Source organism: Lepisosteus platostomus, chromosome 14, assembly GCF_059453375.1.
Source record: "Lepisosteus platostomus isolate fLepPlt1 chromosome 14, fLepPlt1.hap1, whole genome shotgun sequence".
NCBI lineage: Eukaryota > Metazoa > Chordata > Actinopteri > Semionotiformes > Lepisosteidae > Lepisosteus > Lepisosteus platostomus.
Genome location: NC_142624.1, coordinates 9,754,438 through 9,898,616, shown reverse-complemented (window position 1 = coordinate 9,898,616; position 144,179 = coordinate 9,754,438). Strand labels below are relative to the sequence as shown.

At 37.0% G+C, this 144,179-nt stretch overlaps 1 pseudogene; it reads right to left on the bottom strand.

The window, feature by feature from the left end:
* Positions 1–49,718: 49,718 nt before the first annotated feature.
* On the bottom strand, positions 49,719–107,623 carry LOC148648863 (uncharacterized; annotated as a pseudogene).
* Between the last annotated feature and the right edge of the window lie 36,556 nt (positions 107,624–144,179).

The window sequence follows — 144,179 nt, the reverse complement described above, 5'->3', positions numbered from 1 at the left end:
TTTCAGATTGTCCTCTGAAAATAACATAAATAAGATAATCAGAACAACACATTACAGATATTTAAAACAGCAGTGATGATAAGTTGATATGCATGAATTCACATTAGGACTGCTTTTAGTAAACTAGAAGGTTTCTTATATTCAATGGGTTTTATTAAAATATATTTTTATATTTATTGTGTTAATAATAATTTACATACAGAAATACTGGAGAAATTAAAAGAATGATTAGGAAGGAGAACTGGAAAAGTTAGAATTACATCTGTGAGAGGTGGTGTAACTTTTATGGTCTGGTGGTATTTTAGTTTGTTGCTTTTTCATTAGAAAAGCAGAACCAAAATACAGAGAGACTGAATATTTCATAATTTCTTCAGGAGACGCTGTTGTGGTGTGGTGTAAGGACCTATATATTTTTGAAGCCTACCTCCGTCTCCAACAGGACCCTACCACTGACTCATACATCAAGGACACAAACCATGTGCTCCAACTTTTTAATGATTTCCAATTTCAGGGCTCCAAATGCTACATTTTCACCATGGACATCATATCTCTTTACACCGTCATTCCCCATAATGACAGTCTTACAGCCCTCAAGCACATGCTGGACAAACGCACAGTGCTTGATCCATCTACCCACAGCCTGGTACACCTTGCAGAATTGGTTCTCACACTGAATGCATTCTCTTTCAATAACATTTTTTAATAACAGGTTAGTGGAGTCACCATTGGCACCAGAATGGGACCCAGCTATGCCAATATTTTTGTCAGCTGGGTAGAAGAACTTCCTTGCATCCTACACTGGCTTTGTCCCTGACCTCTACAAGTGATATATTGATGACTGCGTTGGTGCCGCCACATGCTCTAACAACCAACTTGAGCACTTTCTGCATCACTTCACCAACTTCCACCCATCCCTCAAATATACAGTTAACATATCTTCCACAACTCTTCCATTTCTCAACATCAACTTCTCCATTAACTACCCCGACTCTCTACTTTGGTCTATTACAAACCCACTGATTCACACAGCTATCTCCTGTATACAGATGCAGCCATTCAAAACAAGCAGGCGATACCGCATTATTTTGCGCTGCGCTTGATGCAGCCTACAGCGAGTTACCGTAACTTCTCGCATAGTACCTCATAATACCACGTGGTATCGCAAGTAAAATAATAGTATCCAGAATTTCCGCAAGGTGGAACTAATAAAGCTCAACCTCTCATGTTTGAGCTTTTCCCATTAAAGTCTTTAACGAAGATATTACTAATAGTATTAATAATGAATGACCTTGGACAAGCTGTAAACTCAAAGTATTGCCCTGGTCCACATTCTTTTTATCATTGACCGTCTTTGTAAAAGTAACACCATAGCATTTCGCAATCACGCATTTGTTTCCAATCACGCAAAGTACAGTAATTTTTGAGAATCTCCATGCCTTTCACATGCTCATAAAAGAGATTGATTTAAGGAACATAAACATATTACTGTATGCAAACTGTACTGTATACAGTATGTATATGTATATTTAATGTCTTTACTGTGCCCGTTTAAGTATTTAATATTTATATGGAATTTTACCATTGAAGGGAAATCTTAGTAGCTGAGCATAAAAAGAATAGGAGCATACTGTAACGCGTGTGAAGGCCATAAACGATATTAATTTTGGAACATAAACATACAGTATATGGCTGGTCTCGGTACTTTAAAGAAAACATACACGAAACATGGTTTCATTATGACCAGAATCGGTCTTGAGATATTTTTAACTTGATTTACAGTATTTGAGAGGTATGTCTTGACACCAATACTACGTAAATACTGCTCACATATATGTTTCTAGGTTTATAAAAAATACACACCAGTATTCCATTTCTCCCTAAACATTTTAAGCATCGAAGTCTTTAACTAACGTGATACCGGAGTCCACAAGCATACTTTTAGAATTTGATTAAAAGGGAATATAATATGGATTCGCGTATCTAAAGAAATTAATAACGATATAATTATATTCATGTACCGCAACACAAGAATAGTACACGCTGTACAATGTCTGTTGATACTGTTTCTATAGTGCTTTTTCAACACTTATCATGCGACCTTTCCAGTGGTGCTGTGGGCTAGGTTCCCGACTTATACTTCACACGTTGGGTGTTCGAATCCAGCCGGAGCCATGACTTCTTTTTTTTAACAAACATTTCTTTGAAAAAATAAAATAGGGTTGGTGTTAGGGTTACTGTCAAACTTTAAATCAACAATTGATTTAAGGACGATCTGTCAAAGTGCAATGAAATACAATATTGTTGTTGTTATTGTTGTTTTTATCCTGTAAAGCGTTTTGAGAAGCCAACTTTAAAGACGCTATATAAAAGCGCTGATTCTTATGGAATGTGTTTTCTTTCTTCTTTTTTTCAGCATGGAATAAACCTATTACTTGATTCTTATGGATGCCCGGTTCCGCCGGGGATTAAAAAAAAAATCCCATGGAATCGCGTATCTAAGGAAATAGCAGTATAACCTTATTCATGCACAAACAGTGGCATGTTACATTATTAATTTGGGTGTCTCCTCTTGCCAGAAAGCTCAAAATTGCATTTTGAGTGCGGTTTTTGACTTTTTTTAAATTACAACCTATAAATAAAGCTGATACTATTTGGACTTTTAATTATTTTAAACTGTATTACAGCAGTACAATGCACAATTGTAAATTGCTATCTTTGTCTTCTGCGTAATAATGTTCACCTCTCTGTCCAGCAAATTAACAATAGTAATAATAATGAACTTTATTGTATATAGCGCCTTTAAAGGTGGCTCCTCAAAGCGCTTTACAGGATAAAAACAATAACAACAATACTGTTAGGCTGCGCAAACGATTTTAATTTTTTTAAAAAAAGAAATAAAAAATGAGATATAATGATGTGTTCCAGCTTAGACATTAACGAAGAGCATAACGAAGGTCATAAAGGTCATAAACGTTATTAATTTTGGAACATCAACATATTATGTAAACTGTATGTTGCTGTTATTGGTATTTTAAAGAAAAAATACTGTAAAATCCTGGGTTCGGTAAAATGTTTCAGGCATTCATATGAAGGACAACAGAGCTTTCACTGGCAGATTATCAAACTTTATTGATAAAACAAAAACAAAAACTATCTGACCAAACCAGAAAAAGAAAAAAAGAATCAAGAATAACGGACACAGTTAATGCGAGCCTGCATTCTCTCCTTAACCGTCCACAACACACTTTTCCTGGGTCAGAGATTAAATAAAACTTCACTCGCACCAAACAAATTACCACACACTGAACACTGAACATGTTAACCTGAGCCCAAAAGCCAAACATATTGATGTGCATTTGCCTGGTGCAGCGCGGTTTTCATCACTCTCTGCGGGAGTGCTGCCTGTGATGAATTAAACCGGTTTCACAGGTATTTTCAAAGTAGAAGGGGGCGAGACTTCCAGCGAAAGACACCTCCCCCCCCTCCAAAACCCAGTAAGTACAGTACTTACGGTAGTACTTCTCGCGTTAAGAAAGCTAGGTGTTAGCATAAAGTATTAGTAATCAATAATATGAAATTTAGCACTGTAATAAATTGTTTTAATAATAAATTCTATTCTACTCTGAGAATGTAGGGGGAGGAAGAATGCCCGTGGTCTTTTCACTTACCGCAATATTATGGACACTCAATTTTTAAAAAAAAAACTTTTTTTGACAGCTGGTACAGCACCCCACCTCGCCCACGCGCCAGCATTATATTCTCATCAACGGGTAGAATATGTTCATTGTCTTCCAATGAAAGACGGGTTCCTTTCGCCATAGTCGGGAGACATTAGAAGCTTGCCATGCCTGGAGTGTTACACCAACGCATTAGCATGTTAAAGCGATTTCATTGAGGAGCCGGGTGCCATAATTGATAAAAGCCATTTGGCTGCAGCGAATGTGAATTCTGTCTGGCATTGCCAGATTGTAAAAAAATAAAAGTATTTAAATCAGGATGGGGGGTAAGGGAGTCGTCTCCATGACGTTTTCCCTTAAAAACAAAACAAAAACTAAAAATAAGATACAATCTACAGACATTCACAACATAGACATATCTTAAAACATTTACATATATTGTAAAATTATTACTTTAAATATATACTTTAAGTTACTGAAACAGCCAGTTAATAAAATCGTTGCAATTTTGTTCTCGTTTGGAGGTGGGGATATTCTGACAACAATTGATTTAAAGACAATCTGTCAAAGTGCAATGCACTCTGCTCCCGGCTGCTGGCAAGGGTGTGAAGTGGAAATCTAATAAGTAAATTGATTCTTAAAAATGTAGAGAGCTTTGGAAAAAATATATTGGTGCTTTTAGATAATATATTTCAAGGATGTAACTGCTGTGCTACAGTGCGTGCAGAATTTTAGAAAACAGTTCGTCAACAAAGTACACTGTTTAGGTTAGTTTAGAAGACAATGTACCAAAACAATATATGCTGTCTGGGTCATTAGAATTAGCTGAAAGTAACTGATAAGCTTTGAATAACAAATCTAGTTTTTCTTCTCTCCCTCTATGATGTAATCTGTTTTCTCTTAGAGAAAGGGGAAGTTTTAGAAGGGACCAAGTGCTGAACTTTTTTACAGCGCAACGTCTTATAAAAACCCTGTACTGCTTGTAACAAATTGAGTCTCTGGTTGCACTTTGCGAAGTGGCAGCAGGGCTCCCAATATTGCAATATTGAAATAAAGACCTTACTCAGGTGAGAACTCTCTCTTGTGGCTTCCTTGATAGTTATATTTCCATGACAGGTGCCAACCTGTAGAAGCAGCACCTGTATGGAGACTTTTCGGCAGCAGCAGGAGCAGTATGACACATTACAGGGGAGGATTGGGAAGTTAGAGACACTCCTGAAGATGCAGAAGCCGGAGACAGTGTGTAATGGCAGTCAAACACTTGAGCAGCTGTCTCCCGATGAGTGCCTTCCCCCACCGCACAGGTTGCAATGCCTGGCGGAAGCTCTGCCCCCAACAGAGCACACACCGCCTCAGGACACTCCATCCCGGCTTCTCTGCTCACTACCGCCCAGGACGTGGCTGACGCTGTCGCCGCCGTCTATCTCCGCTCAGGAGGCACCGTTTACACAGTGGAATTCACAGACGCCAGTGGAACGAACAATTCTCCGAGATATCCAACTGTTGCCCATCACTCAAGAGAAGGAGGGGGGGTTGTACTTGCAGTGCATCGGTATAGATGGGAAAGCCAGAGCCGACCGTTACTCCGCCCTCGTGTTTGGGGTGCTTATCATTCTCAGTGCATAATAAGGAAGATTAATAAACATAAACATAATCTCATGGTTAAATAGTCAAGTCTAGCCATGTGTGAGTCTAGTCTCACAGAGCTTCAACAACAGATGACAACTTGTGAGTCTGATTAAGAATGAATAAAAGCATTTCATTAACAACGCGTTTGCGTTTGTCTGGGTGCTGACAAAGTAAAAAACAATTACTTTTTGACAATGAAGAACTGTGTGTGTGTGTCTCTCTCTCTCTGCTGGTGTTTGTAATCGTTTTTATTTTTAAATATATTTTAGCAAAGTAATGTACCATAAAGTATTGTGAGACATATTTGGGTTAACATGTTCAGTGTTCAGTGTGTGGTAATTTGTTTGGTGCGAGTGAAGTTTTATTTAATCTCTGACCCAAGGAAAAGTGTGGTGTGGACGGTTGAGGAGAGAATGCAGGCTCGCGCTGTGTCCATTATTCTTGATTCATTTTTTCTTTTTCTGGTTTGGTCGGATAGTTTTTATTTTTGTTTTATCATTAAAGTTTGATAATCGGCCAGTGAAAGCTCTGTTGTCCTTCATATGAATGCCTGAAACATTTTACCGAACCCAGGATTTTACAGTATTTTTTCTTTAAAATACCAATAACAGCAACATACAGTTTACATAATATGTTGATGTTCCAAAATTAATATCATTTATGACCTTTATGACCTTCGTTATGCTCTTCGTTAATGTCTAAGCTGGAACACATCATTATATCTCATTTTTTATTTCTTTTTAAAAAAAAATTAAAATCGTTTGCGCAGCCTAACAGTATTGTTGTTATTGTTTTTATCCTGTAAAGCGCTTTGAGGAGCCACCTTTAAAGGCGCTATATACAATAAAGTTCATTATTATTACTATTGTTAATTTGCTGGACAGAGAGGTGAACATTATTACGCAGAAGACAAAGATAGCGATTTACTTTGCATTGTGCATTATGCTGCTGTAATACAGTTTAAAATAATTAAAACTCTAAACGGTATCAGCTTTATTTATGGGTTGTAATTTAAAAAAAGTCAAAAACAGCTCTAAATTGCATTTTGAGTGCATTCTGGCAAGAGGATTCGCCGTAGTCGGGTTGACATTAGAAGCTTGCCACGCCTGGACTGTTACACCAACGCATAAGCATGTTAAAGTGATTTCATTGAGGAGCCTAGCTTTCTTAACTAGTAAGTACTGTACTTCCTTGGTTTTGGAGGGGGGGAGGTGTCTTTCGCTGGAAATCTTGCCCCCTTCTACTTTGAAAATACCTGTGAAACCAGTTTAATTCGTCACAGCCAGCACTCCCGCAGAGAGGAGGGTTGTACTTGTAGTGTATACAGTAGATGGGAAAGCCAGAGCCGACCGCTACGCCACCCACGTGTTATGCTCTTCGTTAATGTCTAAGCCGGAACACATCATTATATCTCATTTTGTATTTCTTTTAAAAAAAATTGTTTGCCCAGCCTAACAGTATTGTTGTTATTGTTTTTATCCTGTAAAGCGCTTTGAGGAGCCACCTTTAAAGGCGCCATATACAATAAAGTTCTTTATTACTATTGTTAATTTGCTGGACATAGTGATTTACGTTGGATTGTGCATTGTGCTGCTGTAATACAGTTTTAAATACTTAAAAGTCTAAACAGTATCAGCTTTATTTATGGGTTTTAAATAAAGACGATTTAAATGCAATTTAAATCAATATAAATGTTTTTACTGTAACGCATAGGTGACTATTCATTGTTATTAAAATGACTTAAATTCGATCATGTTGTGATGTTTAGAAATATAAATTTGTTTGGTGCGAGTGAAGTTTTATTTAATCTCTGAGCAAAGGAAACGTTTTATCGCACAGCGTGTAAAATTCTTGTGTTGCGGTACATGAATATAATTATATCATTATTAATTTCTTTAGATACGCGATTCCATATTATATTCCCTTTTAATCAAATTCTAAAAGTATGCTTGTGGACTCCGGTACACGTTAGTTAAAGACTTCGATGCTTAAAAGGTTTAGGGAGAAATGGAATACTGGTGTGTATTTTTTCTTTAAAGTACCGAGACCAGCCATATACTGTATGTTTATATTCCAAAATTAATATCGTTTATGGCCTTCACACGCGTTACAGTATGCTCCTATTCTTTTTATGCTCAGCTACTAAGATTTCCCTTCCGTGGTAAAATTCCATATAAATATTCAATACTAAAACGGGCACAGTACAGACATTTTAATCTTTCTACGACCGACCAACGCACCACGAGTGCCCCCGGTCAACCAATCATGTACCGCGTTTTTTTGCGTCATCGCGCGAGGCCGTAGCCAATTACCCGCGGTACGTGTCTGTGCCGCGTACTTTGAATGGCTGCATCTGTAGCTCATTTCACCCCAAACACACTAAAAACTCTCTCCCTTTTTCACAGTTCCTTCGGCTACGACGACTCTGCAACGACAGCACCAATTTCCAGAACCAAGCCCTCACAACGTACTCTTTTTTCTTCAACAGAGGATTTTCTAGCAGTGTTATCAACAGGGCCCTTGTCCAAGCCAAAAACACCCCTCGGACCATCAACTCGATCAGGAACTCCCACCGTAACAACCGCATTCCTTTGGTGCTTCCCTACCACCCCAACACACTTTCTATCGCCAGGACTATTAACGACAACTTGTCCATCCTACAAGGATGATCCTTTCATTGGGCCCCTCTTTTCTGACTGCCCCATCATCTCATATTGCCGATCACCTAATCTGCGTAACCTTCTTGTTCACAGCTCCCTTGACCGCCCTCAGCAACCATCCACACCAGGCACTTTCCCTTGCAACAGAGCTCGCTGTATCACCTGCAAGTACACAGCCACCACCACACTCATTCAAGGCCCCTCAGGACAATTCCGGATCACTCAGAGGGCATCTTGTACTTCCAGCAACCTTATTTACTGTATCTCTTGCAGTAAATGTCCAGCCATCTACATTGGGGAAACAGGAAAGAGACTCGGAGACTGCTTCAGAGAACATGTTAGGGCTGTGAAGATTCAAGATTTCTCCAAGCCTACTGTTTCTCATTTCACCTCTGACGGCCATGACCACACTAATCTATCCATCTGTGTTATTAAAGATGGTTTTCCTAACTCCTACATTAGAAAGACTACAGAAACTACAATTATCCTGCAGCTAGGATCACACTTTCCCCTTTCTCTCAACGTCAAACTAATTTTCTTCTAAACTCTCTCAATTCATTGTAGGTTTCATTTCACACCTCCTTTCACCTATCCTGACTTCACACTACCTGATTGGCCACTCTGTCTGTTCCCTGCTTCCTGCCTCCTGCTCCTGCTCTCTCCCAGCTTTTGTTCTCCTATGCTTACTGACCTGTCTTTCTCACACCTGAAGAAGGCTTCACGGCTGAAACATTGCTTTTTTCCTTCTTTTTTCAGCATGGAATAAACCTATTACTTGTTTTTTTGCATTATATAAAGTGGTAAGGCTTTGTATAAAGAACTCCCCTCCACCACCACCAATTACCTGTAAAGCGCTTGGAGTGGAGTGTCCAGAAAAAGTGCTATATAAGTGTAAGCAATCATTATTAATTATTATAAAGACTCTTTGTAAAAAGGTGTTAATATTGTGTACAAAAGTGTTTTATACATGCTGTCAGTACTATTGTCACAGTGAGGTGACCTCTCAACAAGAATTATTTCCTGCCTCGTATACGACTACACCACCTAGCAATACAAACGGGGTCCTAGGACCCCTTTACATTACCACAGGCTCTGTTCATCTCCCAGAATCACCAATGCACTCACAGACCAGTGACAAACATTAGTATCATATAAGTGCCCTTTTTATTTTCCTAGTAAATTAACATTTATTATCACACCAAGACACAACGAAAACAGCATTGGCAGCAAGAAAAGGTACTTCGAAGGGTCATAATGAATTCCTGAGGGTCAGCTGTCTTTTTAGGTGATAAGGAGAGGACGTTAGAAAGTCTCAGTGTTACTGAAAAGGACAGCAATGCATAGAAGAGGGATCCAGATGATCCAATTTTCTAAGTCTCTATTTGGGCTATATCAGGAGACTGCACCACGTTCCCTTTGGTTCAGTATCGACTCACGAGGCCAGTTTCTTTGCTCCTTGCCTCCAAGTATTAAACATCTCTGTGCAGATAAACCTCCTTTTATCTGCCAATGTCTCCCTCGCTCTGGGCCATTCTCCTCTGTGGTCTTGCAGGCTGCAGCTTTCCTTGCACTGCCTGTGATGTGTCGAGGGTCCCATCATGAGCAGAGACTACTCTGTTCAGGCTCAGATATTTTTATCTCTTCCATAAGCCATTCACCCTTCAGTGGTTTTCCGATTATCTCTGTCAGTGGCGGGTGTGCCCAGGACATTACCAGGAGGAAGCTTGAGTTGTTTGAGAACTGGAAGTCAAGGAACTAGTTGTCAAGGGGACTTATCACTTCTTTGTTTGCTTTACTGCTACCCCCTCTGCCCAAGGTCTGACAAACTGGCTCAGCAATCCCTCACACTTCTATGCATCAGTACCTAATTGCTTTCTGGATGACCTGGGAGTGAACATTGTTACTAATTGTTCCCTGCTCCAATTAATTAAATTCCCTGCTGATTAATCACAGCCTTTTACTGCTTTAACGGCCCACATCTTGTGACACTGTCAGAGGCCGTAAACACATAAATAAAAAAAGAGCTTCATCAGCTGTAGAAACTCTTTTTGTTGCTTTCTTCTCCTCTGTAGGTTCTAAGAGTATTTGCATTGATGTGCCCTCTTCTTATTCACCCTAAACCATTTTTGCTCACTTTTTTTTGGATGGTCTGTCTTTCAAATTTTCTCCATGGTGCATTCCTCCCCTCTTCAACCATCTACAACAACCTACGTTCTGTACTTGTTGGTTGCAGTAAATTCTCTCTCATTTGAATTTAACCTTGATTTTAGTATTCCAGGCATGGAAGGACTATGTTAACCTAGAATGGAGGTGCCCTTAAATATCTTGGGAAGTACAGATAGTAAGGCCTGGTTTGGGTTTTAAATTGAAGCTAATTCCTTGTTCATCAAGTCTGAAACATCAGATGTTTCATATCTTACTCAGTACATACACTAGAAAGAAATATCCCAAAGAAAACAGAAAAACAACAGATGTGATTCGTTTTCTGACTTCAAAAGTCATTTTTTTAAAAAACTAGCAAATGAAAAGACCAATAATTAATCTCAGTGCTTCTCCAATATATCTACTTCTATTGCTAAAAATCTGAAACTGCTCTGAAACCAAGACAAAAACTGTAAATTTTTGTAAATTAAATTCACAATAAAAGTATAATAAAATAAAAAAAAGAAGAAAAGTACAAATAGTTCTATTATAACTGAGCTTAGGCAATGCTAAAGTGACTATTTTATTATGTTGCAAAGGAACAAGTAATAGGTTTATTCCATGCTGAAAAGAGAATAAAAAAAACACAGCGTTTCGGCTGTGGAGCCTTCTTCAGGTGTGGGTCTTCACACCCAAAGAAAGCCCCACAGCCTAAACATCTTTTTTCTTCTCTTTTCATCATGGAATAAGCCTATTACTTGTTCCTTTGCAGCCTACACATGCTGACGCAGTACCCACCTGAACTATTTTATTATGTAAAGGAACAAGTAATAATAATAATAATAATAATAATAATAATAATAATAATAATAATAATAATAATAATAAACTTTATTTTATATAGCGCCTTTAAAGGTGGCTTCTCAAAGCGCTTTACAGGATGACAATAACAATAAATAAGAAGACTACAACAATAATTAAGAAGATTTCACAAGATAGGACACAATTATAATTACAACAATACAACAATAACAATAGAGGAGACCGTGGAAGGTGGTATTAAGAAGAGCAGAGGGGTGAAGAGTGGAACCAGTTAAGTAAAGGCTTTTCTGAAGAAGAAGGTTTTGAGTCTAGATTTGAAGGAGTTTAGAGAAGGTGACTCTCTAATATCCTTGGGCAAAGAGTTCCAGACCTTGGGAGCATAGCAGGAGAAGGCCCTGTCGCCCATACAATGTAGACGGGCTTGGGGGACAGTAAGGAGGGCAGAATTTGAAGAGCGGAGGTTCCAAGGTGGGGAGTAGGGCGATAAAAGTTCAGACAGGTATTGAGGTGCCAAGCCATGTAAAGCCTTATAGGTGAGCATGAGGATTTTAAAGTCAACGCGGAATTTGACCGGAAGCCAGTGCAAGGACTCCAGGATAGGAGTAATGTGAACTCTTGCACTAGACCTGGTCAGGATTCTGGCTGCAGAATTTTGGACATAGTGCAGCTTGTTCAGAATAGATTTAGATACCCCAGGGAGTAGAGCATTGCAGTAGTCAATTCTAGAGAATACAAATATGTTGATCAGCTTTTCAGCCACAGTTAATGATAGCATAGGGCGTAGTCTTGCGATATTTCAAAGGTGAAAAAAAGATGCTTTGACAGTATGCTGTACATGTGGGTCGAATGTTAAGCCAGAATCGAATATAACCCCAAGGTTTTTCAATTTTGATTGAAGCTCAAGTACAGAGCCATCTACAGACAGGGTTACAGGACTGGCTTTACGAAGTTGATGGGGGTACCAATAAGCATGACTTCAGTCTTGTCACAGTTAAGATGAAGGAAGTTTTGAGTCATCCAAATTTTTATGTCAGAGATGCAATTAGATAGAATAGAGACAGCCACATCAGTGTCGGGTTTGGTATGGATGTATATTTGAGTATCGTCAGCGTAAAAATGAAAGCTGAGGCCATGTGATCTTAAAGCTGACCAAGTGGGAACATGTAAATGCTGAAGAGCAAGGGGCCCAGTATTGAGCCCTGGGGGACACCAGACTTGACAAGACCAATTTCAGACCTGTACCCATTGAGAGAGACAAAGTGACAGCGATCAGTGAGGTAAGACTTAAACCATTTGAGGGCAGTGTCAGAGACTCCAAACACAGTCTCGAGACGAGAAAGTAAGATGTTATGGTCAACAGTGTCAAAGGCAGCACTGAGATCAAGAAGGATGAGTATGGAAAGAGAACCAGAATCAGAAGCTATTAGGAGATCGTTGGTGACTTTGACTAGGGAGGTTTCTGTGCTGTGAAGTTGCCGGAAGCCAGATTGGAGGGGTTCGAAAAGGTTGTTTGTCATGAGGTGGTTATGTAACTGAAGTGTGACAGCACGTTCTAGAATTTTAGAGAGAAAGGGTAAGTTGGAGATGGGGCGAAAGTTGTTAAGATTGTCGAGAGCCATGTTAGGCTTCTTTGGCACGGGAGTAATAGCAGCAGTTTTGAGGACCGTTGGTACAATGCCGGTGCTCAAGGATTCATGTATTATATTGAGGACAATGGGACAGAGAGAAGAGAAACAGGACTGGAATAAAGTGGTGGGAATGGGATCTAAAATAGATGTGGTGGGTTTCATGCGCGTAACTAGTTTGTTTAGGGATGCTGAGTCAAGAAGAGAGAAGCTGGAGAGACGGGAACCAGAGAAGTTGGATGAGGAGGGAGGAGGTATGGAAATTATATCCGTAGTGGAGAGAATGTGATGCCGGATGTTGTCAATCTTAGAACTAAAGAAATCTAAGAATGTGTTGCAAAGTTGTGATGAGGCAGGTAATGTGGTAGGGCAGTTTGGCTTGAGCAGTCTGTTGATGGTGGAGAAAAGATGTCTGGGATTGTTTTGGTGATTTTCAATGATGTGAGAGTAGTAGGTGGATCTAGCAGACTCTATAGTAACCTTATAATCAGATAAGTAATCTCTCCAGGCCTGATAATGTACATTTAGGCCGGAAAGGCGCCACCTACGCTCAAGTTTGAGAGAGGCTGCCTTCATGAATCGCAGATGGTCATTGTACCAGGGGGCAGGGCGAGAGAAGGAGATGGTTCGAGTTTTTAAAGGAGCAAAGGTGTCGAGGGTAGATAAAAGAGCATTGTCAAGTAACTGTATTTTGTCCTCTAGAGGGTCAGAGGAAGAGAAACAGGATAAGGAGGACAGAACAGAATTTGCAAACCTTGGGTGATCAATTGATCGCCAGTTGCGGAAATTTACAGAGCGTGAGGGGGAAGTATTAGAAACAGGTAAATCCAGATTGAAGAGAATGGCTAAGTGGTCAGAGAGGCCTAGATCAAGGGAAGAGCAGTGGGAGACAAAGGAGTCATTTGCAATAATTAGATCTAAGGTGTGTCCTTTGTTATGTGTAGGGGTACAAACAAACTGAGTAAGGTCAAAGCATCCCAAAAGAGAAAGGAAGTCTTTAGCCAGACTGGAAGAGGTTGAATCAATGTGTATATTAAAGTCCCCTAGAATAAGGATCCTTAATAGGTTTATTCCATGCTGAAAAAAAGAAGAAAGAGAACACAACGTTTCGGCCGTGGAGACACCTGAAGAAGGCTCCACGGCCGAAACGTTGTGTTCTCTTTCTTCTTTTTTTCAGCATGGAAGAAACCTATTACTTGTTCCTTTGCAGCCTACGCATGCTGACGCAGCTACCCACCTGAACTATTTTATTATGTTTACTCTGTTAAAAGAAACTTTCTAGCTTGTAGGAGGCAACATGTTAACAAAGAGGTAAGAAGATCAGTTTGTATATCTTCACATAATTGACAAGCAGAGAGATTTTTTTCCCTCAAGCATTCTCTTTAGCCACATATAAACCTTCCCTTTGTTTCTGAATGGTCAGAATCCACTGAATGACAGCTTACATGTATTTTGCCTATCAGAATATGGGAGCAGCTAAATTCACAGCAAGCTAGCTCACGTTTCTAATTAAGACCCCATTAAAATTGTAGGTGCACAGCAACTATTGCTTGAATTTTTCTGACTTTTATTTTTTATAATTGCAAGCATCATTATGGTAAGGCATTGTGCTTTATATATTTTGGCAAGGTTTTGCTTTTGTAATTTAATTTTTTCTGATAACTATTTTCACATTTGTAAAATTTGGTAGTGGCAGTAAGTAAGGTAATATCTGATATGTGGTGAGCTGCATGAGGAAAAAATCATTCAGTGTTTTACAGGATGTGGCTTTTGTAATATATTTTTCACTGTGAAAGGCAAACTTTTCACTTTAGGGTGTTGACTTGCTGACAAAGCACAAAATGGTTAAGGTTTCATGATTGGACCTTTCTCCATTACCCCCTTCACCAAGTTCAAGATTGGCTCCCTCTCTGTAATTTTCCATAAGTACTATGGTAAAAAGTACCTTATTACCAATCTCTTGGCTCCATATAACAAGAGGAATAACAAGCATAGCATGGCTTATGTGTTCTTTTATTATCATATTTTGATAATAGACTAGTACAAATTGCCAAACAATTATTTAACATCAAACAACACTGCTATGCAACATATAACATTGCATAACATAAAAAGGTTACACTACGAACAGATATGTAAAGTTCCTTGATTGTCAGAGCCCTACTTTCTGCAGACATAGAAATTTTCAGAATTCTATCTTAACATATAGAACACCTAAGTAGACTAAAACAAAAAAAAAACTGTGCCCCAGTAAACGAAATGTTCTTAACTGGTACAAAATCTCCTTCTAGTAAACAATCGTTTAAAGGAAAGATCCAAGGAAAACAGACAAACAAAACCACTGTTCTTCTTTTATGATATGGGAAAAACAAAACCACTTCTCAGCTTGACTCTGAAACTAGAACAAAGTGTATTGTTTCACAGCATTTACTGTATATAGCTGGCCTCAGGCCATTAGGCAAGAAAAAATGGGGGAGGACACAGTCAATTTCCTCAAAAGAAGTCCTAATAATTTACTCAGGTTAATCAACTCTACTCTAAATTATGAAGATCTCCATATAGAAGAATAAATATTCCATAGTGACCAGAAATTTCTCATTGAGGACATTAAGACTCTCCAAAAATATTAACCATAGCATCATCACTGATGATCACTATAAATTGAGTAAAATTCCTTCTAGTGGGATGTCTCGTCACTTGTGGAGCTTCAGATGGTTATAGAGGCTGATATGTGATCCACAAATTGTACTACATTTTGGGCATTTACAATATATACGGTCATAATGATTGATGTAATTAGTTGAACCTGTTTTGTGAATTTCTCCTTACACTATTGTTGTTTGTCCTCTGCGGCGCAGTGGAGTTCTCTCATGTTGTATTGACCCTTGACACACAATCTTCCTCCAAACTACTCAATCTTGGGCCATTTCTTCCTATTTTGTCCAGTTGGTATGGCACTTCTTAACCTTTTAGTAGCGAAGACCCTTTTAGCCAATGTCCACCTGGAATTTCCTCCCCTTAAACATCTTGTAATATCTCTGCAGCAGAACATAGCAGGAGCCTAGTAAAGGGTTTAAATTGAAGCTAACCCCCTTGGCTTTGAGTGTGAACAGTCACATTTCTTGTATTTTTTAATGTGTCCACTCAGCAGACAAACATATGAAAAACAATCCCCAAAAAACAGCAGGCAGAAATTTTGTTATGGTCTTCAGAGGTCAGAATTTTCACTTCCACGCCTGTCAGGTAGCTGGAAATGATGTGAAAACCTTGCTGTAGGTGTCTACTAGCTTGGATACAAATCTGGGAAATTCTACATAATGTTTTGTGAAAACTGGACCTGGAATGAAATTTCTCACATATAATAAATAGATCATAAAAATATTGAAAGCAATAACAATTAAAAATTACATTGTAATTGCTATAAAAGCCTTTACACACTGCTAGAGAGACTTTTTCTGCTGTTAGGCATTGAAAAAAAAAACCTCAGAGTTGCCTTCTTGTGTGAAAAAAAGGAGCACTGGAAACATGCCTAGTGCATGTTGTCCAGGTCACAGGCACACAGAAAGGTAGGAAGGACTACAACTTGATAGACAAGGAGCTTACTTCTTATTTGGATATCTTCAACCTCAAAAACTCTCTTCCTGGCAAAAGCCCCACTGGCAGTTCTTAATCTGCACTCCATGTCTCCAGTGTCTCCATGTCAATATCAGTTTTAGACAAGAGCACACTGCCAAGTTAGCAAAAGTGATCCACATGATCAAAAGTACTCTCGTAATGTGAATGGCAGGGATTTGTTAAGTGTTAGGAAATGCAGGCTAGTAAAGGATTTGGGTCTTTTTAATATCCACTGGTAGATCTAGGAGCTTTTATGCCTTTGTAAAAGCATCCGACATACATTGTAGATGTGTCTCTAAATGTACTACAACTACAATTGTCATCTGCAACCTCCCATGATTTGCACCATAAACCCGTTCAGGTTGAAGAGTCTGCCATTAGTCATGTAAATGATTTGTACTCCTTTTGACAGGTTTTAGACTGTAAAGTGGAAGATGTATACAATGAAGATAGCAAACAGGGTTGAAGCCACAATACACTCTTATTTAACGACAATTTCTACTTTGAAGGAGGTGGGCTTAGCCCAGTTGCAGCCAACTACAGCTACTAACATGCATGCATTAATTGCCAGATCCAGATGAATTTAACTGGGTACTTTTTGACAGTACCTTTCATGACAGTTCAGAATCAAAAGCTTTAATCAAATCAATGAATGCCATGTTGATCTTGCTATTTTTCTTTAAGCTGCCGTGCTCTAAAGAGTTCATGTCAGTTTTACCACTGGATGGACTAAAGCTTTTGATGTTAAAAGATAGAAGGCTCAGTTTCTTTTTCAAGTCAAATGGACAGAATACTCTGTTGGTAATGGGATGGTCGTGAAATCCCTGCTGACTCGCCAAAAAAGATGATCTTGCCTTCCTTTGAGGTGGATGATCAAATATAGTACAGGGTGGCATACAAAATCTTGACGTCTTTCCCTGAGTCCAGATCTGAGGCATAGGCATTCACAGCTGTGGTCATCTGGTTGTTGGAGAGCTTTAGGCAAAAGGATATTAAGGATTCAATAATGCCCACAGGGAGTTCAAAGAGGTGGATAATGAAATTGTTCCTGTATTTATGCTGGTGAGTAGCTGTCTTGACATGGTAGGGAGGCTTGTGTGTTCTTGTTAACCAAGAGCAATGCTGTCTGGAGTTTATGCTACTGGTAGGGCCGCCTATTGTGGTAGGGTCAAGGGGAAGGATCCAGACAAAGTGAGATCCAACAAAGCCTACGAAGGTGGAGCAGCTAGAAGATGGTGCTGATTAGAATCCCGTGTTATGAGGGGCCGTAAAGTGCTCCACAACAGTTGTGAAGGGAGATGAAGGCAGCAACAGAGGATTAGAGAGATTATGGCCTCCTTGCCAATTGGCTTGAGCTCCCTCTCTCTGTCAAGGACCATGTGGTGACTGCATGTGCAACAGTCTCGCAACATTTAAAGATATCACACACAGGCATTCTCCTGGTGGAACCCCATATTACACATCCTAGAAAAGTCCTGTGGAGATATTGGTGACAAGATAAGAATAGTGTGATGTGGGCTCGTACCCATGAACTGGCACATAGACACATAAGCAGTGGGTGTCCACAGCATAAGTACAGGACAGGGAGAGAAAACATACAAAGAGAAAAGAAGAAGAGAAAGGAAAAACAGTAAAAAAGAAGCTGCAAAGAAGGAACATCATCATCTAAAATCCTCCTCTTACTCTCATATTGTGCTATGAGAGAACTAGAACATTAGTGACAACTTACTGGAATTGTAGCCAACTGTACCATCTAGCAATTAAAAAGTGTGGAAAACTTATATTCAGACACTTGCATATCCTAGAGCCACCAGAGTACCCATAGACTATCAAGACACAGATTCAATAACAGGAAATGTATTGTTAGGGTAGCCAGGTAGATCGTGAAGGATCCTGTGCAGAGTAGTGAAACCATGTTCTACAGTGAAACCAGTCCAAAAGTTCAAAACCGAAAGATTAACACCAGCAAAAGTACCGAAGTAGAAAACAAAGTCGTAAACCAGGGAGCCAGAGAGTCGAAGAGTCCAAATACATATTAAAGTGTAAACCAAAACAACAAGCTGAAAAGCTAAATCCAAGAATCTAGGTCTGGGGTGAAAAGCAATACGAAAGCCAGGAGAAATTAGACAAAACGAGCCGAGGGAAAAGCACCGAGTACATGGAGAGAACTTTCAAAATACTGAGCAATGGGAGAAGGACTAAAGCTTCCTAAAATAGAGAAAGGCAGAGAATGCGAGGATTGAACAAGACAAGTGAGTGGTCAAGTACTTTGGCAAGGTCTTCTTAAAGGGGCAGTAAAAGAAGCTGGAAACGTAACATGTATTCTTTAATCTCATACACAATTACCAGAAGGTAAGCAAAGCTAATTTAAATAGAAAAGGACATAGCTCCTAAAAGTCCTTATTATTCAATATAGTGACTTCCCTTTGCTAGATGGATTGATCAAAGTAAAGAAAAAATGCATCTACATACAAGAAAGTGAGAGAAACAATTTACTCACAATATTCCCTTTTGAGAAAAGGAAGCAAGAAAAAAAACACCAAATCTCTTCAATCTCCATCATGGCAGGATTTTATTTGAAAAATTCTCCAGAGGGTCCCACTCACTGAAGAAGACAAGTCTGACTTTACTTTAATTGTTCATACATCTGCATCTGATTTGCCTGTGCTCTTATTACTCTCTGTGTTCCTAAAGAGCACTGTTTCCCACCCAAGAAGAATAAACAAAATGAAAAAACAGCCAAGTAGGAAAAAAGAAAATATTTCATAAACAGTATCTTGACTGCTCTTGGCCCAGGGAAATTTGTCAAGTCTTCCCAACCCAAGCAGACAACTGTTTGCAGCATTATTTACATTTTTACATTGCTTCTCTTGCCTCAGTTCTAACTCTTCAAGTCTGCATTTCTGTGTCTAGCCCCCAGAAAAAAAAATCCTCGTACAGTACCTCCATTATGTGGGTTATGGCCTACTTGTCCTGAACCAAATGTCCCATACTCTAAAGGTCTTGCAGAAAGTGGCTCCCCTTGCTCTGTCCAGTTTGCACAGAGAAATTATTGGGAGAAAGGGAGCCACTCCACATACACAAAGTAGTCTTTTCCTATCTTCTTCAGCCAGCCAATCCCATTCTCTGGAAACTTTCCCTTCTCTGGGTCATGGCAGGACTGTCCATATGATCACTGGATAAAGCTATGCATAAACAATCAGGGTTGTTTGAGAATTGCACTTCAAATATCATCACTTATTATGGGGTAATTAACAGATGCTTAGTCACACACTGCCACTCAATTGCTTTCTGTTGTATTGTTTGTACAAAGATGGCATGAGGAGCTTTACAATATGGAAGTTTTGAAACAGAAAGATAAGAGACATGAAACCACACATTGTCTATTATATGTAGCACTCAAGTACTCATAGCCTCCGTGTTGTTGCCCTTAACTGGTTTGTACTCTGCAACACTCCTCTTTCAATACAAACTTGGAACATGATTCTGCCAAGGTATTTGAGCACTATAAAGAGTCCCTAACTTTGGGGGTATTTAGATTTATTATTTTCTTCTAGTGTTAGAATCTGATTTTGCAATGAATCCTCCTATTTTTAGCAGTCTTTGGAAAAAACGTTATGTATAAAACATATTTTAAAAAGTATAACTTTTATTGTGCTTTATGTACTAAGTACTATAATTACAAAATTATTGTAATAACACTTCTTTAATAGTCTCTGGAGAGTTAAGAGTTTAAATGTACATTGACTCTTTATGTTGATTCCTAACACTCCCTATCTTTTAAACTCAAAACCTACTGTTCTGTTATGTGAAAAGCATTTGATTATTGATGCTTTACATTTTTTTATTGAATCAAAATAATAGGTTTGGAATAATAAAACCTGAACTTTTAAATCCTTGAATAATTTCTCTATTAATTCTGGAGAACAAACTTAATATAAGGACATAAGAAGAGTTATAAACAAAAGGAGGCTATTTGGTCCATATACCCCTTTTGTAGTTAGTAGTTTATTAATTGAAGGATCTCATATAACCATTTCTTGACAACAGGGCTGAGAAGCTTACCCTGCAGGTGAAAAAATGTTCCCTGATCTCAGTTTTGAAGCTTTCATTTAGCTTATACCTGTGCCGGGTGGTTCATGTTCCACTGTTCTTTCTGAAACAAAAATGCTGGGTTGACTTTGTGAATGCTTTTGAGGATTTATGTAAATGTATCAGGTCTTTTTGTAGTCTTTTTCTGCACAAGACTTAAAAGGTTCAGTTCCTTCAGTCTGTCTGAACAGGGAAAGTGGTTGTTTTTTTCAGGGGTAATTCCAGAGAGTGTATCTCTTCTTCCAGAATGTGGTGACTAGATTGTGCACAATATACTTTACTAAATAAGACCTTAATAGTGGATTATACAATTTTAACATAACATCTCTTTATTTAAATTATATGCTTTCATCTATATTCTAGCATGTTGTTTGGCCTTTTATCTGGTTCCCTATAAATGTCTCCATATCTAAAAGATGTAAATGACAAGTCAACATAAACACCTACAGTATGTTTTTTTCATAAGTAGCCACTTCCAGCTCAGCATTTCCAATTTTGTAATAAAAACTTATATTGTTACTACCTACTTGCAAGATCTTGAACTTTTCTACATTAAATCATAAGTCATCTGCCAGGTGTTTTCCCACTCATGGATTTTATCTAATTTTTTTAAATTTCATTTGCTTCTTCTACATTGTTTAATTCTCCTAATTCAGTCTGATCTGCAATCCTTAATAGTTTTCTGCTCTCCTATATGCATCTTTGTCTGATTATGAATTAAATACTTTGTTTAGTAGATTTGCATAAAGAGAAACTAGTGGATATAAAGGATATTAAAAATGATATCAATAACAATGTATACTAAAATTGTTCAAAACCTAAATAATAATGAAAATAATAAAACATGTTTTCAAGATATGGCCAGTGATAAGAACTTTGTTACTAATGTGAAAGTGGGAGAATTTTTACTAATATTTTAAATTAAGTATTTAATAAAGAGGTGTCATCGAATGAAGAATTATTTGCTTTAAACAAGATTCAGTTCGAATGAAAACATTTTTATTTGGATTTAACTAAAGATGTATTCATACATATTAGGGCTAAGTGGTGTGAGGAAGAGAGAAAAAACATGATTTTGAAAAAAGGAATAACAAATGCATTACATTATTAACTCTCAAAATAATGTAATTTATAGAGACTTAGAGGAAATCTCCAATTGTGTTATATCATTCTATGAAAGCTTGTATAAATGTAAATTTTCTGAATCAGACTGTAATATCGTTATGCAGACTGAAATAATTTACTCATTCAACTGGTGATCATTTTATATTAATTTCTTAAGCAGAGCTTTCTTAAAAAGGTTACAGACTCCTTGAGCAGTATGAAAAAAAAACGGCACTTGGCCCATATGGTTTTAGTGTAGAATATTGTAACGCACTCGCCTGGTGGTGAGGAGGAAGCGCCCCTAGGCTCTCATAGTACCGCTGGGCATGCTGGGAGTGGTAGCCGGGGAGAGTCTGAGGGTCAGCACGATGACCAGCGGCTGACCCTACCTGTGTAAATAATGTCCTAGTAGTTCTAGTGCCCTGTGTAGTCTTGTAAAAGTATAGCGTGTTGTTAAGTAATTACCACCCTAAAGATGTGTACGTGTTCCGTCAGTCTCCTCATGTGCGTGTATATCCTGTGTTTGGTTTTGTGTGGTTGTTAACGAATAAAGCTAGTGCTTGGTTTGTTAATCATGTCTCCACTGTTCTTTTGTTCTGAAAAGAACCTATAAATGCTGCAATATTATTTACAGGTTTGTAAATACAGCTATGAAATTATATGAAGATGATATACCATAGTTTTTTTTAGTCCAATAGATTAGAATAATATGGATAGTGTGTATCTTGTGTATTTTTTAAATTGTTGTTGTTATTCTGTAAAGCGCTTTGAGAAGTCACTTTTAATGGTGCTCTATAAAATAAAATGTATTATTATTAATATTAACTATATTTTACAGTAGATGGCTACATCTGTATAACGTCTTTTGAAATTCAGTGTGCTCGTGTGACATTGAATTAGATGGTTATGGATGGTAATTGATATGAACATTCCTATTAGCTTTTGAGATCAGAAAAGTGTTACAGTATGTTTTCTTTGGGGTAGGTAGGATGTAAAGGTACATCATTGTCTACATTTTAATGCACAGATCACTGTAACATCACATAATACAGTCTTTTCAATATTGAAAAGACCCAATGATTCCTGCAGTATTTAATGTTCCCAAGAACTCCTTAGTATGTGGTATAATGGGCTCCTTTTGAAAACACACAATATCTTGGTAATTTTGGTTTACAGAACACCACATTGCTTGCAGGTCACGGCAAGCATCCTGCAAGCCTTGGTCTGGTTTTCCTTGTGATAAAGAGCTCTTTCTCAGTATGACTTGGCTGAGTGGCAGTACAAAGAGTTATTTTATTACTCTCAATGGCATGGTATTTTTTAACTTTAAAAACAGAATGATCTTTCAATCTTTGTGAAGGTTGCAGTTCTTATACTGCATTCTTATACATCATTTTACATTCTATTATAACAAATTTACAGCAATGTACACATTTATGGTCTAACTTAAGGATTAGGGGATTTTTGTACTGCCCATTTAAGAAAGTGAGAAAGCAGTATTTGATTGCAGTACATACCTCATATGAATTATAAAAAAAGATGGAGATTTATGCACAGATTATGTTTGAGGCAGTATTGAGTCTGTCCCTACTTTTATGGATGAAACTGCAGTTATATAAGGTAAAAAAAAAACAGAACATTTTATATATTTTTTTAATTAAAAAAACTTTAAAAGATATTCTCATATATCAACATAGCAAAAGGACAACAGAGTTTTCACTTTTCCAGAGTTTGTCTTCATAAAAGCTGCAGTGTACCTTCTAGACTGATCTCATCAGATTTTAAAAGTTAAACGACATCTGTTGAATTGGGTCTGGTTTGCATTGAGATAGTAGAGTGTAGCCTGGCCTTCTAAATATCTTCCTTAACTAGTTTCATAAAGCAATTTCTCACTTCTCTAAATGATTTGCTGTCCAAGGGGTCTACTGGCACATAATGGCTGCTGTGCAGCACGGAAATAAGTGCAATAAAACAAGTTGCAAAAGCACTGTAAAAAATACTGAATTTGTACCATATAAAATTACTGAATCTAGAGATGCACTTGTTTTTTCACACAGAAATATTGAATTCTGGCTGATATTTTAATAAATAGTGAAAAGGCAGAATGTTTGTGTATTTCTCAAATAAGGTTAGTTATATCTGTTAGGACTTGGTGAGGACACGGTAAAGGTAAAATATGTCTAAATATGTTAAACCATAAATTCTTAATGGAGTGTACTTACGTTTTTACCACACCATATATTGTAATTTCTTATAACAATATGCCCCATTTGCTCCATTTTTTTGTGCCATGTTTCATTATCCACACTGCATTTTTCATGATACACTTCTTTAAATACATAGAATCTTCTCATATTAATTTAGAAGAACAATCAATCTTATTTGTTTGGTTTCTTCCAACCTAATGAGGAGCCATAGGAGGTGTACATTAATAACATCATAACATCACTTTATTAACCCTTTACAATTTCTTGGATTAGGAATTTGTCTTTTTGGATAACCAGCCTGCTCTCCATGAGACACACAAGCAGCATGGGGTCAGAAGACAGGGTCAGCCATTGTACAACACCTCTGGAGCAATTGAGGTTAAGGGCCTTGCTCAGGGGCCCAACGGAATAGGATTCCTCTGCTGGCTGCGGGATTTGAACCGGCCACCTTCCAGCCACAGGCGCAGATTCTTAGCCACAGAGCATGTGTGATCCATGCTTATTAAGCTGTATGGATTTACATATTAATAGTTAAATACAGCTTCCTCCTCCAAAGAGTTACTATATTCATATAAATTAGAATCCTTATTAAGCATGACTCTTACTCTCCTAGTTGACAGCAAATTGTGGAATCAATTTTAAGTTTAATATTGATCAGTCAGTGTCACAGTAAATGAACCGTATTATTCAGTTAATTTAATTAATGAAGGCGATAAAGCTTGTTCTTTAGGGATGAATTAATTTGGGTCTTATAATACAAACTGCACTCAACTTATGTGATTAATTGAATTTACCTTGTTATGCTTGGACAGTTACTTTCCTAGTGAGCTTTAATAATTCTTATAGGGTCAAAATTGTTTGAATAGAACTGCAGTGTCCATTCTTATAGATCATCTTAACATGTTTAACTAACTGCCTTTTTAAGTGTCACATTACATACTAATTAAACAACATTAAGGTCTAGCTAAACCAATAAAGTTTACCTTTGATTAACATAAGTAATATCTGCTGCACTCATTGCTCCCTGAAATGCTGAGCCCTGATAATTATTGTATTGAAAGTGAGTTCTCTAGTGTAATACTGCCAAGAAACATTTGTCTTATTAATTTTCTTGTGTGTATATCTTTTTTCATCAAGGATAGGAGGAAGATCTCATTCTATAAATGTAAATGAACTAGATAAACAGTTAACATTGCAGTTGATTTCTTGATTTTGTGTGGAGGGCAAGTTGGGAACTGGCATCATTGTGGACACCAGCAAAGAATGTAGGGAAGGGGGAAGGGGGGAGGGGGCCGTTGGGTGATGAGAATTGTAAAAAAGGAGGTCCAAACGACATAGACTAGACTGCAACTCGCTAAGGCTGAATTAAGTTGTATTAGTATGAGCTGAGGGAAAAGGAGGATAGCATTGTAACTTAAGAAAGCAAGTTATTTCCAAGGGACTTTGAGGTTGGAATAGCTTGGAAAAGAAATCATGACCTAAGGTTGTGTTCTAGCCTCACCGTGAATCAGCTGGTGAAAACTCAGCTGGGGCAAGACAAATCAGCAGTGTTATAGACTATGCCTAAAATCAGGTTGAGAAATCTTACTTAGGAATTATGGGGCTTCAGTAAAATTTCATTATAAATGTTTCTTATAGTTTATTAGAAACATTCATTATTAAGTTCACTAGTATATGGTGTATGTTTTTGCATGCATAGTTTTCTGCTTTCCAGATCATATAATGAGATTTTACTATAATCATACGATGCTCAGTAGAAGTTCAGGATAATCCAATATAAACTTTCCACACTGGGGTGTCACGCCCTCCACAGCTCGAGGGCGCTCCTGCTCTGTCCTGTTCCTATTTTCCCTTTGCTTTCCTTGCACTTCTGGTGTGTCTTGTGTCTGGGGCTTTATATTTCTGTCTCTCTCCTTCCTCCTCACTCAGCATTGGGATCGGTTGTCGAGAGGCTGGCCTCACCAGGTCGCCCCACATTTGCTACCTTAGGGCTTATGTCTCACCCTGACTCCACACAATACCTTGAGCCCAGACGAACCCTCTCGTTCACACCGTTCCTACCGTTACGCATAGGATCCTACCGTCTCGCTAGTCTTTCTACACAGCTAGCTCCCGGCTTCCGTCACACTACCTTTATAAATAAAACAATAAAACAAATCTAGGGTCAGTTAAAAATGTGAAATCCTGTTTTAAAACTACAGTATTTGTAATTCCTTCTACTCTTTTCAACATCCTCCACATCTGAGTGAAATTATTTTATCTTCATTTTTTACACCTGGAAGCATCCATTATTTTTATTATTGTTCCAAAGCTTATTGTTCAACTTTAGTAACACCTGGTTTACAAAATGGCCTGAGTCAAGGCTTGCTTTTCTTGGGCTGAATAACAGGTAGACAAGCTGGTAGTCAAGTCTTGGCTCTGATGTACACCTCCTTGATTGTGGGAAACAACATCAACAGATCTAAGCCTTCAAGATGTGTGGAACTTTCTTGTTTGCAAGAAGACTTCATAGATGCAAGAAAAGTAGTTCAATTAGGTAGCTGCATCAGCATGCATAGGCTGCAAAGGAACAAGTAAAGGTTTATTCCATGCTGAGAAGAAAATAAATGCAACTTTTTAGCTGTGGAGCCTTCTTTGGTTGTGAGAAAAAGAGGAAAGTCAGTAGCTAATAAACCATGGGAGAACAAAAGCCAGGAGTGGAGAAGGGGAAAAGTAGAGAAGCAGAGTGGACACACAGGTGGTGTAAAGTCAAGAAAGGGAATGAGAAGTTTGAAGTCAAAACCTGTAAATGAATACAGAGGATTAGAAAGAAAAGAGTCTGTTGTTGAGAGAAGGGGGAAGGTGTGATCCTAGTTTCAGAATAATTTTGGTTTTAGATGTCTTTCTGCAATAGGAGTTGAGAAACCCCTCTTTGAGAATGCAGACAGAGAGATCAGTGTGATCATTGCTGTTAGAAGTGAAATGAGAAATTATGGGCTTGGAGAGATCTTTGATCCTCACAGCCCTAACATGTTCTCTGAAGCAGTCTCACATTTTCCTTCCTGTTTCCCCAATGTAGACATCTGGGCATTTTCTGCAAGAGATTAAAAAAATGGTTTCAATTCGCATGTTGGCATCTGCATGGAGTTTGTATGTTCTTCCTGTGTTAATATGAGTTTCCTCTGGGTGCTCTGGTTTCCTTCCAAAGTAAAAATAAATTAATTTTCGGAAAATTAGCCCTGGTGTGAGTGTGTGTATGTATGTATCTGTGTTTGCCCTGCGACAGACTGGTGTTCAGTCCATGGTGCACCCTTCCTCATGTCCATTGCTTATATATTTCCTGGAATGACAAAGATGAAACAGGTAAGAAGATGATGAAAAACCTCCTCAAAGGTCATGTGATGAGGTTGTGCAACAGCCCTTTGTCCGTGACTAAAAACTAAGAAATATGATCCTTGTTCAAGTGATATGGATGGAATTAAAAAACATTGAAGGTTTGGTTGGCTCCTGATGCTAATGTATGTCCTAAATGTGTTAAACTGCAATTATTAGAATTACAATTTTCTATAGAATTGTAGAATAGAATTTTCTCCGAAAAAGAACACATCTGAATTTTAAAGATGTTAGGATCCAAAGAATTAGATTACATAATTCCAGTTTTTATTTCCTCTAGCAATTAGACTTTTTATTATTATTCCTGTCTTTGTACTCAAAAAAGGAATAATATCCACAAGAGAAAGACAGAGAGCAAATTTACATAATAGTCCCAAGAAGCCAGAAAAAAAAACTGAGGAGAGTTATTTGCATGTTGCACAGTATTGTTTCTTTTTGTTCCTTGCTAAATCAGAAAAAAAACACAAAAAGAAATGTGAAAGCCTAAAATAAAAAGTACACAAAACTAAAATTATGCACTAAAATTCTCTTCCACACTGGTCCCCTCTGTACTTCCCATGTGTACTTACTCAGCTCTCTGTAGCCATGCAGGCACACTTTCTTCTCCCATACTGATTGAAAAAAAAACTCAGCAGTGTCCTTCATTTATCTCACTAGCATGTATCTTTCTGTCCCAGAGCCATATGTCCCATTATACCTTTCCTGTCCTTACCATGTGCATCAACTTGAATGAGTGGTAGGAATGTTTGCATGACCATCGGAGGTAAGCAGATGATAACAATCTGGAGCTACAGGCAGAACCATAATGCTGTGTTCTCCTCTGGGAAACCCATTTTTATTTTAGCTGGAATAATCCCAAATGAAACAGAGGTGAGTGCAAAACACAGTTTAAAAAAAAAATTCCAAACAACCTGTGCACACAGCACCTCAGTTTGAATGGTCTTCAAATTATTTTTGAAAATAACTGTGAACTATAACACAGTATACCGCATCAACTGCTATGGTATGATGAAGTGTACCATCCAACACTTTTTTTTTTCCAAATAATCTGATGCAGGAATGCACTATTCTTTAAAATTGCCAGGTGGCACAGTTACAGATGCGCCATTCAAAACAAGTGGGCGATACCGCATTATTCTGCGATGCGCTTTACGCAGTCTACCTCAAGTTACTGTAAATTCTCCTATAGTACCGCAAATAAAATAATAGTATCCGGAATTTCCGCAGGGTGGAGCTAATAAAGCTCAACCTCTAATGTTTGAGCTGTCTCCATCAAAGTCTGTAACGAAGATAATACTAATGATATTAATAATGAATGACCTTGGACAAGCTGTAAACTCAAAGTATTGCCCTGGTCCACATTCTTTTTTTCATTGACCGTCTTTGTAAAAGTAACACCACAGCATTTCGCAATCATGCATTTGTTTCCAATCATGCAAAGCACAGTAATTTTTGAGAATCTCCGATTCACCATGCTTTTCACATGCTCATAAAAGAGATTGATTTAGGAACATAAACATATTACTGTATGCAAACTGTACTGTATACAGTATGCATATGTATATTTAATGTCTTTACTGTGCCCGTTTAAGTATTGAATATTTATATGGAATTTTACCACTGAAGGGAAATCTTAGTAGCTGAGCATAAAAAGAATAGGAGCATACTGTAACGCGTGTTAATAAACAATATTAATTTTGGAACATAAACATACAGTATATGGCTGGTCTCGGTACTTTAAAGAAAACATACACACCAGTATTCCATTTCTCCCTAAACATTTTAAGCATCGAAGTCTTTAATTAACGTGATACCAGAGTCAACAAGCATACTTTTAGAATTTGATTAAAAGGGAATATAATATGGAATCGCGTATCTAAAGAAATTAATAACGATATAATTATATTCATGTACCGCAACACAAGAATTTTACACGCTGTGCGATAAAACGTTTCCTTTGCTCAGAGATTAAATAAAACTTCACTCGCACCAAACAAATTTATATTTCTAAACATCACAACATGATCGAATTTAAGTCATTTTAATAACAATGAATAGTCACCTATGCGTTACAGTATAAACATTTATATTGATTTAAATTGCATTTAAATCGTCTTTATTTAAAACCCATAAATAAAGCTGATACTGTTTAGACTTTTAAGTATTTAAAACTGTATTACAGCAGCACAATGCACAATCCAACGTAAATCACTATGTCCAGCAAATTAACAATAGTAATAAAGAACTTTATTGTATATGGCGCCTTTAAAGGTGGCTCCTCAAAGCGCTTTACAGGATAAAAACAATAACAACAATACTGTTAGGCTGGGCAAACAATTTTTTTTAAAAGAAATACAAAATGAGATATAATGATGTGTTCCGGCTTAGACAGTAACGAAGAGCATAACACGTGGGTGGCGTAGCGGTCGGCTCTGGCTTTCCCATCTACTGTATACACTACAAGTACAACCCTCCTCTCTGCGGGAGTGCTGGCTGTGACGAATTAAACTGGTTTCACAGGTATTTTCAGAGTAGAAGGGGGCGAGATTTCCAGCGAAAGACACCTCCCCCCCCTCCAAAACCAAGGAAGTACAGTACTTACTAGTTAAGAAAGCTAGGCTCCTCAATGAAATCACTTTAACATGCTTATGCGTTGGTGTAACAGTCCAGGCGTGGCAAGCTTCTAATGTCAACCCGACTACGGCGAAAGGAACCCTTCTTTCATTGGAAGACAATGAACATATTCTAGCCCTAAATGAATTAATAGCAAACATGGTTTACATAAAAGACATTTTTCCAAGAAAGTTTAGCCTTTGTCACTAATGAAACCACTAAATAAAGACATAAATATAGAAATCTTAAGATTTTTAAAATACATGACTTTGCTAAAATTTATTTGAAAATAAAAACAATTACAACCGCCAGGGGAGAGAGAGAACAGGGGAGGGATGTTTGTTTTGCATAAGGGGCAGGGCTATGGAAATTAGGTCTGTTTGGGAATGTGTAGTTACATGTTCTGGTTGTTTGTGAATTATCGTTGTTGAGTATGGAGTGTTGAGGTATTGATTTTGTGTAATGCTATATGTTGAAAATTGAGGTGGATTTTGTTTATGATAAAGAGGATAAACTGGGATGGGAGGAGGGTTTGGTTTTGCATAAGGGGCGGGAATATGATAATTGGAGGAATTTGAGAGAGTTTAATGGTTTGATATATTTGATTTTGTATTGTGGTTGTTATCTATGTTTTTGGTTGGTATTATGTTTATATGGTTTTTTTGTTGGTTGGTCGTTATTATGGTTATTATGTTTATTGTGTCATTTAGGATGGATGGATGGATGGAGAGCGAGAGAGCGAGAGCGCCTTCTTTTTACTTTTGTAGCCAAAGGGCCTTGCAGATCAGATTCCCTTCCCCCTATGGAAAGACAGACACATGTTTTCACAGTTTAGAAGCCGCTCTTCAGAAGCAGGCGAGCGAGCAGCCCCTAGATAAAACATCAACTTTATTTAAATTCCAACTTTTAAAATACACGTTTCGAATAGAAATAAATCCTCTTCCTGGTACAGTATGTATAGCAGACCAGCACGTCTTTTTTCTCCAATCAGAGGGATGTCAGATGGTGTCAGCCAATCACCATTCTGAAGCCCTACCGTAATCTCTGGTATAGGGAGACCCCAGAATTCTGTCCCATAGTTTATATAGATGATAGATACTTTTATTGATCCCGTGAGGGAAATAAAGTAAATCATTTTCATTTTAGGAAATTATTAAATGCTTGGTTAAAAGCAAAGGAGATTGTCTGTTATAGTGGACATAAAAACAAGAGTTTGCTGCGGCGTTATTGGAAACCCAAATTTAACAAAAAATCGCTGACATTATATCCTAGAAGACACAGACCGGCGCCAGACCGGGAGAATGCCCGCAGCGTAAAAGAAAATGCCTGATGAACTAGGGATTGGACAGTTTCCAAGTGCTTGTACAATCGATGGAAATGTTCAAATAAATGTGGAAAAGAAATAAACAAAATAATCGTTTATTTCTTTATCATATTGGCTAGCTAATGTCCTCTCTTTGCTAGTTAGTGGCTGTGTTTCTGCGTTGGGTAGCAACGGGTGACTGTTCTCAGGCGGAAGATGTAAACAGCTTAATTTTCGTGTTAAATAATTTTTTTAAATTAAAATTCATTCTATACAGCAATCGCATATTTGGGTAGCATTTCATAAAACTTTCATGCTTAAAATGTTTAGGGAGAAATGGAAGACTAGTGTGTATTTTTGTTTTAAACTACCAAGACCAGCCATACACAGTACAGTTTACATACAGTAATGTTTATGTTCCTAAATTAATATTGTTTATGACCTTCAGATGCGTAATGCTCCTCTTCTTTTTATGCTCAGCTACTAAAAGTTCCCTTTAGTGGTAAAATTCCATATAAATATTCAATACTAAGCGGATTAAAATGTGCACAGTAAAGAGATTAAATGATTAAATCTTTTCACTACCAACCAATGCACCATGAGTGCCCCTGTCGGTCATCTTGGCCAGCCAACCACTTACCGCGGTGCCCTGCGGTGGGTTGTGGGTAGTTTACCGTACCGCGGGTTTGTACCATGCATTTTGAATGGCTGCATCTGTATGATAAAGGTAGTAGGTTGTGTACTTTTGTCCAACGGAGTAATCTTGCTTTCATAAAATATACCAACATTTTAATGTATAATGATTAAAATGCTGTAATACACAGTTTAAATTTAAAAGTCTAAAAAGTATACAACTTAAATTCTTAATTTAATAAAGATTGTCCCTCAGCAGTGATCGGGATTCGAAACGGGGTGTTTTTTGGTGACAGCTCAAATGCTGTACATGAGAGGTTAACTTTATTAGCTCCACCTGGCGCTTTTACGAGGTAATTCTGGATACTATTAACATAATTAATTTGCATACAGTAGGGCGTAGTATGACATGAAATGACACGTTATGACGCGTTTGGATGTGACACGCCTACCGCGTTGTACCGCAGCATACCTTGCTCGTTTTGAATGGCTGCATCAGAGGCCTACCCCTCTGTGACAGTATATCAGGGATTTTCATGACTTCAGAATAAAAACACTTGTCTCTGTAAGGTTCTTACTCATATCCCAGTCAACATAATCCCTAAAGGCAAACATTGTGGGAAGCAAGTGGGGACTGGGTAACTTATAAAGTTTAAACAAGGTATAGACAGATTATTGAGGAACACGTGTTATTAGCAGCAGTTGCAATAAATTTTGGGTACAGGTATTAATAGTTTTTTTTTTACAATCACAACATCACAGGAAATGGTTATATACTTATGCTGTATCATTTCACCTTTAGGAGAAGAGTTAATTAATTTCCACATGCAATTAGTTTTGCAACAGCGGCAGACATACAGTGGTTAAAATTGCAACATATAAGTCCAAGAACGGAATGAATCCTACTGCAAATCTCACCACATGCATTAAGGACAATAATAATACAATTAAGAAAACAAACTACATTTCTATATTAAATTAAAACAAGCATTACATTATACTTAATCTGAATATTGAATATGGGATGTATTTTAATGTATATCAAAAATAACTTTATGACCATTTACCCTGTAGGAATCTAATCATTTTTCTAATCTTATCATTTTACCATATGTGTTTAGAAGCAGTTACAGGCTTTGCCAAGTTTCATTACAGTAGTACTAGAACAAGTAAAAATGTTCTATTTCATAATTACAGGCAAAGACTGTTAACTTTAGTTTACATGTATTCTGTAATTAGGCATCCCTCAGCAATGAAATTTTGGTATCACCATATCAACTTTGGTGTTTCCTCAAGGCAGATATTTCAGGTTTTCTCTTGAAAGCTATGTGTGCTTGAGATCAAAAACAGCAAAAAGACATTTACAATACTGGTGATTTTAAGCAATTAATCATTAGTATAATTGAGAATATAAGGGGGACAGTGTTAGGGTTCAATTGAACACCCTAGGTTTTTTATAAGAAATGTAAATTGATAGTAAATTATAGGCTGTCATATTAGAAATTATATATGTGAACATCTTGAATAACAATTCAGTGCAAAACAAGATAATTTTCTTTTAACTTCATTGGAAATGTTAGGAACATTACACTTTAATGTGAGTGATGGATTACATGATACTGGGCTATCACCAGATCTGTGAAACGTTGCTGTTTATAAAAGCTGTCAGTACGATTTTCATTATGTAAGATAAAGTAATTCTACAAATTCACATACTACAGCCCTCAAAATAAAGCTGGATTTCCTTCTTTTAAAAACAGTACATTTGACATAATACCATTTTTGAAATTGTATTTATTAGTTCTCAAGCATATGTTTTCTTATGATTTAGTTATCTTTTATGGATTTACAGGCATGATTATTGACTCCAGTGTTTCACCCTTATAAAACCGCTAATGGATAATGAGGCTCAAAAAACTGTTTTACAGTAATTTCATTTTTCCTCTGAAAAGAGAAGTTATAATTAAGGGGCCTTATAGGGAAGCCAGAATAAAGGTGCATGTTTAATTCTGTATAATATTACCATTACCAGAGGCAAATGAAACCCCAGCAGGCAGTGATGATAATATGAACAGCTAACATTGTAAAGAAAATGACACTCTGTTAGAAATTGTAGTTAGAATAATTCTCTTTAGACATTAGACTTTTGCAAATAATTGTGATTCATGTGTTAAATAGCAGATTTTTTCAAAAGTTTAATTATTCTTTACAGTTAGCATACTGTAAGAGAGCAGTGGGTTCAGACAAAATGGCAACCACTGGGGAATGAGATGCTGCTATCAGTTACCAGAGCAGTTGCTGGAAAACAATTAGCCAAGTGACACTTTAAAAAACAGGCTAATAACTACTAATAGCTTCCAGGTTTGATTTTTAATTTCTGTTGGAGGGACACAGTCTATTCTCTGTGGTGCAAAGTGACCAAAAGGAAAGAGAGATAGAAGCGTCTGTCCAAGGAACAAAGAAACTGTATGTTTTACAGAAAAAAAACAGTTAAGCCTCACACTATGCTGCTCTCAGGCCACCCTCATTTTCGCCGCCAGATCCTTGAAGGTAAAGATGTCAATTCTATTTTTCTCATAGTAGATGGTTCTGATCGCAATTACTGAGTAGTGGAATTGGAGATCTCCAGTTGCTCTAAATTGTAGGATCCATGTCTTCCTAAGTTTCACTCTTGGCTAATTTATTCTGAATTTCTCTATTTTCAGGGATTCCATCTGTTCTTTCCACCCTCCACGGCACCAGGAGAGGACTGCTACTGCTTGTCTTTGTTTGTTAAGGTGGTTCTTTATTTTGCTCAATTAAATTTTCAGTTTGAACCAATTTGTAATGTATCCACTCTTCCTGTTCTAAGGCACACCCCTATGTGAATATTCATAACATAGCGGTCTCACCCTCTGTAGATTGATCCATCCTACTGCTCCAGAAAGATTCTTTCTTCTAACAGATGAGCTCTGAAAGGTTTTCTCATTGGCTCCTTCCTAGAGTCTTCTCTTCGTCATTTTGGATCACCACCTTTTTGGTATTGCTTTTCGTAAGCTTTCCAGCAGAAAAGTACTTTAGATACAGTTAAATTTGCAGCTCACTCTCCTCCCAACAACTGTTTTTTCATTTCAGATTTTGAAATGTATAGCTAATGTGTCTTGCTATCCTAGTTGGCACATTAAAATTATGATATCTGCGTTATACCTCAAGCCAAATCTTTCTCCCATCTTCTCGCTTTCTACAACCATCATCCAATACCCACGTTACTATATCAGCTGACGCCCGGAAGGATATCATACTGTAGATCTCTACTCCATCTTCAGAACTGCCTCTCTCTTCTACAAGAATTAGTGTTCTACTTTGCATGACCTCCCCCTTTTCTCTAATTCTTCTGTCAGTCATTCAATGCTCAGTGGTTTTCTCTCTCTCCTTCGTCAGCTCTTCTAGAGCTCTACCCTATTGTTGCTGCCATCCATGTCTGTGACACCTCAGGACCAGTGATCAATCTTATTTCTGATATCAAATCCACTACTTCCATTACTGATAAAGGAAAATCCTGTTCCCCTAGTTTCAAGTTTCCTTCGCCATCTCACCTAGATTTCCTTCAGCTCTAGCAAGGATCACCTCCCTGGCCTTTCCAATGCCCAACCAATGCTTTTTACCGTTTGCAGTTACCCACATCCGGCATCTTCATGCCCATCTCAGCTCTTTTTTCCCTTTCAAGTTCCACGTTCTGGATTGTTTTGTCTAGAATCAAATCTCCATCCAGCTTCAATGGACCTGCTACTATATGCTTTAGGCCATCTGCCCACACTGCCTACTCTTCTGCCAGGACTGTATGCTCTCCCTTTCCCCCATTCCACCTGCTGCCTTTATTTCCATTTTAACCTCGCTCTTCTCGTTGTTTTCCAAGTGCAACAGGATCTTACCTCTAGGATTCAGTTCTGCCTCATTTTTCAGTCTCTTTAATGTCCTCACAGATTTCTTTTCCAGCACTCCATCTTGCACTTCATGGAATCCAGAGACAGCACCTCTAAGAGTTCCTTCCAGGATGCCTATCTTCTCCAACATCCTCCGCTTTTTCCTGAAAAAAAACGAATTTTTACCCCTTCAAGGATGTGTTTGACTGCCGCAGATTCTAAAAGCCGCAATTCACCAGTTTGTCTGTATTCCGTTTTCAAGAATTGAGTGTCGTGACTTGTATCCCAGACTCTCTGTGATGGGCCTGGTACCATAAACTATAAGTCTGAAGTAAATATAATTCTTACCTTTTTGTGAGTGGTTTGTTGGTTGTTTGTTGGCTGTAGCTACTTCACCTATTTTTTGGTTTAACAGTCAAAACCACATTCAGAGGCAGGGCTGGATTTAAAGCCTGGGAAGCAATTACTGGGTGGTCACCAGCTTGTTTCCCATTGTGCCTTCTTGTGGACTGGAGGTGAGCTGGTCTTCCCATCCATTTATGAACACCAGTGTTTTAAAATAACCCATATGTTTCAATTAGGTATTAAAACATTCTTGAGGAAAATGTGAAATGTAATTGAATTTGGTAATGGATGTTTGTTTTGATGTTTGTGTTTTTATTGAAGTGAATGTGTCTGTTTGGTAGTGTGGTTCTTTAAGGGTGTTGTGGGTGTTTAAAAGGGGAGGAGCCTCTGTAATAACAGGAAGGTGGCTTTTTTGAGGGTCAGTTGTCTGCTCTCTGTTATTTTTTTGTTGTTGCTGCTACTATTATTTAAATAAACTGGGGCCTTTTTGGACTTTCTGATGATGGACTACTTCATGTTTTGAAACTGCTTTGAAGTGGTCTCAACAGATAGCACTGTGGGAGGGTTGCACGTTCACACTCTCATTTTTTTTTCCATGCTCTTCTAGCCTGATCCACTTTGTTGTGGATACATCAGTACCCAGATAAATGTTTTCTCCTCAGCTGTGAGTTTCAATCTTCTACACTGGTCTCAACCCTTAGTTTACTCTCCTCATTCCTTCAGAATTGAAGCTGCCATTTCCACTGCTCGAGCTATACTGGATATTCAACTTATTTAAACAATGAGCCAGTCGTCCACCTCTGCACTCCACCTTTACATCAACACCACTCTCTCAGGCATTTCAGCTACTCACTATCTATTGCTGGTATGCCTTGAGTCGGGGGCTTCTGTTGTGCCGGGGCCACTAGAGGTTTTCCCCTGATTTGGCATGTAGGGTTTTTTTCCTCTCCACTGTGTGGTCAGGCTCACACATAGCCTCTTCACCTTCCTCTCCTGTTCTTCTCTTGTTTGTTTTAATTATGCATTGGCACATACTTTGTTTGTCCTCACAGGTATTGGGAGGGAATGTGCTGGTCTGGAGTCCCTCTTTGGGGGGTAAGTAAAGCTCCCTTCCCCAACCTGAGGATGGCAACGCCACCTTGACCCTTTCTGGGGAAGTTCTCAAGCGCGATCCAGAGGGGACCCCCGGCCACATCATTCTAGAGAACTCTAACATACTAATTCTCATTCCCTCGGTCCCCTGAGGGATTATCCCAGTTGCTAGGCACCACCTCAAAGTGACTGTCAGCGAGTCAGGGGACTTCTTTCACTTCATTCTCGAGCAGCTTTCTCTTCATTCTCAACAGCTCAAGCAGCACCTCTTAAGTGATTTATCAAGTTAGGGTTCTTTCTCTTCCCCATTGAGGGATTCGTTCCCAGTCGTGAGGCAGCGCCTCTCTTGCAACTCTTAGCAAGTCAAGGGTCTATCTCCTCCTTTCTATCCCCTGATGGCATAGCCTGGTCGTGAAGCAACACCTCTCAAAGTGACTCTCAGCGAGTCAGGGGGGCCTTCCTCTTCCTTCCCTACTCCTGAGGGTCTAGCTCCCAGTCGTGAGGCAGTATATCTCAAGCGACTCTCCGCAAGCCTGGGGTGTTCATGTTTTCCTGCCCCGGAGGCTGCCGAATCAGCCAACCCAGTCGGCCACCTGGGTTCCCCCATGCTGTCCGGGTGCTCTTTTCTCTACCTTACTAACCTCTGCTTCTCCCCTTGAAGTAGATCAATATGTAATGACAAGCCCAATGCAGAGTGCACAAGGTGACATTGGAATGGAGAGATGTGATAGTAAGTCATCTGAAAGTTATTATTATACCAAAAACGTACCTTGGGTTAATCACCATAAACTGTTGTTTCTTAAAATGTTTCTTATGTGTTTTCATGTTCACACAGAACTACACCATTGATTACCTTCATGGATTTATTACTGTAATGTTTTTGCCTGAACCTAACGTTTTTCACGGTACTTAAAGAGAATCAATAACATAGGGTGATGTTTGATAAACTTTTATACAAATTTAGAATGTTATATTATCTTAGGAAAGTGCATCCTGAAACCCTTTTTTGAACAAGGTTACACTCAGAAAGAACTGCTGAAGGCAATAGAAATAAGTTTAATTTATTTTCCTTTGTTTTGTTATCTGAAATACCAGTTAATAACGTTACTAAAATATTTTGAATTCAGTAAAGTTAGACATTGCTGTTTATTGTTCTGTAATTTAATTTGTGCACGTTCAAATATTATATGAATTGATCCCTTTGTGTTAGAAAATAAGCTAGCTCTTCTATCCTTGAATATATTTTTTCAGTTCAGGATAGCAATATGAAATAGAAAATAAGCTAGCTCTTCTATCCTTGAATATATTTTTCAGTTCAGTACAGCAATATGAACTTAATCGTTTTCATTTGAAATCTCTTCACATTTCACAATAAAACAATGCATTTTTTTAAGAGATCATCAGTTAAGAAAGATTTTACAGAAAATGGGAAGCAAATAACTAAAGACAGGCCCCTTGAGGTCATTTGTGCAGCTGTTAAGGTATGGTAGTTGAGGAAGAGTGTATTAAATATTGCTATTGGAAATTAAATTGGTGTGATATTTGTTTCAGAATGAGCTTCAGAACACGTCCCCAATGAAAGGAGTCAGGGCAAGTCATAAATGTGTAAGGGATGTAAAAGGGATTTGACCATGCTACAGGTCTCTATTTTTTCTAAAATTGAAATCTGATCATGAACATTTACACCCAAGTAGTATCAAAAATCAACCCTGTTTGATCTTTTATGAGTAGGAATTATGTACATGCAGAAATGGGACAGGAGGGCCATTCTTCTGATACATCAGCCAGATCGTACCAGGTACCAGTATTCAATGAAGGGCCTAAATCATGTCTGGCACATAGTCGAGTGTTTTAACACTTCCATATTACCACAATGATGTAAAACTTCAAGATGTTTGTGACTAAAATATAGGTGTTGCTGCCATTTGTTCATAGACAACCATTACTCTTTTGCTACGTGTACTGTATGTTACAGGATATTATAAATTGAGATTTTATGTCATCTGGATGCATCTTTGCATCAGTGGGTATGTAGATAAACCTTTGATGGTACTGTACATCTTCCAAATTTCATGAAACGTTTCATAATTTCATCAAAAAAAATTCACTCCTAGGTTTTCAAGTCAAATTATATGACTACATGCAGGGATATCAAATCGTAAACCAGACTTCATAGGCAGATATTTTGTAGAAGTGAGAAAAGAATGTGGTAAGTCTTAAATACTTTTTCAGTTAGAAGATTCAAAATGGAAAATGCTGATTAGCTAATTATTTCTCACTGTATTGCATCTATGTAATTGGTCATCATTATGTATTTTCTTATTCTTTTTACATTATTGGAATTTTTATTTAGCCTGTAAAGTGTATATCATTTTTTTATCAGTTCAGTCTTAATCTTGTTTCTGGAATTAATATTTTTTTCTCCAGGACAAGTGTGAAAGTGTCCTTTGAAAGAAAAAAAGTAAGGCCTACAGTACCATTTTTACTTGCTGGTTGCCCTCATCAGCAGACAGGGGCTGTGAAAGTATGATGGTTGCTGTTATGTAGATGTCATTCAGATCTCAACAATGACAGCCTCACAAGAGTTAACAGCTTCAAGTATGGAAAGTCTGTACATAATCAGGTAAAAATAAACACACTGTCAAACCTGTTCAAAATAATGTGAAAGAAAAACCATCCATCAGCTAAACAAGTATTCACATGGAATTTAATTTGTTACCATAAAGTTAAATTAACAAATTAGAGGGGTAATTGATGTTTTTTTGGAATAGTTATATGTGACTACTGTTACAATATTTACATGCAACACAGAGTTTGGGTTTCTTCCTTTTACATTTTCAACTTTTGTGGTTGCTTTTTTTTAAAAAGTATGCAGAGTATCTCAATGGATATCTGAAGAAATCTTGGATATCTCTGTGGGAAAAACATTTTGAGGTATGTGAAATAAATCATCCAATCTATATGTTGTGGTAGCATAGTCAAGAAAACAATGTAATTGTTTTTACAGGCAATAAAGGAACTGATATTCTGAAAATGTTCAATCCCATCCACATGTACATCTTGTTTTTAAAACTTCAGTGTATTTGTTACAATATTCCTTAAAGTAAAAGTAAATTAAAAGGAGGAAGTTTCCCCATACAAACACTTTATGGTTCCTTTATAATGGCAAGATTGCACATTTTATAGAAAATTATAAGTTTAAAAAGATATGCCTGACTACAGTATAAACTTAAGTCAAATTAATTAGTTTATATTGTTTTGGACAAGTATAACTGATAATAGTGCTGGAAACAGTAATAGGCTCATGTTCTCTGCAACCCTGTACAATAAGGTGTTTATTCCTTTATTGTTCCTAAAGACACAGTGTGTAGTTCTGTTTCTCACCAATGATTGAAAAACAGCTGGGCTTCAGAAGGCACTGAATGGAATAAATACAACATAAGGAAACAAGCAGATGTTGCAAGTCCTTTTGGGAAACCAGATCAACTTTATTTTTGCTTCAGGCCATTGATATTCTGTTCACAACTGTATCAGCAATTTGGGAAATTATATCTCATTTGTATTGTCCAGAACATGTGAGGTTGTAAACCTCTTGGTTGCAGCTTCAAAAATTTACATGGATTATTTACATAATTATTTATGTAATAAATACTTTTCCAGGAAATCTTAGCAAGCTGTGCTTGATGGATCAGGATCTTATGCAACATGCTGCTACTTTGGCATGTGAAAAGGGAGTGCCACCCATGTAGCAGATAACGCATTCAGAAGGCACTGCTCATCTCTTGTTACACAAGATGCACAATTGACCTCTACCTATGAGCGTATCAGAACCACGGCACAACAATATTTATCCTGGTGTATCTTAAAATGAAAACAAACCCATTTTCCAGTTGGAATACAAGATTTAATAAAAGTTAGACAAATTGCTCTTCAGTATTTCCAAGTGTTTTTTGTGTTATGCGTTGAATTTAGCATTCAAACAATTGTACACATACAACCTATTGCTAGCTTGTTACATACAACCTTGCTATTACAAATAAGATACTTATTAAATAAACACAGAAACAACATTTAAATTAGGTAATCTCCAAAATACTGTGTCAGAAAGAATCTTGTTTTAAAAAAATATTTACAAATACATTTTACAGCTCTCTAATGAGGATAGTATAGAGATAGGATAGATGGTTTATTGGTCAGTGTGACTCATTGCCCAAAGCTTGTTGTGAACAAATTACAATTGGCAAGTTTTATATTATTTTATATTGTGTACACAAAGATAAAAGTGTTGACTTAACATGTAAAATTCTCACATTCAACAAAGAACGTCATGTCTTTGATAGATTCTAGGAAAAATTAATTGTTTCCAATGTTAAAGAAAACAATATACCTTTAGATGTTGGAACTTGATTGCATATGACAGATACAAATCTGGACTGCTTCTCCCTAATTGACTCTTGTGTTCCTGCCAAATTATATGAAAGGTTCTTAAGAAATTGTTTATCTGTATCCAAACTGCATCACAATATACAGATAAAAAAATAAAGATACTGTATAAGAAGAATGTTTACGTATATAACAATAAAGTACTTCTTAAACATTGCAGATGTTAGACAACTGTTTAAGCAGGTTATGCCAGAAATATACGTGGTAAAACAATAGGTATCAAATATCTGTAGCCAACCATGAGCCATATATTTATCATTGTTGCTCTTTCTTTAGCCATCTTTCTTGTTCCTTGTGTACTGTTTTCCATGGGAGTGCGGCCCTGCTACAGACATCCCTCCTACACAAACTGCATCTGCAAAATAAATGATGAATATTTCAATGAAACAATGTCAAACAAAATCAATACTTACATTAACGATTGCAATTTGTGTTTCTGATTACCTTAAGCTCTATGTCCACCATAAATTTTTCCATAAATCCAGAATGTCTTTCAGTGATTCATATCTCTCAAAAAATTTAACATCTTGAGCTATCTACTTTGCACCGTGTGTATTCCAATCTCCTCATCTTTCCAAAGCATCTTCTTGGCTTTTCTTAAAACATCATCACAACAATTTGCTTCATTTATCAAGAAACTAGGAGGATCTTCTTCCAAAATTATTTCATATATTTTCTATGTTTAGTTTTTGTTATTGTGCCCCTTCCCCCTTTGGAGAACCTTAACTATCAAGAAAAGAGTTTCTCAAAAATTAATTCAATATTTTTGGAACACTGGTAATTCACCGGCTTTATCAGTCAATGAGAAAAGTGAAAAGTTCATAAAAAATCAAAGATGAAGGGGTTCAATGTACTTGTAGTATATATATTCTTTACTTATTACTTAAAAAAATGTAAAGGTATAAAGCTGTGTAAAATGTTCAGCCTGCATATTTTTTATTTTAAACACAAACCTTCAGGAATGGTGATTTATCCGTTTTTTAGTGGAAGGTTTTTCTTCAAATTTCTTCTTTTTGTCTGTCACTCATTTCACAAAAAATTGCAGCAGCATCTGGTAAATTTTAAGATATTTCCATTGGATTGTTTCTTTCATGGCTAATGCATGTATAGAGTGTTAAGGAGATATCAAGGAATGGACCCTATGCAGATCTAGGGAACTCAAGAGCTGGAAAAACAGAGTTAAACAGGTCAAAAGCCAAAAGGTCTTTAAGCGAAAAATACCTGAGGGAGAACCCAAAAGTCATGGTCAAAGTTAAGGCAAAAATCCATAGGCCAAAAAGAAAGCAAAGAATGTCTGAAGGTCAACAAGATGTGTGGCTCTCATGGTGAAAACCTAATACTTAAACCACTTAAGCCAGTAAGCCACTCCACTGTGTCCTGACTGCAGAGAAGGTTTCAGCAGACTGGCAGGACAGATGACCATCCAAGATTAGGTCACCCTCGAGTGACTACACCAGAGCAGGACCGACACATCAGACTGGCCCGTCTGAGAGATTGTTTCAGATCTGTCACCCATACTGGTGCTGAAACTGCTGGCAGACACAACGCCCGCATCAGTGACAGAACAGTGAGGCTCCGTGCTGCTGGCCTTAGAGCATGGCGACCTGTCAGAGGCCCTCTGCTCACACCTCTTCGACGTCACACTCCACTTGGGCCAGGCCGAGGCTGCAATGGACTCGTCTGCAGTGGCATCAGGTCCTCTTCACAGATGAATCACTCTTCAGCCTGTTTCACGCAGACAAGAGGGTCAGAGTGTTGAGGAGGAGGTGTTGCATTTCTTTTTTGTGTTGCTAAAAATAACTAAAAATTAAAAAAACTATACATTCCTTGATAACATTTATTTTACAATGTTCACAATTTGATAATAATCAATGTAAAAAGTTTTTTTTTTGACAAACACAGGCAGTGTCCTTGTATTTTTACTCTCTTTTAAATACATTTTAAAATATATTTAGAAAATGCCGCTCACCTTTTTTGGAATTGTTTGGTCCAACAGAAGTGATGGGAGAGAAGCGACCAATCCAATGAAATTGTAGGCTGAGTGGAGACTTTAAGATTGCATCACATGGAGTTTTGCTGGACAGAGAATGTTGTTAAATGGATACTGTACACCCCAATACCATCACATAATGTACTACAGTATATAGTATATAAAGTTAAAAGATGTAAGTAATCCTCCATTATATGAATATTAAACTACTATTGCATTGGCTTTACTTTAATTAAAATAAGATTGATCAGCTAAAAAAAACAACAGTAATCAGCTAACTGGGAACTCCTGATGCAGAACAGGAATATTTGTTACAATATTGTCATGACCGCCAACCAGCCTAGATCAAACCACAAGAGAGCTAACTAGTGCCAGCAGTGGGTTGATAATAACAAAGCCGCCGCACGTGTTAGCTCATCACCACACGCCCTACTGTGCGGCATGCAGCGCTATTTAGGCCATCCAATCCCGCTTCCTGCTGCTCAGTATTGAGTCTTCTCTTAGAGAGCTCTACCTCGCCTTTATTTGTACCTTGCTTACTGTACTTCTTCTGGTTTTTGAACTACCCTTTTGCCCCTCGACCTTGATCCTCGCCTACTGATTTGGATTGTACGCCTGAATTTTGAACTACCTTTCACCTTTAGACCACAATCTCGCCTTACGTTCTGGATTGTATGCCTATATCGATAACTACTTGCTCCTGCGTCTGCATAGGATCCGCATACCTCTTCATTGGGGATTCCTTACAAATACAAAAACAAGGCCACGCCGAGACGTAGATGCCTGGTAGCGAGTACTAGGGTGGGCTGCAGGGAGAGTAGCTAGAGTTGTATCATAGTCCTAGTCTGTTGCATGGAAAATTTGAAAGTTGCACTTAACAATCTTTGACACTGTTTTGATTGTTTCATCCCACTCTGCTCTTCTTCTACACAATACCTCATTGGTTGGACTAAAATGTGAATAAACAAATTTATAAGTGTTAAATTCACAGATGTCAAAACCCTGCTATATACGTGTTGGATTTAATTTTAGTTTCACTTAGCTACAAAAATACAGAAAGAGCAAGATGTCTTTTGTAAGCTATATTATATTCCAATGAAAAAAACAGCATATCAGAAAGACCCCTTTCCACTACATTGCTAATATTTTTCAAAGAGGCCCATGCTGCTAGGGTTACTGTCTGGTCAAGGCAACAGAAAGATTTCTTAAAGTACTCTTTCGTAACACTTTTTAGTGTAATAATATGCTTTGCTGCTACAGTATTAATGACAAACTGTGTGAATACTGTAATAACGTGGCAAAGTGAAAAAAGCCACATTTGACTGGGACCTCACAAGCAGGTCTCAGACAACAGCAAGGTAGGGAACACCACAGTAAAAGGGGAAAAAGAAGCCAAAAAGAAAAAAAGAAAGACACAAAAGTAACCCAAGACAAAAGCAGCCCAAGACACAGGGCTGCAGAGTGGTAGTTGCAAAGAACAAAGAAAGCACTAAGTATAATTAAGTAAGCATGAAAAAGAAAAAAGACAACTGGCATAAAGAAGCTAGGAATCTCGCAGTAGCTCAGCTAATGACAGAGCCCTGAGTGAAGGGCGAGAGAAGTATTTAAGTATTACCCTGCATATACAGGACCAATCACTGCTTGCTTGGGTATGACAAATACTCCACATAGAATAACACTGTTTTCTGCCTTGTTTTCCTCCTTTTTTTAAAAACCATTATTGTGATATTATGAATAACAAAGCTTTGGAATATTACATTTCAAACATATATCTGTATAATATTATTTGTCATGGTATGTAGTTCTTGATATCAAAATGTCTAAAAGTTGGATTAAATGAGTTAGTTATTATTTAATAAGCTTAATAATACATATAACACTTTTTTGGTAGGATGGGAAAAAGAGACATTTCAGGCAAATGCAAATGCAGTAAAAAAAAAATCTCTGTAGTTGTTACTCAAGAGATTTGTTTATCTGATGACAAGCTATTTAAAGGTCAAATTCTTCTCAATTCTGTGAATAAATTCAAAAGGTATGAATATTCAGTGGTTTCTGTGCCACTACCCAGAATAACAAAGAAACAGCAGTGAAGTGTCATGCAAGTAAAATCACCTTGGCAGACATGCACATGCATGTTTCACATATTTATTCGCTTAGACAATTTGAATATGTTAACCTGAATATAACTGTAAACATAGTCTGAGCACTTTTGAAATGTATTTTAAAAATATATCATTTAACAGCTAAACACTTCCAGATATAATAGAACACATACATTAATTCTAGTTTGAAAATGAAAAAATAAACACAACATGTTGTTTCTGATTCAATCTTTGAAGATTCAAATCTCCACATATGTTGCTAAATGTATATGAATTTCATACTCAACCTGCATCACCCCACACACTGATAAAAGTATGTGTTACTATAAAATTTATATCTCCATCTGTTTGTTAATACAAAATTATGTTCCCACATTTGCTTCCATAAAATAATGAACAGGTTAGTGTTAGATAAATATTTTAAGTATAAATTGAGGAATGTCTTATTATCATTTCAACTAGATAAGTAAGAATCAGAATGAAAATGCATTCACAAATGTTAAGAATATATTAAAATAAAATCTCTTTAGGTTTTTAACAAAAATGAATGACATCTGAAGTGGTGTATACTGTAAGAACTGCATCCTCAATACTGAATTAATTTGGCAAAGGTCATGTCATGTCATTTACCTAACCGCTTTATACCATATATGGTGTAGCAGGAAGCCAGAACCTAACCGGCAAGCAACATGGGCATGGCAGGGTTCACCCTCGACGGGGCGCCAGTCCATCGCAGGGCAAGTGCAAGCTAATCATACATGGGGACAATTTGGAGGCCACAGTAAAGGCCAAGGGGGGAAATTTGGCCCAGACACCAGGATTACTCCCTACCCTTCTCGAGAAAAGGACCTCGGTTTAACGTCTCATCTGAAAGACAGCGCCCACTACAGTATAGTGTCCCCACCACTATACTGCGCCTTTAGGACCCACACAGACCGCAGGGTGGGCGTCCCCCGCTGGTGCCACTAACACCACTTCCAGCAGTGGCCATACTGTAGCTTCCCAGGAAGTCTCCCATCCAGGTTTGAGGAAAGGTGATGATGGTAATTCAGCCTGTCAATATCAAGCCTGGAGAAAATTAGTAAAACATGAACAAATAACCAACATGTCTCAGTTATGAAGAGAACAATGTATCAGCAGTGTCTTGGAGGCAGAATTAAGCTAGAACACTTAACTTGCCTTCAGTGTCTTCAGGTCAGGAACTTCTAACCTGGCAAAATATATCAGCCAAACAGTTTTTCCATGGTAGGTCATTATCAGAGCACAAGTCATGAAAACTTGCAAAGACTGGAGGTTTGATGGTAAGGGCAGGCATGAACTACCTATGAGGAACATGACACATGGGAATGCTACATCACATATGATGTCATCACAACCAATCATCACCCATGATGATAAAACTTTAAAGTTACTAATTAAGCAATTTGTGACCCTGCAAACTCAAAAAAGTGAACTAATCATTTGACTGAGATTCCCACTGTTCAATCTAAATGCAAGAAACCTACCAGAAAGTAATTGCTGGGATAACAGTCTTTATATAAAAAAGATGTCTTCGGCAGACAGATACTTTTACCCCCAAATAAGTAATAATAAGTAAATTAGTTTAAGTTTAATGTAACAATGAAACAAAATTAAAAATGTGTTTGCATTTTCTTTGAATCGGCCTTTCTTCCTTTCCCCCTTTCCTGCTTTGAGTAGCGAAAAAAGGATAGCTTTTGTTTGCACAGTAAAATGAAATCAGTCTCCACTACCATACCATATTGGCAATATAAGAATTGCTGGTTCAGCTGTAAAAAGCAAACATGCCATAACTAGCATGTCATAATGTTTTGCAGCAGTGACAATATTTTCTAAAACTGAAGGAGCAATCAATTTCTCACTGTATTCTTTTTTAAATAGGCAATTCAAGGAACCTGGTGGCTAAACTGAAAGCCACGATGGACACCACAATTACCTGTAATACAAACTGTAGTACCATAATACATGTAATACGAATGATCATTACAAACCAAAACAACCCCAAGTGCAGTACATGTGAACCAAGGGAAAAATATTGTCTCCACAAAACAAATCAAAGATCCTGAACAATCAAAGATCCCCAAATATACTACACCGTCACTATAGCTATGACAAGGCGAAAGTGGGAATCTGATTTTTTAAACATTTAAAAAAAAATTAAAAATAAGAAACAATGACATGTAAAAGCTACAGAAAAGGTTTTTTGTTATAAACACAACTTAATATGCATGAAAACCAGATGATTTTTCTTCCTTGTGATCAGCGTGTGGAATCTTTATGAACACTTTAAACAAAAAATCACATTCTTCTTTTAAAACTAGGAATCACTTGGCTAAAGCTGCATCAATGACTCTTGGGAATGTGTATTGATGGAGAGTGAATTTACTGCCCACTTCCCTTCCCCCTACTGCGAGGTGGCTGGCTGGGATGAAACAATCCCTCCTTTCCGAGTATCCTGGAAATGGTCTGGAATGAACTTCATTCACTATATTACTAAAAAAACTGCTGATCTGCTTCACACCACAGGGAGACGGGAGAGTTTACAAAATTAAAGTGTTTTAAATGTTTAATTAAAAAGTAAACAAAAAACGTACAATTTACAGCAAGATTCTAAGCTAATCACAAGGAAGAAAAATTACCCGTCTTTCATGCATAAAAAGTGTTTTTTAACTTTAAAGGCTTATAAAGTCATGCAATGTTTAATTTAGGCAGGGACACATTGTTTCTTATTTTTTATTTTCTTTAAAAATGAAAAAAATCAGTTGCCCACCGTGCGATACAATATTACATTATATTTTTTTACATGCATCAGAATGCTTCAATTGATGCGTAAAAAATGATGCATTCTCGCGTTATGAACTCACTTACACCTGGGATCCGCATTATTCAAACTAAGGTTTCTAAAAATTCAACCAGGTACTAGATATTATTTAAATTGTAATAATGTGAAAGTTTTGAAATTGTGCAAAAATGTTCACAAATCGTGATCTTTAAAATGCCTGTGGTTTGAAGGCTCTGTGTCATTTTTTAGTTATTGACATCTGAAACATTGTATCTCATAAATGGGCATTTTAATAAGAAAGTAAAGGTTATGAAACAGGAGAAAACAAAAGACTCTGAAGTTTGAAGTTTACATTTTATTCTTAATAATTAATACTGTTAATAATTATCAGATATATGATTATAGTTTCAATGGTCTTTTTAATACCACTTTGTTATTCTCAATTATAATTATAATATATATGATTTCGTTTCAAGACTTATTGTAAAGGCTTGTGTTAAATTGCCCCACTGAGATGAATAAAGTGATTTATTATTTACAAGTGAAAAAAATGTGACTGGTACGTATTTACAGGACATAAAGAACACACAGGGAAAAGGAACTTGAGCAGTGCCAAAGAAAAGAAAATAACAAAACAAAACAGCGCCAGGTAAAACAGTGATAGTGAGATCTGACCTAACTAACCAAAAAAAAACACAAAACCAAAGGTCTTCGACGTCTTCAAACGCCCTAACGCACTTACACTGACTACCTAAAACCAGAAAATACAAAGGTGGCACTCTCCCCTAACCTAGTGTGTCTAAACAAATCAAACCTACGTGTGCACAATGTAACCCGATGACCTTACCTATACCTCTTCCCCTGGTGTACAACAAGTTCACAGTTAACACTACATGACATGAGTTAACCAATTACATGAATATGGGAAACAGGTAATACACAAAGAAATATGTGAGCAAGGAAAGGGGTAACAAATGAGCCCAAGAAAAGTAAACGGGAAAGTAACATGTGCTGGAAAGGTAGTAACAAAATACAAGTTATCAAGACTAATCAATCAAGTCAACAAACAAATGAAGCCGAAACTAACAATGAACATACACAAACACTAGTGAGCAAATACTATGCGAACACGAGCCCAAGTTGAGCAAAAACTTCTTGACTGTCGGGGTCAAGACTTCTTCTGGTATATAAACTGTTGATCTTGGGTTCTGATTGGCCAGGAGTAGATTGGTGATGACATCATAAATGCAGCGATGGTGTAATGATGGATCAAGGGAAGAGGGGGGGATACCTGAATACAGGAAAAAAAAAAGACAAAACACACGGACATGCACGGGGACGTAACACTCACCAAACATAAGTGATTTATTCTTAATTAAACAGAAAGTCTGAATTGCAATAAGTTCTATGTTATTACTTGACTGTTCTAGATTTAGACTTGCTGGACAATTTTTTCTCTCTAAGTAACCATATTTAAATGAGTAGATTCTAGAATGCAAGTCTTCCTTAAACCTAACAAACAAAGTACTTTTAATCAGATAAAAGTGAAATTAAGAATTTTTAAGTAGTTTTGCTCTTAATTCCTTAACCCTTGGATTTTCCTTCAAACTAACAACATCTATATTGTAGACTGTAGTTTGCAGGAATTTGTAAACATTGGTCAGAGCCTCACCGGAAGAGATGCTAAACACAAAATGGGCTTTGAACAGCTAACTGAATGCTCCCACAGAGCTGCTTGACTGACTTGGAATAAGGTGTTTGTCCATGACAATGTAGAAGTCATGAATCTTGGCTCTTGTCCCTATGGCCAATGTATGGCTGATATCCTTCACTAAGATGTTCGTGTTCATTGAGCATTGCAGCAGCATGACTTAGAGAAATACTAAACCAATTAGAACTACAACCCCACTATTTGGCACAAAATAAGTGAAACCAAGATATGAGTTTGAATTAAATTATTTTTACACTAGACTTTCATCTACAGGGGCACTAGTCCGGTGTGAATTAAACAATAATGACCGAAAAAGACAGCATCATTTCAACATTACAGAAACCGATTATGGTAAAGAAAAGTACATGCAGTTAGATGCCTTGTTTTCAAAATGATATCTCAGACATTGATAAAAGCATTACTCTTTTATATACCTTTAAAAACTTGCACTGATCTTTCCCCTCTTCTTCCCTCCCACATGTGGTGGTAAAAGGTAGACAAGCAAAATAAGTGATGCTATGTCACTGTCCCAGCCTGCAGTCAAACAAGAGCACATGACAGCTGGCTATAAAGATTTTATGGTTACTTAGTTGTCTCCACTGGCCTCTTATCATATGTATATCTAACTTAACTGTGAAGCGGCAATGCTTGTTAATAAGACAGAATTAAGTGTTGCTGTGCTTTCCCAAATGAGGCCTCATCTCTCTGTTCATCTCTGTGGTGCAGCCAAAAAGAAACTATTCATGCAGGCTGATTTAAACATGTTTTCTTTTGATAAGGGACAGCTCCCAAATGGGGATGCACTTAGCTAAGCCTGGCCATCCATTGGCGCCTATCTGTCTAGGGAGTGCTAGATGGACGTCTGCACTGCATTCCTAAGTGTCAGGAGTAAGTGACTCATATCTCACCTTGATCAACCAATCAGGGACTGGTAGGGCCGAGTAACCCACGTGGAATTCTGATGCATACAAAACTTTCAGCCAATGAACGAGCTGAAGTTCCTCCAGGTAAAAACAGGCAACACAGAGGGCCTGAGAGACTTCTGTAAACTTTTCTGAAAAGGAGAATTTCAAAGGAGAATTCCAGGGCAGGATGGCCCAGGAGCAGAAGGCTCCCAAGGGCAGGACATTCTCGCAGCCCGCCTCCTGACCATCCTGAGACTCAGCCAGTGTCGGAATGGCCAGTGTGTCCGAGTGCCAGAACTTTCCTCTGTTCTAAGAGTCTAGAGCGGAGGTAGCCAGAGAGTAACCAGAGGATCCACCCGAGGTTAGCACCAGCAGCAAGCCTCGTGAACAGGTCGGAACTGTGGACAGCTGAATCACTATTCAGAACTAGCGCTTCATCAGGAACGAACCGGTCCTCTTCCTGACTTGCTGGGACCCACAGTCATCTTTTCTCCTGTACGCAAACTTTGGTAGTTAAGGCCAACACTAACTAGCCGGTCAGTAAGCATCAGCAGCGCACCGTCGCAAGCCGCACAGCACATCCTGGCACCAAGCCAGAGAGCATGGATTGGACAGCAACAGCCTGCAACTGTTTCTTTGTGCCCGCAGGAGATCAGAATCTCCAGAGATTGGAGGAGTATTCAACTTCAATGCATTACAGCTCGAGAATTCAATTGTTATCCCAACCAGTTGATATCAATTTAATTCCTAAGAGTTATGTACTTGTTTTGAGTATCCAATGTAGAAGTTATAACCAAGTTCATTTATGAAACGGTCTAAATGAATGATATACCGAACGTATGTCCTCTTGATATATGTAACTCTTCGTAACTGACTGAATTTATACCTTTTGTATTCTGATAACCCTCACGATAAGATCTGTTCGGTTTACATGCATATTCTATCTATTAATAAATGTATCCTCGTGTATTAGTACCTGTGTGTGTGCGTTGTTTGAGTTATATCGCATGGTTGGATTCTAAAGCCATCAAAAGTATCAATTTTGTGATTTACTGCTACAGTTAATAATTGTCCCAGTAAATGCCCAAACCCTACAGAACTGGTGCCATCAGAGAGCACACTACACCTGTGTTACCTGCAGATCCTTACAATTCTGTATTCTGTTCTTTGCTGTTAAGGATATGAGTCAGGTCTGCTGTTTGTGTTAGTGATTTTCCTTCATTAATGATCTTCAGTTTAAAATTTGTATCCCACTTCTCAAGCAGCTTAGAAGAGGTCTCTGGACCAAATATAATTTTAAAATCATGATTGACCTATAAAAACAATATATATATATACATATATATCAAATGCAATAACACACAGATTCCATTAATACCAGTCACTGAAATCCTATACATTAAAAGTCAAAACTTCAAAACTTTATCTGACAGTAACAAATAACTCATTGAGTAAATATGTTAAAACACTGCCCTACACTATGATTAAATTAGTCTCTGTTACAAACCAAACTCTTAGTTTCCAAGAATCTTGGAAAGGTGGATAATGCCACTGCAGTACAGCATGTGTGAAATGTATTTATTTGTACTGTACCTAAGTGTACTTCTGTCACAGTGCCCAACATTATAAACAATGAGCATTTCATTGTTTATTGCAACAGCATCGACAGCAAAATGTACTGTAATTAAAATGATATTGAACATTAAAACCTTAAAGATTTCATACTCTTAGAGTACAATATAAACCATGAAAGAGAATAAAACTGCTACTGACCTATCCATGACCCCACCCCTCCATAGATAATGTTGAGCTTTGACCTAGCCACTATAAAAACCTATGGACAAAACTGAACAGAGCATAAATCTCTACCTTTTCCCAGTAATCTGTCATAATTCCACATATGGATTAGGTTAGCCATTGTTACTAGGCTAATAGTTCATTCTTAAAACCTCTACAGGTTTTTCTTATTTAATTTATTTTGCTGATGTTTCCCTCACTAAAAAGTGTTAATTTATCAGAGATATGGCCACAAGCATTCATGGGCATTCAGGACTTAATTAACTTAATTAATTTTCCATAAATATCACCAAGTTAAACCAGATTTGTAAAGAAGAATGGACTTAAATTTTCAAGACTGATGCAGGGATTGATAAACAGCTATAGGAAATGTTTAGTTTAACATAATGCACAGTTTAAGTGTTTTAGTTAGTATTGACTATGGGCTCCATTTGTGCTATAGAAATAAGCATTTGTGCTGCTTTGGTTCCTGAGATAAAGTGACTTTTTTTTCATTTCTGCTGCAGCAGAGCAAGAGAACCAAACTCTGTTTTTTTTGCTGTGTCACGGATGTCGGGAGGGCAATAAAGACCCTATGCATAGCGAAAAAGGGGCAACACGGGAGTTAGCCTAGGCTCAGGGGGTCAGACAATGTCGGAAAGAAACCTATGCCCTCAGGCCACGGGCAGGAGTGACCTGGTGCTAGGTGGGTCTCAGGACATCTGTACCCTCAATGCTGAGCGAGGAGCAGAGCAGACACAGGGAGTAAATAGGCTACACAACAAGACACACCGGAAAGACATGAATAATTACAGGGAACTAGGAACAGGACAGAAGTATAGCGCCCTCTAGGTGTACTGGGTGTTACTTACTGCTGATTTTTAAATACAGTATGATACTGTATGCTTTTAAAGCCTCTACAGTATGTGTATAATATACTTTTAGAATCAAAACAAATATACATTATTTTAATGCATATGTAAACTACAAAATTAGGCATTTATAATGCCCTATAACAGTAATCCGGCTGAGTAATCTTACTTTTATTTGTAATATTAATTTAATACTTAACATAACGTGATATGCATAAACATTACATTTTATTATTGTACAAAGATTATTCACTGGGCTGGGCATTGGCTGGGATTCAAAACCAGGGGTTTCACATGACAGCCCAGAATTCTTTCAAATGCCATATTAAGCATTCACTGCACCACCTGTCAGTTTTACAAATAATGCCGTCCTGCCTCAGATTACAGTATTTGAAAAAATAAAAGGGTGTTTTGCAATGCCAGTTTTTCTTGCAATTCTTGTTGTTAAGCCACTGCAGTATAGCTTTGGTGTTGTGCTTTAAGTCATTGTCCACATAAAAAACATACATTTTTATCTCAGGCTTAGGTCTTTGGCAGACTAATGCACAATTTTTTCCAATACAATTTGCCTGTAATTTACCAGTCATTTCCCCCTCAATCTTGACAAACTTTACTTGTCAAAGAAAGAAGGTGCTACATAACATAATTCTGTCACCACCATGTTTGACAGTAGGGATAGTGTTGATTAACTGATATGCTGTGGTGAGTTTGCAGCGGTGCTTAATTTGTATACCACAAGTTGCTGGAGCTCAGTGTAAAAGGGAGACCGGGTGTAAAAAGGGCAACTCAGGTAATGGAATGCCTAATGTGTGCATATACATAATGCTTAACATTAAAGTAATGCACTTTCAATGTATTTTCAGCCACCTCTCTCAAATACAAGCAAACAAGGTAACTCAAAACATTATAATTATTTCATTTATTATTTCATACATCATTTCAAATATAATAATCAGATGCTATTAGGCCTACTCTATTTTTAAACAATTCCACTCATTTTTGGATCTATGATTATTCCAAATTTGATCTCCCACTGTATGATCTCCCATTTACCTACAGTACATATGGGACAGGAATGTGTCAATGCAGTGACAACCCTTTGAAAAATCTTGAAAGCTAGACAATGTAGAATTCTACAGTGAATTCTGGATATTTGTCTCAGCAGAGGTGGCAGCTCCCTAGGGAATGGAACTTTGTCCTATGTGAGCCTGTGAGCAAACATGATTGATTATATTAAGGATAAACTACTAATTAAGCCACTAAAGTTTAATTTGTAAACATACATACAGATGCAGCCATTCAAAATGCGGGGGCGATACCGCATTATTTTGCGGTGCGCTTTATGCAGTCTACCGCAAGTTACCGTAAATTCTCCTATAATACCGCAAGCAAAATAATAGTTTCCGGAATTTCCGCAAGGTGGAGCTAATAAAGCTCAACCTCTCATGTTTGAGCTGTCGCCATCAAAGTCTTTAACGAAGATAATACTAATAGTATTAATAATGAATGACCTTGGACAAGCTGTAAACTGAAAGTATTGCCCTGGTCCACATTCTTTTTTTCATTGTCCGTCTTTGTAAAAGTAACACCACAGCATTTCGCAATCACGCATTTGTTTCCAATCATGCAAAGTACAGTAATTTTTGAGAATCGATTCACCATGCCTTTCACATGCTCATAAAAGAGATTGATTTAGGAACATAAACATATTACCGTATGCAAACTGTACTGTACACAGTATGTATATGTATATTTAATGTCTTAACTATGCCCGTTTAAGTATTGAATATTTATATAGAATTTTACCACTGAAGGGAAATCTTAGTACCTGAGCATAAAAAGAATAGGAGCATACTGTAACGCGTGTGAAGGCCATAAACAATATTAATTTTGGAACTTAAACATACAGTATATGGCTGGTCTTGGTACTTTAAAGAAAACATACACACCAGTATTCCATTTCTCCCTAAACATTTTAAGCATCGAAGTCTTTAACTAAGGTGATACCGGAGTCAACAAGCATACTTTTAGAATTTGATTAAAAGGGAATATAATATGGAATCGCATATCTAAAGATATTAATAACGATATAATTATATTCATGTATCGCAACACAAGAATAGTACACGCTGTACATTGTCTGTTGTCACCTTGCCGGTGGCGCAGTGGGTTAGGTTCCTGACTCCCATGTCACATGGTCTGTGATCGAATCCCGCTGGAGCCATGAATTTTTTTTAACAAACATTTCTTTGAAAAATTGAAATGTTTTCCTGAGTCAGAGATTAAATAAAACCTCACTCGCACCAAACAAATTTATATTTCTAAATAACACAACATGATCGAATTTAAGTCATTTTAATAACAATGAATAGTCACCTAGGCGTTACAATATAAACATTTATATTGATTTAAATCGCAAACGTGGGTTTAAATATATGTTTTTTTTTTATTCACAATTAGACAAATGCAACATTAATTGATATCTTTGTCTTCTAAGTATCTTAATAAACTTTCAGCATAACTTTCTCCCTGTTTAGATTTATTTTTCTTGGGATCTTGGGATCAAACGTGGAAAGATTAGATTGTAATCATTTTTATTTTTTAAATACATTTTAGAAAAGTGTAATCTATGCTAAAAAGTTGTACACCACCTGCTATAAAGATACATATTGTAATACTTTCGGGTTCGGATAGGACAGACATAAGAACTCAGACTTGTGGAGTTAAAGCAAGTTAAAGCCTTGATTTTATATATCACCTTTAAAAGTGGAATCTCAAAGCAAAGTAAATACCCAACACTGATTGTACCCATCTGTCATGCTAATAAAGCACCTTGGATTGAATTGAATTGAGGGAGAGAGGGGGGGAGGGCGAGCGAGAGAGCCAGGACAGACAGGCAAATAAGATACACTCCACAGACATTCACAACAGCAACATATCATAAAACGTTTGCACATATAGTTAAGTTATTACTTGATTTTCAAAGTGCAATGAAATACAATATTGTTGTTGTTGCTGTTATTGTTGTTTGTATCCTGTAAAGCGTTTTGAGACGCCACCTTTAAAGGCGATATATAAAAACGCTGATTCTTATGGAATGTGTTCCGCCGGGATTCAATTTTTTTAAAAATTTTTTCAATCGCGTATCTAAGGAAATAGCAGTATAACCTTGTTCATGCACTAACAGTGGCATGTTACATTATTAATTTGGGTGTCTCCTCTTGCCAGAAAGCTCTAAATTGCATTTTGAGTGGGGTTTTTGAATTTTTTTTTAATTGCAACCCATAAATAAAGCTGATACCGTTTACAGTTTTAATTATTTTAAACTGTATTACAGCAGCACAACGCACAATGCAACGTAAATTGCAAAAATGCACTTGGAATCTGTCCAAGCCCTACTCTGTCAGGCATTTTCTTTTACTGTAATGGACACAAAAACTCCCTTGCTTTTAACAGAGCATTTCATAATTTCCAACTACGAAAATTATTTAAACTGCGACACTTATCATTCAACCAGAGCTCGAAATATCACAAGGATCCCCAAGAGCACAGCAAAGACTGTATTAAAAGAATTGCGTATCTTATTAAGAAATTAATAAGATATAATTATATTTGTGTACTGCGACAGGGCTGTGTAGGGCTGTTTCACCTCTCTCTTCGTGTGACTCTATTCAAAAGCCATTTAGCAAAGAGGGGATGAGATGAGTGACAAACTAGTATACTTTAGATCATGTTTCTCTATAACAAAAAACATTGCCACACCCGGACTGTTAAACCAACGCATTAGCATGTCAAAGGCCATTGAGGAGCCGGGTGCAATAATTGTTTTGTCCCTTGATTTACTGATCTGCATTAATTACAGAAATCCTGCTCTTTGCAGACGACCTGGTCCTGCTGTCTCCCACAGAACAGAACCTGGCACTGCTGGAGCAGCACTGTCAGACCAGGGTTGACAGTCAATCTGGACAAGACCAGAGTTATGGTTTTCCAGAAAAAAAGCCAGACCTCAGGGAAACAGGTACAAATTCACACTTAACAACAACACATTAACACCTGACAACGGGAGCAGGGCCGAAATAGGCCAGTACCCACTATTGTTAAACATACAGAAAAGAATATTAAAGTATTGGCTTTAGTATTAGCCATACAGAACATTAAAGTGCCCCTTTCCATTCAGCGGGTGTCTGAGCCGCTGTGTCCTATCTTCTGACAGTCGCTGTTGTGAATGTCTGTAGAGTGTATCTTATTTTTAGTACTATATTTTTATATTATATTCCCTATTAATCAAACTCTAAGAGTATGTATCAGCTTGTCTCCCCCTCCCGCCCCTCTCTGTGTACAGTAGAGACTCCTTCCAGCCAGCACATGTCCACAGACATTCACAACAGCAAAATATCATAAAACGTTTGCATATATAGTTAGATTATTAGTTGTTTTTCAGGAAGTTAAAAAAAAACACTTGAATTACTTATCCAGTCTCTCGAAATAAAGTTATTTTTCAAGCAATGCAACAAACGTCGGGCAAAGTGTTTTTTTTTAATCCAACATTAACAGCCACATCTTAAATCTTGTCAGTCAGCTCTTTTTTCTCTATTTGAATTGTGGCGATTCAAACAACCTGGGATAAAAAGTGTTCTCAAAGTCACTGAGCTCACAGAGGTTCAAGAACAGATGACAATTCCCTTAGTCCTCCCTTAGTCTTCCTGAAATTGTCGGATTATGAGTGAATAAAAGCATCTTATTAAAAACACGTTTGAGTTTGTTTGGGAGCTATATTATATATTATTCATATGTAAGATATAATGATGTGTTCCCGCTTACACATCGCACGACTTTAAAAGCTAGAAAAACAGGTTTCGATTCACATTATCTGGCGAGCCTTGTTTTGTCAAAGGACAGCACAAAAAAACAGACAATACACGGGGGGGAGGGCAAGCGAGAGAGAGAGTTTTTTACCCTCTGTCAAAAAAAACAAATCACCCGGGGCAGAGACTTTGGGGGGATCATTGTGTGGTACAGAACGGAGCTCAGTCAATCCAAACAAGTTCAGTAGTAAAGAGAGAAAAGTCAACAATTGATTTAAGGATGATCTGTCAAAGTGCAATGAAATACAATATTGTTGTTGTTGCTGTTATTGTTGTTTTTATCCTGTTAAGCGTTTTGAGAAGCCACCTTTAAAGGCGATATATAAAAGCATTGATTCTTATGGAATGTGTTCTGCCGGGGATTCAAACTTTTTTTTTTTTATCGTGGATCTAAGGAAAAAGCAGTATAACCTTGTTCATGCACAAACAGTGGCATGTTACATTATTAATTTGGGTGTCTCCTCTTGCCAGAAAGCTCTAAATTGCATTTTGAGTGGGGTTTTTGAATTTTTTTTTAATTGCAACCCATAAATAAAGCTGATACCGTTTACAGTTTTAATTATTTTAAACTGTATTACAGCAGCACAACGCACAATGCAACGTAAATTGCAAAAATGCACTTGGAATCTGTCCAAGCCCTACTCTGTCAGGCATTTTCTTTTACTGTAATGGACACAAAAACTCCCTTGCTTTTAACAGAGCATTTCATAATTTCCAACTACGAAAATTATTTAAACTGCGACACTTATCATTCAACCAGAGCTCGAAATATCACAAGGATCCTCTAGAGCACAGCAAAGACTGTATTAAAAGTATACTAGTGACAAACTAGTATACTTTAGATCTTTTTTTCTTAACCGGGGAAAAGCTGATCATGTTTCTCTATAACAATAATAAAAAACATTATTTTACATATCACCTTTATGTGATATCACCTTAAGGACAGCACATACAAGGGTTAATTGCACAATGGACCGCGCAAAGAAATTTAAAATAGTCTTCTTTAGGTGTGAGGGCAGGAGTGTATTGCAGAAGGCATAATCAGAAAATTAGGAAAACAAAGAACAGAACAGGAGAGACATTTATCCAGAGAGCGAGCGATCAGAAAAAGGAACAGCTGTTACGTCCAGGTTTTACGCTCTCTCTCTGCTGAATGAATAAAAGCATTTTATTAAGAACGCGTTTGCGTTTGTCTGGGTATTTACTTTGTAATCTGTGGTTTACATCTACTGTATTGCTTTGAGATGCCACTTTTAAAGGTGATATGTTAAATAAAGTTTTTTATTATTGTTATAGAGAAACATGATCAGATTTTCCCTGGTTCAGAAAAAAGACGATTAAAATCTGTAATCTTTCCACTTGTATGTCATCGGAAAATACAAGAAGTTTCTGCTTTGTGTAAGGATGGTATCAAAAAGTAATCTAAGTGGTGAGAAAGCTGTGCTCCTCAAAGCGCTTCACAGGATAAAAACAATAACAACAATAGTGTAAGGCTGGGCAAACGATTTTTTTATAGAAATACAAAATGAGATATAATGATGTGTTCCGGCTAAGACATTAACGAGTACAACCCCCCTCTCTGCGGGAGTGCTGACTGTGACGAATTAAACCGGTTTCACAGGTATTTTCAAAGTAGAAGGGGGCGAGATTTCCAGCGAAAGACACCTCCCCCCTCCAAAACCAAGGAAGTAAAGTACTTACTAGTTAAGAAAGCTAGGCTCCTCAATGAAATCGCTTTAACATGCTAATGTGTTGGTGTAACAGTCCAGGAGTGGCAAGCTTCTAATGTCAACTCGACTCGATTGGAAGACAAAGAACATATTCTAGCACTAAATGAATTAATGGCAAACATGGCTTACATAAAAGACATTTTTCCAAGAAAGTTTATAATAATACGATCTATGGTTGAAATCTGAGCCTAAATAAAAAGAAAAAAACATTTTCAGAGAGCAATTACGCTGTGTTTATGTAGAAAAAGTGATTAGGTTTATGAGCAATCTAATTACGCTATATAAAATAAAGTTTATTATTAATTTGCTGGACAGAGCGGTGAACATTATTATGGATAAGACAAAGATAACGATCCTGATCAGTTTAGAAATCTGTGTACGCTGTAAGGTTTTTACTTCTTAAACAAATATACATTATTTTAATGCATATGTAAACTACAAAATTAGGCATTTATAATGGCCTATAACAGTAATCCGGCTGAGTAATCTTACTTTTATTTGTAATATTAATTTAATACTTAACATAACGTGATATGCATAAACATTACATTTTATTATTGTACAAAGATTATTCACTGGGCTGGGCATTGGCTGAGATTCAAAACCAGGGGTTTCACATGACAGCCCAGAATTCTTTCAAATGCCATATTAAGCATTCACTGCACCACCTGTCAGTTTTACAAATAATGCCGTCCTGCCTCAGATTACAGTATTTGAAAAAATAAAAGGGTGTTTTGCAATGCCAGTTTTTCTTGCAATTCTTGTTGTTAAGCCACTGCAGTATAGCTTTGGTGTTGTGCTTTAAGTCATTGTCCACATAAAAAACATACATTTTTATCTCAGGCTTAGGTCTTTGGCAGACTAATGCACAATTTTTTCCAATACAATTTGCCTGTAATTTACCAGTCATTTCCCCCTCAATCTTGACAAACTTTACTTGTCAAAGAAAGAAGGTGCTACATAACATAATTCTGTCACCACCATGTTTGACAGTAGGGATAGTGTTGATTAACTGATATGCTGTGGTGAGTTTGCAGCGGTGCTTAATTTGTATACCACAAGTTGCTGGAGCTCAGTGTAAAAGGGAGACCGGGTGTAAAAAGGGCAACTCAGGTAATGGAATGCCTAATGTGTGCATATACATAATGCTTAACATTAAAGTAATGCACTTTCAATGTATTTTCAGCCACCTCTCTCAAATACAAGCAAACAAGGTAACTCAAAACATTATAATTATTTCATTTATTATTTCATACATCATTTCAAATATAATAATCAGATGCTATTAGGCCTACTCTATTTTTAAACAATTCCACTCATTTTTGGATCTATGATTATTCCAAATTTGATCTCCCACTGTATGATCTCCCATTTACCTACAGTACATATGGGACAGGAATGTGTCAATGCAGTGACAACCCTTTGAAAAATCTTGAAAGCTAGACAATGTAGAATTCTACAGTGAATTCTGGATATTTGTCTCAGCAGAGGTGGCAGCTCCCTAGGGAATGGAACTTTGTCCTATGTGAGCCTGTGAGCAAACATGATTGATTATATTAAGGATAAACTACTAATTAAGCCACTAAAGTTTAATTTGTAAACATACATACAGATGCAGCCATTCAAAATGCGGGGGCGATACCGCATTATTTTGCGGTGCGCTTTATGCAGTCTACCGCAAGTTACCGTAAATTCTCCTATAATACCGCAAGCAAAATAATAGTTTCCGGAATTTCCGCAAGGTGGAGCTAATAAAGCTCAACCTCTCATGTTTGAGCTGTCGCCATCAAAGTCTTTAACGAAGATAATACTAATAGTATTAATAATGAATGACCTTGGACAAGCTGTAAACTGAAAGTATTGCCCTGGTCCACATTCTTTTTTTCATTGTCCGTCTTTGTAAAAGTAACACCACAGCATTTCGCAATCACGCATTTGTTTCCAATCATGCAAAGTACAGTAATTTTTGAGAATCGATTCACCATGCCTTTCACATGCTCATAAAAGAGATTGATTTAGGAACATAAACATATTACCGTATGCAAACTGTACTGTACACAGTATGTATATGTATATTTAATGTCTTAACTATGCCCGTTTAAGTATTGAATATTTATATAGAATTTTACCACTGAAGGGAAATCTTAGTACCTGAGCATAAAAAGAATAGGAGCATACTGTAACGCGTGTGAAGGCCATAAACAATATTAATTTTGGAACTTAAACATACAGTATATGGCTGGTCTTGGTACTTTAAAGAAAACATACACACCAGTATTCCATTTCTCCCTAAACATTTTAAGCATCGAAGTCTTTAACTAAGGTGATACCGGAGTCAACAAGCATACTTTTAGAATTTGATTAAAAGGGAATATAATATGGAATCGCATATCTAAAGATATTAATAACGATATAATTATATTCATGTATCGCAACACAAGAATAGTACACGCTGTACATTGTCTGTTGTCACCTTGCCGGTGGCGCAGTGGGTTAGGTTCCTGACTCCCATGTCACATGGTCTGTGATCGAATCCCGCTGGAGCCATGAATTTTTTTTAACAAACATTTCTTTGAAAAATTGAAATGTTTTCCTGAGTCAGAGATTAAATAAAACCTCACTCGCACCAAACAAATTTATATTTCTAAATAACACAACATGATCGAATTTAAGTCATTTTAATAACAATGAATAGTCACCTAGGCGTTACAATATAAACATTTATATTGATTTAAATCGCAAACGTGGGTTTAAATATATGTTTTTTTTTTATTCACAATCAGACAAATGCAACATTAATTGATATCTTTGTCTTCTAAGTATCTTAATAAACTTTCAGCATAACTTTCTCCCTGTTTAGATTTATTTTTCTTGGGATCTTGGGATCAAACGTGGAAAGATTAGATTGTAATCATTTTTATTTTTTAAATACATTTTAGAAAAGTGTAATCTATGCTAAAAAGTTGTACACCACCTGCTATAAAGATACATATTGTAATACTTTTGGGTTCGGATAGGACAGACATAAGAACTCAGACTTGTGGAGTTAAAGCAAGTTAAAGCCTTGATTTTATATATCACCTTTAAAAGTGGAATCTCAAAGCAAAGTAAATACCCAACACTGATTGTACCCATCTGTCATGCTAATAAAGCACCTTGGATTGAATTGAATTGAGGGAGAGAGGGGGGGAGGGCGAGCGAGAGAGCCAGGACAGACAGGCAAATAAGATACACTCCACAGACATTCACAACAGCAACATATCATAAAACGTTTGCACATATAGTTAAGTTATTACTTGATTTTCAAAGTGCAATGAAATACAATATTGTTGTTGTTGCTGTTATTGTTGTTTGTATCCTGTAAAGCGTTTTGAGACGCCACCTTTAAAGGCGATATATAAAAACGCTGATTCTTATGGAATGTGTTCCGCCGGGATTCAATTTTTTTAAAAATTTTTTCAATCGCGTATCTAAGGAAATAGCAGTATAACCTTGTTCATGCACAAACAGTGGCATGTTACATTATTAATTTGGGTGTCTCCTCTTGCCAGAAAGCTCTAAATTGCATTTTGATTGGGGTTTTTGAATTTTTTTTTAATTGCAACCCATAAATAAAGCTGATACCGTTTACAGTTTTAATTATTTTAAACTGTATTACAGCAGCACAACGCACAATGCAACGTAAATTGCAAAAATGCACTTGGAATCTGTCCAAGCCCTACTCTGTCAGGCATTTTCTTTTACTGTAATGGACACAAAAACTCCCTTGCTTTTAACAGAGCATTTCATAATTTCCAACTACGAAAATTATTTAAACTGCGACACTTATCATTCAACCAGAGCTCGAAATATCACAAGGATCCCCAAGAGCACAGCAAAGACTGTATTAAAAGAATTGCGTATCTTATTAAGAAATTAATAAGATATAATTATATTTGTGTACTGCGACAGGGCTGTGTAGGGCTGTTTCACCTCTCTCTTCGTGTGACTCTATTCAAAAGCCATTTAGCAAAGAGGGGATGAGATGAGTGACAAACTAGTATACTTTAGATCATGTTTCTCTATAACAAAAAACATTGCCACACCCGGACTGTTAAACCAACGCATTAGCATGTCAAAGGCCATTGAGGAGCCGGGTGCAATAATTGTTTTGTCCCTTGATTTACTGATCTGCATTAATTACAGAAATCCTGCTCTTTGCAGACGACCTGGTCCTGCTGTCTCCCACAGAACAGAACCTGGCACTGCTGGAGCAGCACTGTCAGACCAGGGTTGACAGTCAATCTGGACAAGACCAGAGTTATGGTTTTCCAGAAAAAAAGCCAGACCTCAGGGAAACAGGTACAAATTCACACTTAACAACAACACATTAACACCTGACAACGGGAGCAGGGCCGAAATAGGCCAGTACCCACTATTGTTAAACATACAGAAAAGAATATTAAAGTATTGGCTTTAGTATTAGCCATACAGAACATTAAAGTGCCCCTTTCCATTCAGCGGGTGTCTGAGCCGCTGTGTCCTATCTTCTGACAGTCGCTGTTGTGAATGTCTGTAGAGTGTATCTTATTTTTAGTACTATATTTTTATATTATATTCCCTATTAATCAAACTCTAAGAGTATGTATCAGCTTGTCTCCCCCTCCCGCCCCTCTCTGTGTACAGTAGAGACTCCTTCCAGCCAGCACATGTCCACAGACATTCACAACAGCAAAATATCATAAAACGTTTGCATATATAGTTAGATTATTAGTTGTTTTTCAGGAAGTTAAAAAAAAACACTTGAATTACTTATCCAGTCTCTCGAAATAAAGTTATTTTTCAAGCAATGCAACAAACGTCGGGCAAAGTGTTTTTTTTTAATCCAACATTAACAGCCACATCTTAAATCTTGTCAGTCAGCTCTTTTTTCTCTATTTGAATTGTGGCGATTCAAACAACCTGGGATAAAAAGTGTTCTCAAAGTCACTGAGCTCACAGAGGTTCAAGAACAGATGACAATTCCCTTAGTCCTCCCTTAGTCTTCCTGAAATTGTCGGATTATGAGTGAATAAAAGCATCTTATTAAAAACACGTTTGAGCTTGTTTGGGAGCTATATTATATATTATTCATATGTAAGATATAATGATGTGTTCCCGCTTACACATCGCACGACTTTAAAAGCTAGAAAAACAGGTTTCGATTCACATTATCTGGCGAGCCTTGTTTTGTCAAAGGACAGCACAAAAAAACAGACAATACACGGGGGGGAGGGCAAGCGAGAGAGAGAGTTTTTTACCCTCTGTCAAAAAAAACAAATCACCCGGGGCAGAGACTTTGGGGGGATCATTGTGTGGTACAGAACGGAGCTCAGTCAATCCAAACAAGTTCAGTAGTAAAGAGAGAAAAGTCAACAATTGATTTAAGGATGATCTGTCAAAGTGCAATGAAATACAATATTGTTGTTGTTGCTGTTATTGTTGTTTTTATCCTGTAAAGCGTTTTGAGAAGCCACCTTTAAAGGCGATATATAAAAGCATTGATTCTTATGGAATGTGTTCCGCCGGGGATTCAAACTTTTTTTTTTTTATCGTGGATCTAAGGAAAAAGCAGTATAACCTTGTTCATGCACAAACAGTGGCATGTTACATTATTAATTTGGGTGTCTCCTCTTGCCAGAAAGCTCTAAATTGCATTTTGAGTGGGGTTTTTGAATTTTTTTTTAATTGCAACCCATAAATAAAGCTGATACCGTTTACAGTTTTAATTATTTTAAACTGTATTACAGCAGCACAACGCACAATGCAACGTAAATTGCAAAAATGCACTTGGAATCTGTCCAAGCCCTACTCTGTCAGGCATTTTCTTTTACTGTAATGGACACAAAAACTCCCTTGCTTTTAACAGAGCATTTCATAATTTCCAACTACGAAAATTATTTAAACTGCGACACTTATCATTCAACCAGAGCTCAAAATATCACAAGGATCCTCTAGAGCACAGCAAAGACTGTATTAAAAGTATACTAGTGACAAACTAGTATACTTTAGATCTTTTTTTCTTAACCGGGGAAAAGCTGATCATGTTTCTCTATAACAATAATAAAAAACATTATTTTACATATCACCTTTATGTGATATCACCTTAAGGACAGCACATACAAGGGTTAATTGCACAATGGACCGCGCAAAGAAATTTAAAATAGTCTTCTTTAGGTGTGAGGGCAGGAGTGTATTGCAGAAGGCATAATCAGAAAATTAGGAAAACAAAGAACAGAACAGGAAAGACATTTATCCAGAGAGCGAGCGATCAGAAAAAGGAACAGCTGTTACGTCCAGGTTTTACGCTCTCTCTCTGCTGAATGAATAAAAGCATTTTATTAAGAACGCGTTTGCGTTTGTCTGGGTATTTACTTTGTAATCTGTGGTTTACATCTACTGTATTGCTTTGAGATGCCACTTTTAAAGGTGATATGTTAAATAAAGTTTTTTATTATTGTTATAGAGAAACATGATCAGATTTTCCCTGGTTCAGAAAAAAGACGATTAAAATCTGTAATCTTTCCACTTGTATGTCATCGGAAAATACAAGAAGTTTCTGCTTTGTGTAAGGATGGTATCAAAAAGTAATCTAAGTGGTGAGAAAGCTGTGCTCCTCAAAGCGCTTCACAGGATAAAAACAATAACAACAATAGTGTAAGGCTGGGCAAACGATTTTTTTATAGAAATACAAAATGAGATATAATGATGTGTTCCGGCTAAGACATTAACGAGTACAACCCCCCTCTCTGCGGGAGTGCTGACTGTGACGAATTAAACCGGTTTCACAGGTATTTTCAAAGTAGAAGGGGGCGAGATTTCCAGCGAAAGACACCTCCCCCCTCCAAAACCAAGGAAGTAAAGTACTTACTAGTTAAGAAAGCTAGGCTCCTCAATGAAATCGCTTTAACATGCTAATGTGTTGGTGTAACAGTCCAGGAGTGGCAAGCTTCTAATGTCAACTCGACTCGATTGGAAGACAAAGAACATATTCTAGCACTAAATGAATTAATGGCAAACATGGTTTACATAAAAGACATTTTTCCAAGAAAGTTTATAATAATACGATCTATGGTTGAAATCTGAGCCTAAATAAAAAGAAAAAAACATTTTCAGAGAGCAATTACGCTGTGTTTATGTAGAAAAAGTGATTAGGTTTATGAGCAATCTAATTACGCTATATAAAATAAAGTTTATTATTAATTTGCTGGACAGAGCGGTGAACATTATTATGGATAAGACAAAGATAACGATCCTGATCAGTTTAGAAATCTGTGTACGCTGTAAGGTTTTTACTTCTTAAACAAATATACATTATTTTAATGCATATGTAAACTACAAAATTAGGCATATATAATGGCCTATAACAGTAATCCGGCTGAGTAATCTTACTTTTATTTGTAATATTAATTTAATACTTAACATAACGTGATATGCATAAACATTACATTTTATTATTGTACAAAGATTATTCACTGGGCTGGGCATTGGCTGAGATTCAAAACCAGGGGTTTCACATGACAGCCCAGAATTCTTTCAAATGCCATATTAAGCATTCACTGCACCACCTGTCAGTTTTACAAATAATGCCGTCCTGCCTCAGATTACAGTATTTGAAAAAATAAAAGGGTGTTTTGCAATGCCAGTTTTTCTTGCAATTCTTGTTGTTAAGCCACTGCAGTATAGCTTTGGTGTTGTGCTTTAAGTCATTGTCCACATAAAAAACATACATTTTTATCTCAGGCTTAGGTCTTTGGCAGACTAATGCACAATTTTTTCCAATACAATTTGCCTGTAATTTACCAGTCATTTCCCCCTCAATCTTGACAAACTTTACTTGTCAAAGAAAGAAGGTGCTACATAACATAATTCTGTCACCACCATGTTTGACAGTAGGGATAGTGTTGATTAACTGATATGCTGTGGTGAGTTTGCAGCGGTGCTTAATTTGTATACCACAAGTTGCTGGAGCTCAGTGTAAAAGGGAGACCGGGTGTAAAAAGGGCAACTCAGGTAATGGAATGCCTAATGTGTGCATATACATAATGCTTAACATTAAAGTAATGCACTTTCAATGTATTTTCAGCCACCTCTCTCAAATACAAGCAAACAAGGTAACTCAAAACATTATAATTATTTCATTTATTATTTCATACATCATTTCAAATATAATAATCAGATGCTATTAGGCCTACTCTATTTTTAAACAATTCCACTCATTTTTGGATCTATGATTATTCCAAATTTGATCTCCCACTGTATGATCTCCCATTTACCTACAGTACATATGGGACAGGAATGTGTCAATGCAGTGACAACCCTTTGAAAAATCTTGAAAGCTAGACAATGTAGAATTCTACAGTGAATTCTGGATATTTGTCTAAGCAGAGGTGGCAGCTCCCTAGGGAATGGAACTTTGTCCTATGTGAGCCTGTGAGCAAACATGATTGATTATATTAAGGATAAACTACTAATTAAGCCACTAAAGTTTAATTTGTAAACATACATACAGATGCAGCCATTCAAAATGCGGGGGCGATACCGCATTATTTTGCGGTGCGCTTTATGCAGTCTACCGCAAGTTACCGTAAATTCTCCTATAATACCGCAAGCAAAATAATAGTTTCCGGAATTTCCGCAAGGTGGAGCTAATAAAGCTCAACCTCTCATGTTTGAGCTGTCGCCATCAAAGTCTTTAACGAAGATAATACTAATAGTATTAATAATGAATGACCTTGGACAAGCTGTAAACTGAAAGTATTGCCCTGGTCCACATTCTTTTTTTCATTGTCCGTCTTTGTAAAAGTAACACCACAGCATTTCGCAATCACGCATTTGTTTCCAATCATGCAAAGTACAGTAATTTTTGAGAATCGATTCACCATGCCTTTCACATGCTCATAAAAGAGATTGATTTAGGAACATAAACATATTACCGTATGCAAACTGTACTGGACACAGTATGTATATGTATATTTAATGTCTTAACTATGCCCGTTTAAGTATTGAATATTTATATAGAATTTTACCACTGAAGGGAAATCTTAGTACCTGAGCATAAAAAGAATAGGAGCATACTGTAACGCGTGTGAAGGCCATAAACAATATTAATTTTGGAACTTAAACATACAGTATATGGCTGGTCTTGGTACTTTAAAGAAAACATACACACCAGTATTCCATTTCTCCCTAAACATTTTAAGCATCGAAGTCTTTAACTAAGGTGATACCGGAGTCAACAAGCATACTTTTAGAATTTGATTAAAAGGGAATATAATATGGAATCGCATATCTAAAGATATTAATAACGATATAATTATATTCATGTATCGCAACACAAGAATAGTACACGCTGTACATTGTCTGTTGTCACCTTGCCGGTGGCGCAGTGGGTTAGGTTCCTGACTCCCATGTCACATGGTCTGTGATCGAATCCCGCTGGAGCCATGAATTTTTTTTAACAAACATTTCTTTGAAAAATTGAAATGTTTTCCTGAGTCAGAGATTAAATAAAACCTCACTCGCACCAAACAAATTTATATTTCTAAATAACACAACATGATCGAATTTAAGTCATTTTAATAACAATGAATAGTCACCTAGGCGTTACAATATAAACATTTATATTGATTTAAATCGCAAACGTGGGTTTAAATATATGTTTTTTTTTTATTCACAATCAGACAAATGCAACATTAATTGATATCTTTGTCTTCTAAGTATCTTAATAAACTTTCAGCATAACTTTCTCCCTGTTTAGATTTATTTTTCTTGGGATCTTGGGATCAAACGTGGAAAGATTAGATTGTAATCATTTTTATTTTTTAAATACATTTTAGAAAAGTGTAATCTATGCTAAAAAGTTGTACACCACCTGCTATAAAGATACATATTGTAATACTTTTGGGTTCGGATAGGACAGACATAAGAACTCAGACTTGTGGAGTTAAAGCAAGTTAAAGCCTTGATTTTATATATCACCTTTAAAAGTGGAATCTCAAAGCAAAGTAAATACCCAACACTGATTGTACCCATCTGTCATGCTAATAAAGCACCTTGGATTGAATTGAATTGAGGGAGAGAGGGGGGGAGGGCGAGCGAGAGAGCCAGGACAGACAGGCAAATAAGATACACTCCACAGACATTCACAACAGCAACATATCATAAAACGTTTGCACATATAGTTAAGTTATTACTTGATTTTCAAAGTGCAATGAAATACAATATTGTTGTTGTTGCTGTTATTGTTGTTTGTATCCTGTAAAGCGTTTTGAGACGCCACCTTTAAAGGCGATATATAAAAACGCTGATTCTTATGGAATGTGTTCCGCCGGGATTCAATTTTTTTAAAAAATTTTTCAATCGCGTATCTAAGGAAATAGCAGTATAACCTTGTTCATGCACAAACAGTGGCATGTTACATTATTAATTTGGGTGTCTCCTCTTGCCAGAAAGCTCTAAATTGCATTTTGAGTGGGGTTTTTGAATTTTTTTTTAATTGCAACCCATAAATAAAGCTGATACCGTTTACAGTTTTAATTATTTTAAACTGTATTACAGCAGCACAACGCACAATGCAACGTAAATTGCAAAAATGCACTTGGAATCTGTCCAAGCCCTACTCTGTCAGGCATTTTCTTTTACTGTAATGGAATCAAAAATTCCCTTGCTTTTAACAGTGCATTTCATAATTTCCAACTACGAAAATTATTTAAACTGCGACACTTATCATTCAACCAGAGCTCGAAATATCACAAGGATCCCCAAGAGCACAGCAAAGACTGTATTAAAAGAATTGCGTATCTTATTAAGAAATTAATAAGATATAATTATATTTGTGTACTGCGACAGGGCTGTGTAGGGCTGTTTCACCTCTCTCTTCGTGTGACTCTATTCAAAAGCCATTTAGCAAAGAGGGGATGAGATGAGTGACAAACTAGTATACTTTAGATCATGTTTCTCTATAACAAAAAACATTGCCACACCCGGACTGTTAAACCAACGCATTAGCATGTCAAAGGCCATTGAGGAGCCGGGTGCAATAATTGTTTTGTCCCTTGATTTACTGATCTGCATTAATTACAGAAATCCTGCTCTTTGCAGACGACCTGGTCCTGCTGTCTCCCACAGAACAGAACCTGGCACTGCTGGAGCAGCACTGTCAGACCAGGGTTGACAGTCAATCTGGACAAGACCAGAGTTATGGTTTTCCAGAAAAAAAGCCAGACCTCAGGGAAACAGGTACAAATTCACACTTAACAACAACACATTAACACCTGACAACGGGAGCAGGGCCGAAATAGGCCAGTACCCACTATTGTTAAACATACAGAAAAGAATATTAAAGTATTGGCTTTAGTATTAGCCATACAGAACATTAAAGTGCCCCTTTCCATTCAGCGGGTGTCTGAGCCGCTGTGTCCTATCTTCTGACAGTCGCTGTTGTGAATGTCTGTAGAGTGTATCTTATTTTTAGTACTATATTTTTATATTATATTCCCTATTAATCAAACTCTAAGAGTATGTATCAGCTTGTCTCCCCCTCCCGCCCCTCTCTGTGTACAGTAGAGACTCCTTCCAGCCAGCACATGTCCACAGACATTCACAACAGCAAAATATCATAAAACGTTTGCATATATAGTTAGATTATTAGTTGTTTTTCAGGAAGTTAAAAAAAAACACTTGAATTACTTATCCAGTCTCTCGAAATAAAGTTATTTTTCAAGCAATGCAACAAACGTCGGGCAAAGTGTTTTTTTTTAATCCAACATTAACAGCCACATCTTAAATCTTGTCAGTCAGCTCTTTTTTCTCTATTTGAATTGTGGCGATTCAAACAACCTGGGATAAAAAGTGTTCTCAAAGTCACTGAGCTCACAGAGGTTCAAGAACAGATGACAATTCCCTTAGTCCTCCCTTAGTCTTCCTGAAATTGTCGGATTATGAGTGAATAAAAGCATCTTATTAAAAACACGTTTGAGTTTGTTTGGGAGCTATATTATATATTATTCATATGTAAGATATAATGATGTGTTCCCGCTTACACATCGCACGACTTTAAAAGCTAGAAAAACAGGTTTCGATTCACATTATCTGGCGAGCCTTGTTTTGTCAAAGGACAGCACAAAAAAACAGACAATACACGGGGGGGAGGGCAAGCGAGAGAGAGAGTTTTTTACCCTCTGTCAAAAAAAACAAATCACCCGGGGCAGAGACTTTGGGGGGATCATTGTGTGGTACAGAACGGAGCTCAGTCAATCCAAACAAGTTCAGTAGTAAAGAGAGAAAAGTCAACAATTGATTTAAGGATGATCTGTCAAAGTGCAATGAAATACAATATTGTTGTTGTTGCTGTTATTGTTGTTTTTATCCTGTAAAGCGTTTTGAGAAGCCACCTTTAAAGGCGATATATAAAAGCATTGATTCTTATGGAATGTGTTCCGCCGGGGATTCAAACTTTTTTTTTTTTATCGTGGATCTAAGGAAAAAGCAGTATAACCTTGTTCATGCACAAACAGTGGCATGTTACATTATTAATTTGGGTGTCTCCTCTTGCCAGAAAGCTCTAAATTGCATTTTGAGTGGGGTTTTTGAATTTTTTTTTAATTGCAACCCATAAATAAAGCTGATACCGTTTACAGTTTTAATTATTTTAAACTGTATTACAGCAGCACAACGCACAATGCAACGTAAATTGCAAAAATGCACTTGGAATCTGTCCAAGCCCTACTCTGTCAGGCATTTTCTTTTACTGTAATGGACACAAAAACTCCCTTGCTTTTAACAGAGCATTTCATAATTTCCAACTACGAAAATTATTTAAACTGCGACACTTATCATTCAACCAGAGCTCGAAATATCACAAGGATCCTCTAGAGCACAGCAAAGACTGTATTAAAAGTATACTAGTGACAAACTAGTATACTTTAGATCTTTTTTTCTTAACCGGGGAAAAGCTGATCATGTTTCTCTATAACAATAATAAAAAACATTATTTTACATATCACCTTTATGTGATATCACCTTAAGGACAGCACATACAAGGGTTAATTGCACAATGGACCGCGCAAAGAAATTTAAAATAGTCTTCTTTAGGTGTGAGGGCAGGAGTGTATTGCAGAAGGCATAATCAGAAAATTAGGAAAACAAAGAACAGAACAGGAGAGACATTTATCCAGAGAGCGAGCGATCAGAAAAAGGAACAGCTGTTACGTCCAGGTTTTACGCTCTCTCTCTGCTGAATGAATAAAAGCATTTTATTAAGAACGCGTTTGCGTTTGTCTGGGTATTTACTTTGTAATCTGTGGTTTACATCTACTGTATTGCTTTGAGATGCCACTTTTAAAGGTGATATGTTAAATAAAGTTTTTTATTATTGTTATAGAGAAACATGATCAGATTTTCCCTGGTTCAGAAAAAAGACGATTAAAATCTGTAATCTTTCCACTTGTATGTCATCGGAAAATACAAGAAGTTTCTGCTTTGTGTAAGGATGGTATCAAAAAGTAATCTAAGTGGTGAGAAAGCTGTGCTCCTCAAAGCGCTTCACAGGATAAAAACAATAACAACAATAGTGTAAGGCTGGGCAAACGATTTTTTTATAGAAATACAAAATGAGATATAATGATGTGTTCCGGCTAAGACATTAACGAGTACAACCCCCCTCTCTGCGGGAGTGCTGACTGTGACGAATTAAACCGGTTTCACAGGTATTTTCAAAGTAGAAGGGGGCGAGATTTCCAGCGAAAGACACCTCCCCCCTCCAAAACCAAGGAAGTAAAGTACTTACTAGTTAAGAAAGCTAGGCTCCTCAATGAAATCGCTTTAACATGCTAATGTGTTGGTGTAACAGTCCAGGAGTGGCAAGCTTCTAATGTCAACTCGACTCGATTGGAAGACAAAGAACATATTCTAGCACTAAATGAATTAATGGCAAACATGGTTTACATAAAAGACATTTTTCCAAGAAAGTTTATAATAATACGATCTATGGTTGAAATCTGAGCCTAAATAAAAAGAAAAAAACATTTTCAGAGAGCAATTACGCTGTGTTTATGTAGAAAAAGTGATTAGGTTTATGAGCAATCTAATTACGCTATATAAAATAAAGTTTATTATTAATTTGCTGGACAGAGCGGTGAACATTATTATGGATAAGACAAAGATAACGATCCTGATCAGTTTAGAAATCTGTGTACGCTGTAAGGTTTTTACTTCTTAAACTTTTAAAATACGTGTTTCGAATAGAAAGAAATCATCTTCCTGGTACAGTATGTATAGCAAACCAGCACGGCTTTTTTCTCCAATCAGAGGGGTTAGACACTCGGTTTAAAGCAAAGGAGATTGTCTGTTATAGTGTACATAAAAATAAGAGTTCGCTGGCATTATATCCTAGAAGACACAGACTGGTGCCAGACTGGGAGAATGCCAGCAGCGTAAAAGAAAATGCCTGATGAACTAGGGATTGGACAGTTTCCAAGTGCTTGTACAATCGATGGAAATGTTCAAATAAATGTGCAAAAGAAATAAACAAAATAATCATTTATTTCTTTATCATATTGGCTAGCTAATGTCCTCTCTTTGCTAGTTAGTGGCTGTGTTTCTGCGTTGGGTAGCAACGGGTGACTGTTCTCAGGCGGAAGATGTAAACAGCTTAATTTTCGTGTTAAATAATTTTTTAAAATTAAAATTCATTCTATATAGCAATCACATATTTGGGTACCGTTTCATAAAACTTTCATGCTTAAAATGTTTATGGAGAACTAAACCATAAAATGGAAGACTGGTGTGTATTTTTTCTTTAAACTACCAAGACAAGCCATACACAGTACAGTTTACATACAGTAATGTTTATGTTGCTAAATTAATATCGTTTATGACCTTCAGATGCGTTATGCTCCTCTTCTTTTTATGCTCAGCTACTAAAATTTCCCTTTAGTGGTAAAATTCCATATAAATATTCAAAACTAAGGGAATTAAAATGTGCACAGTAAAGACATTAAATGATTAAATCTTTTCACTACCAACCAATGCACCACGAGTGCCCCTGTCGGTCATTTTGGCCAGCCAATCACTTACCGTGGTGCCCTACGGTGCCCCGCGGTGGCTTGTGGGTAGATTACCATACCGCGGGTTTGTACCGCGCATTTTGAATGGCTGCATCTATATGTGCACTAGCATGCGCAATGCAATAAGGCATTATCACAAGTGATGTCACAAAAAAACGCCATGGCAGTCATTAGCTGTCTAGGGAATGGACTCGTATATGCTCATAACCTGTGAGCAACTATGAATAAGTGAGCTGGGAGAACTGTACTCATTATAAATGTTAATTTTTTCATGCAACGAGGACATAATAGAGATGTGGTCAGACATCCCTGAGCATGGATAGTCTTAAATTGAATGAGGAAAGATCCAGCACAAATTATGCACAGGGTTGAGCCAAATGTATTCCATTGCCTTTAGACAGAAAAGATTCAATTTTGTCATTCCTGACCACAAAACTTTTTTGAGATGTTTAAAGTATCTCTTAAATGCTTTGTTGCAAACTTCATGTGTGAGTTAAGATGATTTTCTTTTCATAAATGGTTTCTTTCTTGCCACTCTAACATATGTGGGATAGCTTTGTTGAATGACTCCCATCTCAGCCATTGAACTGTTCTAGCTCCTTCAATGTTGCAGTTGGTTTCACAATCTCTAGACAAATTCCTCCTTGCCTGACTGCTCAGTTTGGAGGGATAACCAGATCTTGGCCCATCTACAGTACAAATATAACAAAGAGGTAGTGGGAGGAGCCACGACAAACACAGGAAAGAGTTGATGTCCCTGAGGTGGAGGGACATCAGTGTGAGGTTAGCAAAAACTGAAAAAAAAAGACAAAGGAAAAAAATGCACCACTTTGCACAGCGGCATCCAAGCTGGACTGTCCCTATTTACCAGGGTCTAGCCTGGGGGGAAAAAAGAACCGCTTAGAACAGCGGTATCCTGTCTGGACTATGCCTATTTAGCGTGGTTCCAAAATGGAAGAAAAGGAGCACAAGGCCAAAAATAAAAGGCAGCAACTTAGAATTTTATCATCAGAAAAAATCAGTTTTGTATTTTATTTTTATTTTCTATAGTTCTATGTTATTTTCCATCTTTAGAACAGGTAAATTAATAATCTAGTAGGTTAAATAATTCCATTTTATATACATATATATATATATTCAAGAAAGGTTCATCAGAAATGTAAAATAATATATATTATTAATAAGTAGTACATGAATATATTGGAGCCGAGGTAGCTCAGATGGTAGCTGAGATCTAGGTCCTGACTGGAAGCTCCCGGGTTCAATCCCAGGTAGGGGCAAGTGATGTAGCTTGCTCTAATTCCTTTCAAACAGCTCAAAGCTCCACTCAGCCTGCTTTCCAAATGAGTACTGGGGGTTAATCCTTTTGGGGATAATAGGCCAGGCGGAGTGTGATGCTGACCACATCACCTCCATCTCCAGTGTCGGATGGTCAAGAAAATGGTGGCCCTTGCCCCCATTCCCCATGGGCCTTTATGGCCTGAAAAGGGACCTACCTACACAAATATAGAATATAAAAATAATCCTTTTTTTTTATTTTCAGGAGATAAAAGATATAAAGAGATAAAACCATAGTGCCCTGAAATATAGACGTTTTCTCTTTTACCAAATCAATTCCATAAACTTCACATATGTAGAATAATCACACAATAGTACCTGTTCTTGAGAAAATCAAATGAGCCAGAGTTCTGCTTATCAACATTTTCATACTTATTTTTATTACAAATGTTGTAGAGCCTTATGAAAAAAATAGTATGTGCTCTTACCCACTGTGATGTGAGAAAGGTTCCTTTCCCAGCTCAGATGGTGCTTGATTTGTCAAATTGACTGTAATTGAATTAAAACGTTCATTTCAGTTCTATTACAGGCATGTCTGCTGTTGTATCTTTGTCATCTACATTTAAGTCCAAAACTGAATTGAGTCTTTCCTTGGCAGATAATGTAAAAATCACAGTTATGGTTTTGGAATGAAAAAAATATTTCATATATATGTGTAGTTCCTCTGCAAGTTGAAGTAACAGTTCTGGAAATCAGCCAACCTACTGTAAAAACTCACACTGAATATATGTTTTATAAAGACATTATTCAGCACCATAACTCTCGTCTGTCTCATAAGAAAAGCAGGAAGGCATATAGTGCTGTCCAAATAATTTTAGCCCCCATCCAATGATGACCCATTGTGTTGAATAACAAATGATGTATACACTTTTGTAAACTGTTTGTGTATTGAAATCTTAAATGCTCAAAAGGAGCACATTTATGGGTGTAAGAAGTTAATCTTTTAGTTCAAACGTGGCCGCATGCGGCTACTGTCTAAGAAACTTGACTTAAAAGGAGCATCTCACTTTATCGTTTTACATCACCAAAACCACAAAACCTTTACAGAAAGTCTTTTATCAATCGAAAAAGGTTCAACTAGAACTTCACAAAACCGTTTTCAGAAACGAAAAAAATTTTAGTTTAATTAAATGTGTCCCGTGCTTGGCATAGTCGCAAGCGTCCATGGTGTAAATCAATATTTACTTTTGATTCCTGCATCATATTTAATTTTTTTTTTACCAACAAAACCACAAAAACATGTTATCAATTGAAATAGGACAACCAGAGCTTTATAAAACATTTTTACTAAAAAAACAAACAAGACAATCGATCACAAAGTCACTTTTTATCTGATGATGTACTTCTAAAATTCCAAAATGCATCGATAAGGTAATCAAACAGGTGTTGTCCTTCGGATGAGACGTTAAACCGAGGTCCTGACTCTCTGTGGTCATTAAAAATCCTAGGGCGTTTCTCGAAAAGAGTAGGGGTGTAACCCCGGCGTCCTGGCCAAATTTCCCATTGGCCCTTACCAATCATGGCCTCCTAATAATCCCCATCTATGAATTGGCTTCATTACTCTCTGCTCTCCTCCCCACTGATAGCTGATGTGTGGTGAGCGTTCTGGCGCACTATGGCTGCCGTCACATCATCCAGGTGGATGCTGCACATTGGTGGTGGTGGAGGGGAGACCCCATTACCTGTAAAGCACTTTGAGTGGAGTGTCCAGAAATGCGCTATATAAGTGTAAGCAATTATTATTATTTTTGCTTTCAATATTTTTTATGATTTATTTATTATATGCGAGACATTTAATTCCAGGTCCAGTCTTCACAAAACACAATGTAGATTTTTTTTCAAATTGATCAATTTGTCCCAGATTTTTATCCAAGCTAGTAGACACCTACAACAAGGTTTTCAAATGTTTTCCAGCTACCTGACAGGCTTAGAATTGAAAATTCTGACCTCTGAAGACTAAAACAAAATTTCCACCTGCTGTTTTTTTTTTTTTGGGGGGGGGGGTTCATGGGTTTGTCTGCTGAGTGGACACATACAAGAAATATGATGAAATATTTTCAAACTCAAAGCCAAGGGGGTTAGCTTCAATTTAAGACCTGAACCAGGCTCCTGCTATGTTCTGCTGCAGAGATTTTACAAAATGTTTAAGGGGAGGAAATCCCAGGCGGACATTGGCTAAAAGGGTTGTAGTGTGCTCTCATGAGGCACCGGTTCTATAGGGGTTTGGGCATTTACTGGGGCAATTATTAATTGTGGCAGTAAATCACAAAATGATTCTTTTAATGGCCTTAGAATCCAACCTTGCGGTATAACTCAAAACAACGCACACACACAGGTACTAATACACGAGGATACATTTATTAATACATAGAATATGCATATAAACATAACAGATCTTATCGTGAGGGTTATCAGAATACAAAAGATATATATTCATTCAGTCACGAAGAGTTACATATATCAAGAGGACATACGTTCAGTATATAATTCATTTAGACCGTTTCGTAGTTGAACTTGGTTACAACTTCTACATTAGATACTCAAAACAAGTACATCACTCATAGGAATTAAATTGATATCAACTGGTTGGGATAACAATTTAATTCTCGAGCAGTAATGCAGTGAAGTTGAATACTCATCCAATCTCTGGGGATTCAGATCTCCTGCAGACACAAAGAAACAGTTGCAGGCTTGTTGCTGTCCAATCCGCGCTCTCTGGCTCCGTGCCAGGCTATGCTGTGCGGCTTGGTGGAGAATCCTGAGACGCTGCTCTCTGAAGACTGGCTAGTTAGTGTTGGCTTTAACTAGCAAAGTTTGTGTACAGGAGAACTGTTGGTCCTAGCGGGCCAGGAAGAGGACCGGTTCGTTCCTGATGAAGCTAGTTCTGAATACTGATTCAGCTGTCCACAGTTCCGACCTGTTCACGAGGCTTGCTGCTGATGCTAACCTCGGATGGATCCTCTGGTTACTCTCTGGCAACCTCCGCTCTAGACTCTTAGAACAGAGGAAAGTTCTGGCACTCGGACACACTGGCCGTTCCGCGGTTGTCCGGGCTCAGTCTCAGGATGGTCAGGAGGCGCGCTGTGAGAATGTCCTGCCTTTGGGCGCCTTCTGCTCCTGGGCCGTCCTGCCCTGGAATTCTCCTTTGAATTCCCTTTAGAATTGTCTCAGAATAGTCCACTACAGGCTCTCTGTGTTGCCTGTTTTTACCTGGAGGAACTTCAGCTCGTTGATTGGCTGAGAGTCCCACTGAGAGTTAAAGCTGAGAGTTACTCAGCCCTACCAGTCCCTGATTGGTTGATCAAGATGAGATATGAGTCACTTACTACTGACACTTAGGAATGCAGTCCAGATGTCCATCTGGCACTCCCTAGACAGATAGGCGCCAATGGATGACCATTGATCATGATAGCCAGGCTTAGCTAAGTGCATCCCCCTTTGGGAGCTGCCCCTTATCAAAAGAAAACATCTTTAAATCAGCCTGCATGAATAGCTTCTCTGTGGCTGCACCACAGAGATGAAGAGAGAGATGAGGCCTCATTTGGGAAAGCACAGCAACACTTAATTCTGTCTTATCTGTCGGTTTTAACATACCTTCCACTAGTCTTCTTTTTCTAGACAAATTTATCCATTAACCATCCCCGACTCTGTACCTTGGTCTATTACAAACCCATAGATTCACAGAGCTATCTCCTGGACAGCTCTTTTCACCCCAGTCACTCCAAAAAACAAAAACTCAAAACTCAAAAAAGCATTCTTTTTTCATCAACAGAGGATACCCCACCCATGTTATCAACAGGGCCCTCACCTGGGCCAAAAACAGCCCTCGGATCATCAACTCAATCAGGAACACTTGGTCTCACAACCACATTCCTTTGGTGCTTACCTACCACTCTAACACACATTCTATCCCTATTAACAACTACTCCATTTTACTGGAACATCCCTCCATCGGTACCCTTTTTTCTGACCGCCCAATCATCTCTTACCGCAGATCACCCAATCTAAGTAAACTTCTTGTTCAAAGCTCCCTCAACTGCAATCGGCAATCATCCCCACCAGGCACCTTCCCATGCAACAGAACTCTCTGCATCACCTGCAAATACATATCTAACAACACATTCATTCAGGGCCCCTCAGGTCAATTCCGGATCACCCAGACAAAATCTACTATCTACAGATGCAGCCATTCAAAGTGAGCGGTACAGACACGTACCGGAGGTAATTGGCTACGGCGTCGCGCATCGTGACGCAAGATGACGCGGGGTACCGCGGTACGTGATTGGTTGACCAACGGGCACTCGTGGTCCGTTGGTCTGTCATAGAAAGACTTACAGTAAACGTCTTTACTGTGCCCGTTGTAGATATTGAATTTTACCACTGAAGGGAAATCTTAGTAGCTGAGCATAAAAAGAATAGGAGCATACTGTAATGCGTGTGAAGGCCATAAACGATATTAATTTTGGAACATAAACATACAGTATATGGCTGGTCTTGGTACTTTAAAGAAAAAATACACACCAGTATTCCATTTCTCCCTAAACATTTTAAGCATCGAAGTCTTTAACTAAAGAGATACCGTAGTCAACAAGCATACTTTTAGAATTTGATTAAAAGGGAATATAATATGGAATCGCGTATCTAACGAAATTAATAACGATATAATTATATTCATGTACCGCAACACAAGAATAGTACACGCTGTACATTGTCTGTCGATAATGTTTCTGTAGTGCTTTTTCAGCACTCTGCTTGTGACCTTGCCGGTGGCGCTGTGTGTTAGGTTCCTGACTTCTGTGTCACATGGTCTGTGATTGAATCCAACTAAAACTATGACTCTTTTTTTAACAAACATTTCTTTGAAAAAATGAAACGTTTCCCTTGGTCAGAGATATAAATATATAATATATAAATAAAATAAATTTAACTAACGTGAAATAGCGTGTGAAAAAGTGGTAGTTTTAAGCTTTTCTGCGAATATAATATGGAATCGCGTATCTAAAGAATTTAATAACGATATGATTATATTCGTGTACTGCGACAGGGCTGTGTAGGGCTGTGTCGCCTCTCTCTTCATGCGACTGTACCAGGAAGAGGATTTCTTTCTATTCGAAATGTGTATTTTAAAAGTTTAAGAAGTAAAAACCTTACAGCGTACACAGATTTCTAAACTGATCGGGATCGTTATCTTTGTCTTATGCATAATAATGTTCACCGCTCTGTCCAGCAAATTAATAATAAACTTTATTTTATATAGCGTTTTAAACGAATAAGTAATTAGATTGCTCATAAACCTAATCACTTGCTTTTTCTTTTTATTTAGGCTCAGATTTCAACTATAGATCGTATTATTAATAACCATAATAACAACCAACCAACAAAAACAACCATATAAACATAATACCAACCAAAAACATAGATAACGACCACAATACAAAATCAAATATATCAAACCATTTTACTCTCGCAAATTCCTCCAATTATCATAATCCCGCCCCTTATGCAAAACCAAACCCTCCTCCCATCCCAGTTTATCCGCTTTATCATAAACAAAATCCACCTCAATTTTCAACATAAAGCATTACACAAAATCAATACCTCAACACTCCATACTCAACAATGATAATTCACAAACAGCCAGAACATGTAACTCCACATTCCCAAACAGACCTCATTTCCATAGCCCCGCCCCTTATGCAAACCGACATCCCTCCCCTGTTCTCTGTCTCCCCTGGCGTTTGTAATCGTTTTTATTTTCAAATAAATTTTAGCAAAGTCATGTATTTTAAAAATTTAACATTTTTATATTTATGTCTTTATTTAGTGGTTTCATTAGTGACAAAGGCTAAAAGGGCTTTTATGTAAACCATGTTTGCTATTAATTCATTCAGGGCTAAAGTATGTTCATTGTCTTCAAATGAAAGAAGGGTTCCTTTCGCCGTGGTCGGGTTAAAATTAGAAGCTTGCCACGCCCGGACTGTTACACCAACGTATTAGCATGTTAAAGCGATTTCATTGAGGAGCCTCGCCTTTCTTAACTAGTACTGTACTTACTGGGTTTTTGAGGGGGGGGGGGTGTCTTTCGCTGGAAATCTCTCCTGCTTCTACTTTACGAGTACAACCCCCTCTCCGCTGGAGTGCTGGCTGTGGCGAATTAAACCGGTTTCACAGGTATTTTCAAAGTAGGAAGTACAGTGTTAACTGGTAGCTAGGCTCCTCAATGAAATCGCTTTAACATGCTAATGCGTTGGTGTAACAGTCTGGGAGTGGCAAGCTTCCAATGTCAACTCGACTCGATTGGAAGACAATGAACGTATTTTAGCCCTAAATGAATTAATAGCAAACATGGTTTACATAAAATACATTTTTCCAAGAAAGGTTATAATAATACGATCTATAGTTGAAATCTGAGCCTAAATACAGATGCAGCCATTCAAAATGGGTGAGGTATTTCGCGGCAAACCCCGGTGGGCGTGTCGCGGTATCACGCAGTTCACGTGTGTCACGTGGCTAACTATCCGGCGTCGCCTTGTAAAACCGCCAGGGGGAGCTTAACCTCTCATGTACAGCATTTGAGCCTTTAATTTTGAACTGTGTATTACAGCATGTTAATCATCAGTCATTAAAATGTTGGTATATTTTATGAAAGCAAGATTGCTCAGTTGGACAAAAGTACACAACCTACCTTTATCAGAAATATTTATGCATCAAAGCCTTTACTGAAGATATTACTAATAGTATTAATAATGGATGACTTTGGACAAGCTGTATACTCAAAGTATAATTTCTTTAGCACATTTGTACAAGCACTTGGAATCTGTCCAAGCCATACTTTGTCAGGCATTTTGTTTTACTTCAACGGGCATAAAAACTTCCTTGCTTTTAAAAAGTGGTAGTTTTAAGCTTTTCTGGTAATATAATATGGAATCGCGTATCTAAAGAATTTGTGTGCTGCGACAGGGCTGTGTAGGGCTGTTTCGGCTGCCTGCTCATGCAAGCTGTTTTGTAGCCTACTGGTCTAGGTGAATGACTACCAACTGGCAGGTTGTGTGTTCAAATCCAGCTGGTGCTGGACTTCTCATTTTTATTTATTTTTTAATCGCGTAACATAAACATATTACCGTATGCAAACTGTACTGTATACAGTATGTACAGTATATGTATATTTAATGTCTTAACTGTGCCCATTTAAGTATTGAATATTCATATCTAATTTTACCACTGAAGGGAAATCTTAGTAGCTGAGCATAAAAAGAATAGGAGCATACTCCAACGCGTGTGAAGGCCATAAACGATATTAATTTTGGAACTTAAACATACAGCATATGGCTGGTCTTGGTACTTTAAAGAAAACATACACGAAACATGGTTTCATTATGACCAGAATCGGTCTTGAGATATTTTTAACTTGATTTACAGTATTTGAGAGGTATGTCTTAACACCGATACTACAGTGCTTAAGTACTGCTCACGTATATGTTTCTAGGTTTATATTATGCATTTCATACGGTCAAATTACTTTTGAGCAACTAATAAGAAGGGCGAAACGGTATGCGTTTTAGTTTCGTTTTGTGCTGGGACCCGTGGATTGATTAGAGATATCAAGTACATACAAGTCATTTTTTAAATGTTGTAGTTCGTCTTGAAAAAATGTTACGAGTACATCATCTATCAACAATTACACAGGTTCTGTTTCCATATTGCGGATTTTGGTTACGTAATATTATTTTCTAGATTTCACGTTGTGAATATATGATTTGGGCAAACAGAGCCGCAAAGAAGTACATTATGGGTTTTTGTTTTATTTTTTGCAGTTTTATCTAGAACAAGCGATGCTTAAACCTTTGTCTGATTCTTGTGAAACTATCCACACGACAGTTACAGTACCTAGGAGTTGACTTCAGTGATGTCACTGATGGGATGTTTCTAAAAATCCATCCTCTGTAAAACGTCTTCTCTAGTTGTCCTGCATATGTATTCGCTAATGAAGCTGTGTGTTCTGAGCCTAGATCTCTACATTTCTGTATGAACCAGCTTAGAGGGCTAAAGACAGCTTGTGTTTAAATTGAGTGTAAGGCAATTTATGCTTCTAAAGTCATGGTCAGCATTTATTATTGTACTGTGCTGTAAACTTGTTCTGTGCCAAGTCACATTATTTTATAGCGTTTTTATAGCATTATCAAATCCGGTGGCGCTGTGTGTTAGTTTCCTGACTCCCATGTCACATGGTCTGTGATTGAAACCTGTGAAACCGGTTTAATTCGTCACAGCCAGCACTCCGGTTGTAAAGTAGAAGCAGGCGAGATTTCCAGCGAAAGACACCCCCCCCTTCTTCAGGTGTGAGGGTCTTCTGCTCAGAATGAAACGCTAAAATGTAATGTAGGCTCTGAATGGGTTCAATTATGATTTGGGCTTGATTAAGGTCGCTGCCTTTCATCTAAAACCCTACTTGAATCCTTCTAAACTAAAAATCAGTGTTAGTGAGTTCTAAATAAAGAGGTATCCAGGTAACAGTGAAACGGGCGGACAGTCTGGGGAGATCGCCCGTTTTCCATGTAAATAGTTCCCTGGTTCCGCACCCCTTGGTGTTTCTCTCACTCTCTCTCGGGTCACCTGATCATTAGCTCGAAAGATTTGAGTGCTTTGTGTATATTCTAATGGTAGTGGGGGCAGGGTGTGTGGGAACAGGTTTGGTTGAAATTGCATTGGAGATCTATGTTCTTCACACCTGAAACATTTTCTCTGAAAGCATTTTCTTCGCAGTTTAACCGATCTTGTTACAGCATGTTACAGTTTACTATTATTAACCATATTAATTTTAAGTGCTTAATGTAAAATCTTGTAAAAATATATTTTCATTGTTCAAATATACATTAAGTCTGACTATCATATAATAAGTTAAATACAAAACTAAAGAAAAAATAGTGTTAAATATAATTCAAAATATTTTGCTAACAATGTTAACGGTTTATGAATAATAAAATGTATTAACTAAGGAGTAGGATGGCACAGTTGTTAGTATGTTTTTTGTTTTGTTTCTTTTTCATAAATACAACAGTAGTACCTGACGTCTCAGTGGCTTTCAAAATTAAATTATGCATGCAAACCTGTGAACTAGAAAGATAACTAAGATATCCATCCATTTATAATGGTGGCAAAGTGGTTAGCATTGCTATCTTGGAGCACTGGGGTCCTAGGTTCAATTCCTGCCATCCTGTGTGTGTGGGGTTTACATGTTCTCTCTGGGTTACATGGTTTTTCTCCATATGTGTGATATGACTCCCTCTCTCACTCCAAAACATACTGGTAAGTTAATTGGTTTATGGGAAAACTGGACCTGGTGTGTGAGTGTTTGTGTCTGTCTGTCCTGTGATGGACTGGCGCTATGTCCAGGGTGTATTCTGCCTTGTTTCCGTTGCTTACTGGGATAGGCTCCAAATCCTCTGTACTGGATAAAGAGATTAGAAATGGAAGTAAAGGCACTGTGTGGATGGAACTATACACAGTGTTAGAAACCCACTATGAAATGGCAGCATCTCACTGAGAATAAAACATTTTATAGTGCTGGCTTAAGGAAACAGCCTTTCCACCTCTCTTGCACATCAGTATCCATACCTAGTTATTTAAACAAATTGCCTCTAATTATAAACATCTTAATATGCTGGCTCTGTGGATCCGCATCAGCTATGTTTGCCCATTCCTTCAATTCATGTGCATCCAACACACAGTTCAATGCCAGCAACTACACATAATCTAAAATACAATCCTTATTTCAGTATCTATGTAAACATATAGTCTGTTAACTTCATCATCTTCATCAAAAGTATGCCTAACCCCATTAGGGAGTGTTCTTGTTATAAGTGTATTCCTCAGCTTTCCCCAAATTATCTTCTTCTTGCCAACATCTCTAGTCTTTTATCCTGCAATAACTCAGCCAACACTTAAATCTCCAAAAGCTGCTTGTGTTAATTTCTTTAAATCACAAATATCATGTGTAAATACTGGCCATGTAATACTCTGCATTGTGGAATAATAGTTTATTTTAAAGGGAACTAGAGAAACTAAGAACTAGAGAAATCAAGAAAGGCTTTTTTTCTAGAATTAATAAATGCACATCCTGTTCACTGGGGAAATTAAATCCACACTGAGCAATCTTCAATATGTTCAGAATATGACAGCAAGAATCCTATCAGGGATGCATTACACCTGTTTTCAAGTCCTTGCACTGGTTACCTATCAGATTTCGAGTCAACTTCAAAATCCTTATCCTCCTTATATACTGTCCTACAACTGTTATTATTGATCACCGAATTATTGTACTTGACATGACTTCATTCAGCCTTTCCTGAACGTCTATGACAGGCAGAGAGAGTGCTGTTTCTGGTGCGATCTTTTGCAGCTGACATTTCACTGTTTTAGACGAACAAGAAATTAGATTGCTCATAAATCACTTATTCTATATAAACACAGCGTAATTGCCCACCGAAAATCCTCTTTTTCTTGTTCGTTTTAGAGACCTTGATCGAAACTGATTTTAGATGTCAGAAAGGATTTATTTTCTCTGTATTTCCTACATTGCTTTGTCGAGATTTTAACTTTATATCTAACTTTATATCTAGGCTCAGATTTCAACTATAAATCGTACAGTAATTAATAGCAGTAAATACTGATGTTTTGCGCCCTCCTACCACAAAAATATATGTTTAAAAAAATGTCATGTTCCCATAAAAAAGTCATGCCTTGGAGTATAGACCCCCAAAGGAATGCCATAGACTCAAACTGCAAAATAAACACATACAGAAAGAAAGTATTTGTATTGTAATTGCAAATCCTGGTACTGTATGAGTGATTGGTATGACTTTCCTCATTACAAATCTCTTATTAGAATTTAAATTTCTCTGTAACTCCAGGTCAGAACAGAGAAAATGTAACTGCCTTAAGGAGTTTACGATTATGAAAAATAGAAGGATAAGCATGATACGTATGTCTTCTGTCATTTTCTAAGTCATGTTACTGAGCACCAAATCTTATTGAGAATATGAATCCATTTAAGGTTTATACCATTAAAGTAACGGTTTATTCCATGCTGAAAATGTTTGTACCAGACTTTTTTGAGGCCTGTTTAATTGTGTCTGAAGTCTGATGTTGTAAATTTTATTGTTAAAAAGATCCATGAAAATGTCACTACTAAAGTTAGCTGGTACTGTTGGTATTGTAAGTGGCAAGTAGAGCTCATATTTTAGATTTTGTGTAGTTGCTAGCGTTGAACTGTGTGTTGAATGCACATGCATTGAAGGAATGGGCAAACATAGCTGATGCGGATCCACAGAGCCAGCATATTAAGATGTTTATAATTAGAGGCAATTTGTTTAAATAACTAGGTATGGATACTGATGTGCAAGAGAGGTGGAAAGGCTGTTTCCTTAAGCCAGCACTATAAAATGTTTTATTCTCAGTGAGATGCTGCCATTTCATAGTGGGTTTCTAACACTGTGTATAGTTCCATCCACACAGTGCCTTTACTTCCATTTCTAATCTCTTTATCCAGTACAGAGGATTTGGAGCCTATCCCAGTAAGCGACGGACACAAGGCAGAATACACCCTGGACATAGCGCCAGTCCATCACAGGACAGACAGACACAAACACACACACACCAGGGCCAGTTTAAATCTAACCTCAGAACCTTTCTTTTCAGAAGACTTAGTGTCTGTATCTGCTTCATTTTCTAATTTTGGTAGCACCTCTAACTGCTTGTCTTTCTTATATGCATTTACTTTGTAATCTGTGGTCCTTTTATCTGTTTTTACATCTACTGTATTGCTTTGAGATGCCACCTTTAATGGTGATATATCAAATAAAGTTTTTTATTATTGTTATAGGGAAACATGATCAGATTTTCCCTGGTTCAGAAAAAAAGATCTAAAGTATACTAGTTTGTCACTCTTCTCATTCCCTTTGCTAAATTACTTTTCATACTAATCTGATCAATCTAACTGCCAGTTTTCTGTGCTTTCTCTATCCAGCTGGATTTGCAATTATTCTGAAAATTTTCATCTTGAAATAACTCATTTCTAAATACCTTTTTCACTGTTAACATCTTGCAGCAACTCTGCAAAAAAATATACACTCTGACAGTTCATCCTGCTACCAACATTAAATAAAACAAATCTTAAGATTTCTATATTTATGTCTTTATTTAGTGGTTTCATTAGTGACAAAGGCTAAACTTTCTTGGAAAAATGTATTTTATGTGTTGCGGAAAAAACTGACTTGCTTTAACAAAATATGTTTATAAATCCTTTCACCTGGCATTTTCGTAGTTAGAAATTATGGAACACTCTGTTAAAAGCAAGGGAGTTTTTATGTCCGTTGCAGTTCTTTTGCAACATGAATATAATTATATCGTTATTAATTTCTTGAGATACGCGATTCCATATTATATTCCCTTTTAATCAAATTCTAAAAGTATGCTTGTTGACTCCGGTATCGCATTAGTTAAAGACTTCGATGCTTAAAATGTTTAGGGAGAAATGGAATACTGGTGTGTATGTTTTCTTTAAAGTACCGAGACCAGCCATATACTGTATGTTTAAGTTCCAAAATTAATATCGTTTATGGACTTCACACGCGTTGCAGTATGCTCCTATTCTTTTTATGCTCAGGCACTAAGTAAAAGGAGATGCTTCATATTGCTTGACTAATTTTAAAAACTAAGTTATAAATGCAGACGCTCCTTCGGTGCGCTGCTCTGGTGCGCCGGCTCTTACACAGTGCCTGTCTGCCGTAAGCGTTACAATATACATACCCAACACTGCTTGTACCCATCTGTCATGCAAATAAAACACATTGAATTGAATTGAGGGGAGAGGGGGGGAATACTAAAGCCACTACTGGCTCAATGGGCTTTGACGTGCTAATGCGTTGGTTTAACAGTCCGGGTGTGGCAGGCTTCCAATGTCAGCTCGACTCGATTCGAAGACAATGAACGTATTTTAGCCCTAAATGAATTAATAGCAAACATGGTTTACATAAAATACATTTTTCCAAGAAAGTTTATAATAATACGATCTATAGTTGAAATCTGAGCCTACTTTAAAAATAAAGGAAAATCATTTTCAGAGAGCAATCACGCTGTGTTTATGTAGAAAAAGCGATTAGGTTTATGAGCAATCTAATTACCTATTCGCTTAAAACGCTATATAAAATAACGTTTATTTAGAGATGAATGATCAGTGTCGCAGTTTAAATAATGGGAGTCAGGAAACTAACACACAGCGCTACCGGATTTAATAACGCAATAAAAACGCTATAAAATAATGTGACTATGCACGGAAAAAGTTTACAGCACAGTACAATAATAAATGCTGACCATGACTTTAGAAGCATAAATTACCTTACACTCAATTTAAACACAAGCTGTCTTTCTGTATGAACCTCTAAGCTGGTTCATACAGAAAATGTAGAAATGCATTAGCCTGATTATGATTAAAAAACACATAATTAAACATGCGTTTGCGATTTAAATCAGAACACGATTTAAATCAATATAAATGTTTATATTGTAACGCATACTGTCCAGCCTCCATTTCTCTATAAAAATTTACTCTGTTGCACACACACACACAATAGAAGCAGGAACCACTGCCAGAAGGGAAGAAGGTGACTATTCATTGTTATCAAAAATGACTTAGAATCGATCATGTTGCGATATTTTGAAATATAAAAGTCAATTGATTGTCCATAATATCGCTATTCTATTTTTTCGAAGAAATGTTTGTTAAAAGAAAAGTCCAGCACCAGCTGGATTCAAACACACAACCTGTGCGTTGTTAGTCACACACCTAGACCAGTAGGCTACAAGACAGCTCGCAAGAACAGGCAGGCGAAACAGCCCTACACAGCCCTGTCTCAGCACACGAATATAATCATACCGTTATTAAATTCTTTAGATACGCGATTCCATATTATATTCCCTTTTAATCAAATTCTAAAAGTATGCTTGTTGACTCCGGTATCATGTTAGTTAAAGACTTCGAAGCTTAAAATGTTTAGGGAGAAATGAAATACTGGTGTGTATTTTTTATTTAAAGTACTGAGACCAGCCATATACTGTATGTTTATGTTCCAAAATTAATATCGTTTATGGCCTTCACACGCGTTACAGTATGCTCCTATTCTTTTTATGCTCAGCTACTAAGATTTCCCTTCAGTGGTAAAATTCCATATGAATATTCAATACTTAAACGGGCACAGTTAAGACATTAAATATACATATACATACTGTATACAGTACAGTTTGCATACGGTAGTATGTTTATGTTCCTAAATCAATCTCTTTTATGAGCATGTGAAAGGCATGGTGAATCGATTCTCAAAAATTACTGTACTTTGCATGATTGGAAAAAAATGCGTGATTGCGAAATGCTGTGGTGTTACTTTTACAAAGACGGTCAATGAAAAAAGGAATGTGGAACAGGGCAATACTTTGAGTTTACACTTACAGCTTGTCCAAGGTCATTCATTATTAATACTATTAGTAATATCTTCGTTAAAGACTTTGATGGCGACAGCTCAAACATGAGAGGTTGAGCTTTATTAGCTCCACCTTGCAGAAATTCCGGATACTATTATTTTGCTAGCGGTATTTACCGGTAACTCGCGGTAGACTGCGTACAGCGTACCGGAAAATAATGCCCGCGCATTTTGAATGGCTGCATCTGTACGTTGGGGAAACTGGAAGGAGACTAGGAGTCCGCTTCAGTGAATATGTTAGGGCTGTGAAGAATAAAGATTTCTCCAAGCTCATAGTTACTCATTTCACCTCAGAATACCAGGATCACACTGATCTCTCTGTCTCTGTTCTCAAAGAAGGGTTTCTTAACTCCCGTAGCAGAATGGAACAGAAACAAAACTCATCCTAAAGCTAGGTTCACAACTCCCCCTTTCTCTCAATGACAGACTTATTTTCATATAAACTTCTCTATTCTCATGCAGGTTTCGACTTCACACCTTTCTTCACCCCTCTCTACTTTGCACCACCTGAGTGGCCTCTCGACCTCTTCTCTCTCCCATCTCCTCCTCACTCCCAGCTTTTGTTCTTCTGTACTATTTAATCGTTGCTGTCTGCCCTATCTTTCTCACACCTGAAGAAGTCTCCACAGCCAAAACATTGTGTTTTCTCTCTTCTCTTTACAGCATGGAATAAACCTATTACTTGTTCCTACACAGACACATATACTTTTTCTTGTTTATAATAATAATCATAATTGCTTACACGTATATACAGATGCAGCCTTTCAAAGTGTGCGGCAAAGACACGTACCGCAGGTAATTGGCTACGTCACTGCGCGTCATACCGTGGTACGTGATTGGTTGATCGACAGAGGCACTCATTGGTCGGTCGTAGAAAGATTTAAATGTCTTTACTGTGCCCGTTTTAGTATTGAATATTTATATGGAATTTTACCACTGAAGGGAAATCTTAGTAGCTGAGCATAAAAAGAATAGGAGCATAACGCGTGTGAAGGCTATAAACTATATTAATTTTGGAACATAAACATACAGTATTACAGTATATGGCTGATCTCAGTAATATAAAGAAAAAATACACACCAGTATTCCATTACTCCCTAAACATTTTAAGCATTGAAGTATTTAACTAACATGTGAAATAATGTTTATAAAAAGTGGTAGTTTTAAGCTTTTCTGCGAATATAAAATGGAATCGTGTATCTAAAGAAATTAATAACCATATAATTATATTCATGTACTGCTACACAGTAGTACACGCTGTACAATGTCTGTTGATACTGTATATGTAGGGCTGTTTCACCATTCCTCATGTGACATTGTGGGTGGTACTGTGGTCTATGTGCCTGCCTTGTAAACCACAGGTTGGGTGTTCGAATCCAGCTGGAACCATGACATTCTTTTTTAACAACCATTTCCAAAACCCCCCCCAAAAAATAACAATATTATGGACAATTAATTGACTTCTTATAATTCTAAATATCACAACATGTTCGAATTTAAGTCATTTTTAATGAATAGTCACCTTCTTTCCTTCTGACAACGGTCCCTGTTTCTGCTTCCTGCTTCTATTGTGTGTGTGGCGGGGGGGGGGGGGGGGGTCCCTTTAGATCTCCCTTCAGATTTAAAAGGTTATTAATCATACCTTCGGTGTTGCATCTTCCCAGTGTAGCTGATCTTTTGCTGCCTGGGTAAACTATCACAAAGCTTTAAAGAACTTAACATTTATATTATCAACAAATTGTAAATACGACGTTTACATTGGCGTTATTAATTTTTCACTTGAGTGTGTAGCGGCGAGGCTGATTAATAAGGCAGAATTAAGTGTTTCTGAGCTTTCCCAAATTAGGCCCCATTTCTCTATTCATCTCTGTGGCGCAGCCACAGAGAGACTATTCATGCAGGGTGATTTAAGGTCCTAGGACAGCTCCCAAAGGGGGATGCACTTAGCTAAGCCTGGCTATCATGATCAATGGTCATCCATTGGCGCCTATCTGTCTAGGGAGTGCCAGATGGACATCTGGACTGCATTCCTAAGTGTCAGGAGTAAGTGACTCATATCTCACCTTGATCAACCAATCAGGGACTGGTAGGGCCGAGTAACCCACGTGGGACTCTGATGCCCATGGAACTTTCAGCCAATCAATGAGCTGAAGTTCCTCCAGGTAAAAACAGGCAACACAGAGAGCCTGTGAGATTCAGAGATTCAGAAGGGGAGATTCAGTGAGATTCAGTGGACTTTTCTAAAGGGAATTCAAAGGAGAATTCCAGGGCAGGACGGCCCAGGAGCAGAAGGCTCCCAAGGGCAGGACATTCTCGCAGCGCGCCTCCTGACCATCCTGAGACTCAGCCCGGACAACCACGGAACGGCCAGTGTGTCCGAGTGCCAGAACTTTCCTTTGTTCTAAGAGTCTAGAGTGGAGGTTGCCAGAGAGTAACCAGCAGCAGGCCTCGTGAACAGGTCGGAACTGTGGACAGCTGAATCACTATTCAGAACTAGCTCTTCATCAGGAACGAACCGGTCCTCTTCCTGACTTGCTGGGACCCACAGTCATCTTTTCTCCTGTGCGCAACCTTTGCTAGTTAAAGCCAACACTAACTAGTCGGTCAGTGAGCATCTGCAGCGCACTGTCGCAAACCGCACAGCACAGCCTGGCACAGAGCCAGAGAGCGCGGATTGGACAGTAACAGTCTGCAACTGTTTCTTTGTGCCCGCAGGAGATCTGAATCCCCAAAGATTGGATGAGTATTCAACTTCAATGCATTACAGCTCGAGAATTCAATTGTTATCCCAACCAGTTGATATCAATTTAATTCCTAAGAGTTATGTACTTGTTTTGAGTATCGAATGTAGAAGTTATTACCAAGTTCATTTATGAAACGGTCTAATTGAATGATATACTGAACGTATGTCGTCTTGATATGTGTAACACTTCGTAACTGACTGAATATATATCTTTTGTATTCTGATAACCCTCTCGATAAGATCTGTTAGGTTTACATGCATATTCTATGTATTAATAAATGTATCCTCGTGTATTAGTACCTGTGTGTGTGCGTTGTTTGAGTTATGTCGCATGGTTGGACTCTAAAGCCATCAAAAGAATCAACTTTGTGATTTACTGCTACAATTAATAATTGTCTCAGTAAATGCCCAAACCCTACAGAACTGGTGCCTTCAGAGAGCCACTACATTACATTTTGGCTATGGCAACGTTACATATTTGGCGTCCCTGAACGGCTATGAATCACTACAAGTGTATGGAGGATTGTCAGCTCTCACTGAGAGCAGACCCCCCTCTTAGGCTGTGCAAACGATCTTTTAGATTTTTATAGAGAAATGGAGGCTGTACAGTATGTGTTACAATATAAACATTTACTGTCAAACTTTAAATCAGCAATTGATTTAAAGACGATCTGTCAAAGCGCAATGAAACCTATTACTTGATTGTTATGGATGCCCGGTCCCGCCAGGGAATAAAAAAAAACATGCAATCGCATATCTAAAGAAATAACAGTATAACTATGTTCATGCACAAACAGTAGTTATACATTATGGGTGTCTCCTCTTGCCAGAAAGCTCTAAATTGCATTTTGAGTGCGCTTTTTGGCCTTTTCTAAATTACAACCCATAAATAAAGCTGATACTGTTTGGACTTTTAATTATTTTAAACTGTATTACAGCAGCACAATGCACAATGCAACGTAAAGTGCAATGAAATACAATATTGATGTTGTTTGTTAGTGTTGTTTTTACCCCGTAAACCGCTTTGAGAAGCCACCTTTAAAGGCACAATATAAAGGCGCTGATTCTTATGGAATGTGTTTCCTTTCTTCTTTTTTTCAGCATGGAATAAACCTATTACTTGATTCTTATGGTGTTTTTTCACGAAACCTCCTAGAGTAACGAAATGTCTTGCGTTGTACAGCTTTTCAACTAAATATATGTATCGCTTACGCCTGACATAAGAGGTGCCCGATAAAAATCGTTTGAACAGCTCTGTTGGAGGTTTTGTGAAAAAAGAGGTTTCTCTTGGAGGTTTCATGAACTAGCTGCAGACATGCCAATTGTAATCGATTTTATTTTTAAATACATTTTAGCAAAGTCATGTTCCATAAGAGTACGGTAATTACGGTAATTATGGTACAGCTTCAGAATGGTGATTGGCTGACACCATCTGACACCCCTCTGATTGGGGGAAAAAGACCTGCTGATCTGTTCTACATACCAGGAAGACAACAGCATATGTTGCTTCTATTTGAAACGCGTATTGTAAAAGTTTAATTAAGAAGTAAAAACCTTACAGCGTACACAGATTTCTAAACTGATCAGGAGGAAGAAAAATCACCCGTTTCGTGCATAAAAAGTGGTTATTAACTATCTAAAGCTGTTTTTATTTCGCCTGGCAATCTACCTGAATGCCGAACAACAGTATATGAAAAGAGCCACAATTGAACTATTGTTGATAATAAGAGAGAGAAAAAGTCCCCGTTACCCCCATTTTGATTTAAATCGCATACGCGTGTTTAATTCAATGTATTTTTTGATTCATAATCAAACAAATGCAACATAAATTGTTATCTTTGTTTTCTAAGTATCTTAATAAACTTTCAGCATAGCTTTCTCCCCGTTTAGATTTATTTTTCTTGGGATTTTGGGATCAAACGTGGAAAGATTAGATTGTAATTTTTATTTTTTAAATACATTTTAGAAAAGTGTAATCTATACTAAAAAGCTGTATTTATTTAATACTACTCGATACTTATATTAATGGAGTTTGGTTGATAGTGTTTAAACTTTTAATTATTTTAAATTGTATTACAGTATCGTACACATGCTTAAAAGAGAAGAGAGAAAACGAAAGCCTTCTTCAGGTGTGAGGGTCTTCTGCTCAGAATGAAACGCTAAAATGTAATGTAGGCTCTGAATGGGTTCAATTATGATTTGGGCTTGATTGAGGTCACTGCCTTTCATCTAAAATCCTGCTTGAACTAAAATCCTTCTAAACTAAAAATTAGACACAAGAAGAGAAGAGGCTCTGGTGAAATTTTTCTTTTTTTAATTTCTCTTTTTTTCTTGGAAAAATATCTTACCCGCTGCAATCCGGGCACAGAAGGATTAAAAAACATCAGACAGGCAGGGGGGAGAGTGAGTTCTAAATAAAGAGGTATCCAGGTAACAGTGAAACAGGCGGACAGTCACAACAGAGGTATTTCTAATGTCATTTACAACTTTTTAAAGAGCTGTTTCAGTGCAGTTTAGAACTGTAAAGCTAGACTGAAAAGGTTGTCTTTTAATGATGGTCAGTAATTGAAACATAACATACCTTGTAGTTGTAGCATGACAATGTCAAGCATGACAAATTTGAAATTTGCTAACCCATTATTACATGTATTTTCAATGACTTGTTTGATTTTTTATAGTTTGAAATACAGGGAGTACAACTACAATCAATGACTGATTTTGGCCATTAAAGAGAATAAAGTATTGCAGCGTACATTTTACAACGCTTCAAAATCAGTCTCCAAGCAGAACATTGACTTATCAATGAACAGAATATTTTGAGCATAAAATCACTGGATGTTGTGCTCTTCATGTAGCCTTTAGATTCAATACAGATCATATATTTTAGTTGCGGACAGCTCGCCTTGAGTAACTAGTGATAAAGTGTTTAGAATGTCTTTCAGAGTTGTAGATTCTAGCTGTAGAACAGCCTTTGATACAACACTGGACAACCATTTTTTGTCCCCTAGCATTGTCTTTGGAACCTGAATACAAATCTTTCATCTATTTGCAAACTCAAGCTAACATTTTCTTCAACCTTGACCATTTTCCATCCATCCTACTCTTATTCACCTCAGAATAACAACAAATCAATGTTTTTGTGAGACACAAAACAAAAATCAAAATAAAAATAGCTGGATTTGACCACATTTTATACTGTGCATAATAAGCATGTTTAGAAATTAAACCTATATAAATATATACATCTTTTGTAGATCACAACCAGGAAGGAACTATTGTTTCAAAAAGTTAGCATTCAAAAAAAGACGTTGGTCCTTAGGTTTTTGACACCAGTGCAAATATCCAACATACTGTATACCAAAAATGTCAAATTTAAATGGCAAATTTTGTCTCTTAACCCCTAGGATAGGCTTCACAAGCCAAGTTTATTTATATTCCTAAACTCCTGAAATAACAAGATGTATTCCAATATCAGGGATAATTGTATGGGAATGTTGATGAAACCACTGCTCAGAGTGACTCATTTAAAAACACATCTTTGAAACTAGCTGATTTCAACGGTTATTGGAATGACTCATTTACTTAATTTAAAATGGAATCACATTTTTTTTCTGTGTATTCACCCAAGTTTGTAATCTCCACTTGTTAATCAACTCTACTTTAACCAGTCAATGCTAATGCAGCCATCTGTCATTTTCACCCTCCAAATTCCACAGTGCCTACAGGAGTATTACCATTGACTGAATGAGTAATGTCCCTCACTGATAATGCTGCAAGCTCCCAGATATTCAACAAAACATAGGAATTGCTTTTGTATGGCAGCTCAGTCATTTTTGAAATATTCAGGAATTCTTCCCAGCACTTTATTATAAAGTCTAGATCTATTTCCCGCATGATGCTAAACTGTTGAAATCGTCTTCATAGGAGTGTACATTTTACAGTGCTTCAAAATAGAAAAAATGAACATAAAACATGTAATTTTGGTGTGTTCTACAATGTGCATTCATTGTACAGTCATAATTAATACCAAAAACCTTTTACTTTAAAATCTGAATACAGAGAATTGGCCATTTAGATGTTTTATTGTGTGTAGGTAGCTCTGGCCTGGAATTTCATCAAGCAATATTCCCAAAACCTTGTTGTTACATATCCTGCTGAACATTGTCATGAAGCTCTATCAGGTTTAATATGTTCAGAGATCTTTTCTTTCTGTATTAAAAATGTATTTTATATAATAATAATACTAATAAACTTTATTTTATATAGCGCCTTTAAAGGTGGCTTCTCAAAGCGCTTTACAGGATGACAACAACAATAAGTAAGAAGAATACACAAGATAAAACACAATTAGAATATATTGAGGAGACCGTGGATGGTGGTTTTAAGAAAAGCAGAGGGGTGAAGAATGGAACCAGTTAAGTAAAGGCTTTTCTGAAGAAGAGGGTTTTGAGTCTGGATTTGAAGGAGTTTAGAGAAGGTGACTCTCTGATATCCTTGGGGAGAGAGTTCCAGAGCTTGGGGGCATAACAGGAGAAGGCCCTGTCACCCATACAATGTAGACTGGCTTGGGGGACAGTAAGGAGAGCAGAATTAGAAGAGCGAAGGTTGCGAGGTGGGGAGTAGGGCGATAAAAGTTCAGACAGGTACTGAGGTGCCAAGCCATGCAGAGCCTTATAGGTGAGGATGAGGATTTTAAAGTCTACACGGAATTTGACCGGAAGCCAGTGCAAAGACTCTAGGATAGGAGTAATGTGAACACTTGCACTAGACCTGGTCAGGATTCTGGCTGGACATACTGCTGTTTGTTCAGAGTAGATTTAAATACCCCAGCGAGTAGAGCATTATAGTAGTCAATTCGAGGGAACACAAATGTGTTGATCAGCTTTTCAGCCACAGTCTAGTGATATTTCTGAGGTAAAAAAATATGTTTTGACAGTATGCTGCACATGTGGGTCAAATGTTAAGCCACAATCGAATATAACCCCAAGGGTTTTCAATTTTGATTGAAGTGCAGAACCATCTACAGATAGGGTTACAGGACTGGCTTTACGAAGTTGATGGGGGGTGCCAATAAGCATGACTTCAGTCTTGTCGCAGTTAAGATGAAGGAAGTTCTGAGTCATCCAAATTTTTATGTCAGAGATCCAATTAGATAGAATAGAGACAGCCACATCAGTGTCAGGTTTGGTATGGATGTATATTTGAGTATCGTCAGCGTAAAAATGAAAGCTGAGGCCATGTGATGTTAAAAGCTGACCAAGTGGAAACATGTAAATGTTGAAGAGTAAGGGGCCCAGTATTGAACCCTGAGGAACACCAGACTTAACAAGACCAATTTCAGACCAGTACCTATTAAGAGAGACAAAGTGACAGCAATCAGTGAGGTAAGATTTGAACCATTTGAGAGCAGTGTCAGAAACTCCAAACAGTCTCAAGATGAGAAAGTAAGATGTTATGGTCAACAGTGTCAAAAGCAGCACTGAGATCAAGAAGGATGAGTATAGAAAGAGAACCAGAATCAGCAGCTATTAGAAGATCGTTAGTGACTTTGACCAGGGCAGTTTCTGTGCTGTGAAGTTGACTGAAGCCAGATTGGAGGGGTTCGAAAAGGTTGTTTGTCATGAGGTGGTTATGTAACTGAAGTGTGACAGCACGTTCTAGAATTTTAGCAAGAAAGGGTAAGTTGGAGATGGGGTGAAAATTGTTAAGATTGTCGAGAGCCATGTTAGGCTTATTAAAAATTGTATTTTTAAAGAATATTATTAAGATGTGTATAATGTTATGCCCCAACGAGCTCCAGCACTGCTGCATTAGCTCCATCAATTGCCAATGCGCATTCTGCACATGCTGGAGACTCAATGGGGCCTTCCTCAACGAGATCAGGCCGGGCCTATCAGGCCAATTAGGGAACCTTGAACAGTATTTAAGCCCTGAGGAATCAATTCTCAGGGCTCAGACATTGAGTTGTTAACTCTGCTTCAGTCTCTCAGTCTCTCAGTCTCTCAGTCTCTCAGTCTCTCAGTCTCTCAGTCTCTCAGTCTCTCAGTCTCTCAGTCTCTCAGTCTCTCAGTCTCTCAGTCTCTCAGTCTCTCAGTCTCTCAGTCTCTCAAAAGTTTCAGCCTTATTCAGCTGTGCAGCTACTGCACAAGCTGTTTTCTCAGTTTCAGCTCTGTTGATCCTCTTCAGTGCTGCCACCAAATAAATTACCTTGATCGCCGCATATCTTGGCTCATCGACTAATTTTCACTGAGCCCATCTCAACACCTTGTTGGGCCCGGCGTAGCATATAAAAGGAAAATTTCATACTGATTTATTTTTTTCCACCTGAATGTCAACTACTGCAAAAAATGTTTTTGTAAATCATGCAGAAATACATATCCTCCAGCACACATGTTTTTATGTTTCATGTACATGGGCCAGACATGGCCGTCAAACAGGCCTGGTGGATCTGGCACTGCGTAGTTCCTTGAACTCCTCCTCCTTTTGCATTCTTCATATGGAATGGAAAGAAAATAGCGTTGGTCAAACACATGGAGGTAAGGTCTGTCAACTTGTAGTGACCAGATTATATACAGTCCTTTCATATTAAAAATAACAGGGAGGACATAAAGATACAACACTGCATGTGTGATATCATCAAGATTAAAATGGTCTTGGTTTTGTCTAGTACTACAGAGTCTGATACAGGCCTGAAAATATTAAGGGAAATTTGGACTATTGAAATGATGTTGGTTGCTCAGAATATGTACAACATACATGTATAAATGCAACACACGTGTATAAACGCAAAGAAATATTCATCCTTTATCACACAAGCACAAATTGAGATATTAATAAACCTAGCCATCACTTCTTTGGAATGTGGGAAAAAAACAATGCCACTAAAGGAAGGACATGCAAACCCCTCATAAAAGGTGTTCAAATCTAACCCAGGACTCAAGAGCTGAAGGAAAGTATCTTCCTCCATTTTTCAACTCAGCCACGCATCAATAAATTCTTTTTTAACTTTCTAAAGTTGATCATGTATGTGTTATTAGTGTTACTGGATACATTTGAAAGCATCTGCAACTTAATCCTAAATAAGGTATGATGACATTAGTTTGTATCATTAGCATAGCTGTCATAACTGGTTTAGAAGGGTGTGCAGCTAGTGGCAAGATCTACTTTGACTGTGGCTTGATTTTCTTCTAGATGCAGGTCATCTCAAAAGGTTACACCAAGGCCCTTGAATCCTTAAGGCACTTCTGACCACAACTGACTTTTTGAGAATGTCAAAATCATTATAATTCCTAGTCAAAAGAACATATATGCAAATTACAATGAACATTCCTGTTTTATATAAATAACCTTAAAAGGTCAGTTACCCATACCCAATTTAACCTGCTATATGATGGACAGAACAACATGAGAATAGAGGCTTACAAATTCAGAAAATGATCAAGTATAAAAATAATGGCATTTCTCTCTTTTAACCCTTAAGTCATTTGAGAATGAGGTAGGTTTACATGAAAACACGTTATTCCTCAATGACAGGATAGGTTCATTTTCACAGCTAATATTAGCATTTGACATTTTAAAGTAGTCGAGATTCTTTCCCCAGACACAAACAAACATTAAAAGTAATTAAATATTGATGGAATGGAAAAGTGCCTTGGAAAGCCTGGGAAGCCTGACTATCTTTGTGTGATATCTGCAAAAGTAAAGACCTGGTACTTTTCTGTACGCCTCTGTGTATATTTGTAAAAAGAAACAATTGTCTTTTGTCGTCTTAACACATGTAGGCAAATTAAGAGAGTAGATATATTAAAAGAAGGATATTCTAATAGTTTAACTAATTTCCACATCCAAACCAGTATGTTTTATTAAGCCAGAATTTATCCTGCTTTCAATGGTGTTAAGCAAAAAGCATGTCTCTCCCCTGGATGGGACATTGTTCAGTTGGTAGGATTTCACCAGTAATGCTGGCTCCTATTTATACAGTTGGGTGGACTGGAGAAATTGGGTAAAGTGTTGGGGAATTGAACAGATAACCTACCAAATATGAGACAAGAGATTTATACACTATGCTACTTTACATTGTCCACATTTTAATAATTTATAGACCTAAATACTAAAACACAGAACTATTTAATATATTCCTGGGCAGCAATATATTAATTACCTATTTAACAAAGGTTTGTACACTTCTGGAAAGCAGAGTGGCACAGTGAATAGCATTGCTGTCTCACAGCATTGGGGTCCTGGGTTCAATTTCCATGTTGCTATATGCATGCAGTTTGTATGTTCTCCCTGTGTTCATGTGGGTTTCCTTTAGGTTCTCTGGTTTCATTCCACAGTACAAAGACACAGGTTAATTGGCTCCTGGTAGAATCAGCTCTGTGTGCGTGTTTTGTGTGCCGTGCGATGGCCTGGAGGCCCATCCAGGGTGTATGCCGCCTTGTGCCAGATGCTTACTAGTAATGGCTCCAGCTCCCTTGCGATATTATAAAAAAGTGGTTAGAAAATGAATAGTGGGATCTCTTGTTTTCTCTCTTCTCTTGGTGTACATGGACATTAGTAGAAATGTTGTGTGTTTTACAATTATCATCTGCAGTTTTGATTGCCATTTCCACTTGAATCTTTTACTTGTTTTATGACTTTAAGGCAAATATCATTACCAGAATCATTGTAAATCTCAAAATGTGCTCCTAGTCACTCCAGTAAAACTGATCTGAGCTTATCTTCTGAATGATTAAGTAAAAAGTATACCATCCTCTATTAATTATTGAATAATTTTATTTAATAATTATTAAATATATTCTAATAATGATGAACAGTTAGGGGCAATCTACAATGGTAATGCTTAAAGATCAAACTGGATTAAAAACGTCATGCAAGATCATTTATGACATATTATACATAATGTAGCTCAATCCACCTGGGGTTTTGTACTGTAAGAATCTGCATGAAAAATCTGTATGGAAAAAGATAGATAAATGGTGTATAAGACTATGTTGCAAACAGGGATCCTTGAAGGATACACCATCTGTATGTGTGAAACTAGACCACATGATGGTGAGGGCAAAGATGGTGACCAGCAATATATTAATTACCTAATTAGAAGTCTCCTTTTAGACCATCTGTCATAAAATTAATAAAATAAATGAATCTCCAATTGGGCCAAGCTATACAGATGAAGCAGCTGATGCACTGATGAAAATTTCCATACCATTTACTATATCTTATAATACATGAAAAGTCCCATACCCATCCATACCAAATGTTACTTTCTTTTACTTTGATGTTGCAAAAGTCTTTAAATTTCCTTTTATAGGATTTATCTAACCTTTTTTCAGAAATTTAGTGCTAAAAGAGCAAAGTATACAGCATAATTAGGTCATTAAATGTTCATGTTCTTTTCTGACTGTCATCTTATCTTTCTTATACAATAATTATGCTACAATATTGACTTACTTTTCAAAAAGAGTTAAAAAAACTTTTAATGATCCTTTCTTTAAAGGCATGCAGCTGTGGATTTAGTTTTGTTATCATAGATAATATGAAGAAAACACACTAACAAGAAGTTTATTTTCATAGGAATACCATTATGTTTCTAAAGCAGTGAATTATTGCTAAATTTGAAGTTACTGTATCTTTTTATGTATGTTCTTACCAGCTAAAGTCAGGTGACATGGCTGATGGGAGTAATCTTGAAATTTAACATCTCATTCTGGGTTAGACAGGACACAAAGGAGAAGGGCTGGTTTCTCAGGTCATCAGTTACACTGCAAGCAATCTGCCAAGCCTCAGGCAAAGGAGATAAGCAGTAAAGGAAGGAGGCAGAAAAGTATTGTTAGTCTGAAAAAGGGAAGGCACATGCAACACACTGGTTTGAGAGGAACATATGACACTGTTCATGCCTGTACACCTGCTGAAAGTGATCATTTAAATACCTATAAAAACACTAGCATAAATGTCTAATCCTGAAAAAGAGTTTGACTGAAATTGAAAATCAAATAAATGTTTTACAGTAAGTATCTTTATCTGGTCTTAAAGGACATAGATGGGAAATTCTGGTATCATCTGAAATATCTTCTTGTTTTTAATTCACATTTCTTGCCACAGCTGACAAGTAAGTAACTTTTATTACTACAGGTTTACAGTGGGTGGCCACATCTACAATTATTTCTTGAGATTAGCCTGTTATCTAACCATTCTTATACAGAACTGTTTCCCTATATATCACCAATGACTTGGCTCAAGTTTTAGAATACAGTGTGAATCATTTTGCTAAAAATCCTTAGCTTCATTTGCTCTAAGAAAAGTGGAAAAATAGGTCTTCACATCTGGATATTGAGCAGATCTAAAATAACACTTAAAGAACACTACTTCAGAGCCAGCTAGAAAGGACAGGACTGATTTTGATTTCATATCACTAAGTAGCTTATGTTTCAACTTATATAAAAATTCATTATTTGTTAAAAACCTAGTTATAAATCCTGAAACATGCAATCAGATCACTGAAACAAATTAATAAAACAAAACAAAGGACATAAGGCAAACTGGAATCTTCTGAACAGACTAAAACATGATTAACATGATCTAGTTGACTTGTTGTGGTAGGATAGTGGTTGTAGCTTTTGTTTTCTCATTTTAATTACTTTGTTTAGAAACACATTGAAAATCATCAAACCACCAAAAGCAGTCTTTGCTGTGACACGTGTCTAAAGCTGCTGTGGTGCTATATCTGTAGAACATATACCTGTATATCTGTATTCTAAATGGGTGAAAGAGGAGAACAGCATCAGTAAAAAAATAGTCAAGTACATGAGAAAAAGCAGAAGCTTTCTGACTGGTTAGGTTTGCATATAAAATGTCAGCACTTGTGTTGTATATGTAAGTTCAGACATGAACAGCCGGATAACACAGGTGTAAAGCAGGGTTTACCAAATTTTAACAACCATTTGAATAGAAGTGCAACCCAAAATTTACCATCAAGAAAATGTTGAAAAAAGACTATTAAAATCTATTATTAAATTTGTTTTATATCGTAAGTTTAAAATCAAGTTTAGATTTTAGTTACTACCACATGTATAAAATGTGTAAATAATTCACAGTAAGTCTACAGAATCTTCCAGTTCTTTGAAGGCTTGGTTATAGTTTGAGACTGTCAGTTTCTGTCCATCAGATGGACATCTGTGAGGCAAGTGCAATACTTCGACATGATTCTTTTCATTTGTTAGAACAGTGTCTCTCAGAGGTATGTGAAAACAAATAATTGGGTTTGAAATTACAACAAATAATGGAAGTGTTGAATCTCCCAAAAATGACTTTCACTGAACAAAATGTAATTTTAAGGTGTAATAATTAGCTAGTTATATTAATATCAAATCCACTGCTTTATAAACCCATCTCCTAATGGAATTTGACAGACAAATCATCAATATCTACTTGAACAAAGGAATTTGAGACCAACAAGACTATTTGTTCCATCATAAAGCTCAAGTGGGTGGGTGCGTCAGTATGCGTAGGCCGCAAAAAGGAACAAGTAAAGGTTTCAGGTGTAGAAGGCTCCACTGCTGAAATGTTGTTGCTCTCTTCTTTTCAACATGCAACAAAGCTTTACTTGTTCCTTTGTTCTATCATATCAGTTTCTGAAATCACTTGTTGAATTTCTGTTAATTTACATATGAGGTCCAAACATTTCCTTGGTGGAATTTATGTCTAAATTTTAGAGTATTTTCTCCAGAGTTGGTAAGTGTTGCAAACTTTTATTCTTTAAATGGAAGAAACACAGACCTATTTTCATTTTGAATCCAAGCATAGCATTGTAGAAACCAAGAAATTCGAGCCTGAAGTGTTCGTTCATCCAGCCAAGCTTTATTGTATGCATACAAGGAACCACAATAAGGACCATAATAGTTATCTATCGTAGCTCAAAGGGGATATGGTCCTACAGAACTTATATATACGTCCCCCCTCCTGTCTTTGATGTAACTCCAGGAAATAGAAACCTTCCTTTGTCATTAGGAGTTTAGTGTAAACATTCACCATTTGGGGGGAGGGGAAGCATCTGTGATCAAGCAAGCATGATGGTCACAGTTCAGCATGTAAAAGCTGTAAGCGGGCTCCATCAGCATAAATCATTTGTGATAATTATGTCCTTTCTCTTCTATTTACTGTTCAGCTCATTCAGTTTTTATTTTATGTCTGCAAGGAAACCAATAAGTGGCACTTATTATCTGACAGGTAATGACACACTTCATTCTTTGATTTAAAAAAAAACAAAGAAACAAAGACAAAGAAAGCTTCTACCCCAAAACCAAGATTCCTAAACTTCACCTCTGAAATCCTCATACCCCCCCCAACACCACTTATAACTCTCTGTTTTGCACTGAACTCAAAATACTGCCACTACTTGTATTTTGCGCTGAGCCGAAAATAGTGCTACTGCTGAAATGGTGGTTAAAATTATTGCTACTACCCTTACCCTATTCCTGTCTCCAAGAATTGTGATGTCATTTGATATATTATTTTCTATGTCAATTTTATGCCATCTTTTATATAATCTATTATGTCATTTGTCATGTGAGAAAAATATGCATTTCATTGTACTAAGGTACATATGACAATAAACTTGAACTTGAATATCAGGCATCAGCTCTAGAAATCAATGTTTGTCGTTATTCCATCAACATAACCTAACTTTAACACTGAGGAGTATTTCACTGAAGAGAGCATGAAGGTTTTCATACAATGATTTAAACATTTTCTCACAAGCATGTAACTTCTGAATTTATTATACATATCATTACTTCTTTTAAGAATGATTCTCTTGGAATTATGTTGTGTAGTAACTGGAAGGGGTGAAAAGTTTGTACCCAGTTCCAGACTATATAAGCAGACTATCAAATTACTAAAGAGGAGGACTTCAGAAAAGAGAACTAGAAAAGAGAGACCTGCAGGAGAAGGAGTTGTAAACCTTGGGAAATTTCACTATGCCTAAACCACTGTGTGGTATTATGAGTAACCTCTTGTTTATATAATTGCTTGAGAAGCTATCACTGGATTAAAAAAAAATCATGTTGCATGTGGAATGGCTGCTCTACCTGAAAGGCTACACTGATTTATAATCTAATGCTGTTTGGAGTAATGGAGAGGCACAGCATAGCATAAATCAAAGATGAAAAAAGATGAACGGCAGACAGACCAGGAATAAATGGCTGCTGCAATACTAGCTAAGGTGAAGAAATGGAGCCAAATATATTTTTTTCCAGGCATAGGAAGAAAAGGCAGAAAGCAAAACCTGAACACAGAAAGGAAGAGGAAACTGAAACCGTGGCAGATATCTTTTGATTATGAGAATAAAAAGCTTCACTTTTATTTTTAAGAGAAAAGTATTGCATTGAGAGCAGACTAGCTACTCCCAATATTTAGACAGAGAAGCTCAGTTAGCTGCTCAAACTATGAGCTGGGTTTATTTTCATTTGTTGATTTTTTTTCATTTTCAAATAAATGCTGTTTGAACTGTATTTTGTTGTTTGTGTCTCACATCCAGCTTATTTTAAGTACAGATGCAGCCATTCAAAGTTCGCCAGGGCCTGCTCCAAGGGGACCGGTGCGGCCAGCATCACGTGGCTCTGCACCTCAGTCAGGGCCCGGAGGAACACCTGGAGCGTTATCTCCTGGTGGGCCTCCTCCGGGAGAGTAGGGTAACCCTGGTGGGCTAAGTAGGCCACGTCTGCGGCGACCGGACCCAGTGGCTCTCCCGCTAGGAGGCGGCGTTGGGCCAATCTTGCCCGCAGCAGTCCCGGCGCCTCCCCTCCCCCGCTGAAATGCCTCTGGAGGGGCGATGCCAACGCCGCGTAGTTGTACCGCTGGTCCCTGGGTACATCCAGCAACGCCTGGCAGGACATCCCCTCCAGGACTGCGGTGAGGTGGCATTATTTTTAAATATCTAAATATCACAACATGTGTACACAGCGATCCGCTCAGATTCCAGCTAGTGCGTAATTATGCATTGATAAAAAACCGGAGGTTTAAAAAAAGAGAATTAGCTCACTGACAGTTTTATGTGCAATCTGTGAACATTTTCACAACTGGTGGTCTTTAAAATGCATTTATTGCTTCAAAATCTGACAACGCAATGTAAATCATTATCTTTGCATTCTAAGTCCCTTAATTCACTTTAAGCATAGCTTTCTCACTATTTAGATTTATTTTTTATACCATCGTTAAACAATGCAGGAGCGTATACTACTTCCCCATGGGATCAAACGTGGAAAGGTTAGAGTAATCGTTTTTATTTTTTAAATAAATGTTAGAAAAGTTTCATTTATACAAAAAAGTTGGATTTAATACCACTCGATAGTTATATTAATAGAGATAAGCTCTCTATTAAAGCTCAGATCAAAGATCAAACAGCAATATCTCATACACAGGGACAGATCTGTGATGTGGTTGAGTTAATTCTTGCGCTCTACCAGGCAAAGTTGTCTGTGCCAAAAAATAAAAACTGTTTTAACAACTCTAAAGCATACTGTAGGTTTTGTTAGACCATTAGACATGCAATACACTTCCACGTGATCATCTTAGAATCTTTGATTAAGCTGCAAGTTTTTTTAAATTTTATATACAGTACACAATACTGCTGACAACAGGAAGATTCCCCGTGCTTTTACTCAGCAGCTTATTAAAAACAGCACCAATGGTGTTTAAACTTTTTTTTACACAGAAGACTGACACAGCTTTGCTCTATGAATCTCTTTTTCCAAGAAAACATGTTTCTGTGGGGGGAGGTGTCTTTCGCTGGAAGATTAGCCCCCTTCTACTTTGAAAATACCTGTGAAACCGGTTTAATTCGTCACAGCCAGCACTCCCGCAGAGAGTGATAAAAACCGCGCAGCGCCAGGCAAATGCACATTAATGTTGGGCTTTTGGGCTCAGGTGGATTTGCGCCCCACAGTTCAATCTGCGGTACCGCTGTGTACTGTACATGCAGTATGAATATGTGTTATTTTGAAATATTAAAAATGTCAATATACTGTAGTGTCCATAACATTTGCTATTTTAGTTTTTCAAAGAAGTGTTTTTGTTAAAAAGAAAACTCATAGCAATTGCTGGATTTGAACCCCCACGCTTATACTGTAAATTGGTCGCTTAAACTGTCACGCCACCGAGGCAAGTCATGTGACACGCACTGAAACAGTAATACAGATACAGAGTAATATGGTCAGAAGATCAACCACATGTAAGACTTGGATGCTTAAAATGTTTAGTAAGAAATGGAATATTGGTGTGTATTTTTTCTTTAAAATACCAATACCAGCAATATACAGTTTACATAATATGTTTATGTTCCTAAATTAATATCATTTATGACCTTTATGACCTTCGTTATGCTCCTCTGCATTTTATAGTGGTAAAATTCCATATAAATATTCAATACTAAGCGGATTAAAATGTGCACAGTAAAGAGATTAAATGATTACATCTTTTCACTAACGACCAATACACCACGAGTGCCCCTGTCGGTCAATATCTTCCGTGTCGCATTAACATTGGAATGCTTTTTTTACAAGTGGAAAAAGAAGTGATACACAAAGTGTCTCCTCTATAACTCTACAGTTTACAGAGAAATTCCGCCAGAGCCTCACAACATTGTCCAATAATACTCTTGTGTCTAATTTTTAGTTAAGCAGGATTTGAGCTACAGACCATAACAAAAAACAGAATCCACCTGCAATTCGGGTGTTAACAAAACGTGTTTACAAAGAAAGTGAAATACAGTAATACTACCAGTTATATAGATACATAGATTTAGATATTAAGATCCTTCAATTAATATCATTATTAATTTCATTAGATACATGATTCCATATTATATTCCCGATTATAAAGCAGATAATTGTGGTCCTGAAATCTCTGGTATACGCACACCCCAGAATTTTTACCTTTACTGTGTGATAAAGAAAGTTTAAAGACTACTTCTTAGAGTAGATAAAAAAGCGTAGATAAAAAAAAAACTTGGATTCTCTTGTAGTGTGCTCTCTGAAGGCACCAGTTCTGTAGGGTTCGGGCATTTACTGGGACAATTATTAATTGTAGCAGTAAATCACAAAATGATTCTTTTGATGGCCTTAGAATCCAACCATGAGATATAACTCAAACAACGCACACACACGGGTACTAATACACGAGAGTACATTTATTAATACATAAAATATGCATAGAAACCTAACCGATCTTATCGTGAGGGTTATCAGAATACAAAAGATATATATTCATTCAGTTACGAAGAGTTACATATATCAAGAGGACATACGTTCAGTATATCATTCATTTAGACCGTTTCGTAAATGCACTTGGTTATAACTTCTACATTAGATACTCAAAACAAGTACATAACTCTTAGGAATTAAATTGATATCAACTGGTTGGGATAACAATTGAATTCTCGAGCTGTAATGCATTGAAGTTGAATACTCATCCAATCTCTGGGGATTCACATCTCCTGCGGGCTCTCTGGCTCCGTGCCAGGCTGTGTTGTGTGGCTTGCGACGGTGCGCTGCTGATGCTCACTGACTGGCTAGTTAGTGTTGGCTTTAACTAGCACAGTTTGTGCACAGGAGAAAAGATGACTGTGGGTCCCAGCAAGTCAGGAAGAAGACCGGTTCGTTCCTGATGAAGCGTTAGTTCTGAATAGTGATTCAGCTGTCCACAGTTCCGACCTGTTCACGAGGCTTGCTGCTGATGCTAACCTTGGGTGGATCCTCTGGTTAATCTCTGGCAACCTCCGCTCTAGACTCTTAGAACAGAGGAAAGTTCTGGCACTCGGACACACTGGCCGTTCCGTGGTTGTCCGGGCTGAGTTTCAGGATGGTCAGGAGGCGCGAATGTCCAACCCTTGGGCGCCTTCTGCTCCTGGGCCGTCCTGCCCTCGAATTCTCCTTTGAATTCCCTTTAGAATTGTCTCAGAATAGTCCACTACAGGCTCTCTGTGTTGCCTGTTTTTACCTGGAGGAACTTCAGCCCGTTGATTGGCTGAGAGTCCCACGTGGGTTACTCGCCCCTACCAATCCCTGATTGGTTGATCAAGGTGAGATATGAGTCACTTACTCCTGACACTTAGGAATACAGTCCAGATGTCCATCTGGCTCTCCCTAGACAGATAGGCGCCAATGGATGACCATTGATCATGATAGCTAGGCTTAGCTAAGTGCATCCCCCTTTGGGAGCTGTCCCTTATCAAAAGAAAAGATCTTTAGAGATGAGGCCTCATTTGGGAAAGCACAGCAACACTTAATTCTGTCTTATTAATAAGCCTCGCCGCTTACACTCTTGTATCTGATACACATATCTTTTTCTGTTGTCTTTGTTGTGCTCTTGAGGATCCTTGTGATATTTTGAGCTCTTGTTGAATGATAAGTGTTGCACAGTTTAAATCATTTTCGTTGTTAGAAATTATGAAACACTCTGTTAAAAGCAAGGGAGATTTTATGTCCGTTATAGTAAAAGAAAATGCCTAAAGAACTAGGCATTGGACAGTTTTTCAGTGCTTGTACAATCGATGGAAATGTTCAAATAAATGTGCTAAAGAAATAAACAAAAAAAGTCATTTATTCCTTTATCATATTGGCTAGCTAATGTCCTGTTCTTGTAAGTTAGATCAACGAAATGCTGTGGTGTTACTTTTTGTCGATGCAAAAATAAAGTATTTTCATTTAAAATGACGGTTACAAAGAATGTGGACCAGCATAATGCTTTGAATTTACAGCTTGTCCAACGTCATTCATTATTAATACTATTAGTAATATCTTCGGTAAAGGAACAAGTAATAGGTTTATTCCATGCTGAAAAAAAGAAGAAAGAGAACACAATGTTTCGGCCGTGGAGCCTTCTTCAGGTGTGCAAACATTGTGTTCTCTTTCTTCTTTTTTTCAGCATGGAATAAACCTATTACTTGTTCCTTTGCAGCCTACGCATGCTGACGCAGCTACCCACCTGAACTAATATCTTCGGTAAAGGCTTTGATGCATAAAATATTTCTGCATAATTAAAATATTTATGATAAAGGTAAGTTGTGTACTTTTGCCCAACTCAGCAATCATGCTTTCATAAAATATACCAACTTTTTAATGACCAATGATTAACATGCTGTAATACACAGTTTAAATTTAAAAGCTCAAATGCTGTACATGAGAGGTTAAGCTTTATCGGCTTTTTTATTGGCGGTTTTACAAGGTGATTCCGGATACTATTAACATAATCTCATTTGCATATGGTAATTTCCGGTATGACGTTACACCGCGTCAGACTGTGGTGTACCCCACATGTTTTGCTGCATCTGTACCTGTTTGATGACTCCTGCCATATCACAATGCTCTTAAAAACACAGCACAAAACATAGATGGGGTGTGCCAGTCATGTTGATGGATTTTATCAAACATTTACAGAATGAGAAACATTCATAGTCCTGAAAAATCTTTCCAGACAAATTCCACTTATCTTTCTAGTGTGGGTTTACCAAGGAGCTTGGTTTACCTGGGATGTCATTATTTTATCTTTTCTGTTTTTATAGTCTTTGAATAAAGAGTCAATGACTACAGTTGTTAATTCTTTTTAATCACTTTGCCATCCATGAATGATTTCTCGTGTTTTTCCAGTATCAATGTTAGTTGTACTTTTTGCTGCTGGTTAGAAAAACTGACTGTTGAATTTTCAAAATGACCTTCAGTTCATTAACCTTCTTTTTAATAAATTAGACGATTCAAGGTAAAACTGTCCTTGAATTTACTATGCATCATTGTGTGGTGGTGTTACAAATCTCCTTATTTACATATCAATATGCTTTGATATCTACTTAAAATCTACTATTTTTTTACATGTTATAATCAGAAATTAATTTTCCCATGAACTTCCTACAGAGAAGTTGCACATTTTTGCTTTCTTTGAAATGATTGAGGCTTCATAATCATCATAATCACTGTTCAGGGGTGCATTTGTATTTAATAGTTGAAAAACAAAATATCACAAGCTACTATATTCTACAAATAATAACATCAACCAAATCTACAGGCTTGTACAGACAGACTGGTCACACAGATGCAAGAAATGCAGTCCATGTTAAGCTTGCATGGAACATAAAAGGTACGTAATTGGTACTTAAGTCTCTATCAGTGTTGCACATCTTGACACTGGAATATTTGTCCATTCTTGGCAAAATTGATCAAGCTCCATCAAGTTGGATCATTCCACAGATGCTTAATTGGATTGAGGTCTGGGCTTTGACTGGGCCACTCCAGGACATTATGGTTTTAAGCCACTCTAGTTTGGCTTTTGCTGTATGTTTTGGGTCATCCTGTTGGAAGATGAATCGTCTTCCAAGTCCCAGTGCTTTTGTGGTTTGAAGCACGTTTTCCTCCCAGATTTTACTGTATGTAGCTCCATCCATTTTTCCTTATGTCTGGAGTTTTCTAGTCCCTGCCACAGAGAGGATCCCCAAAGCATGATGCTGCCACCACCATGCTTCACTCTAGGAATGGTGTTCTCAGTGTGATGTGCTGTGTTAGGTTTGCGCCAAACATAAAGCTCAAAAGTTTTTGTCTCATCAGACCATAGAATCTCCCTCCAAATTGTTGAGACTCTAACATGTCTTTGGGCAAACTCCAGCCAAGATATGAGTTTTTTTCAACAAAGGCTTTATTCTTGCCACCTTTCTGTAAAAATGCAAAGTTACCATTTTATAAAACTATAATATAAAGTGCCTTTACACAACACAGCGACCATCCATTTTCTAACCGCTTCATTCAATTCAGGGTTGCAGGGATCTGGAGCCTGTCCCAACAAACAACATAAGCATGGCAGAGTAGAACCTGGATAGGATATCAGTCCATTGCAGGGGAGACAGACGCACACACTCACACTTAGAGTAAAATTTCCTTGAAGTAAACACAGGGAGAACAAATTCCATATGGTTGCCACATCAGGAATTGAACCAGGGCCCCACCACTGCAAGGCACCAATGCCAAAGACTGTGCCACCTTGCTACCCACAACAAAGTATGCTTTGTAATGTACCTAATACATATCAGAGACAAGAAAGAATGTGGGCTCACAATTGAATAAAGAATTAGCAATGCAGAAGGAGCTGTTCCTAAAGGTAAGAAAAGTCAGAGTCAACAGGATTGTTGTAAGTGAAATGATTGCTAAGACTGGGAAACTCACTGATTGTGAATATGGTATACTAAGCATTTCTGCAATCAATAAGACTGTACGCCCCTATAGGAGATTTGTTTTCTGTAACATTGCCCAAACAATGTTTGTGAACTCACTAAAGATATTGGTAAGTAGCTCATCAAGAAAGCAAAGCTTTACATGCATATTAATCTCAACTGAATCTCAAACTGAATTGTTTAAAGTGCACAGCTTACAATATTTCTGGGGGGTATTGAAGAAAACATTGCATTAATTTAAACATTGCTACACTTATTCACAGTATGTAGTAGAATACCAAAATGTTATAGTACCTCACAGAAGCACTAAAACAACATGGTCTTCCATGACATATGTTTAGCAATTTAAACTAAAGACAGGGCAACAACAATTATTGGTAGAACTAGTGCAAAGAAAGATGAATGAGCTAAATACCAGACAAGCAGTGACTAGCAAGCAATGGCATTATATAGGATCATTTAATAAGAAGCAATGTTGTTGAGAAATGTGTGAACTACATTTCCTCAAGGGACTTGCAGCACAGAAAGTGTATGCTTTCTCGTATGTCATAAATGCCCTTTCAAATATAGTGATTTCCTTTGCTTCACTAAGGTGTGTTCATCAATCAAGGGAACTGCTTTCAAGACATTCTTTGAAATGACAACAGAGATAAATGTTAGAAATTAAAATACATGCACCAGGTTTTTAAAATAAAAATTCTGAAACTATGATTATTGACAGAATGATAGTTTCTTGCTTGCCGGGTAGACTCAGGCTTCCGGCGACACCGCATGGTATAAAGTGGTTTGGCAAATGACATGACATGACAGTTTCTTGACTAATAACGTGTCTGCTTATTTCACAGTTAGTGCCAGAACCAGTGTTTTTTTAAACACTAAAAACAAAAACCTAACTTTTTTTACTCCTAAATAAACTTTTTCCTTAACTAGAATTTAGACAGAACTAGTTCCGAACCCCAAAATAATCTAAACAAAAATTAGTTTAAATACAACTCCTTTTCTCTATCTTTTTCCAGTTGTCTCTACCCTCCCCCTCCCACCCAAAGAAACACTCTTTAAGTGTCTGGCAATTAAAGGACTGTCAATTTCCAATTCGCTAAATAATTATGCCTTATTTCCACAAACGCCAAAATACCTGCTCCCTTCAGAAACCTCCCAGTGACAGTTCAGGTGAACAGCCCAATCTGAAACGTAGATTCCTTCACAAACCTTGTTCTGCTTTTTGACATAATATAAGAGAAGCATATCCAAAAACCTAACTAATAAGTCTAGAGTTTAAAATTTAACTACAATTGTCACTTTTCAATGATCTGGGCTCAGCAGTACAATTAATTGATTGTGAATACTCATCTATCCCTGACCTCCTTTTGGAAGAATTTTATCATTGTAGATTTTAGAAAGATGGACCCTATACGGGAAAGGTATGAGATACTGAATAAACAGCAAAATCCAAGGTCCTGGTCAAAAGATAAGCAAAAAGGTCAAGAGGCCAAAAAGGTTGCAGATACAAAGAGAAACTTCAAAAAGGTGTCCGAGAAGAATTCCAAAAATCGAAGTCGAAAGGGAAGCCAAAAATCCTAAAGGCCAGAAGGATTCCAGAGCAGATATCGTAGTGGAAAAGGTGTGTCACAAGGTCTAAACCAATGCTAAGCAAAGATGAAATGGGGAGCAGGGTTTAATTAGGCTGAAGGGGAGGCATGGTGATGGATTAAAGAGGTCTGATTAACTCTGGTTTTGGATGCTGGTAATGTAACTATTGGTACTGGAAATCACATACAGATGTAGAGCTACTGTAGCAAACGAGACACCCCGGGGCTGATTAACATAGCGAGAATACTCAGTTAGTTGGATTTATAAAAAGTTGTTTATTGTATAGTCTGTTGTGAACATGATGTGTTTTTTGAGGTCACCATAAGCATTAAAATAATTTATATTTTGTCACAATGCTAATTGTACAATCTAAATGATAGAAGGAAACTGATATAAACATGAACAGACAGTTTGTTCTTTCTCTTCATTAAAAAATTTATACAAAATGGGAATCTTCTTTATACATAATTTATACACAATTGGGAGCTATCTTAGTTTAAACACAAAACTCCTTTTATGATGTTACAAATAGGGTGTTACAAAAATAGAGAAAATCAAGAAATAACCAAAAGGATTAATCAAAAAGTAAACTTAATTATTATATTGCTCAATATGTAAAGATTTCTGCCAAGAATATACCTGAGTGATTGGTATAATTAGTGGGACATTAATTTTTTGTTCTCTGGTACAGCTTTGGTGGAGAGTAATAATTCAGGCACACTTGGTTTAACAAATATTTATTAACAATTACAATACACACACTAAACTATGAGGTGCCATAGTTGCATGCTGCGTTGACGGAAGAACACTCCTCGTGGGTGTCGTAGCCGATGACAATGAAGCTTTTGCTTCTTGTATGGCTAAGATGTTATTAAAACTATGGCTTGGTTTAGTGCTTATTGCGGTTGAGGTTGATTTCTTTCCTCCATCTTGGAGAGCAGCAGAAAATGAGAAAGCTTGTTGATAAATTTTCTCAGCCAATCCCTTTGTGCCATTTAGGCAGACCACCCACATTGGTCCATAATTCAGCTCTCACACACGTAAAATGCTTTCACACTCTCCATTTTTCCACTCACATACACACACAAAATGCTTTCACATTCGTTAGTTTTACTTCTCACATACACATAAAATGCACTCACATTCACTAGTTTTGACTCTCACGTTCACATTGTGAAGGAGTGTTTTATGTGTTTGTGAAAGGTAAAAGTACTGAATGTAAGAGCGTTTTGTGTGTATGTGAGAGGTAAAACTAATGAATCTGAGAGCATTTTCTTGTACAGTATGTGAGAGCCAAAATGGAGAGTGTGAGAGAATTTTGTGTGTATCAAAAGTAATTAGTGTGTGTATGAGAGGTAAAGTTTGAACAATGGCCTAAATGGCACCTCATACTAAACTTCAAACAAAAAAAATGTACAACACACAGGTTACACTATGTACAAACTTTCAAATAAGGTGTCCTAGAAACCTAATGTCCCAATGATCAAGAAAAACCTCAGTCTGTAACCAAGTATTCAAACTCTAACATAATGACTATTTAGGCCAAAATAAGAGATAAGCTGCCTTCTAAACTAAGTGGAATACAACTTGCAGTTAAATCTATCTCTGTAAACCCGGATGCCATGGAATGAATGGGAACTATCTCTCTCTGTTCTAAAAATGCACCCACTAAACATGAGAGACAGTTTTTAACCAAGGGCAGTTTTTAACAAAGGAAATCACAGTTCCATAAAACCACAGAATAGCATGCTCTCTTAAAATGGTTCAACTACCTAGATCCAATCTGGTCTTTCCAGGTGATTTTGAAAAGGATCTGTTGCCCTCTCTTGTCTCTTGTGTTGCCCCATCTCCTTCTGTACCTGTCCCTTTTATGGTGTCTTTCCGGACTGTTAATCAACACTGGACACTTGCCCAGAACTTAATTAACTATGGTAATCCTTGAGTATCTTTGAATCTAAAGCTTTGCATCTGGAACCACTACACCTCAGCAAACACCTTTGTGCTTTGAAACTGGAAATGTTGATACTAACCAGGTGTTACCCATGGTATTTAGGTTCTTAAAGACACTTTATAACATTACTTTCTCTCTTTCTCACTCAGCATCTCCCTCTCTCTTGTTCACTATCTGGCTTGCTTGCTCTCTCTGTCTTAAATACTTTTAATTAAGCAAAGTTTAAGCACTGAAACAAATTCTGTGATTTTTTAAAACAAGAGCTGAAGACATGTACATCCCACTACACCCCATCTCCACCTTTGCAGCTACCCATTGGTCACTCCACAGTGCAGGAGATCCCAGCCTTCTTGTATTCGAAGGGAGGAGGAGAGGGATTTAAGTAAAGGGGTGTGAGGAGCATTTGCACAGTTACCAGAAAACTCCTGGTTTCAAATCCCGGTCAATGCTGAGGGACAATCTTTTTCTAATTATAGAATTTAAGCTGTACCCTGTTTAGACTTTTATTAATATTAAACTGTTATTATACTGTAGCTTGTGAACGTGATGTGACTTTTTCAGGTTTACATTTACATAAAGAAAATCCAAAGGTAAATTGTGGTAGCAGAAAACAAAAACAGTACTGTAATGTAATACTGTACATATACAGTAGTAATCTAATGTACACACAGTAGATAGTAGAGATATCTAAAGATGAAAACATTCACAACAGTATACTTCCCTCTAGATAAATATTTATGCATCAAAGTCTTTAACTTGGCAACTTACAGTGGGTTATGGTTTTAATGTGCTTGTTCTAACATGAAAAAGTTCATACACTGTACTTTAGAAAACGTTATAACGTTTTATCCTTTTGTAAGAATACATAATAAGAACACCACTTGCTGTTAGTGTAAAAAAAAGTTGTACTGATTTAATACCACTTGATATTAATATGGAATCATGTAACTAAGCAGCTAAAATATCACAAGTGGACATTTTGGAAACATTTTGACATCCGTTTCTTTTTAAAAAAAAATTTTTGTCCTAAAGCACTGTAATGTAGTGCACTGCATCCAGGTGGTTCAAAGCAAGATCAGAGCATTACTTTCGGTTTGTTTCTTATATAGCGAAAACATAAAAATAGTCCACTATTATAGCTTGTTTTGGTTCCGGCATGAATGTGTGTATCTGGATAAATTAAGTGATGGTTTCGTGATTAAGGATTTCTTCACGGAATTCTTTAAGTTAAGCAAAGGAGGCAAGAAGGGTTATTTTTACAATTGACAGTAACCAGAGAACAACTTATCAATATGTTGAAACTGCACCATAACAGTGAAGACAGACAGGTTACACCTTCAATTAAGCCAGTGACTCACTCTATTGTTCATTAATGTACACTGTCTAGATGCCAATGTTCTTGTTACATGGACAAGAATAAGCTCTTGAAAAAATGAAAAAATAAATCATGCAGCAGTTAAATTTATTGTAAGGTGCTCAGTTTTATTAACTGACACTCTGACTCAAACCTGTGTCATACAGTGACATAGACACAAGTAATGCGATTCTCATTAAACAATGTGCTTATTGTGCAAATCCTGCTAAACTAGAAGCATTGTAGAAGGTGATAAACTGTACATTATTTACTGGAGCGCAGTTTAATTCAAAGAAGGAAGCCCATGAAGTCCCCCTGTTTATTGGTACGAAACATTAATGAGACGTCACGGTTCTGTACGGATTACAGAAAAGTGAATGCTGAAACTCCACCAGACATCATATGATGTGCTCTTCCCCTTTGGTTACTCCCTGGAAATTAGACACAAGAAGGGCAATGTTGTGTGGCCCTGGGGGAATTGTTCTATGAACTGAAGAGTTATAGAAGAGACACGTTGTGTATTGCTTCTTTTTACACTTTTAAGAACATTCCAATGTTAAAGCGATATGGAAAATATTATTAATAACCTTTTTGAAACTGAAGCTGTTAACTCTACTTCACACCTGTATGTCAAGATCACGGTGTGCCCAGCAGCCCCTTTCTTTGGATTACTCTATGCATGAGTCCGTGAGGCATACCAGCCAAGGTTTTTATTTTATTTTTTTAAATCAAACCTTTATTTGGATGAGAACATCATGATTGTTACGCAAGGAAGTGAAACATGACAATTTGTTACAATTATGATCAGGAGAACAAAGTTTAGTTTTTATGGCTGCTGCAGTTGTACTTCCTTCCCTTCCGAAATGTTTTCTCAGTCTGTCCATGGGGGAAAGGGGCGGTTGGGGTCTCCTTGACATCTGACACTCCTCCAAACGTTTAAATGATTGTGAATGTCAAGTGAATATACTGTACTGTGATATATTAAATTAAAAAAATGCTAATGTAAATGTCATATTAACAATTGGTTTAATTTTTCATCACACTTCAAAGTTGCATCACAAAGAAAATAAAAATGGTTGTAAAGTTCTCCAAAACCTTCTTAGTAAAAAACGAAGAAATCAAGTAGGGAGCTGTATCAGCATGAGTAGGCTGCAGAAAAAATAAACAACTAAAGAGGGAAGAAAAATGCTTTCAGAGAAACAAATGTTTAAGGTGTGAAGAATACAGAGCCCCAATTCAATTGCAGCCTAAACCTTTCCCCACACACTCTTCTCCGACTGTGATTGGGATTTACACAAACAAAACACTGAAAGCTTTACAGTATATGGTCAGGTGTTTCGCGAATGTAGGAATAGTAATTCTAGCTTTATGAACTCGCTTACACCTGGGATTCACTTTATTCAAAATAAGTACTAGATGTTCACAAATTGCAATCTTTAAAATGCCTGTGGTTTTAAGGTTCTGTGTCATTTGTTGTGATTGACACCTGATGCATACTGTCTCAAATACAGGAGTTTTAAAAAAGCAAAGGTTGTGAAAACAGTGACAAATTACCCTGAACAAAATACAGTTTGAAATTATTATTAATAATTTAATATTGTTAATAGTGATCAGATACGTTATTATAGTTTGGTTTTAGTGGCGTTTTTAATATTGCTTTGTTATTCTTGATTATAATTGTAATATATACTATTTTGTTTTAAGACTTGTTGTAAAGGGTTGTCTTGAATTGCTCAATTGGGATGCAGTATTTTTAATTGAATTGAATTAAACCAGTTGAACTGTTTTTACTCTCACTGTTGACAGTATTCACATTTGCTCATGCATGTTTTCAATTTATTTATTGAACACGTTGTGATATATAAAAATAAAATGTTTTTTACTTTACTACTTTTACTACTTTATTTTTTAAAAATAATATTTTTTGTTGCAAGGAAAACAAGTACCTTGCTTGAGAATTGAACACTCGCTGCCGGGTTCAAAGACATGCACTTAATCGACTCTCCCAAGGAGTCATGTAGAGAGAGTGCTGAAACAGACAGGTTAAAATGTTTTTAACATAATCATGAGTGAATGAATCAAAGAAGTTAATGCAGATGTTTACAAAGAAAGTGGAATACAGTAATACTTTGAGCTATATAAATATATTACATTTAAATCCTTAAATGAATATTGTAATCGATTTCTTTAGATATATGATTCCATATTATATTCCCTATGAAGTGGATTCTAAAAAGTATATGTTTTTTTACTGTGATAATGAGCGCAAGTATTAATAGAAAAGTTTAAAACATTTATAGCTTTTTATAACTTTATCACTTACTGCGGTAGTCCGCAAATGATTTGCTGGGGAACAGGGTTTTGTCGTGCACTTTGAATGGCTACATCTGTATATAGTCTGAAATTTAACTTAAAACCAATAATGCCATGAATAAATAAAAATATCAATTTGACCTTGGATCATATTTTTCCCTGCCCACTCAATACATTGCTAAAGGGGTCTTTTTATGTGTCATGCAAATCAACCTAGAAACTTTTTATTCCAATGGCACTTTGTCTTTATGTCTTTAGAAATATTCCATGGTGCCTGGATTCTATTACTGACTTGCATTGTTTCTTACAGACTGACTTCATCGAGTTGCCAAGCGATCATTAACATTATTTTACTTAAATGTTTTTGAGCAGAGCAAACTGTACAGCACCTCAACTGCCAATTGTGATAACAGCAATTTAAATATACTGATCTAAATATAGTGCAGACTTAGCTGCAAGTTTAACTGTACAGTACACAAATAAAATAAATTCAAATAAAAATAAAAAGATTGTGTTCTGGTCTCTGTTTTGTTTTTGTTTGCCTTTAAATACATTATGATACTGTGTGGTTTTAAAGCCATTAACAAAGTCAACTCAACAAATTTTTCAAAATCAATAGTGAAACATGAACCAGAGGTATACTGTAAGTGGAAACTACATTGGAAATGAGAACAAGATGAACTCCTTTACTCAAAGTGTTGTGGGATTATTAAACAAAATACCCAGTCATGTTGTTCAAGCATTCTTTCAAACACTGCTGGAGGTGATCCTTGGCTCAAATAAATAATAACTACCAAATGGGCAGGATGGGTCAATTGCAACAAACCGAAAGTAGAGTACTAACAGGAGTTCAACCTGTGCTTAGTACGCAGCTGCGGTCTAAACTTGTGCTCCACCTTTAGACCAATTGCAACGAACTTTGCTGCTGTGCTTAGTCCGCAGCTACCTGTTCTCAATTGCAACGAACACAAAGTAACAGCTGCTGCCCTCTAGAGGTGGCTAAAGAAGCAGACTGACTTAAACCACCTCTTCATATGGTTTAAGCAACTTAGTACCATACTTGGCAAAAAGCTGGATCACATTAGAAGGATCCTGAATATAGTGGAAATAATATCATGACTACGTAGTGAATTTATGCATCCATTGTTCGGATGTAATATTTAACTAAAATTGTTTAACATTCATACCACCTTTATTAATAAAGAAGTTTATCAATACGTGTGTATTAACAAAAGTGTAATTTACTGATAATTCCGTTTAATGTCAATCATTATTAGTAACTGTGAATTTTAAGATATCCTAGGGAGTGAAGAGAACAGAACTTAACCAAACAGTTATATAAATGTTGGAGTTCTATAAACTCTGGGAGTGAACTGAATAGATTTGTTAAATATTTTATTGTGATGGTTCTCCATATCTGTGGTTATCAAAAGAAAGCAGGGATAATAAGGAAATGGGTGGTACAGAGAATAATATCTGTAGACAAATGCAAGCATACTGTACCAGTCAACCGCAAGGTTGTGTAGGACTGCACATGCCACAGTGATGGTGCTGGCTCTTGATGGAGTGGTACGCAAACCAAATGACAGACAAATAAAGCATTGTTTTAAAATTCCAAAAGCTCATTCAATGTGGATCTTGCATTTATATGACTCTTATTATATTACAGCTCTTGTAATGTTATAGGATTATGCACATACAGATGCAGCCATTCAAAATGCACGGTACAAACCCGCGGTACGGTAAACTACCCACAAGCCACCGCAGGGCACCGCGGTAAGTGATTGGCTGGCCAAAATGACCGACAGGGGCACTCGTGGTGCATTGGTTGGTAGTGAAAAGATTTAATCATTTAATCTCTTTACTGTGCACATTTTAATCCACTTAGTTTTGAATATTTATATGGAATTTTACCACTAAAGGGAAATTTTAGTAGCTGAGCATAAAAAGAAGAGGAGCATAACGCACCTGAAGGTCATAAACGATATTAATTTAGGAACATAAACATTACTGTATGTACGTAAACTGTACTGTGTATGGCTGGTCTTGGTAGTTTAAAGAAAAAATACACACCAGTCTTCCATTTCTCCCTAAACATTTTAAGCATGAAAGTTTTATGAAACGGTACCCAAATATGCGATTGCTGTATAGAATGAATTTTAATTTAAAAAAATTATTTAACACGAAAATTAAGCTGTTTACATCTTCCGCCTGAGAACAGTCACCCGTTGCTACCCAACAGAAACACAGCCACTAACTAGCAAAGAGAGGACATTAGCAAGCCAATATGATAAAGAAATAAATGATTATTTTGTTTATTTCTTTTGCACATTTATTTGAACATTTCCATCGATTGTACAAGCACTTGGAAACTGTCCAATCCCTAGTTCATCAGGCATTTTCTTTTATGCTGCGGGCATTCTCCCGGTCTGGCACCGGTCTGTGTCTTCTAGGATATAATGCAGCGAACTCTTGTTTTTATGTCCACTATAACAGACAATCTCCTTTGCTTTTAACCGAGCGTTTAATAATTTCCTAAAATGAAAATGATTTACTTTATTTCCCTCACGGGATCAATAAACGTATCTATCATCTATCTACATAAACTATCGGGCAGAATTCTGGGGTCTCCCTATACCAGAGATTATGGTAGGGCTTCAGAATGGTGATTGTCTGACACCATCTGACACCCCTCTGATTGGAGAAAAAAGACGTACTGGTTTGCTATACATACTGTACCAGGAAGAGGATTTCTTTCTATTTGAAACGTGTATTTTAAAAGTTTAAAAAGTAAAAACCTTACAGCGTACACAGATTTCTAAACTGATCAGGATCGTTATCTTTGTCTTATCCATAATAATGTTCACCACTCTGTCCAGCAAATTAATGATAAACTTTATTTTATATAGCGTTTTAAACAAATAAGTTATTAGATTGCTCATAAACCTAATCACTTATTCTACATAAACACAGCGTAATTGCTCTCTGAAAATGCTTTTTCTTTTTATTTAGGCTCAGATTTCAACTATAGATCGTATTATTAATAACTATAATAACGACCAACCAACAAAAGCAACCATTTAAACATAATACAAACCAAAAACATAGATAACAACCACAATACAAAATCAAATATATCAAACCATTAAACTCTCTCAAATTCCTCCGATTATCATAATCCCGCCCCTTATGCAAAATCAAACCCTCCTCCCATCCCAGTTCATCCTCTTTATTATAAACAAATCCACCTCAATTTTCAACATAAAGCATTACACAAAATCAATACCTCAACATGTAACTCCACATTTCCAAATAGACTTCATTTCCATAGCCCCGCCCCCTATGCAAAACCAACATCCCTCCCCTGTTCCCTATCTCTGCTGGTGTTTGTAATTGATTTTATTTTTAAATAAATTTTAGCAAAGTTATGTATTTAAAAAATCTGAAGATTTCTATATTTATGTCTTTGTTTAGTGGTTTCATTAGTGACAAAGGCTAAACTTTCTTGGAAAAATGTATTTTATGTAAACCATGTTTGCTATAAATTCATTTAGGGCTAGAATATGTTCATTGTCCTACAATGAAAGAAGGGTTCCTTTCGCCGTAGTCGAGTTGACATTAGAAGCTTGCCACGCCCGGACTGTTACACCAACGCATTAGCATGTTAAAGGGATTTCATTGAGGAGCCTAGCTTTCTTAACTAGTAAGTATTGTACTTACTGGGTTTTTGAGGGGGGGAGGTGTCTTTCGCTGGAAATCTCGCCCCCTTCTACTTTGGAAATACCTTCAATTCATCACAGCCAGCACTCCTGCAGAGAGGGGGGTTGAACTTGCAGTGTATACAGTACACGTGTTATGCTCTTCGTTAATGTCTAAGCCGGAAGACATCATTATATCTCATTTTGTATTACTTAAAAAAAAATCGTTTGCCCAGCCTAACAGTATTATTGTTATTGTTTTTATCCTGTAAAGCGCTTTGAGGAGCCACCTTTAAAGGCGCCATATACAATAAAGTTCATTATTATTACTATTGTTAATTTGCTGGACAGAGAGGTGAACATTATTACACAGAAGACAAAGATAGCGTTTTACGTTGCATTGTGCATTGTGCTGCTGTAATACAGTTTTAAATAAGTAAAAGTCTAAACAGTATCAGCTTTATTTATGGGTTGTAATTAAAAAAAAGTAAAAAACCGCACTCATAATGCAATTTAGAGCTTTCTGGCAAGAGGAGACACTCAAATTAATAATGTAACATGCCACTATTTGTGCATGAATAAGGTTATACTACTATTTCCTTAGATACGCGATTCCATGGGTTTTTTTTTTTTAATCCCCGGCGGAACCGGGCATCCATAAGAATCACGATAATAGCGATTTACGTAGCATTGTGTATTGTGCTGCTGTAATACAGTTTTAAATAATTAAAAGTCTAAACAGTATCAGCTTTATTTATGGGTTTTAAATAAAGGCGATTTAAACGCGATTTAAATCAATATAAATGTTTATATTGTAACGCATAGGTGACTATTCATTGTTATTAAAATGACTTAAATTCGATCATGTTGTGATATTTAGAAATATACATTTGTTTGGTGCGAGTGAAGTTTTATTTAATCTCTGATTATAAAAATACTGATTCTTATGGAAGCCAGTTTCCGCCAGGGAGTAAAAAAAAAAACACACTATGGTATTCTCTCCGATGCAGTGCAGTTAAAAACATATCTCTGATGCTGTTCCTAAATGAATATCGTTTATGACCATCAGACGCTTTATGCTCCTTTCTTTTTTCCAGTGGATTGAACAGGGAGAGGCATTTCATGATGTACTTTTCACTGATGAAACAACAGTGGCTCTGGAACAGTTTTCAACCATGTCGTTTTATAAAAAGGGGAGATATGTACGCATTATTGAAGCTAAAAGTTTAGCCTTTGTCACTAATGTAACCACTAAATAAAGACATATATAAATCCCTATATTACAGACTGTATATGGCTGGTATTGGTAGTTCAAAGAAAAAATACACACCAGTATTCCACTTTCTCCCTAAACATTTTAAGCATCAGAGTCTTACATGTGGTTATTTCAGAAACGTTTGTACATGCTCCTTCTGACCATGTTACTGTTTACTGTTACTGACCATATTAAGTTCCGTGGGGGGTGGACCCTCTTTCATTAGAAGGTTAGTCTGTTCTACTCTGAGAATGTAGAGGGGGTGGAAAGTGCCCTCGTCATTTAATTAGTATTAAAAGTCGCACTGATTCCCTTGCGAAGATACTGACATAGGAGTATTAGTGCGTGGTCAAAAAAATGGCATAAAAACGACAAAGTGAAGGCTGTGAAAACATTCACAATGTACTTTATACACAAAGCAAGTGTTCTCACAACTCTAGGAGGTTTCGTGAAAATGCTACAGGCGTGCCAAAATCGTTTTTTTTTTTAAATTCAAGGTGACTTTACCGCGGTTTTCATTTTCAGATTGTGAATAAAAAAGGCATTTAATTAAACACGCGATTGCAATTTTAATCAATTACTGTATTGATTGAAACATTCTGTACAGATACAGTACAGTCACATTCTCCTGTCGTCCAGTGGTATAAAATGAATTAACAGGTGATTGAGATAACAATGCACCGCCCACTGAGTGGAATGTTCTCATTTGTTCTAAATTGTAAAAAGAGGTGATAATTCTTAATAATTCTGTGTCACATTAACTAACCTCTTCAGTTTATTCCGCAAGACACTACATGAATATAATTATATCGTTATTAATTTGTTTAGATACGCAATTCCTTATTATATTCCCTGTTAATCAAATTCTAAAAGTATGCATTTGTTAGATAACAAGCGAATTCACAGAAAAGAATTCACAGAAAAAGTGACTATCACTTTTCACAAAGTATATAATCCTAATATAAGTCTAAATCCTAATATAAGTCTAAACAGTATCAGCTTTATTTATGGGTTGCAATTTAAAAAAAGTCAAAAACCGCACTCAAAATGCAATTTAGAGCTTTATGGCAAGAGGAGACACCCAAATTAATAATGTAACATGTCACTGTTTGTACATGAACAAGGTTATACTGCTATTTCCTTAGATACGCGATGCCTTTCTGTCCTGGCTGTGCTCTCTCGCTCTCTCTCTCAATTCGATTCAAGGTGCTTTATTAGCATGACAGATGGGTACAATCAGTGTTGGGTATTTACTTTGCTTTGAGATGCCACTTTTAAAGGTGATATATAAAATCAAGGCTTTAACTTGCTTTAACTACGCAAGTCTGAGTTTTTGTGTCTGTCCTATCCAAACCAGAAAGTATTACAATATGTATCTTTATAGCAGGTGGTGTACAGCTTTTTAGTATAGATTACACTTTTCTAAAATGTATTTAAAAATAAAAATGATTACAATCTAATCTTTCCACGTTTGATCCCAAGATCCCAAGAAAAATAAATCTAAACGGGGAGAAAGCTATGCTGAAAGTTTAATAAGATACTTAGAAGACAAAGATATCAATTTATGTTGCATTTGTCTGATTGTGAATCAAAAAACACATATATTTAAACCCGCGTTTGCGATTTAAATCAAAACGCGATTTAAATCAATATAAATGTTTATATTGTAACGCCTAGGTGACTATTCATTGTTATTAAAATGACTTAAATTCAATCATGTTGTGATATTTAGAAATTTAAATTTGTTTGGTGCGAGTGAGGTTTTATTTAATCTCTGACTCAGGGAAACGTTTCATTTTTTCAAAGAAATGTTTGTTAAAAAAAAAGTCATGGCTCTAGCGGGATTCGATCACAGACAGTGTGACGTGAGAGGCAGGAACCTAACCCACAGCGCCACTGGCAAGGTCACATACAGAGTGCTGAAAAAGCACTACAGAAACATTATCAACAGACAATGTACAGTGTGTACTATTCTTGTGTTGCGGTACATGAATATAATTATATCGTTATTAATTTCTTTAGATACGCGATTCCATATTATATTCCCTTTTAATCAAATTCTAAAAGTATGCTTGTTGACTCCTGTATCACGTTAGTTAAAGACTTCGATTCTTAAAATGTTTATGGAGAAATGGAATACTGGTGTGTATGTTTTCTTTAAAGTACCGAGACCAGCCATATACTGTATGTTTAAGTTCCAAAATTAATATCGGTTATGACCTTCACACGCGTTACAGTATGCTCCTATTCTTTTTATGCTCAGCTACTAAGATTTCCCTTCAGTGGTAAAAATCCATATAAATATTCAATACTTAAACGGGCACAGTTAAGACATTAAATATACATATACATACTGTATACAGTACAGTTTGCATAAGGTAATATGTTTATGTTCCTAAATCAATCTCTTTTATGAGCATGTGAAAGGCATGGTGAATCGATTCTCAAAAATTACTGTACTTTGCATGATTGTAAACAAATGCGTGATTGCGAAATGCTGTGGTGTTACTTTTACAAAGACGGTCAATGAAAAAAAGAATGTGGACCAGGGCAATACTTTGAGTTTACAGCTTGTCCAAGGTCATTCATTATTAATACTATTAGTAATATCTTCGTTAAAGACTTTGATGGCGACAGCTCAAACATGAGAGGTTGAGCTTTATTAGCTCCACCTTTTGGAAATTCCGGATACTATTATTTTACTTGCGGTATTATAGGAGAATTTATGGTAACTCGCGGTAGACTGCGTAAAGCCCACCGCAACATAATGCGGTATCGCCTGCTCGTTTTGAATGGCTGCATCTGTATAGCTAGCAGCCATATCACCCTGCAACTCACAACTGGCAACCCACTGAGGCTAAGCAAGTGTGAGCCTGGTCAGTACCTGGATGGGAGACCTCCTGGGAAAAACTAAGGTTGCTGCTGGAAGAGGTATGTGGTCCATGTGGGTCCTAATGCACCAGTATAGTGACGGGCACACTATACTGTAAACAGACGCTGTCCTTCGGATGAGATGTAATACTGAGGTCCTGACTCTCTGTGGTCATTAAAAATCCCAGGGTGTTTCTCGAAAAGAGTAGGGATGTAACCCTGGTGTCATGGCCTCCTAATAATCCCCATCTATGAATTGGTTTCATTACTTTTCTCTCCTCCCGACTGATAGCTGATGTGTGGTGAGCGTTCTGGCGCACTATGGCTGCTGTCGCATCATCCAGGTGGATGCTGCACATTGGTGGTGGTGGAGGGGAGTCCCCATTACCTGTGTAGTGATTCATAGCCGTTTCAGGGACGCCAAATATGTAATGTTAGTGGCTCTCTGAAGGCACCAGTTCTGTAGGGTTTGGGCATTTACTGAGACAATTATTAATTGTAGCAGTAAATCACAAAGTTGATTCTTTTGATGGCTTTAGAGTCCAACCATGCGACATAACTCAAACAACGCACTCACACAGGTACTAATACACGAGGATACATTTATTAATACATAGAATATGCCTTAAACTAACAGATCTTATCGAGAGGGTTATCAGAATACAAAAGATATATATTCAATCAGTTACGAAGTGTTACATATATCAAGAGGACATACGTTCAGTATATCATTCATTAAGACCGTTTCATAAATGAGCTTGGTTATAACTTCTACATTAGATACTCGAAACAAGTACATAACTCTTAGGAATTAAATTGATATCAACTGGTTGGGATAACAATTGAATTCTTGAGCTGTAATGCATTGAAGTTGAATACTCATCCAATCTTTGGGGATTCAGATCTCCTGCGGGCACAAAGAAACAGTTGCAGGCTGTTGCTGTCCAATCCGCGCTCTCTGGCTCGGTGCCAGGCTGTGCTGTGCGGCTTGCGACGGTGCGCTGCTGATGCTCACTGACCGGCTAGTTAGTGTTGGCTTTAACTAGCAAAGTTTGTGCACAGGAGAAAAGATGACTGTGGGTCCCAGCAAGTCAGGAAGAGGACCGGTTCGTTCCTAATGAAGAGCTAGTTCTGAATAGTGATTCAGCTGTCCACAGTTCCGACCTGTTCACGAGGCCTGCTGCTGGTTACTCTCTGGCAACCTCCACTCTAGACTCTTAGAACAAAGGAAAGTTCTGGCACTCAGACACACTGGCCGTTCCGTGGTTGTCCGGGCTGAGTCTCAGGATGGTCAGGAGGCGCGCTGCGAGGATGTCCTGCCCTTGGGAGCCTTCTGCTCCTGGGCCGTCCTGCCCTGGAATTCTCCTTTGAATTCCCTTTAGAACAGTCCACAGAATCCTCTCCAGAATCCCTTCTGAATCTCCTTGAATCTCTGTGTTGCCTGTTTTTACCTGGAGGAACTTCAGCTCATTGATTGGCTGAAAGTTCCATGGGCATCAGAGTCCCACGTGGGTTACTCGGCCCTACCAGTCCCTGATTGGTTGATCAAGGTGAGATATGAGTCACTTACTCCTGACACTTAGGAATGCAATCCAGATGTCCAACTCGCACTCCCTAGACAGATAGGCGCCAATGGATCACCATTGATCATGATAGCCAGGCTTAGCTAAGTGCATCCCCCTTTGGGAGCTGGTTTCTTATCACAAGAAAACATCTTAAATCAGCTTGCATGAATTCTTTCTCCGTGGCTGCACCACAGAGATGAACAGAGAAATTAGGCCTAATTTGGGAAAGCTCAGAAACACTTAATTCTGCCTTATTAATAAGCCTCACCGCTACACCTGTAAAGCGCTTTGAGTGGAGTGTCCAGAAAAGCGCTATATAAGTGTAAGCAATTATTATTTTTATTACATGTGTCAGAAGATACCATAATAAAGAATATCCCCAGTCACCCACGAGAACTCCACAATACAGTCCTTCCTCAGAACTTGATTTCAGATGACGGGTGTCAAACATTTGGGCATTATGTGTACTGCCAGCCCCTCTTGCTATCACGTTGAGAAATCTCTAGTTATGGTCACATACCATATGACAATTAATTGAAGTAAACCCACATCTGTTGATGTAAATGGGATCTTTTCTTTGCCTTTGAAAGTGAATGGGGATATGTGTACAATCAATAGCACCAACAACTCCTGGGATTCTGGTTTTAGTATAAAAAGCTGTGCTGATATCTCGTTACTCCTCTTCGTTTGGCATAGCATATAGGTCATTTGTAGGGGTGCAATGGCTGCAGCGACTCTGTGAACTGTGCGGCAAATGGTGCTCTCGTGTAATTTTATAATATCACCAACACAACAACAAAAAAAGAAAAAATGTAGAGTTAATAAAACTTGGATCGCAAGTTTCAGTATCTTAATTCAGTATCTTCTGACACCATTCTTTGAAAGCCTGTAACACATTTTAAACTCCTGTTCGCTAAATGCAATGAATGGATTATACAAATTGCGATATCGCTTTCATATAATTCAGGCAGACTGTACTCTTCGAGCACATAAAACTCTATCATCGTTGTAGCTCAGCATCTTCGCAGATTTTGAGTCACTCTGTCAATGTGGTGTAATAACTTTAATAATGAAAGCAATGAGAACACCTGTTGTGGAGCATTGTAATTTGTTCCAATTGCCCACTCATTGCCTTTGGCTGCTGGCTGAGCTAACTGTGGAGGAAAGAAGGTCAAGACTGTTACGAAGATCATTGAGTAATGAAGCTAGTCTATTTATTACATCTGTAATTTAGAAGCACTATAATAATGGTTCTAAAATATTGCATTTATCAGAAAATATTTGCTGCACAGGCAGTTTGCAAAACTCATTCATGATGACGAACAATTGTTTTATAATTAATTCATACTTCACAGATCACAGCTGAGTATAAGATATCATTAGTGTATAGCCTATACATGCCTCATTTCACTTTATAAGAAAGAACTGCAACCATGGCTCTTCGAGTTCAGAACTACACATTGGCTCAAAAACTTTATTTCATTGAGCTTATCAAGAATGTAATGGAGACAGTGGAGGATGCTAAAAAGGATTCCACAACAATACTGAGGCGAACCAATGCCTGGAAGTCAGTAACTAGCAGCTTTAATGACAACTTCCCAGATATAGGGCTGTCCAGCATGACCAACTTAAAAAGTCTCCGAAAGAGCCTGAAAATTGAGGCCTGCAATGCCACGACACAGTAACATGCCCTTTGGTCATCAGGCAGGCCATGACCACCTCTGCCCCAGCTGTACGCAGAAATAAGATCAATAGTACCAGATCTTCTTGTGGAAGTGGAAGGTGCTATTGACAGTGACAGCACTGGAATAAATACACAAGGTAAGACTATGCATTTTTTTAAATACTAGGGTGGCTTCTTTGGAGAAGAAAAATGTTTTAATTTTAATGTTAATGTCCCAGTTGCCACTCCACCCTGTGTTCAAAGTGGACACCAATTTAGAGAACTGAAACTATATAGAATTTCTATCTGTGCAGGTATGCAACTGAAAATGATAAAACAATACTGTTTGGTACTTTAAACAGGTGTTGTAAGAGTAGGAAGTGAAGATGGAACACATTAAGTACATCATATACAGTAATGTTATTTTTGTATTTCAGCATGTGCACATTCTTACTACTCTTTTATTTTGTTTTAGCGCGCAGAGTAGAGTGGGGAAGCCAGTGCTGGGGCCTCACAAGCTTCTGTGGGAGACTCTGCCTCTCTCTCCTCTACTCTGACAGCAGCTTGACTTCACACACCGCAGGTCCGTCCTTCACATCACACACAGACTGATGTGCCACTATTAAAAAAGACTTAGCAGTTGGGCTGATACAACACATCAGTCACATTTTCTCAGCCCTTCACAACATGCACATACAGTACATATTGCAACATCATCGAGTGTCTCAAATGTAGAACACATTTCAGATCCGTAGAACAAATGTGGAACATCCCAACAGACAGGACATTCTCTGCAGCCAAAAGACAAGACTGACTCTGACAGCGAAGGTCCCTCTGGCCTGGACACTCATGTCAGCTGGTGTAGTGGAGTGAAGAGTGCTGATGTGGAGGAGAGTGGTGCAGAAGATCCGGAGAACCAGGCAGAGGAAGAAGATCAACCAACATGACTTAGCAGAGCAACGTGCCAGCGAGCTCTTCCCCACTTTGAAAGGAAGATGTTGCAACTGACTAAAAAAAGAACTTAATTTAAAATGTAAGCACCTACTGACACAGGAGGAGAGAGAAAACTTTATTTCAAGAGAAAATGAAAGTTCTCAAAAGTAAGCAAAAGGCACACCGTGTTAAAGAAATGTATTACCTTAAAAAAATAGAAAAGCTTATCAGAGAAACAATAAACATTTTTTTTTGCTCAAGTAATTTTATAAGTTTAATTTCCACGTCTGTTAAAAATAAAAATGTTAACTTCACTAGTCATTAGTTTGTGTCTTTTGTAACAATTTAGCAATAGCGATGTGTTCGCTTGTTCATCCGGAGTGTCTCATTAAACAAAGGAAATTAAAGCTGCAATAATAAGGTAGCATGCTGTTTCAAACGCACAGCTGTGGTTCTCATTTGTTTCGAGACTAATAGCAATTGAGTATCTCATTTATATTTACGTACCCTCATCTGGTAAATTGTAGCCTAAATGCTGTTCTTAAGTTAAAAACTTAAATTAATTTGTCAGGAAATTTAGTTTACATGTAAACAAGAAACAGACAAAGAAATAGTTGTATATTAATGTGGCCTACGTATTAACCTACTAATCAAATGAATTGATATGTTCTGATGCACAGTGCTCTGCAGTTCGTGCCAATTAGTACAATTAGTGCTAATTATGACCATTTTGGAGGACATACACTATTATGGCATTTCACCACTGGTCACCAACAATGCTTGGCCTGTGTATGCTTTCAGCTGTTTGCAGGTCCAGTTTGTATTCTATGACTATTTCAGTTGTTTTTCATCACAGTGATATGCTGCAAAATGAAGTCAACACGGGCATGTAGTTTCCACATGTTTTAAATCTTGTTCTAACATTGTGTACAATGTTATCCTTGATAGCACATCCATTGCAATCAAGGTTTTGTCAGTAAAATGCATGAAGTTGTTACTGAATTTAACCAATCAGAATACAAATTTCAAGTTTCTTTTAAGAAACTTAATTGTCTTAAAATCTGGAAAATTCAAAGTAATAAATATACACTAAGTCTTCCACATAGCTTTATATACTGTATACATTGTGTATTTACATTGTGTTTCTTTTCTTCTTTTTTGAAATAAACCTTTATTTGTTCCTTTGCAGCCTACACATGCTGATGCAGCTACATACAGATGCAGCCATTCAAAGTGAGCAGTCTCCGTATTATTGTAATTGTATCAGTGCTTGTCCTAGCCCATAGGATGAAACTTTTGTCTGGTATTTAGGAGAGTCTATTCTTAAATATATTTTACCTGAAAACATTTTCAGGTGACACCTGAAGAAGGCTCCACAGCCGAAACATTGTGTTTCTTTTCTTCTTTTTTTCAGCATTAAATAAACCTTTATTTGTTCCTTTGCAGCCTACACATGCTGATGCAGCTACCTACAGATGCAGCCATTCAAAGTGAGCGGTACAGACACGTACCGGAGGTAATTGGCTACGGCGTCGCGCATCGTGACGCAAGATGACGCGGGGTACCGCGGTACGTGATTGGTTGACCGACAGGGGCACTCGTGGTCCGTTGGTCTGTCGTAGAAAGACTTCCAGTGAACGTCTTTACTGTGCCTGTTGTAGATATTGAATTTTACCACTGAAGGGAAATCTTAGTAGCTGAGCATAAAAAGAATAGGAGCATACTGTAATGCGTTTGAAGGCCATAAACGATATTAATTTTGGAACATAAACATACAGTATATGGTTGGTCTTGGTAGTTTAAAGAAAAAATACACACCAGTATTCCATTTCTCCCTAAACATTTTGAGCATCGAAGTCTTTAACTAAAAAGATACCGTAGTCAACAAGCATACTTTTAGAATTTGATTAAAAGGGAATATAATATGGAATCGCGTATCTAACGAAATTAATAACAATATAATTATATTCATGTACCGCAACACAAGAATAGTACACGCTGTACATTGTCTGTCGATAATGTTTCTGTAGTGCTTTTTCAGCAGTCTGCATGTGACCTTGCCGGTGGCGCTGTGTGTTAGGTTCCTGACTCCCATGTCACACGGTGTGTGATTGAATCCCACTAAAACTATGACTCTTTTTTTAACAAACATTTCTTTGAAAAAATGAAACGTTTCCCTTGGTCAGAGATATAAATATATAATATATAAATAAATTAAATTTAACTAACATGTGAAATAGCGTGTGAAAAAGTGGTAGTTTTAAGCTTTTCTGCTAATATAATATGGAATCGCGTATAACGATATGATTATATTCGTGTACTGAAACAGGGCTGTGTAGGGCTGTTTCGCCTCTCTCTTCAAGCGACTGTACCAGGAAGAGGATTTCTTTCTATTCGAAACGTGTATTTTAAAAGTTTAAGAAGTAAAAACCTTACAGCGTACATAGATTTCTAAACTGATCAGGATCGTTATCTTTGTCTTATGCATAATAATGTTCACCGCTCTGTCCAGCAAATTAATAATAAACTTTATATTTATATTCGTTTTAAACGAATAAGTAATTAGATTGCTCATAAACCTAATCACTTGCTTTTTCTTTTTATTTAGGCTCAGATTTCAACTATAGATTGTATTATTAATAACCATAATAACAACCAACCAACAAAAACAACCATATAAACATAATACCAACCAAAAACATAGATAACAACCACAATACAAAATCAAATATATTAAACCATTATACTCTCGCAAATTCCTCCAATTATCATAATCCCGCCCCTTATGCAAAACCAAACCCTCCTCCCATCCCGGTTTATCCTCTTTATCATAAACAAAATCCACCTCAATTTTCAACATATAGCATTACACAAAATCAATATCTCAACACTCCATACTCAACAACGATAATTCACAAACAGCCAGAACATGTAACTCCACATTCCCAAACAGACCTCATTTCCATAGCCCCGCCCCTTATGCAAAACCAACATCCCTCCCCTGTTCTCTCTCTCCCCTGGCGTTTGTAATCGTTTTTATTTTCAAATAAATTTAAGCAAAGTCATGTATTTTAAAAATCTTAAGATTTTTATATTTATGTCTTTATTTAGTGGTTTCATTAGTGACAAAGGCTAGTGACCTTTGTTTCATTAGTGACAAAGGCTAAAAGGGCTTTTATGTAAACCATGTTTGCTATTAATTCATTCAGGGCTAAAGTATGTTCATTGTCTTCAAATGAAAGAGGGTTCCTTTCGCCGTGGTTGGGTTGAAATTAGAAGCTTGCCACGCCCGGACTGTTACACCAATGTATTAGCATACGATTTCATTGAAGAGCCTCGCCTTTCTTAACTAGTACTGTACTTACTGGGTTTTTGAGGGGGGGGGAGGTGTCTTTCGCTGGAAATCTCGCCTGCTTCTACTTTACGAGTACAACCCCCTCTCTGCCGGAGTGCTGGCTGTGACGAATTAAACCGGTTTCACAGGTATTTTCAAAGTAGGAAGTACAGTGTTAACTGGTAGCTAGGCTCCTCAATGAAATCGCTTTAACATGCTAATGTGTTGGTGTAACAGTCCGGGAGTGGCAAGCTTCCAATGTCAACTCGACTCGATTGGAAGACAATGAACGTATTTTAGCCCTAAATTAATTAATAGCAAACATGGTTTACATAAAATACATTTTTCCAAGAAAGTTTATAATAATACGATCTATAGTTGAAATCTGAGCCTAAATATAAAGGAAAAGCATTTTCAGAGAGCAATCACGCTGTGTTTATGTAGAAAAAGCGATTAGGTTTATGAGCAATCTAATTACCTATTCGCTTAAAACGCTATATAAAATAAAGTTTATTTAGAGATGAATGATCAGTGTCGCAGTTTAAATAATTTTCGTAGGAGGGCTTGGACAGATTCCAAGTGCATTTTTGCAATTTACGTTGCATTGTCCAATGTGCTGTTGTAATACAGTTTAGAATACAGTTAGTCTAAACTTTATCAGCTTAATTTATGGGTTGCAATTTAGAAAAAGTCAAAAACCGCACTCAAAATGCAATTTAGAGCTTTCTGGCAAGAGGAGACACCCAAATTATAATGTAACATGCCACTGTTTGTGCATGAACAAAGTTATACTGCAATTTTCCTTAGATACGCGATTAAAAAAAATTTTTTTGAATCCCCGGCGGAACACACTCCATAAGAATCAGCGCTTTTATACAGTATATCGCCTTTAAACACATATATTTAAACACGTGTTTACGATTTAAATCAAAACCCGATTCAAATCAATATAAATGTTTATTTTGTAACGCATAGGTGACTATTCATTGTTATTAAAAAGACTTAAATTCGATCATGTTGTGATATTTAGAAATATAAATTTGTTTGGTGCAAGTGAGGTTTTATTTAATCTCTGACCAAGGGAAACTTTTCATTTTTTCAAAGAAATGTTTGTTAAAAAATAAAGTCATAGTTCCATGGGATTCAATCACAGACCATGTGACATGGGAGTCAGGAAACTAGCACACAGCGCCACCAGATTTGATAACGCTATAAAAACGCTATAAAATAATGTGACTAGGCACAGAACAAGTTTACAGCACAGTACAATAATAAATGCTGACCATGACTTTAGAAGCATAAATTACCTTACACTCAATTTAAACACAAGCTGTCTTTAGCCCTCTAAGCTGGTTCATACAGAAATGTAGAGATCCAGGCTCAGAACACACAGCTTCATTAGCGAATACATATGCAGGACAACTAGAGAAGACGTTTTACAGAGGATGGATTTTTAGAAACATCCCATCAGTGACATCACTGAAGTCAACTCCTAGGTACTGTAAATGTCGTGTGGATAGTTTCACAAGAATCAGACAAAGGTTTAAGCATTGCTTGTTCTAGATAAAACTGCAAAAAAAAAAAAGAACAACCCATAATTTACTTCTTTGCGGCTCTGTTTGCCCAAATCATATATTCACAACGTGAAATTAGAAAATAATATTACGTAACCAAAATCCGCACTATGGAAACAGAACCTGTGTAATTGTTGACAGATGATGTACTCGTAACATTTTTACAAGACGAACTACAACATTTAAAAAATGACTTGTATGTACTTGATATCTCTAATCAATCCACGGCGACATTGTTAAAGCAGAGTCCCAGCACAAAACGAAACTAAAACGCCCTGGGCATACCGTTTCGCGCTTCTTATCAGTTGCTCAAAAGTAATTTGACCATATGAAATGCATAATATAAACCTACAAACATATACGTGAGCAGTATTTACGAACTGTAGTATCGGTGTTAAGACATACCTCTCAAATACTGTAAATCAAGTTAAAAATATCTCAAGACCGATTCTGGTCATAATGAAACCATGTTTCGTGTATGTTTTCTTTAAAGTACCGAGACCAGCCATATACTGTATGTTTATGTTCCAAAATTAATATCGTTTATGGCCTTCACACGCGTTGCAGTATGCTCCTATTCTTTTTATGCTCAGCTACTAAGATTTCCCTTCAGTGGTAAAATTCCATATGAATATTCAATACTTAAACGGGCACAGTTAAGACATTAAATATACATATACATACTGTATACAGTACAGTTTGCATACGGTAATATGTTTATGTTCCTAAATCAATCTCTTTTATGAGCATGTGAAAGGCATGGTGAATCGATTCTCAAAAATTACTGTACTTTGCATGATTGGAAAAAAATGCGTGATTGCAAATGCTGTGGTGTTACTTTTAACATACTTTTGTACTTTTTACTTTTAAGACGGTCAATGAAAAAAGGAATGTGGACCAGGGCAATACTTTGAGTTTACACTTACAGCTTGTCCAAGGTCATTCATTATTAATACTATTAGTAATATCTTCGTTAAAGACTTTGATGGCGACAGCTCAAACATGAGAGGTTGAGCTTTATTAGCTCCACCTTGCGGAAATTCCGGATACTATTATTTTGCTAGCGGTATTTACTGGTAACTCGCGGTATTTACCGGTAACTCGCGGTAGACTGCGTACAGCGTACCGGAAAAAAATGCGGTATCGCCCGCGCATTTTGAATGGCTGCATCTGTACATGAGTATTAGACACGCCTGTTTGTACCCAAGGTGGCAGCCACTACCCCCATGGTGTCATAACCCCAAATCCAAATTGCTAGAGTATGCAGCACTGTCCCAATACTTCTGGAGGGCATTGTATATTCCCAAACAACAAGTCTTAAAACAATTCTAAATAAATCAAATATTGACATCCACTGCAGCAAATAACTTAGATCTCAAAAAATTGAAACTGCCTGGAAACGTAATTGAAAAGATCTACGTTATTCTTTTGAATTTTGCTAGCTAATTGTAGTTCCTGGTGTTGTTAATGAGAAGTTTAGGGCTTTACTTAATCAGTAATTAAGACTTCTGTTTGACAGGTAGAAATACTATAATGAATTCTAGAATTACTCATTCAGGAATTTTCTTAACATAAAGTTCAGGTGTATGGGTACATAGCCTTCTGGAAAAGGAAGATTGTCATGTAAAACTATTTTCAAAACTTAAGTTTTGAAAATACTTTTAGTTGTACCAATGTCTAATGCAACATTAAAGTGATCTTTACAGTCATATAGAATACAGAAAACGTAGAAAATGATACAGAAAACCATTTGAAGAAACAGACCAGGAAGCAGGTCTTGGAACATCTGCTCAGAATATGTCTTGACCCAAAAGATTTTGATCCTAATCCGGTCACTGAGACATATTTTTACATTATTTAGAGCACTCTGGCTTTAAGGGAAACCTTTTAAAGGGAAAATCATCTTTACTTTGATTCAGACAAGAATCACTGGAATATTTTTAGTATTGTGAGTAATGTACCACATCCTGCTGTAATATTTTACCTCTGTTAAGATTTATTTTACAAGTTTACTTTACCAAGTTACAGTACACTGTAAATACACACAGAAAACAGTAATTAAATGTGTGGAAATATATAGATAATATGTTTTGTAGTTTAGTATTTTTTGTCATGACAAAATAGAAGATAAATATATTGATGTATTCATTCAAAAGCAATCACAAAAGACAATACACTCCACTTAATGTTATCCTGTGGTGACATTATAAACATATTTTATTAACTTTTACTTTCTTATCTTGATTTAATATTTCAAATTAACTGTTTTAAAATATGTTTTTTTCACAATTAAGCCTGTGATATTTTAACAAGCCTACATATTTATTAAAAGACTATATCAATGCAAATATTTTTTTATTTTGCAGTCAAAACAATAAAAAACAAACATAATGAAAAATCTGATTAAATAATTTAAAATAAATTTAGAAATACTAATAGAGTGATTTACATTATATACAGTGAATACATTCAGTTTTGATTCTTGCAAGAAAGTGCTGTAAATTTTTATTTAAATTTGCTGCTTCTTATCACAAACCATTTACTATTTAAACTAACTAATGTTTGCAGCAGTGCAAAACCACAAATGACAAATTGTTAGGTTTTCTACTGAAAGAATTATTATCACAACATAAATATCTTTCTTGTCCTTTTCTACTATTCATTGCAAAAGAACACATTTTCTAAAACTTTAAAATCCAACAACTAACAAAGACTGTTATGCAGTGTGAAGGGCAAAAACAGTAAAAACAAACAACAAAAAATAGCAACTGCAGAGTCCCTAAACACTTTCTATGGCAGTGAGGCTGAACATGTCACTGAACTGAACCTCTACATATTGAAGGGGGGAGCTGGATCATCATGTGACATACAAAGGAACAAGTAGAGGTTAATCACATTATAAAGAGAACTCTAGTTATCTTTACTTTTCAGCATGGGATTAAACTCTACCTATACATGTTGAGTTTGCATTGAACCAAAGAGAAGGACATTTACCTTTATTTACAATTATAACTTTTACCTTTTCTGATTGGGTCAAGAAAAAAGAGCAATACAACACAAATGTGTTCTTATTTAGCATTCTTTATGCCAAGGCGTCAGAAAGTAGTGTATAATGCCAGTTTTTAGTCATTAGTCAGAAGCACTTAATAATAATATTTTTTTATTTTTAAGTATTTTAAGTTAGCAGGGAAGGAGTCATAGAAATAAAGTGCAAAACTAAAGACTACAAGAACAACGAACTGCAGATAGTAACCGTTAATTTTGTTTGAGTAAATTTTCCAATTTAAGAGAGTGAAAGTACTTAGGGACTTGGAACCCCACAAATTCAAGTGGGCCTTGTCCTAGTGATGGTTTTATATGTTACTACTTTGAAGTAAATTGGCCACGGTCAACCAAAGTAAAGACGTCTGCATCAGAGTTACTGTACATGTTCAGATAACAAAGTACAGTACCTGGTGGCAGCATTCTAGATGAGGTGAAATCTTTCAAGTTTTTGTTGCATGTTTTATCAGTGTAAGCAGTGTTTTATGTAAAGTCTCCTAAAGCAGGTCTTGGAGAGGGTTTCCTAAATTCTTAATAGATGTGGAAGGTGGAGTAGAATTCACATCAAAAGTGAAAATTGAAGATGCACCCAAATACAGAGAGAACATGTAAACTCCACACAAATGGGCACCCATACTGGTATTACATTAGTGACCCTGAGACATTAGTGGTAACCTAAGTAATGGAAGCATTCTGGAAGATAATAATAAGTCACTCCATTCTGAACTAGCTAAACAAAAAATGACAACTTATTTGCAGATAATTATATAAATAATTTGCTAATTATCTTGAAATACTACATTTAACTCTTATCCAATAGTTATTTTATCTGAAAATCTAAATTGTAGAGTATGTGAAAATCCTTGTTTCCACTTCCCTTCCCTGTTGTTTTTTTTGTTTAAAGAGTGCCCTTGTTCTTTGAAATCTGTGCCTGTCTTTCATTGCAGGGGATCAAAATCCTTTATCTCTATAGAGTTATGTTCCTGTTTTGTATAAAAAATGCTTTTTTTAAAAATAGCTCTTAGAGGAACAAATAAAAAAAACATGAGGTGACATTCATCCCATACCATACTAGAGTGTACCCTTTCTATGATATACTTTTCTTATGTGACATACTATATGGAAATATCAGCAACTTTACTTTTTCTGTTTTAAATCTTATTTTGTAAAAAATAAAGAAAAATCATTTGGATTGAAACATTTATTTTGTTTTTTTTATTTTGAATTTGTTCTATTAAATTTTAGAAGAAAAAAATGTTCAAAACATTCTATTCAGTACCTCTAGTGCTTCACAACTTTGCACTGTTTTGGGGTAAAAATGGAAAGGTCTGAATGTATTGTTTCAGTTAATATTTTATTAGTGTATTACACTAAGAGATTAATGCACTGAAGATCATACTATGCTTGGAATATATACAGATGCAGCCATTCAAAATGCGCGGTAAAAACCCGCGGTACGGTAACCTTCCCACAAGCCACCGCGGGGCACCGGAGCATACCGCAGGGCAAGTGATTGGCTGGCCAAAATGACCGACAGGGGCACTCGTGGTGCATTGGTTGGTAGTGCAAAGATTTAATCATTTAATGTCTTTACTGTGCACATTTTAATCCGCTTAGTTTTGAATATGTATATGGATTTTACCACTAAAGGGAAATTTTAGTAGCTGAGCATAAAAAGAACAGGAGCATAACGCATCTGAAGGTCATAAACAATATTAATTTAAAACATTACTGTATGTATGTAAACTGTACTGTGTATGGCTGGTCTTGGTAGTTTAAAGAAAAAATACACACCAGTCTTCCATTTCTCCCTAAACATTTTAAGCATGAAAGTTTTATATAACGGTACCCAAATATGCGATTGCTGTATAGAATGAATTTTAATTAAAAAAAAATGTTTAACACGAACATTAAGCTGTTTACATGTTCCCAATGCAGAATGGTGATTGGCTGACACCATCTGACACCCCTCTGATTGGAGAAAAAAGACGTGCTGGTTTGCTATACCAGGAAGAGGATTTCTTTCAATTCTAAACGTGTATTTTAAAAGTTTAAGAAGTAAAAACCTTACAGCGTACACAGATTTCTAAACTGATCAGGATCGTTATCTTTGTCTTATGCATAATAATGTTCACCGCTCTGTCCAGCAAATTAATAATAAACTTTATTTTATATAGCTTTTTAAACGAATAAGTAATTAGATTGCTCATAAACCTAATCACTTGCTTTTTCTTTTTATTTAGGCTCAGATTTCAACTATAGATCGTATTATTAATAACCATAATAACAACCAACCAACAAAAACAACCATATAAACATAATACCAACCAAAAACATAGATAACAACCACAATACAAAATCAAATAATCAAACCATTTTACACTCGCAAAGTCCTCCAATTATCATAATCCCGCCCCTTATGCAAAACCAAACCTTCCTCCCATCCCAGTTTATCCTGTTTATCATAAACAAAATCCACCTCAATTTTCAACATAAAGCATTACAAAAAATCAATACCTCAACACTCCATACTCAACAACGATAATTCACAAACAGCCAGAACATGTAACTACACATTCCCAAACATACCCAAACATAGCCCCGCCCCTTATGCAAAACCAACATCCCTCCCCTGTTCTCTCTCTCCCCTGGCGGTTGTAATTGTTTTTATTTTCAAATAAATTTTAGCAAAGTCATGTATTTTAAAAATCTTAAGATTTTTCTATTTATGTCTTTATTTAGTGGTTTCATTAGTGACAAAGGCTAAACTTTCTTGGAAAAATGTCTTTTATGTAAACCATGTTTGCTATTAATTCATTCAGGGCTAAAATATGTTCATTGTCTTCTAATGAAAGAAGGGTTCCTTTCGCCGTAGTCGGGAGCCTAGCCTTTAACTAGTAAGTACTGTATTTACTGGGTTTTTGAGGGGGGGGGGGGGTGTCTTTCGCTGGAAATCTCGCCTCCTACTTTGAAAATACCCGTGAAACCGGTTCAATTCGTCACAGCCAGCACTCCTGCAGAGAGTTGGGTTCTACTTGCAGTGCATACAGTACACGCGTTATGCTCTTCGTTAATGTCTGTGAAGTTTTATTTAAT